The following is a 137,253-nucleotide window of genomic DNA, read 5'->3' on the forward strand; positions in this document are numbered from 1 at the left end:
TGCCCTGAGAATGGCTGACGACCAATCCGAGATGCGTGGTGGCTCTCACGCGAAATTAGCTGCGATCGACTCCAGCGCACAAACATGAACACGCCAAGCGGTCGAAAACGATTGCCGTCGGTAGTCGCTTCACAGCGTTTTCTAAAAATAAACTCTCAGTGAGGTCCTTGCGAGGTTGGAGATAAGCTTCTGCTTAAGCCCCGAGCCCACTGAGGGGCAAACAATGGCGACTGTTGGCAAAGGGACAAAACGCACATTGACATCAGAGATTGTCGGAGGGTGGTTCGGGGTCGCCGACGTTTGCGAAACGCTTGCCTAACGTCTGGCAAATGTGAGGGAAACATTGGCGACCTTTCCTGTTCGCCGCTCATTGGGGTAGGGGCTCTCAGTGGTAGAGAATGGATGGAGAGCTTTGTTTTTCAATGTATTATTCCTGTGGATTTTGCATCCCTTCACATCTCCGACCTGGGCTTGGGAAATCTCCGTTACTCCGAACAAGTTGTGACAGGCTTTGAACCCCGCCCGCCCCCCCCCCCCCTCTCATGTGGGCCTGCTGGAGCGGCACAAGATGGAGCGGGAGCCAGCTATCTCGGTGAGGACAGGACAGGGGAGCTTCATTAAGCACGCCCAGAAGTGTATCATGAACTGACCCTTTGACGGAACACGTCAGCCCCCCCGGTGAGTGAACACTCTGGAGGACGCTTCCAAAATGGAATCTCTGCTATTTGACAAGATGAGAAGGAGATACTCGGGATGTTTTGTGCATGTGTGTTTCCCCTCCTGCCGCCGCCCCCCACCATCCTATTTTCTTCTTCTTCTTCTTCCTTCTCCTTTTGGAGTGTTCCAAAGCTTTCTCTGATCTGTTCTGATGTGAAATCACAAATTGGCCCCTCGCCGATGCCCCCCCCCCCCCCGTGTACATAACAGAACTCATTAAAGATAGGAGGGTTATTAAAAAGTGATGGAGTGAAGGAGGACACTGACAAGAAAAAAACGAGTTTTGCTTCATAAAAGAGATGGAAGAAGGAGAACAAGAAGCTCTGGATCGAAAAAAAATAAAAACCTTTCCGGGGGGGGCAATCGCGGAGATGCCTCTACTATTCACTTTCATTGAAGTGTGGATTTGATTCTAAAAAGGCATTTGACATGCTTGGATGCTGTCCCAATTCCGAGTCGGGCCGAGCAGAAATGAGCCAGACTCTGTGATGCTAAGCTAGGCTACAAATAAATGATGCATGACTCCCCACTTAAGATAAAAACATTTGTTAAATGACCCCCCCCCCCATCCCCCCCACCCCATCCGCATGGAAATATAGTTCACTCGGCTGCATGCGGGGCGAGTGCACTCAAAGATCTCGACTCTTCTGCTTCGTGGATGTTCATCTATATTTTAGCTGTTGTGACTGGGAACACAAAAACAAACCCACACGAGTGGCTTCAGGAGCTCGGTGGATGGCGCGTTGTGAAAAACTTGGAGCGACAAAGCGCAGTAAGGAAAAACGGGCGGGGGGGGGGGGGGGGGGGATTTGTTCCAGCTTGTTTGCTCTCCTGAGGCTCCAATGGATCCAGATGGACCGAGCCTGGAAGGGAGCGCAACGCGCATCAATATTTACTTTGCCTTCTCTCTCTGGTCCCAACAAGACACAAGAAAAGGAAAAAAAAGCACCGCGCGGGGCACCCACATGACCGCCGAAGACTTCACATTCACTAACATCAGAGAAAGCGTCGTGAAGACGAGGCAGACGTTAATTTGCATCCCAATTTTGCTGGTTTGTTTTACACAAAGCATCCAATGTGAAAGCACAACCTTTTCTCATTGAGTGAGCATCACCTCACCCTCACTTGTTCGTCGAAAGCATTGAAAAGAAAAAAAAAAGAGCTTGTTATTTGAGTGCAAGTGTTCTGTGGCGCAGCACGGGGCCAAACGAGATTCAAAAAAGAAGGGGGGAAAAAAAATAGATGAGAAACTCCAGAGAATTTAAAACAGAATTTCTTCATTGAAAATGTTGTTTCTGGTTTTTAGTTTCAGCGCTGTAACAAATAATCATCAGTCTCAAAGTTTTCAATACCCTCCTTAGCCACTAGGGGCAGACTTTTATGCTACGCCGCACCAGCCCACTCTTTCATACGAGGCATTTACCATGCAATTATCGAATGGGATACATTTGGCTTCAACACGCCTTGAGGGCAGACGGTGTAATAAAGCCTGAGTGTCCGCGTTTGGGGATTGACTGGGCAGACGGCGACCTTGGGAGTCAATAAATATGAGCCGAGATACGCGGTTGAAAGGTTAACGACCTGTTAGGCTCATTACCTTGGAGACCTTTGGACACCGGGAAAAGCGCAGGCATATCGAATAAGATGGGTGGAGGCACCCTGCCTTAAAGACGCTTGATTAAATTGTGACATCGAGGGACGTCGATGTAAAAAAAAAAAAAAAAGCCAAGCTGGTGTTCAAGAGCTGTTGAACCGCAGCACACCCACACAAATTCCAAGAAGTGCAGCAGAGGCACTGAATAACGTTGCCAAATGTGTGACCGATCATGTAGTGGGACACGTAGCCGGCTTTCCTCAGGCTGCTATACGTGCGCATGTGGGTGTGACGGGCTTCGTCGCCCGGCGTGCCCTGCGGTTGACCGCTAGCTTGTCCGGAGGGGCGCTTGTAATCTTTGAGTCTCTTTTGAAAGCAAAAGATTCTCATCAGCCCACCGTGAGACACTTCACACTCACCATTTATCTTCTGAGTGCGATGGATTTCTCTTTGACGTTGGGGGTCAAGGTTAAGCTTTGAGCTTGACAAGAGTGGAGACGAACGGGGATAAACACGAGCGCCTTGGGTTTCATCCCTTTCTCCCGCGGGCCACGTGCGGCGGTGCCACCGTTCGCCCGCCCCAGTCCATCTTGGTCTCGTACGCACCACTTCCTCCGCCGCTTCTGACTGGTGCGCCCGCTTTGTGTGTGCGTCTTTGTGTTTTGATGTCTTTATCGCGGAGATGAAAGAAGCAGAGGGCGGAGCAATCGCAGGGGCCGCCGTGTGCACCGTGTGTGAAGCGGAATCGGGGCGGAATGGACTCACTCGTCTGGATAATGGAGAGCGGGAGCGCTGCGAGCTTCCAGGAGTCTTGATTCGGTGGCCGTGGAGCATGCATCAACAGCTGTGATTTGTCATTTTGGCCAGCGGTTCGGGGTAACTTTTAGTTTCCGGCGCCATGCTAATCTTTTCCTTCGAAGCCGGGCCAATCCAATCCCACGGTTGACATCAGCAAAACGGGCTTCACCCCTCTGACCTTTTATGCCGCGCCGGCTAATCTTTCACTAGAAGAGGGAGGGGTGATAGTGGCAGCACGTTCTACAAGCTTACCCATCCTTCATGAGTCCAGGCTCCCCAAGGACTTTTCCTCTCTCCCCCCCCCCCACCGACATCCGACAAGCATTGTCTAGTTGCTCCGTTTTTAGTCAACGCAGGGCAAGTCACAAAAGGCCTCTTAGTCACGTGACATTTAGCAAAACCTCATGTTTTCTTTTCACAGATGCTTAAAAAGGTCCAGGCTGTAGAATACAGAAGAGTGCAACTTGCAATGCCAGCCGACCTGGAATCCATCCCAGGTGGCACCGTGCATGAGGACTTTGTTTTGTTCCCCCCCCCCTCCCCCTCCCTCGCCGCCTCTCACTTATCCTCTTCAGGGTCACAGGAGAGTTGGGACTTTGACAGCCAGAAAAGAAGAGAGGAAGAAACTGCTCTTGACATTCTTGCCCAACAACAAAGATGGCGGGTTAAAACTGAGGTATTGGAGTCGGACCATCTCCTGTACTGACAGATCAGTACGAAACAGATCCGCAGAACTGTTGGGGCAACACGCTTCCTCCGAGCTGAGAGCGGCTTCGGGACGATCAAGGGAAATAACATCAGGTCTTGCCATTCCTGTCTTGTCATTAAGTGCCCTATTTCCTTGAATGCCTTGAATTTCTTTCTCTCGTCCAGATCAATGGCCAATTTGCCTCGTTCCGGTCTCTGGTGTACTCACGGTTGCTTTTCCAAAGTTGGGTACGCGATATTTAAGCTTAGCAACAGATGACAGCCATCCTCGGAAACAAAATTTCAAATCCGCGTCAAAGACTAAAGAGCAGATCAAGAGCTTATTATAGCGACGGGCAAAAGGGGAAAAAACGGGACAGAAGACGAGGCGACGCTCTGATTCCTTATCAACAACGATTCAAGCATCAATCAAGATGAGCGGAAGTCCCTCCGCTTGTTTTGCCGGCTCTCGATGTTGATTTTACCCTCTGGGCCACTGTCTCTGCTGTCCCTTGCCAGCCCGGGCCTAAAGCGGGTGTGGGTTGCATTCACAGGCGACCTCCGATCTCCCGCTATTTTCCCGACGCGGTCCCAATCAACACTTAACTGGCGCCCCGCTGGGAAGCAACCCACACTGAAGACAGACTTGGCGTGATGGGCGATGCGGGGCGCACCAAAGGGGAGAAAGGGGAGTGACACAAATAGCAGGCGGAGAAGGAAAGGAAAGAAAGCGAGGCAGCTCCTCGGTGAGAATCCTAAATTTACCCTGATGCCGAAGCTCCCCCCGCCGCGTTCGGCTCAAACTCTGTCAGAAGACGAGCCGCATCCGAGCCCTGAGAGGCATAAATATACACTCGCGCGCTCGCGTCTAGCGTTACATCTCGCCTATGACGGCGCTCATTTGAATGGAAGTGACAAATTCACAGATGTCTCCTGCTGCCTACGATATCGGCTAAAATAATACCTTGCAGAAATCAATAGCCTGTGTTAAATGACACCCCTGGGTATATTTATCTTTTTTTCCAATGACAGTTTTTGTATTTTAAAATATTCCGACATTTTGTCACGCCGCGCGCTTGCCGACCGCGCCCATCCTTCGGAAGAATACAATCGATACAAGCCGGTTGCAAAGACGGATGGTTTTTAGTCTTAAATAAAATGTGGCATCTCGTGTATAGTTGGTCTGAGGAAATGCCCAGTCGGCTTCTATATTGATCCGAGCGCTGATAAAAGTTGTAATGAATATCCACCGATTGAACAGTTGGTATAGAAGCACTCTTTCAGACAGAGAGTATGCTGTGAAAATATTGTGTTTGTCATAGTAGCTTAAAAAATATATACAGTCAAAACTCGGTTTTCGAACGTCTCCGTTTTCGACCAAAAATTTGGACTTTTTTTTTTATGCCTCGGATTACGACCGAAAATCGATTCTCAACCAAACTGAGCGCACTTGAATGCGCCACTTGACTCCTCTCGCCTTCCTTACACAAGGAAGTGACGCTTCCTCGTGTAGCGCTCCATTGTGAGCGGACGTGTTCAATAAAGATTTTTTTTTTTTTTTTTTAAAGAGCGTGGTTTTCGGTTTTCGAACAGCCTTCTCAAACAACTAACATATACAACAGTAAAGCAACAAATCGGTAACAAAGACGGTAGAAAGCACCGAACAGCAAAACCAAGAACAAATCCGAGTCATGCTGAGTCGAAAACCGAGGTATGACTGTAAATCACTTTTTTGTCATATTTGTTAAAACTATTGGTATAATCCGAACAGTGGTACATGAGTAAAATACCTCACGACAAGACCTCAGGCAGCGGAGGATTCCGAAGAATTGGCAACGTTTCTGCTTGACAGGTAAATCGGTCACCTCCTTTGGATTTTTAACTAATTGTACGATGCAGACCATTATAACCAAGTCCCGCTAACAACGTAGCGGCCGAGGCTAACGTCCGCTTGTTTACGGTGCCGATGCTGGCTGGGTATTGCTAGCGCGGTGATTTTGTTGAACAACGATGGAGCGAGGCTACATTGGAGTCTTGCTAGCGGTTTTAAAACTCCCCCATTGAATAGAGGCAACTCTAAACATTTGAGGGGCACGTGTCTTAGTTTTGTGATTCACATCGGGACAACCCCAACCACAGGTGGAGTCCGCTGTATTTGGATACAAAATAGACAGCGATGAATGCAACAGACTAGCTTGGGGAGATTTTCACAACTACGTTGTGTGTTGGATGTCGAATGAAATAACGCGAGTATTTTTGTTGTTGTTGTTGTTGCTTTGTTTGTCCTTTTCTTTTGGTCCTGTGCTCTGCTACCATGGCTGAGAGGCAATAACGAGGATTCACGGAGTGAAGCGGGATGTGCGGTACACAACATTTGGTCTTTTCACACGGCGCTGGAGCCCACCAAAGAAACAAATGTTGGTGCAATCACAGCTAATTGTCCGCTAATGTCTCCCTTTCCACTTTCCTTCTCTAATTGGCTGGAGCGCCATCTGCGCACACTCACGGATGCGTCGCGCGTGGAGGAATCCGCTCCCGTTTGCTATCCCAGACGATCCTCCATTAAGCAGACGCGGAAACTAAAAGCGTGGAGTCGCATATCGAGGCCAAACACAGGATTGAGAGACTAGCACTCGGGCAGAGAAAGGTGTTTACAGCTGCAACCAAATGTTTGCTTTTCGGTCAAAATAACGTTACTAACATTTGCTGTTACAAAACGGGGCCACTTTAGCAGGGGGGGGGGGGTTGCGCTTCACTCAAATGTGCTGACAAGCCGGTTATTGCACTTCTGATGGATCTCTGGTTATCACGTTCCCTTTTTAGGTGACCTCTCTCCTGACTGGCATGTGAATCATTCCCGGCAATGTGACTGGCCGGATGTCTGCCGCCGTCTCATAAATCACATTTCAGCCGTGCGGTTTTGTTGTTGTCACCTTGTAGCGAGTCATTTTTTTTCTTTTGTGTGTGTGTGTGCTTGTGCAAAAAGCTCACTGGCAACCAAAGGTGAGACAGAAACAGCAACAACTGTGCTTAAAGAGCAGCCGTTACCATGGAAACCTCTTTTTACCTGAGCTCACCTTAACCGATGGATTTTGTCGCACGGATGAATAATAAGCCCAGAATAAAGCGGATATAGGAAGAGCCATTCTGGACGATCAACACGGCCCCCAAAATACATTTTGGATTGGACAGGAAAGCGCTCCGTCAATATTAACGGGGGTGCGTCCAATTCAGCTGAAGATGTTTTCCTGGGGAATCCAAGTGAGCGATCACAGACACCGCCACAGTGTGGGCGGTTGTTATTAAAGAAATTCTAACACGTGTGAAAGAATCCCAGCACCATTATGCCAGACATTATTTTGTCTTTATTTTTCCTGAGGGAGCTTTTGTAGAACTAAAATGTGCCCACTTTCCATACAGGAAAGGAGGCGGCAAACATCCTCAGTGCACTGGCGAGAAGATTTTGTGGGTTTATTGCACTTGTTGTCCAGGATGCTGGGCATTAGTTTAATTTTGTGAGGAGAAAAAAAAAAAAAGATCTACCAAAAGCACGGACTGGTGATTTTTTTTTTCTGCACAAGGGAAAAAAAAAAACAAAAAAGACAAAAAAATTGCGTGACACGAGTCACAGGCGATATAACGCAAAGCCTCCACCTGAGAGTCTAAAGTAAAACGAGTCTGCTCACTTTTTTATACCACATCGGGAGCTCAAGAAGAGGTTGACATGACGTGAGTCAAACAATCAGCCCACTTACTGAAGAAATAGTACACGGTGGCGTGCTTATATCGCTTTTCTGACGCCACTCGCGCTTCAAAAGTGGTAGCGGTGCTTGGGAGAGAACCCAAGACTGCATGTGAAGTGGACGCCTCGAGTCGACGAGAACAGTCAGTCAGACGTGTCATTTGACAAAGAGGCAGCGCTCGGATTAGGATGCGAACCACACTCCGTGCCACAGACTCAGATCCAGGTTTATGCCTCCTTTAACACCGCGGAGGTGACAAATCAATTCACGCCTGTCTGCTTGGATGCTAACTTGCTGCGATGGCACTTTCTGAGGGCCGCTTGGATGCTTTTCACCACGGCACATCATGACATCAGAAATGGTCCTGAATGAGACCCCCCGCCCCCCACACACACACACACACACATTGCCGCTTTGCCTTTCCTGTTTCCAGACTGAGTTGGGACAAAGAAGGTACTACAGTATTTGGTATTGAGGAGTTTGAGACCAAAAAATAAATAAAAATACGAGCCTTGCAGTCCGGTGATGGCTTGTTTCACACAGAGACCCTGCAAAATGATCACGTAGGAGCCCTTACAGACGCTACAGCATTTTTCAGCGATCGAAAAGCCCACCCAGTGTCAGATACTTCGATGAGATCAGCCCCCGGTGTGATGTCGAAAACACTTTTAACGCAGAAGCAAGCATTAAATTTCACACCTTTCTCCCTTTTATTTACAGCTCTGATGCTCCCGGTAAAGGTTGAAAATTGCAGTGTTGACGTTGTGCCCCGATTGTGTGTTTGTGTTGTTTATATAGAAAAGCCCCACTGAGGGGAGGGGGCGGCGGGTGGAAGGAAGACAGATGTTGGCTTTTCAAGGAGTGTAAATGAGACAATAGGTGCTGCCTGAGATGGGAAATTACCAGGTTTACTTCGCACCCTAATTTGATTCTGGTGCAGTTTATTATAAAAAAAAAAAAAACAGCAACACTGAGGGGGAAAAAAGCAGACAAATGGTGTTTTTTACACACAGTGTAAACAGGACTAGAGGTGCAATTTTCGTCTCTGACACTACTTCCCAAGGAGTAAAACTGCCAGTTCAACTTTTTCTACTCATTCCCTATTGGGGCTGTTTATACCAAAAGGTAACATTTTACTTGGTACTAAGCACAAGTGAGTCCCGGTCCACAGCCGCCAAGCCACACAAATACAGTTTCAGCTTGTGTTTTATAATAACACACATCTATCGTTGTCATTTCATATGGACTTGTGGCTAGAAAGCTCAGTGTGGAGAGTCTCAGTCACCCAACTGCGCGGATGGGACAATGCCAACCAATGTCAACGGCCTCCCGAAAGAGTCACACGCTCTCTTTTGCTCTCGGCAGCACGCGTCCTCTTGGACGATCACTTCGTGTTTTTGTTGTCTAAAAACATGTGTAAATATGCAGTGCACGATATTGCATCCAAAGCCTCAAGATTTGATCCGCGGCGGCGGCAGTTTTTTTTTTGTCACTCATTTGTATTCGGCCGCGTTGCCTGCTGCGCGCCATAAGTCTCAATTATTCAATTATTTCAAGCAACGGACTCACTACCCGAGTGTCCGCTAAATTTCATGTCAAATCAAGTCCTCTCATGGTTTACCCGATGCTGGTGTATATCTCTGGCCAGATTCACTTTCGAGATTACAGGACAACATTTTCAATCTTTTAGCATCTGTCTTTACGGAGGACAACGGCCTAAAGTAAAATATGCACGTGTGTGTGTGTGTGTGTGTGTGTGTGTGTGTGTGTGTGTGTGTGTGTGTGTGTGTGTGTGCGAGTCTGCACAGTGGGTTGTAGATTACCGTGACACAGTGTTGTGCACCTCATCCCAGAGTGCGACAGGAGCAGATGTTCAAGCTCGTGTTGGCCGTGGGGCTTAAAACGCGACTCCCATCAAACGAAACCTTTCCTCCCCGTGGACAGCGGCTCTGCATGCCATTTTTGCTCTTCAGCCAGCATTCGGTCTCTTTGTTCATCAGAAATCCTATGCTGATGCAAGAAAAAAAAGAGAGAGAGAGAAAAAAAAGCAGATCAGCCTCTTAAACTGGGGCAAAAAGTTCCACTTGCCCTTGTGTGACAAAGGACTTTGACGTGGAGTTTCATGCTTTTGTTTTTGTTTTTGTGCTTGACAACATGACTTTCCGACTTTCTTAATACAAACAGACTCATCCTCCAAATTGCATTTATTTTAATGTGGCGTGCGGATGAATTGTGTCGTGAATAGCATCTTTATATATTTTTGGGGAAAGTAGATAGGCTGCCTGGGGGTGGAAAAAAAAAATCAAAAAGCTTTGTCGATCTTACATCTTATTTTACGACAAAAGATGATGTCGCTCCACATTGATGCTCTCGCTCTCAAAATAAAAACATTCCATGGCGCCTTGGGGAAGATGTGAAAGTGATTGACTGATTGGTTCATATTTCCGTCCACGCGTGAACGAGGCCTGATGCCGACGTTTGCATTTGCTCACATTTGACCATGCCGCATATTCCAACGGTGCCATTGAGGAGCGATAAATAAATAAAGAAATGAGGCCATTGTGCCACTTGAATCACCAGGCTGAAAGTAAATCCAGGCTGAAAGCTGCAGGCCTCCAGTTTGTGTCCTCCAATGTGCACTGCCTTCCGGCTGATTGAGCTGTCACAGCATTTTGGTCGCTGCCTGGATTCCTCCAGCGCGAGGCCTTGATGGGGAAATTGAGCATCAGGCCGAGTGTTGGACAAAAACTCAGGGAAGCTCACATTACACGTCTCCATTTCTTGACTCATCTGATTTGTGTTGAGCTGCTGTGACCCCCTTGCTTTGAGGGAAAACAAAGTCAAGGCTTTGAACAAGCCCCGGCCTTACAAAAGTGCTTTCCCGCCACATATTTATTTATTTTTGGGGGTGGGGGGGGGGGGTCTTAACTTTTCAGATTTCTCCTCCCCAAGCATGCAGTTCTGAGTATGAGACGACGCGATTGTAATTCTGTGTGCAAAATCGTGTCACTTTGGCAGCGCTTTCGCCGGGGTCGCATTGAGTCACAATTTCACGGGTGTGTGAAACACGGTCAAAAAGTCACGTGTGCTGATAGACCCCCGGTAGTGTCTGGAAAAATTCCTCAAGCCTCCCCACCTTGATTCATCTGGGAAATATGCTTCGGCACGGGCTGCTGTTTTGGTTAGCGCGCGTGATCAAACATTTGTGTCTGAATAATAGTGTCAAGAAATTTCCACAGAGTCCTTTCAAAAGTGGCTTAGTTATTGTTGTGATTATTTGAAAAATAACTAAGTTAGATAACAAGCTACTCTATGAGTTATCTTCAGCATCTGCAAAAGGAACACGAACCAGGACGCATCCACAATCACGCAATATGAGCCCCGCATATTGACATGAATCGCAGCACTTGCTAAGCTAACATAGCATCAACATTAGCATAGCACGCCAAGTATGAGAAATAAAGTTGCGGTCAGATTTGGTGCGCGGACAACTTCAGTGCCTCTCTCCCGCACAAACGCCGACACAGGTGTAACTTTGCACATTTCAGCCGCTGTCTAGGGAAGATCATTCTCCACCATCCCCTGCGGCGTTATGGCGATGAGGACGGTAAGGTTGGTGAGCGTGTGACAGACAGAAGGTGGGAAGAGAAGAAGTGAGAAAAAGAGAGATCGAGAGAGAGAGATACCAGGCATCTGTCAGAGTGCAGAGGTGATGTTACTAATGGCAGTCAGTCTCTTGCTGTCTTTGTGGCCCCCCCCCCTCTAAAAAACCCTCTCCTCGTTAAACACATCAGCCTGTCTGTCATCGCTGCAGCTTGCTTTCGTGCCGAGAACATTTGCAGACAAGGAAAGTGCATTACTGCTCGTCTTGGTGTGACTATTTGCAGTATCTCTGGCGCCATCGAGCTCAGTCAGTGGCAACGCCGCCTCCGCGCACGCACGCGCAAACACACACACAAGCGAGGAACATTTCTATGACGCCATATTGATCACACACGCCGATGCGTCATGACTGTAGTACTTAAGAGTCCCTGTAAAGTGAAAAATCACCAAGTGTATCAAAAAGAAGCTTCAAAAATGGTGAAAATCAAGCCCTTGTCTCCGCTCTCACGGCGGGTGTGTCCACCCAATGCGATGAGGCCGCTCCAAATGCCACATGCACAACTGGAGAAAAAGGGAGGCTCCTTTGTCCGGCATCCATCTTTCTCATGCCGACACATGCTATAAATACAACCGGCGAAATAGATCCGCTTAAAGCCTTTGGTGGCTGAAATATTTGACGGCCTCTATTTTGAGTCGGTGAGTTAGCAAATTAGTAAATGTCAAGAGTACGCGATATGACAATTTACGGTGGGGAGTTTAACATGCAACATAAAACGACTATCGTGGCGAAATGCACCAAAACGCCGAGCGCTTTGGACGACTTTTCGAAACCCTGACTAAAACTAATAGCTTGGAAAAGTTTTCCGATGGGAGTCAAGGGGGATGCGGTTAACCTGGTTTTGTGCGGAATTAAAGCTCTGCATCAAGCGCCTATAGACGACGTCGACACAAAACAAACGTTTCGGGAAAAGCGCCAGCACCGTTTCTCTTCTTCACTGCTCCCTAGCTGCGCTCCCCCACATCGCCGCTGCTCTCTCTGCAAACGCTCCCTCTTGATGGAGTGACGGTGGAAGCTTTATGGATCGAATTGTACTGCGTGTCTAGTTCGGTAGGCCAACGCGGGGGCATCGCGCGCGATCAAATGGAACCTCCAGCATAGCGCCAAAAAAGAGAGACATGTCGACATTCAAGCCTCAAGCACGCTGACAGGAAACTTGAAGGTGCCCCTTTCAAAGCTCCTGCCGCCTTGCGAGGACACATGGAGACACACACACACACACACACACGCTGACACAACAAATGTGGCCTGTCACAAGTCCAATGGCGGAGCGGTGTGTACTCGAGAAAAGCGCCGCAAAGAGATGCGGCCCGCTCGGTGTGGGAGGGAGGCGGGCGAGAGGTAAGAGGAAGGAGAGCAACCGACTACAACTGGATTGCTGCGGTCAATCCATCGCAGGGCAGATGGAGGAGACGGACAAGCGCAAAGGGAACGCAGGCTGCCTGCAAGTCAGGCAAAGTGAACCGTTATACCATCAGTGACTCAGCAAAAAAATAAATAAAATTCATCATCATATAGGCTTGCCAAGTAATAGACACCCCCCCCCCCCCGCCCCCCCCAGCAGGTCAGTTAATGCCCAGAGACTATTGCTATTCGGTGATTCGGAAGTGAATGAGTCACTTCTTCTCGGCTGAATCAGGATAGATGAGGCCTTGCTAGACAATCGGGAGAATCTCTTTCCGTTTGTTGCTTTCATGTCTGGAATAACAACACCTGGAAGAATTGAGTCATCCGTGATAAACTCCATCTGCTTTGCGCAAACCCCAAGCCGACACACTCTTGTGTTGTGCAACCCAAACAGCATCCCGCCATATTGAGCTGGATGGCCGGACCGCCCGCGGACGGCTAATTTGCTCTCGCTTGAGTGGTGACGACAATTGACAGAAAGTGCAAATGAATTGGCGGCCGCACAGATGTGGAAGGTAACGCAACGGCTTGGAATGACGCCTTGCCACCGGTCCATCCGTGCAATCCGATTGAATGATTACCAATGGCAAGAGGTTTTTTTTTTTTGTTTGTTTTTGTTTTTGTCCCCCTCATCATGCAAATGCACACATTGAAAGTGGAGAACAAGGGCCAGGCTCAACTAGTTTTCTGGGTGTTGGGGGTTCAAAAAAAAAGGGGAAAAAAGCGACTTAAGGAGAGTGTGGACTCTACAAGCTGGTTGGAGGGAAATAAGCGGTCTGTCCCGCTATAATATCCAGCATCTGGCAGGGATTAGGGCCCGACTGCAATCTCATGTGGTATTCTGTGCATTGACAGACACTCATTTAAAATGCAACACACACACACACACGCACACACGCACACACACACAAAAACTGGACCCACTGATCCAGATTTATTATGTACACAAGCAGTAGCAGGAGCATGCTAAAGGGTATGCCCGTAAAAAAAAAAAAAAGGAAATAATACTACGAATAAATGTATTCTTCCTCAGTTTATCAGCAATGACGTGGAATGTTAGGGTGACCCGGTTGTGGGTTGTGCGAGTGCCACAACAGAGGCACCCATGCGTGAGGGAATCCCGCAACGGCACGTGATGTTGAATACCTGACGTTGCCCGACCCTGGCCTGTTACGTTCGAAGCCAAATCCGACCGGGACTTCATAAACACAAACTCATTTTCTGGTTGTGGGACGCTGCGTCTTTGGGCGAAAGCGCTGCAATGTCCAGCCTCGATAGACGAAAAGGCAAAGGCAGAAATGAATGCCGTATGTTGTGTCGTGGCTCTGATGTGAACAATTTTCGGGCTTTGGAAGTGGATGGTAGACTTCAGACCGCAATGTGCAAAGCAAAACGTGGCTAACCAGCATCCCGATACTCTTGAGAACATAATCTCGTCTGATCTCGGAACAGATCGGGGGGAACGAATGGGTGGTCAGAGGGCCGGACGGAGCCCGCGTCCCACCTATTGAGTACCGCCGGTCTACGGGATAATTCCATGCACATCTGACACAAGACAATGCGGCAGTCTGGTTTACATTCCCAAAAATGCGTTCTTCCCGCAAGGCTGATCTATTGGACTCTGTACAAAGAAATGTTTCATGTTATTAAAAAAAAAAAAAAAAGGAACCTCAAAGAACAAATATGGCCCTCGGTAAGATTGTCTCCTTTGCTAAATATTGCAGGAACAGCGCAGCGGCCGTGAATCACCAGTGTTTGCTGCCCGTGGGTGGCAAGTGTAGCGCAGGCAACATTGTTTGTTATTTTCAAAAGCCCAGTGCAAAGCCCCGCATGCATTGTCCCCGAAAGCAATTATTGTGGCGGATGAGCGCCACGCCACGTGTCCTCAACCATGGGAAGCTGTCAGATCACCGCGCGGCTGCGCTGTCTGCAAGGGTGGGGGGGGGGGGGGGGAGCGGGACAGTCTGGCGTAGGCAGTGATTGAATGCATGAAAAAATCAAAAGGTATGAGGGAAAACATTGATTTGCAATCTATGTTTGTGTATTTGTGACCTAGCCAAGCATAGAAAGCACAAATGGAATGAATAATGAAGGCGCCGATGGTTTGGGTTTTGGGAGTGCACATTTCTTTGTGTGTTTTGCGAGATTATGCAAAAAAAAAACAAAAAAACTCCATTGTCGCTTGCCACCAAACTGTGTGAGGCATGACCAATTAAATTTCGTGATGCGTCAGGTTATTGCTCATCATGGCATGCGTATGTATGTGCGTGCGTATGATGGAAAAGTAGATCTTCGGTCAAAAAAGTTTGGGCACCCCTGCTCAAGGGTATACGGAGCAACGTCCAAAGTTGTTGCCAATGCAGCGACGGCTGCCGCCATTTGATCATTTGACACGCGTGTCCAGTGCGCGCGACGCTAAACGTGTTTTTCTCGAGAAAGGTCGCGACTGTAAATTTGAGGAGCAATTCAGACACGCGCGAGTGGGGTCGCACTGCATTTGGACTGTGGCTGCCGCCTACGACCAATTAGCTGCAAAACACCCACCGGGTCGGACAAAAAAAAAAAGCCATGGAGCAAAGGGCTTTCATGTAAATGCCAAGGAACAAACTATCTCGAACCTTCAGTGCTGGGTCGTGTTACCCCCGAGGTGACAACAGTTCAAATTCAGAATTCAGCTAGCGCCAAAAAAAAATTAAAAAAAAATCAATGAGCGCTTGTGCTCACGGCGCACAGATCAATCGTATTAAGAGTGATCAAACAGGGTGTCAAATCACACCCCGAGGCAGGCCGCGTCCCACCGGCTCAGCCAAAGCTCAATTTAGCGGCGATCCCGCACTCAGTTTGGAAACGCGTCCCGATGTGGCGCCGGCAGACAAATGCGCCGACAACCTCAACAGTCGCGGCGTAAAGTAAGCGGGCGGCGGGAGAGGCGGCGGTTCATTTAGGGACGAGATTAGGATTTACGAGGCAATGAAGCGCAGGGCGTGCTCCATCACGCCGCCACCAACGAGAAAATGCGCCAATGTCACTCTGAATGTTTCAACTCGGGTTTCGTGTGCGGCGCGCTTGCGACCGGGAAACTGACAATCGCTCATTCTGAGAGAGAGAGAAAAAAAAAAGTCAACTTGTTATTCAACAAGGATTTATTTCCACTTTCTGACCATTTGAGGGGTTTCGGAAATTGCTTGAAAACGAGGAAGTTTCCACGTGACGTTCCTTTCGGATGCTGAAAAGCCGTCATTAACATGCGGGGCCGTGACTGAGCCCATCGGGCGCTGATCTGCAGAAAAGTCACGCGAAGGAAAACGGAACACGAACGAACTGCGTGCGTGCGTGCGTGCGTGCGTGCGTGCGTGCGATCGTGGTTGTGCTGCGGGAGTCAAAGTGTGAAACGTTGTTTTGCTGCTTCACCGAATCGCAATTGGGATCAGAACTGCCTCGCGCGTGCGCAAAAGGGCCTCGGGAAGGTTCAAGGTGGCAGATTACCTTTTTTTTTTTTTGTGTTCATCTGCGCGCAGTTTCACGTGTCAGTTAAGCCACGATGGCTCAAGATGTACTGTACATTTTCGACAAATTTAGACTCCGATTTTCAAATGCCTGGCTCCGTTTCACTTCCACATCTTTGATTGCCGCACTGTACGTGTCCATTGTTTGTCCAGAGATGCGTGAGTCACATGACTCAGACGGGGTGGTACATATTCTGCCCCCAGTAATTGCATTGCAGTGCAGTGCCCCTAGTGATGAAAGTGTTGTGTTACAGTTCAGTACAGTGCCCCTAGTGGCGGAAGTAGTTAGAACCACCCAAAAAGTCAGTGGGGTCGCCTTTTTGATTCAGAAGAGTGTAATAGTGGAAAGGCGTGATCGCATCCACTTCCATCTCCTCCATCTGTGTAATTGGATGCGATACAAACATTTGCGTTGCGTTTCTATTTGTGTACAGTTTTACAAAAAAGACTTAAAACGTAAAAATACCAAACGGTGGACTCTCATCTTCGTGTTTTTATTGGAGGATTGTTGAGCTCGCCGTCTACGTCATGCTCTCATCTCAAACGCAAGGTTAGGGCAGAAGAGTACTCGCGATTCAGGTTAGGAGAGGCGTGTCAAGACGATAGATGGGCGAGCGAGGTGATGAACGCGGGGCGGGGGGAGCGGAAGGAGCGCGGCCGACCGGGTTGCCGAACGCTCCGCTGTGTTCACTATTACAACGATTCATCAGCTGACCGGTGACAGCAGGAAGAGTGGATCACCTCACGCCAGAGCAACAAACTGCGCCCTGCTTGTGCCATTCATAAAACACTTTCAACGCCTCCTCCGCCCCCCTCCCCCCCCAAACGTCCCCGACCGTCAGGCTGCTGTCATGAACGTTACAGTTGCAGGCCTTTCGCACCCCCTTTTTCACGACGAATCCACAAAATTAGCATTCAACTTTGATGTGGCGCTCCACCCACGTCAGATGGCATCTTCGCCCATCTGTTCTCGGCTACCCGCATCTCATCGGGGCTCATTTGGAGGAATTCCCTTGTGGGAGTATGCACAAAATGGCGGCCTCGAACCAAATTGGCCGACTTACCGTTCGGTTTTCGGGCGTGAGACTTTTGCATTGAGGACCGGCATCATTATACACGCTGTAATCTGATGCGTCGCTTCGTGTAACGAGACCTAATTACATGGCCGCGTCAAACGCCGGGCTCCTCCGAGGTCAGCTCGAGCGCCTCGATTTCACGAGCGCCCGCCGTACAAAAGGTAATTATTAGTTGGAGAGACTCTCATTAGAAATTTTGCGTATCAGAGCGGTGCGGAGAGAGCGCAACCCAAATCTAATTACCGGTACTGGCCTTTGCTCGAAGCGCCCCTCTGCGACATCAATACTCCATTATAGTGGCTCGTCTCCGGAGCGCAGGCCAGCTCGGACTCACCGAGCTGGCCTGGCGGGGTGGAGATTCACACGCGAACCGACAGCCAGGAGACACAAAGTCGTTCCGTGACGCGTTCTGTAAAAATCCAACGTGTGCAAAAATACAGGATACAATGCACCCGATTTGCTTTTTCTGGCATTGGCTTCAAAATAAAAGCTTGACGTGACAAGGTACAAAAAACACTTTTGGGAGAAGGGCTACACGTGCCAAGTAGCCAATTTGATGCAAGAATTTAACTTCTATTCAAGAAATAGCGCCAGAATCTTACAAGCAAATTTCAGACAATTGGGCGTCCAATTTAGTGCTTGTTCAGCCTCGGTGAAGGTTTCCGCTCGACTGAGTTACATACAAGAGTTTTGCAGTTGTTTCAAAAGCAAGCGAGCGAGCGAGCGATCGCTCCGAGAGGACTCTGGCTGCCAAGTGCAAAGAGAAACTTCAATCATTGCCAAGCACTTTTGTCGCCGGGATGGAGAAGTTGCAAATGAGAAGTCGAGGGCGAAGACTGTGGGAGGCATCAAGAGTTGGGCTGGCATCTCGGCTCCGCTCCCACTCATGACTCGAGTGGAGCGACGGCGGGTGGGCGTTTTCCCGGGGAGGCCGGCAGACTCGGTGAGGCACGTTAAAAAATAAAAAATAAATAAAAAAGAGCGCGAATGAGGGGAAAGGTGCGAGTTATAATTCAGCAGGGGAGACGGCAGGAGAAAGAGGGAAGGGCTCGGCGTGGGATGGATTTATTACATCCACTTCCATCGGTGTGTGTAATGATGCTGAAAGGCTGCGTCCTGCCGCTGTTGGCCGCGATGGGGGTGGGAGTTAAATTAAACAGCCCGTCAGCCATTGTTCGCCATCAATAGCCACTTTTACGCCGCCTGGGAAAGGTGGCGTTTTTTTCCGCCTTCTTTTGATGTCGCGGTTCCGAATGAAAGGCACAGAAAGGGGAGGGGCCAGGTCAACGTGGCAATGATGTGGTCTTTCTCTCATGCTAGGGAGAATGCAACAATGACCGTATTTTCCGCACTGTAAGGCGCTTCGTAGTATAAGGAGCGCCTTCAATGAATGGCCTATTTTAAAACCGTTTTCATATCTAGGGCATGCCGCATTACAAGGCGCATAGAACAGAGGCTACCATGGCGGCTGCGGTTGCGTTATGCATCCACCGGATGGGGCTACGCTAAAGGGAATACAATACAATACAGCTTTATTTTTATAGAAGCTGTAACCACCGCCGCAGCGGTAACAAAGCGCTTTGCGGAACATTTTAAATACGAGGTCCAATTCATTCGAATATTAATTCGCAAAAAGGCGCATCAGATTATAAGGCGCACTTTTGAGAAAATTGAATGTTTTTCGCTGCGCCTTATAGTGCGGAAAATACGCTACCTCTTATTGTACTTTTACAAGTCGTCGGATCTGTGGAATGTCTGCCCGCCCGTCAAGTGTTAAGTAACATCGCCAAGTGAGCATTGAGCTCGCACGGAAACAGTCGACGTGACTCTCTCGTGTTCAAGGCAATATACCGAATCCATTCTTTTCTCAAACCCAAAAGGGGAATAGATGCGGGGCTTGTTGTTGTTGTTGCAGAACTCGATTATTTACTGTTGTTTTCAGAACCTTATTCACTGATAAGACCTTAGGGCTCGCGAGAAAATGGGCCCCGTGTGAATTATGCAAGGCATACAGCGCCAGCCATTGAGATCAATGGCTGGCGCTGTAAGTCCGGCCTGCCCTACATCTTGAATCGCTTGCCCGTGTTATTGGTGCCTTAATTCTTTGGTGTTACAACAGCCATACATTAGATGTGTGCATCTTAAACACCTCTCGCTACTTCAAGCAAGTGCTTCACGCTCGGGCGAGTACACGGCAGAACAACAATCTGCTCCGCCGCGCCGTTTGGACTTGCAAGTTGTTCTCATTTTAATTTGTATTTTTTTTGCCATAGGAAATAATGTCAATTGATTTGCAGTATTTCAAGTACATTTTCAGATTCCTGACTGCCTCCCGGTTATAAAAATAAGCACCATTTTTTTTAAGTCATCAAACTAAAACAAAGTAAAACAACATATCATATGACATGAAACTCTATACTACTTGAAAATGAAACTTACCCATTGCCTCGCATTCATCTTCGCCGGTTTTGTGAACCAATCAGCTCCTTAGGTGCACCCGCTTAGCTCCTCCCTTCATCCAAAAAAAAAAGAAGAAAAAATCTATTCTTAAATATCAGTAACTATAGTGATTTCATTTAAACAATAAAAATGTTATTGTGGTGACGACACACTAATGGTAATTCCAGAACTCTTTCAAACCAAATCTGCAGCTCCCGTCAATGATTGACTGAGGAACGTTGATTACACTTTCAAACCAACGACTTTATCGGTTGTTATTTATTCATGAGCATGCCGGCGTGGGTTGGAGTCCTCCCCATTCTCGCAGCGGTGCCACCATACAAAGTCGAGTTTCTTCTATGCAACGGCATGAAAAGCACCGGAGCCTGTTATGGTTCAAACTTGGCCTCTTTTCTTTTATGGGGCCTTTTAAAATGTACTTGTGTGTGTGCGTGCTCCGCTTTTATTAGATTTCATCCGCGGCCTCGGGGCAGGTCGCCGCCGACGAGGTGGAGTGCGGTGACGCGGAAGACCTCCAAATTCGAAAGAGGATCTTTCGTCGATGAAACCAACCGGCTGCTGGTTTGCTTAAAAGCGGCCCCCCCCCCCCTCTAATGGTGCATCGCGGGACTCGTGGTGCGCACGTGCGGAGAGCGAACACGTGCCGTCGAATCTCCAGGCGGAAGAAAAAGTCAGGGATTGAAATTATACCCGGTAGAATTTTGTAATTTTGTTTGGCTCGGTCGTCTGAAAGTTCTGAGGTTGTGCTTTCGAGAACCCCGTTCCGTGAATCTGTTCATAGTGTCTTGCTACTTACTACTGGATTTGTGTACTTATGGGGGCGACTATAAACTTAAATGCAGATATGGCAACCACGCGGCCCGCGACAAAAAGGACTTTGGCATTCCTATTTTTAGCTAAATCCGTTGTTTCTTCCCTCGGCTTCCGACGTCGACGCAAGTGAGGAGGGAGCAAATTCTGCCACTGATTGCTTCTCCTTGCCACAAGCCCGCACTGTCTTGAGTGCTTTTGTTTCCTATTAGGCGCGTGCGAATCCAGGTGGGAGAGAGTAAAGGATGACGGGGAGGATGAAAATTGGAGGTGCGGGGAGCGGCCGGGGTGGGGGGGGGGGGGTTGCTATGGTTGGCGTGAGTTGTGAAGATGAGCGAGCAAACAAGAAAAGAAGGAGCTTCTTCTTTTAAACGAGAGCATAGCGGATGGCATTCTAATTTCCTTCTCTTTCCCCTCCTTGCATTTTATCCCTGCTTGTGCCGAGCGAAGGCTAACGATGTCCCCCGTGAGCAGCCGGCCGCCACTCGTGGCCGCCCGGCAGCTGGTCTCGCTTTGGCCAGCTGAGCGCGCCGTAGTCGAAGGGCACGCGCGGGGCGGATTGTGGGGAGGAAGCAGCAACAACAACAACACGCTGCCTCTTCGCCGACGGTGCGGCTTTTCAACCTTTTTACTCCAGACGGCTCCGTCTCCAGACAGGAGGCTGCTTCTTGATCTGCTCTGCCGCAGATTTGTAGGAGGAAGCATGGGTGCTTCCCGAAGGCCGCCGCGCCCCGCCGGCGTAACGCCGTAAGCCGACATCCGCGACAAAACCACGGCGAATTAGAGCTCCCGCAGATAACGGCAGCCGACAATGGAGTTACGCACAACCGCGTTCTGTTCATTTCATCTCAAAGTGTCACCGGGCTATTCGTACGCTTCAATAGTAACACGCCCGTATCGCACAAGCAGGAAAGCTGACCCGCAGGCAACCGCTGGTGAACATTTTCCTCAGACAAGGTGTCCAATTACATGTTGCGGAAGCAGCGGTTCATCGACGTGTTGGAAACCTTCGACCCGAGTTACGTGCTGCCAAGCCGCAGGCATTTTGCCAAAGTCGCCGTACCTCAGCTGTGCACGAGGAAAGATCGGAAACTGGCGACATTTAAAATTTGTGAAAGGATCATGTCGACAGACACGCTTCCAACCAAAGGCACATTTTTTTTTGCCCCCCCCCGACGGAACCATTTTCTTTTTTGTGGCACGCGCCGTTAAGTTTGATTGTAAAACGAATGAATTTATTTGACATTCTTTCCGACGAGAACTTTTTTTTTGGAATGAAAATTCAGACACTTCCTAAAATATTTCATACGAAATAGTCCTTGCGATGCAAGCCATTTATGAAACATGAAGACAAATAAAGAAGTAAATCCTGACTCATTAAATGAGGTTGATATAAATTCCCTGGGGTGGTCTAATGTATCTTAATCCTTAACGTTGTGGCAATTCCACAAATGTGAGGCCGAGAGGTTTATCTCCCATCAAGACCCTCCCCCTTTTTTTGGCAGAGATTAAAAGATCGGGGACTAATTCATCATCGGTCTTTGCCAAATCGGGTGGCTTTGCCTTCAGGGATCTGATGAACACGCTCCGTACGTTCGGAAACCGCAGTAGCGTGCCAAAGACATTGCGGAACTATTTGAATTGTTTATGCGACCATCTGAGATGCTCTTCGTGGCAACCTTTCACCGGCATTGAACTCGTTTCGTTTCGATACATCTTGCTCAGATTTGAGGTCATTTGAGCAAGAATTGACGAGAAAGGTGTGTCCGAAAAGTTCCAGGACAGGTTTCTGGCCGAATCCAAACTATATTAAGCCACAACTCTCACCTCTTCTCGCGCACTGAACAAACCTGCAAGATCTCGTTGTAAAAATATCAAATATTTGATACCGGCAATCAAAACCGAGCAATATCGCTTGTCGATCTAATTGGGTCGTGAATGTGACAAGAACCCGAAACAAATATGACATGAGTGCATCCTAATGAGTGCCGTGTGTGTGTGTGTGTGTGTGTGTATAAATAAAAAGTTCAACTCGTGTCCCAGTTACTGAGAATAACTCCAAAGCGCACAAGCGCTCTGACAGGAGCGGCGCTCTTCTAAAAATTGCCAAGTCGACAAGGTTGCGCACTCCGGAGGGTCCCGGGGTAATGTGGCGATGTGCCTTTAAATGCTAATTCGTTCATTATCGGTGCTGGCATGTAAATGACGTAGAAGGAATACTATTCGATTGTTATGTATGTGCCTATAGAGAAACATTTGTAATGATCCCATAGGATATATAATATATCATCTTTAGTTGCTTTTGTGTTCATTCCTCATTTCTGTTTTATTGTTTTGAAGCAGCATATTTAGACGGCCTAACTTCTGCTTGCACTTGTATGACAATTAGGAAAGGTCAGATGTCATTTAAGACATTACCAGCAGAGTTTAAAAAAAAAGGTTGACGATGGTGAATTTGTATTCTTGGGGGTGGGGGGGGATCAAATACTGTATGATTGACCTCAATGGGAAGTTTCCTTTTCAGTACCAAATAAATGAAAAAAACTATTTGTTCTGTTTGGCTACCACCGATTTGCCTGTGGAAATTTGTTGAAACACGCAAAAACACTACCTTGTCACAACTCTTTTTAGCTCTCATCTGGAACGAGAACAGGCCCTAGGCCACGCTGGGAAAATGGAAAAGATGCGAAGGGCAGCGTGAAACAAAGTGAAAGAGAAAAGCCAAAGGGCAGGGGGGGGGGGGGGCACCGAGTGATAAAAGGCCAAGGAGAGAAAGTGGGGGATGGGTGGCAGAATCAGCCTGGATGGTCAATCGCGCGAAAAGAGCTACGGTCTATCGTCATGTTTCCTCCGCGAGGTCCACCTCCACCTCCCGGGCTTCTGTTTAACATGAAAATGGATTTAAATGCAAGCATCCGGACTCGGGGACCGGTGCCCGCAGTCAGCCAGGAGAAGCTAATGAGAGGTGAGGGACCTGAGCGGCGCTAACAAGGGAAAATGCGAGCGCGAGACAGGAGAAGAGAAGAGCTGGAGCGAAACTGTAGAAAGTCCAAATGTTTTTCTTTCCGCGAGAAACTAAATGAGGCTCCGCGTGGGCGTCGAGCTGCAGTCTGAGAGTCTCGCGGTGGTCAGGCACACGCAAAAACAAAATCTTAGGATGCCAAATGTTTCAAAGTGAACTTTAAATCTTGACTTTAACCACTTATCAGGGAAGGAACCACTTTTCGTAACCTTGGCAATAGTTCAGAATGATGGGGGGGGGGGCAGTTTTAGGCTCTGGTAAAATTTCTCTGAAATAAAACCTCGGAATGGGCGAGTACCCAACCTTGGTATTGTATCAGGCTAATAACAGTCTTATTTTAAAGTGTCAGGTGAACGTCGTGACTGCCAATACCAGTCACCAATACTTACTGTCCTCCTCACCAGTTGTTGACACATTGGCGAATGTTCATCTGCATCAGAAAGAAAGGTTTTGTTCAAAATGCTTTGTAATTGCGTTAAATTATTATTATTATTGTTATTAATTTATCAAAAGTATTGGTGGTATAGGTACTCAGTATCAGCAAGTACTCAAAGAGTACACAAAAGCAAGTCCTATTCTATCATTTTCATTTCACCTCCTTCTTTTTCTATCTATTTCTATGCACACGTACATCTATTTTTTTCCCTGCGATTCAGGATAGGTTATTTTCACTTAAAAGAAAAATGTGGACTATTGACCAGACCAACAACCGAATCTTTCACTAGGTTTTACCTATCCAACCGAACAAGCCTGTGCGAGCTAACGTTGATGACAGACACAGTAACAATGCATATTAAACAATACAATGTATACAATTACCCATTGTGCTCGAAAAGGAAGCCCGTGCTTTTTAGTTAGCTTTTGTCGCGATTCCAATAACATTAAACAGGTGTTCAATTTGGTCATCAATGATGGGCTGCGCAGGACGGCCGCTGTGGCGCGCAGTGCATTGTGGGACTTGGAGTCAAACGCTCAGCGCTTGTGGTTCGCAGTCGTTCTTCGTTGTACAGATCATCAAATGTCATGTTAAAATCGTACATGTTTTAAGTGATCGGGATACAGCAGCAGAACCACAATTATAGTTCAAAAGCAATATATTAATCGAAGTCTGTCTGTCTGTATGAATGAATTTTGATGTAGGAAGTATAATTATGGCACGTTTTAATATATTTCAATGAATAAAAACTGGGAGACCTGTCGAAAATAATTCGATGAAAGCAACTTATGAGTGAGTATGAGACAGAAAATACCACACCTGTCGTTTTCCCAAATAACATTTATACAAACACTGAGCGAGATCCGACGTGTCGACGCCAGTGTGCTGAGCCAGCTGAAAGCTCATAAAAAATAGACCTTTCACAAATCCCGCTGATATTTAAAAGCGACGACCAACGCGCTCGTTTTTTTTCTCTCCCAATTCCTGAGCGACGAGCTGCGTTCGATGCCATCGACAAGCCTCCGTGAAGCCGAGCATTGCTTTAAAGCAGACTACACAGCGATGATGATGAAGAAGGGAAGGTTTGCTGAAAACTGCCGTCTTCGTGCTTCTTTGACTCTTCTTATTGCTGTCAAATAAAAATAAAACGATAGCTCCCTATGTTCTCAAGCCCTGCTGGCATTGCTTTTTTTTCCAACCATGGGGTAGACAGACTTCCACAACGGAAAGGTGTTAAGAGCCCAAAAATCAGTTGTGTATGTGCACGTTTTTTTTTCGTTAGAACGTAGGGATGGCCGATCCCCTGTATTTGAAAGTATTAGGTATATCTGGAGCCTGCCAATACCAGCCACCGATACTTTAAAAAAAATTACTTGGAGCAAGTCTATGACAGTCATAGTGAAAATCAGAGTGGATTGTTCAATGTCTAAATCGATGTGAGCACGTCTCCTTTGCCGAGATATAACATCGACCTCATTGAAACATCGAGACCAATTCAATACCGAGGACTTCCTATGGACACAAAAGGCCGACTTCTCACAACTATTTTTCACAAGGCTGTCTACATCCATTAGTGAGCACATCTCCTTTGCCAAAATAATCCACCCACCTCACCAAACAAAAATGAACTAAACTCAAGTATCTTAAAACTTTTTCGACCTAGTTTGCTTAAATTGAGTTCACATCACCGTCTGAATTTTGGTGCCCACTTCCCCTTGGCTGAGATATTCCACAATACTCACAATAAAATTCTGATGGATTTTTTTTTCTTTTGACGTTTTTGTGTGTGTATGTGTTCTGCATCATTTCGACACAATAATCCATTATCGTATGCGCTTACAACTGTGCAGCCGTCGCCCCGACAGTTTTCGCCTGGACGTTCACAGCCTCTCGGATCGTGGGAGGGAAGTCAGCTGGGCTCGCGTCGCCATGACAACCACCTCTCCACAGATCGCCAGCGCTGTACCAAGCGGTTGGGATGTGATGTTCCTCTGACGGTGTGAATCTGTCAGGAGCAGGAGACGCCATCCAGCTGTCCACCAGACCCGCGCCTCCACTTGCACCGCACACGCAATCGCGCATCGCAGGTCCACCTCCACGCAACCGACAAAGACGAATCGAGCTGGGCGGGCTGTCTCTTGCCTCGTTACGTCTCCTATCGCATTCGCTGCCTTGTGGGCCACCGCTATGTTGTAAGGAAGTGGACAGGCGAAAGGCGCATGTGCGCTTTTATCGATTGTTCAAAGAAGCAACATTTACTTTCTTCTCCTCCCTCGTGCCGGACACTTGATCGATTCCCAAAAGGAGACGGCTTGAATCGCTTAGCCTTCATTACATGGCTCAGTATTTCACGCAAAAGGGCCCAGACGTGGGGGGGAGATAATGTGCTGCCTGTTGACAATTCGTCTTCAAGGATGGTTTATATCCTGTGAGTCATAGTCAGTATAGCATAAGGCTCAAGAGGTCATCCAATGGGAGTTCAACCAACATGATCTTGGAAAATATCCCACCAAACGGCACTTGGCACCAGTTCACATCATTTCAGCAAGCAGCAGTTTTAAGACCACACCAGATGGGTACCAGTGTGATGATAACCATCGAACCAGGAATGAACTAAAACCAGTTGTCCAATTTAAAATGTTTGTGGTGCCATGACGCAAACGTGGGATAGCCAAAGCCGGAAATTGTTTGGTCATAAATATAGAAGCAGGAATGATCCAATGTTGTACTTTTATGATGACCAAAGAACCAGAAATTGGCCAATTTATGATTTTTTTTTTGGTAATGACAACCGCCAAAACATAGTGGATCCGGTTTTTGTATTGTGATCATCACAGAGCCATATGTGGGCCAACATAACTTTTTTCCCTGCAATTTTTTTCTTTTGGTATGAGAAACATTTGTTTCCACTCACCAGTAGAAGGATCAAATGACAATGACATCCAAAACAAATGTTTGGCTTTTTCTTCCCCTTCTGGGATTTGCTTTATTTCTGTAAACACCTTTTGAAACTTTTATTTCGGGCAAGTCCCACCAGTACTGCATCGGACACCATGTGTCGAGATATGTATCAAATTGTCTTTTATTGGATAGATGGATATTGCTCTTCACGATAAAAATCAAAGCAATCAAACCAGAAGCGACAGATAAATTGAGGCGCTTATTTATCCTCTCCTCTCACATGCATCTTTCATATCGCCGCATGAACAGACAGCCGGGAGACAAGGCAGCTCGTGGCCATTTGCTTGAGTCGCGGGTACGTGCTAAGTGAGCCGGCAATTAGCATGTGCTGTTCTCGGGGGTGGGCTGAATTTTTTTTTCTTTTTGGCAGCGCGAACACATTTTCTGGGACAGCCTGTATTAAAACGCTTGGAATTCAGAGGCGACAGACTGCGAGGCCTGACAGGAATAAAGAAAAAAAAAAAAACAATTTCACGGCTCAAGCGTGAGTGAGAACAGTGCTCATTTGACACTCAATCAAGGTGGAACAATTGCATTACACGACGGAGAGGTTCCCAATCAGCAAAAATAATGAAAGCAGCAGTTGGATACAGACTTGGAAAAAGGGGTGCTGTTCATCATTATTGGTCTCTGGTGATTCCAGGGCAAGCCCGCAGAGGTCTTTGTCCTCGTCCCAGTATGAGTCCGGAGCCTCGACCCGAGCCACGTCGTCTGGCTCCAGGGTCTCCACTTGCCATCCTGTGTCACTGCGGAGAGCAAAAGAAAGAGACGTCATGCAAACATATCAGAGCACGTCAACAGACGCGACACAAGTGCTAAAATGTGCACCGATTGTAAATCGCAAGAAATGGCGCGAGGGAAAATAATCAATTTGAAGCAACGCTTACTTTGCCCGACCAAGTGGCAGCTTTTCAACATTCGAGAGACCAATTCAGGACAAACAAATCAGTTTGCGCATCCACTCAGCTTTAAAGTCGCAGGTCGGCTTTTTCGTCCTGCATACTCCGGGCGACTACCTAAAAACGATTCAAATACTGTCTGGTGCGTTGTTTCCATCACAGGTGGTAAAAAAAACAACAGTTCCCCTGAAGGGCAAACCACCTAAATTGTGATCGAACACCAAATTAGTCAACGTGCAAGGCTTACGCAAAGATGCTGCAAAAGCGGAGCCCCACGAAGCCCCGCCGGGAAAGACGGCTCACAGCACACAGAGACACGGCAAACTACATTTGAAAAAAGAAGCCAACGGGTGCTAATTACCCAAGTCCAAATGCTTACATTGTAGACATCGGCTTGTTATTTTTGTTTAGTTTTTTTATAATGTACATTTTGGTACATAGAAAACGTGTAGCATGTAGTGCGTGTGGCAAAAGCTTGCGTTCTGCAGTTGAAGTCGATTAAAGCATGACCGAGCGGTGCTACTCTCCAAACGTTCATTTAACTTTTTCCTGTCCTGCAGGCAGAGAGTAAATTGTGAGTAATCCCTCAGACAGCGCCCTTCCTGCGCCCCCTCCCCCTGCTACTACCGTTTCCATTCCGGGAATCGCCAGAGTCCCTTTTGCTGCCGTTTCCTCTCGTAGGGGGCCGAGAGCAACGGCTGCTCATTAGTCAATTTCTCCAAGACTGCATTGACACCAGTGCGCCGCGCCCCCTCCCAAAACCCCCACGGTCGATACAGCCGTAGGCGAGAGACGCCGCACGCCAATTCGCACGCTTGTCAAGACGCGAGGAGATCATCAGAAGCCGCCCGACCGAGCTTTGAGACGTGTTGCTGCATCTACAGCACAGTTACTAGCGCAGGGAAACGTACCCGCGGATGGACATCGCCGCTCAAGGTGCTCAACGGTCACAAAGAAGTAGCGTCACAATCAATGCCATTCGAGAGTGAAATTTAAGTGGAGCATTGCTTCAAAGTAACAATACAACAGTAACTTTGGAGGACAAGAAACAACGGGTACATGAGCTAAACAAGGATGGAGCAGCGGCGGCGGGGCAAATCAGAAGCAGATGGAAGCATGAATGTAGCAGCAGCGCCCCTTCCTATTTTTGGTAAATATTGTTTGAAAATTGAGCTTCAAAACTAAAACAGGTGGGTGGGAGAGGGGTGGGGGGGCATAAAACTATCCAAGGATTAGAGGAAGATGCTGGCAATAAACACGAGTGCCGTCGCAGCATGGTCGTCGTTCTTAATGGAAATGGTGGGGTGGAGGACCAACCTGAGGATTCACATGGCCTGCCTCCAGCAGCGCGGCTCTCCCGGCACTCTGCGAGAGGCCTAGACGGGCCTGGGGAAGTAAGGAGCCCAAATCAATACCCGGTGGACAGAGCACATGGAGATACTTGTGAAATGGAGTTCATGCAACATGTCTACAAGAGAACATCTGCTCATGCAACTCAAAAGTTATTGGTAACAGTGTACAGGTGGAACATTTTTTTTAATATTACAAACACAGCTCTGGACTCAGATTTGGTTTTCATCATTTTAGCAAGAGTTGCATTACCACTAGCCTGATGGTTGGTTAGTACACAGAGCAATTATTTTAGTACATAAAATACATTGATGTTGATTTTTTTCCCTTAACCTTTTGATTCTTTTTGTCTTGGGTTACTACTTTTAAAGCAAGTTTATGTCAAAGGACCCAAAATAACCCCCCCCCCCCCAAAATATATATATACCCCAAAACCAAAAAAAAAAATCACACTACCAAATTAAACATTTAGGGTTAGGTTACCTTTACAGTAGAGTTGTCTAGGTTAAAAGCCTCCTCTCCATTGCACTGCCATTAGTGTGTCATTCATGACAACGAGGCCTAGATCCTGAATGGTGGTTTGAATTCAGTTAATTTGCAGCGGCGAATGAAAGCAATTGTCATTAGCGGTTAAAACGAGACCACAGGTAAGAGGATTGAAAAAATCTGATACATACCCAGGCAATCAATGCTTTACAACTCTATACACATTAGGAAGCTATCCGGCTTATTTTAGCGGCCTTACCTCGGGGTCCTTTTTAAAAAGTATAGAAAGAGAGAGAGAATAAGTCGTGCTCTTTTGATAATCCATCAAGACATCATTTAGGAGGATTAAAGTCTGCACACGTCAAAGCAAAAACTCCTTTAAGATTTAAAAATGCGCTTTTGAAAACATTTCAGATTGGACTAGGACAGGAAACAAATCAAAAGCAAGTTACGTTTCATAGAAAACCCACTAAGCTTTATTGACAAACTGCTGCAAAACATCTTTTGGACAGATTTAGTAACCTATTTAGGCAAGCGTACACATGTAGCATAATGCATTTTATGGAGAGGGTACAGAGTAAGTACAGTTAGGAGGTTTTAAAATATGTACAAGAGTTGGGATTGAGCTGCAGGATCCCTTCTCTATGGAGAAAGAGAGAGACGACCCATGTGGAGATTTGTGTCCCAATCCTTCGGATTCTTCTCTTGTTGGGCATGCAGTTTATGCAGAATCAGATCACAATCAGGAAGACCCGAACTGTTTGGTAGCATAACAGGAGGCCATTTTGTGCACAGAGAATATTAGAATGTCGCCGGGCTTTTTTTTTTTTGGTTTTGTTTTGTTTACATGAAAGTCAAATAGAGGATATGAGGACAGGCCATCTCAACAGTGTCTTATTAGGGCTATATTTCAAAACTCTAAAGGACAGAAACAAATATTGCAGACTAGAGTCTAAATGAATAACGTTTTAGAACTATTTACAACAAAACATCACAAGGAATGAAGAAATGCTTTCCATTACCTTTAATCTGAGACTTGGTTTTAGATTACTTTTTGTTTCTACATTACAGTCTCTTTTTAGTGAACTATATTAACAGAATTTTGAAATGTAGCCTAAACGGGAATCTGCAACTGAACCTTTGACAGATTCTGTATATAAAAAAACAAAACCACAATTAAAATGTATCATTTAAGACAGGTGGAGAATGAGCCATTAGTTCAACTGGAAGTTACCATTACAAAACATTTTTTTTGTGAAAAAGGGAAAACAAAACAATGCAAAAAAGCCAGAGGGAGAGGGAATGGTCAGAGAAATAATACAGGAAAATAACCAAAAAGGAAATAACTCTAGAAATCACTTTGGTTGCGCATGGTATGCGTATTGGGGGGATGTGGTGTGTAGCCAAATCTTAAAACAAACAAACAAACAAAAACAACCATCTGATTTTCCGTCCCCAGTATTGTAAAAAGTCCAATTGAGAGGAAAAGAAACCAAACAAAAAGGAACCAAAGCCAAAACGGACAATTACTTGTGTCGGGCTGCTTAAAGCGAGTGCTGCCGTTGTCGACAGGCGCTCGTCAGGGCAACCCTGTAAGGGGGAGGGCGGCTCCGCTTCAGTACTGTTGGTACGGGTGCTGCCTGTAGGCTGTCTTGGCACCTCCTCTGGCCGCGGACACGGCTTTGCCCGGAGCCGCTCGCTGGGTGCCGTTCCAGTCATCCTGGGCTGAGGACCACACATTCACACCGTTTAAAAAACTTGGAACCTTAGGAGAGGGAAACTAGTGCAAGAGCAAATAAATACGTGTATCTGTGTACACACTTACCAAAGTTTTCATATGACTCTGCAGACTCTCCGTGTCCGTAGTCATAATATTCTGCCTCTCTGATGTTCATAAGTGGGAAGGAAGAGGGGGAGGGGAAAAAAAACCCAAACAAAAACAGTCTCAAACCAATCTCAAGTACCAGCTGAGCGAAAAGTCTAATTTGGTTTCCACAAGCGAGATCAAAGCCCCATGCAGTGTTGCCAAACAGCCAAGTGGCATCCGGGTTGGATTGGTGTCGAATGGTTCAAAACACATCGCAACTAAAGGTGGCAGGTGAGAAAAGACAAACGTGTGATTCACTCACGCCTGCGGCTGGCTGTAATAGCCGTCATATGACTGGTAGGTGGTGTCGGGGTAGCTTTCATCGTAGGCCTGGAGAGGGAGGAGGCAAGATGGGGGTGAGACAGTCGGGAAGAGGCGTGTTATAATGCACTGTACTGAACAACAAGAATCTTGACCTCATTTAGATGAGGCTATGAAAGCACGCTGGCGACTTACATATTCCTGATAGCTCTCTGCGACTGCGGCGGGAGTGTGCTGATGGGGCAGCATTCTCTGGGGTGGTCCGGTGGCAGAGAGCCTGGCACCACGGGGCGCCGCAGCTCCCCTGGCAGCAGCTGCGGCGGCAGCGGGCCCTCCGCGGGCTGCCGGGGTGCCCCTTCCTGCTCCTCTTGCACCCCGAGCTGCGCCACGAGGGGGCATCCCCCTTCCCCTGGGACAAGAGAACGTGCCGACGAGAAAGTCCGCCAACATTGGCCCCGTGACACCTTTGCGTCTCGCCTCCGCTTCTTACCTGTGCACTCCTGGCGGCCCGCCGCGTCCCCGAATTGGCATGCCTCCTCTTCCTCTGGCCCCGAGCTCCTGGCCTCCATTGAGGTAGCCCATCTCCATGAACTGCTCTTGGCAGATATCGTCAGTCACATCCTGCATGCAGAGAGGAAAACGCACGTGACTTGACATTGAAGCGGGCACTCACTGGAATGAAATTCATCACAGAGCCAACTTGAAACCCAACTCGATAACCATCTCCTTTGATTGACTGAATCAAAACAAGCCACCAAGTCAAGAAAAGTGTTTGGCGACGTGTTCATGTGCCACATTCTTGCACAACTCAGAGTTCCTGCCTCCAAGAGTGGGCATGCTAGCCTTTGGCTTACAGGCAGGAGCCAGCACACTGAGCGCCACAGAAGAGAAGACAGTCAAACACACGCTCCTTCAGGGATGTTCGGCCTGGTTCATTCAACACACCCTTGCCATCAAGATCATCATCTATATACTTGCAAGAAAGTTTTTGCACAATCATGAAAACAAACACCAAAATACAAAGCTTCCCAGACTTTGTAAACACAACCGCACCCCTCTCGATGTTCCGTGACTGAGCCAGCTGTGACTGCATGATACTTTATTTAATTAGTGGATCAGCGTGTCCGCCTGCCCGCCACATAACCAGCCACTTTCATCTGGGGAGCAATTTGTGTGGCACTGTGACCCAATCAATGCGGACCTGCATCAGAATGGAGACGGAGCTCATAAGACAGAACATACTAGAAAATAAAAGGGCAGAACGGCAGCTTTCAATTACCGAGATAGAGGGGCTGGCTAAGAGCAGGAGCCATTGGACTCATTGCGAATGGATCTGTGATGACGTGTCGTCGCCGCCCGCAGCATCTCGCGGGCCAGCTGGGTGTCAACTCTTTAACCGCTTGAGGTGTTAGATGAGCTCAGCGAACCTCTCTATAGAAATCATCAAGCATGGGTCGCGAAAAGGACCCGCAGACATTTGACAGAGAAGGCGAGAGTCTGCCTTTTGGGGGATTTCTATTGTCCACCCACATCAGAAGCTCCGGTATGAGGACAAGTGCGGCTCATCAATCAAAGGAACAGTGCCACCACTAAAGCCAAAAGCCCACAAGTGCTACAATTTGGAACTTAACCACATGGTTCTCTGAAAACACACTTCCAAGGACCAAGCTCAACTGTAGTTTGGTCCATTTGTCCTAAAAACATGTTTGTACTTCAAAGTAGATGCCAACTATGCATAGGACGAATATGACGAACAAACATCGCTCCCACGTCAAGCGTCTGTCTTCAAAGGGGTGAGTGGCATTACTTTCAACACTGCCTGCAGGGTTCACAATTTGTCATATGGCAATGACAATTCACTGTAAAACACAACTCCATGGCCAGGAAAATACATTATCTCAATGTATTGTATGACCAGAATCCAAACGGCAGCCATAAAACCCGACCAATTGCGGACATCTGGCATCTTTTATTTTACAGATCACAGCTTGAACATCATCGCGACTGGTTTAGCTCTTTCCTCTTCAGAATGCTGCAGCCGAATCAAAAACGTAAGGCCTGCCACAAAACCCAGAGTGGAGCGTTGTTAATGAGCAAGTACGTAGCTCCAAGCAGATGGACATGCGGTTCAAGAACATCAGCGAAAAGCAAATCCAGGGAGTGTATGCACCACAGCATGGACTTAAGCCCACAGCTGTCAGGGCGCTAAAACATCTCTGGATGAGAAACAGGAATAGACAGACCTGAAGAAGAGTGTCACGGACTGTTCATGCGCTAAACAGAGCCACCATTATTCACACTGCCACCCCACTAAGAAAGAGTACCATGACTGAACGAGGGCGCTTTGTTCAACCTGCCAGAAAGATAGGAGCTTTTTCAATTAACATTTGGATAAAAAGGAGACACGGACAAGATGCATTTTAAACAAGTCCTAATACAAAGGTCCCTCACTTATCGCGGTTAATGGGGACCGGGACCACCCGCCGAAGACAACAATTCGCAAAGTAGGGTTTGCACCCTCCACCCCGGCACGTCCCCCCCTCAGGATTTTTTTTGTGAGGGTTTGTGGGTACCAGCATGTTTAAAATATTTAAACAGGATTTATACTTTACATATTTGAGACAAGGTGCACATTTTTACTTAAATCTTTAATGATAAAACTTTATACAGTAATTAACATTCATCAGCATTGCCTTTATGCAGCTCTGACAGTGTAGCCTCCAGCCAGCTGCTGGCCAGCTATCCCTCGGCACACAGTGCACAGCCGATTTGTTTCTGATGATACAATTAAGGAGGCTCAGAGACACTGCTGCTTTTTTTCTGCACAAGCCCAATCAACCCCTCTCACGTCCCCCAGCCACACACACGCACACAAAAACACTGATCTAGGCAACCAGGTGATTAGAGACCGATCAAAGAGTATAACCCACATGATAAGGAGGTTGCTGGGCGACGCTGTGAAGATGCACAGCCAATCAACATGGCTGTGCATCATGGGATAGATCCACTCGTGCTGTCATTGGTCGACGTCGCGCTGGGAACCAATCAAGCTACAGCCATGTATAAAACCGTTAGGCATTTTTTGGGGGGGAAAAAACGTGATGCGCGATCATCGAACCGCAAAATAACGAGGGATCACTGTATTGTCATCATGCCAACCATAATTCGAGCTTCTAATGCTGACAGACTAAGGCGACAATTTGGCTGCAAGTTAAAAAATAATAAAAAAAACAACTGACATCTCTCTTCGTATGAGTCACATTTTTGACAACCATTCATCCCATGAAAAGTTTATAGAGGTATGAAAGTCGACACAAAGTGAGCTTGACAAGCCAGTCCTGTAGAAACGGAAACGAATGACAGACTATGACAATGTAACTGTGTCACTCTAAAAAACATGCTGTGCACAACTCACAGGAAACAGGAACTTCTTGACTTCCTCCATGGCGTGGGCCATACGCAGGTAGGCTTCGGGCAGTGGGGCGTACACTTCGACAAACACATGCAGCTCCATGGTCAGGTGGGCATATTTTGGCTCACCGCCATTCCTCAGTTCTTCCTCCTTCAACGTGGAAAGGCGACATTCACTTTTGGGGCATTGTCTCGTAGCCTAACGGCTACCCACATTTGGCGTAGGACCAGTTTAAAAGTCTATGCTAAATGAGCTGATGCGTAGCGGAGTAAAGGCACCTTTGGGCGCTGCCATCTGGGCACAATGTCAACCCTTGAGGTTTGTACATGGCTTTGACATGTGCTGGCTCCGGGAAACCCAGTCTACCAGTGTGCCATTGCATGTGTGCATGGGTGGGAAATTATGTATGAGAATTTGGGAAATAATGAGGGTAGATTCATTGAAAGATATTAAAACGGAGGCATAAATATTTGCATATAACATTGTTTAGAAAAATAATAAAATGAAAAAGCACAATATTATTTTTTAAAAACTCTTCTTCCTTTAAAGAACAAAAACATGAGTGCCGAGTCAAGTGTTAACCCCCGCCCTCCAACTCAAAAACCCCACGGAACTCTTCATCTAGCAGATTAGTCGATGGCGTATGACTGAAGGGTGGGGAAAAGCGGACTGGGGAACATTCAAGCCCCTTCATGCTAAGCAGCATTTCTCTGACACGGTTCATCCATGAAAATAAGAAATAGGAAAAAAAATCCTTATTATCTAAGAACATTTCTCTCAACTCTACTCAAGTGTCCTACTTAGAGTCAACCTTGAGTTTTTGCGAATGCCTGCTTTATTCACTTTCAATCCCATGGAAAGTTTGCGGCAGTGTTCATACTTTAGCTTTGTCTCTCATGGAGCCCTTGCCCAACACGGAGATCTTGGCCCCGGTTTCCTCCTGCAGACGCTTGATGGTGTTGCCTTGGGGTCCCAGGATCTTGCCCACGAAATTGAACTGGAGAAGCAAAAGCAAAGAAGAGAAATTTGGACTGTTGCGGGGGGAAGAAAAAGTTTCGTTGGTCAGGATACATGTGCATTTTGAAGCCTGAAGAAGCGTATTGACTGAGGACGTAGATGTGAGCCCATGAGCGCTGTAATGCAGACAACTGTCCCATCCCTATAATGTGCTCAATGGCTCCGTGCTCCACCTGACCCGTGTGGTCTGACAGCTGGGTGTTATGACATTTGGTTTGAAAATAGAAAGACTAGACAGAGATCAGCATTAGAGGTTCCACTGTGCTTTTACAAATGACATGCAAATGAGGGATTAACTTGCACGATTCTTTTAGTGCCCACTTAACCCTCCCATCTATTTCCCTCACAGCCACATGACTTAAACCAACAAAGCCGAGAGTCTGGGTCTTGTCATGAATGACATTTATACTACGAAGACATTCGTAGACATTTAGCGAGTCCAAACCGAGCGGAGGATCCAAAACAGAATTCTGAATAGCAGAGCAGTTGTGTTCGCATTTGGATATCTTAAAGGCTATTTTATAAAACTACACTGCTGTAAACTGTAATCACGCCACTGAGTTTTAAGATCAAGATTAAGCCAAGTAATTTGGGACACCGGGTAAAACACTGTAGCTTTATGTGATTGAACCTCGACTGCGACAGGATACATTGAATCACAACGGGGAATGAAGATGAGAGGAAAACGGGATAGAAAAAGAGCTCACCTTGGGGTACTGTTTCACAGGTATGAGGACCCGCTCCTTGAGTTTGATGAACTTGTTCGTGAAAAGATCCAAGTAGGTCTCTGGCTCCTTAGCCTCACCCTTCTGGATCCTGTCAATCTCTGCAATCGGGGGAGGTATTGGTTCAGTTCATGTGATCATGCAAAGAGACAGCAGAACCAATAGACAGCCGGATGACCAAGTAAGCATGCTACTGGACACTTTAAAATGGTTCAATGATTTTCTGCACCAACTGGACAACTGTTATCGTATTTTATTCTACCACTGATCACTTTGGCTCTGCTTGATACTTTGCACATTGTCTCACAGTTGTCACTGGGTGGTACCACCACACAACGGTTCACTTACATTACGAAATGTCCTTCCATACTTATTTGTCATGTCCTTGTTTATGATGATAATAATGTTTACATCTAATGTTATACCGGAGACACATTCCTTGTGTGTTCTACAAACTTGGCCAATAAAGATGATTCTGATTCAAAGACTCAAAACTTCATGAATGAATTATACTAGGTATATATTAGTAAAGGTTTAAGCGCAGATTAAACCTTGGAATGGTCACCAGTATATCACGCAACGATTTTGAACAGGACATATGTGAAAGCTGTCGGATGAACCGTCATCTTCCTCAAATCAAAGCTTCCCATGTTTTTTAGCTGAATTGATCAAATAACATTATAAACGCAGCAGAGGGCTTCTGGTCATACTGCTACAAGTCATCGTACGACGCAGTTTTGCATCCCCACCAACCAGTAGACAGACTTCCGTCTCAAATACGCCGACAGATGATAGTTTGAACACATTTAGTGGGGCGGTCCATTCACCACCAATTTTCACAAAAATGTTTTTCAACAAATTGCTTTTCTACCACTCCGACAGTAGAAAAAATATTTTATGATATCTCACCACGTCACAATTCTGTATAATTCCCTTTCATTTGCGTGTAGCTAAAATGTCTGTGTTTTATTGCACGTGTATGATGCAAACATGATCAAATGAGAAATCCATCATCGTACACACCAACTACAAGTCTGTGAATGTGCACAGGGTGACATAAGAATTTATCACATCAAGTAACAGTTATCCAAAACCAGCCGGCTTAAGTGAAAATGTCCTTTAATTGACTACCATCACCACTGGTTGAAAGTTGGAAGCACTATCTGAATAAGCCATCAGCTGCAATTCTTTCCGTTTTTTAATAAATGTATCCACGGTCATTAAAAAGCAATTTCTCGGTCTGTTTAAAATTTTGTAATCTGTGCCTCTCCTGGTGGGTTGGGTTTGCATTCTTTGTTCATAAAACCCAGTGGTGCCCCTGGTTCAAAGGGTTTTAATCTTGCTTAATACTTATGATCTTGGGAGTATTTTCAGACAAATTTACTGCAGATTTCGTCACTGCTACGTCAGTGTATGTTACTGATAAACCACGGTACGTTAAGACGCGTGCGAATTCGTCGCCGCCGTACAAACAAAACTCCGTCGTAAATCAAGCACCCCATGTGCAGCGAACTAAATGCATTTGGAACGTGCTTTGTTGAATTTTCACACCGATTACATTGGTCAACACCAGCATGAAGCAGTCGCTCACCACCACTACAATTAGTTGTTTTAAGTCGGTGAAACAGTAGGATAAAGCTGAATACGAGCGTGCTAACTTTGCTGCGAATCGGACAAATAAAGTCAATGGCGGTTAAGCGTGCGTCTTTTCCTCGTACCACTTGAGCACCACCAGCTACTTTAACAAAAACCCAGGAATTTATAGGAACGCCCCGGCTACTGACCCACATTTAAGGGCTTTAAAAAACAAAGAAAATGGTAAACAGAAAATGCGAGTGCGGTCGACGTTTGTTTAAAGGCGAAGGAGACGACGAAAGCGGCTTTTTGACCCTCGCTCCGTGAAGAAGGGAAACGTATAAAAATATAAAGTGCCGCTTTAATGGCCACCATTCGTATCAATATCCCCGCCAGACTTACACAAACAGTAATTGTTGTCGAATTTTATCGAACTATGAAAAGCGAAGCGAACGCTTCCGCTTGGAGCCATAATGGAGTCCCGACCGTCACCACATGGCGCCCGACGGCGAAGTAGTCCGTCGCCTTCCCCCTCGACAAACTTCCAGCAAACACACAAAATGATCGGACAAAAGAAAAGCACAAAACATTCGTTTTACCCGCTTCTAAAAGTTTCATGGCGTGTGTGAAAGACGAGTCCAGACTGTCCTTCTCCGCCAGCAGCTGAGGGAGATATTTGTTGTCGCCGTTCTCCATTTTGAGTTCGAACAGAAAGAGAGAGGGAGGCTCAGTTCGGGTGGAGTTAAAAGCTTATGGCGGCCCTCCAAAAATCCAAACCAAGGAGATGAAAAAAGGTAGTCCTTTTTTTGTGACTAGGAATCGCCACGTATAGATTTCTCCTTTGAGTAAATATTTTACGCTGGTTTCGAAGTCGGACGTGTCCACTACTTTGTCGTCACGGGTGCTGGTCCTGACCGCGATCCACTCAGTGCGCTGACCGGGTTGGAATGAGAGAAGAAGAATAACAGCCGCGAAAAGGCACTGCGAAGCCGGAAGTGACTGCATTGTTACGTAATACCAAGAGCTACGCCCCTTGATGAAAGATTAACTGCTCTTTTTTGAAACGTAGTGCAGTTTAATGTACAGTACATCACTACAACAAAGAGAGGTGGCAAAAGTATTCACATTGTATGCTTGAAGTACGGATGTGTGTGTAAACGTACGGAAAAAAAGTAGACGTACCGAATGATTCAACTCGTGATCAGTTCTAAAACGAACATGTTATTTATTTGATATTTTAATTGTTATATTTTTAAGAAAAACAGGTAATGCATCATAAATTTATATTTCTTTAATCTTATCCATCAACACTACACTTTTTACATTTTGTCATTTCATATTTAGTTTGCCACAACCACTGTTTCAGATCCTCATGCACCAGAATAAAAAGCTTAAAAAATCTTTAAAACTGAAATTGAATGTTATTTAATTTTTGTACTAAAGTACTCTGATTACAGGAACGGGTTTGCAAATCAATAATGCTACTGTACAGATTTTGCTCAAGAGTACATGCAAGCTGTGTTAGCTGCTATGCTAAGTGTTACACAAGTGGTTGCACAATAAAAGTAGACAAATTGATGTCTTTTTTAAATAATAGGAGTAAATGGGTTGCATCATTTTCGGGAATACTCAAGCTATTTGTGTATGTGTGTGTGTGTGTGTGTGTGTGTGTGTGTGTGTGTGTGTGTGTGTGTGTGTGTGTGTGCGCTCGCAGCAGTTCAAAAAACAGCGTATTTTAACAAAGTAAGGAGTTGAAATTTAGCTTCAACTCTCTTTTCAAATGCAAGTAGCAAAGTTAAGAGCTTTTAAAAAAATAAATACCCCAGAAAATAAAGATGCCTGAGAAATCTGCTCAGATCCTGTTACGAAGTACGTGTACTTGATTACTTCCCACCAGTAGATAAAGACATGCTTGTCTTCTTGTCATACTGGAAACGTTCTTGAATTTGACATGCTTTGAACATGTAGCTCTTTACTGGCCCCCAGTGGCAGTGGTGAATATTGCAGAGAACGTGCCATACGAACAGCTCAAATTGGTTCCATCTGAGGAAGCCCTTTTCCTCTCCACGACTATCGATCCCAGACGCTTAGTGCAGAAGTGAAAAGAATGAGGTGGAGCGGGGGTGAAGGGAACGTCAGGGGCGGACCTTTAGGGGATTGATTCCTATGGTCTGGATGCTTGTAATGAACCTGTCATGCCATTGAGTAGTGCGCACAAGAGGGTCAGATGGTTAGACTTGACCCAATGCATACAAAACAAGTCCAGGTCAGTGCTTGTTGAGCAGTAGCAGCAGTGAACGAACCATAAAAAAAAATAAAAAAACAGCAGGCCATTTGTCAGTACTGTACGCCGCCTGAGAGAGAACCGTTACAATTAACCACAAGGTGCATCCAGCCGTGCATCTGCTCAGAACAAATGAGCTTCAAAATGGGTTTGCGGCGAGCACTTACGACAGGCTGGAGACCTGCTTGTGCTATCCATGATCTATCTATGACCATTACGCCGTTATTAGGATTGGGGCTTGCAAAGGCCGTCCTGACTCATCTTGTCATTGACCGAATGCTTCTTCGCCTGTGAGCGGAATTCCGATGGGCTCATAAAAGGAAGAGTTACTCCTCTTGGCATGTGGATGAGTTCCAATCTGTTAGCTTGTGTGCCCGTCCCTGCAAAGAAAAGCGCCACAGTTCGGGGTTAACAGGCGCAAGATGGAAGACGGTAAACAGGCAAAAGTGGCTGCTCGTCCACATCAGTGCCGGTCAAGCTCCAAAGAGCTCACAAAATGTCAGCACTATCGAATTCGCTTTGACGAGCTCAACTTGCCTTTGGAGTACAACTTCAAGTTAGTAAGTTACTCAAAATACTGTACAAAGAAAAAATGAACCAGGTGTGCATGTAGTCAACTTGACGTAGCAGTACGAGCTTGGTCCTTTATTGATATACGAGGCCCCGCAAACCATCTCCCCCCCGCCCCCGCTCTCATGAAAGCTTTCACAACTGTCACACTCACTTAGAGCTCACAAAACCGACACCCCCAGCATAAGCATCACAAGCCCTTACCCGATTTTCTTGCTCGCACAGCTCACAAACCCTGCAAAAGGCACTTTATTGCTGTCATGTCCTCCTGGGTGGACGATTTAGTTAATCATGTACCCGCAAGAATGCCTAAAATATTTCACCATGGATCATTTGGTGAGTTTGTTGTCCTGTGTGTGTGTGTGCGTGTGTGTGCAGCATCATAACATTTATGTCAAGTAAATTAGTGAGAGGCTGCACAGACTCTTCCTCCTCAAAAGATATTCACAAGTGATTTATCATTCGCAGTCACATTCATCGGGCCCGAATGAAAAGCCAATAAGGGGTTTATAGATACTTATATATTATATATCTTTTTATATCCCCACATGACACGCTGTAGCTCGTTAGCTTTTTATAGTCGTGCTCACCCCGGGGAAATAGCTCAGGAGGCAGTTTGCATTCGACCACATCAGTAAGCAAAGTTTAAAGTGGCTGGGAAGAATACACGTGCAAGGTTATGAATAGTTTTTGTTGACGTATTTTCACATTGGGGGCATAATCAGATAATTTAAAGATACCGCAAAGTCAATTCAGAGATTTGTTTCTCAATACAATTGCACATGTTGGAAGATGGCATGAGTCGCCCCTCCCCGATGGTAGAACTTGAGCGCATTTAGTTGCATGAGTGAATCGGTTATCTGGCATATTCAGTTTGACTGTTGGCATGGCTGCTTTAGAGTGCCTCATTGTTGGCCATGACGGCATGCACGCCATAGTACGAAAAGCAGAAGGGTGGCAATGGAGGAAAACATTTGTGAAAAGTCCAACTTGAGAGCCAGTGTGTAGAGCGGGGCTTCGGACTGGCACGGCCGCATTAGAGCGCCCCGCTGTCGCGGGCTGAAAAGGCCCCCTGACAACACAGTGATGAGATACATTGTTATACTTTCAGCATACTTATTTTCACAGTGAAAAGACACAACTTTGACTAATTCCAACAGGAAACACGTATCATTACCCTTCATCTTGAAACCTTTTTACTCTCATCAAATGCGCCATTTCTCACTTCTTTGCTTCAAAGCATGTGCACTGCAATCCATAATTCCATTTTCCTGTTCATTTAAGAACAATAGCTCTGACTCAGCTTTACAGCAGCGACTTAGCATCACATCGCCCTTGATTCTCAACCGTGTAATGTTCTCTTTATCTTTACGCCGCAGTGTGGCAATGATAAAGCTGTGACATTAATATGTCACACAGACACACATACACATATGCTGTGTGCTTGGAGGGTGAATTTCTTTTCTCCTATTAAGCATTGAGCATTAAAATATAACTTCATTGTAATGTGGATGTCAGCTTGCCGAATGTTCAGTGGGGGGTCATTCCAGATAGAGGGTACACTGTCAGGTACACTGGCATTTAAGAGCAGAGAAGCATCTCAAGTATCAAATAATCTGCAAACGTTGCAAAACTGGGGGGGGGGGGGGATTATTCTGAATTGCTGCATTCCGAGATTACGTTGCCACATTTTGATCGTGTTGAACAGGATGTTGGGACTTTCTAATCCGAGGCAGAAGACGTGCACCAACTCTGTCGCGACGTCGAAGGAGGCGCGCGGCTTGAGAAAATTTCTCTAATTCAAGAATCCTTGTGGTCTTCAGGGGCCGCGCGAGATCACATTTCATGGTGATCAAGAACTCCGCCTTGACATAGTCAAAGGTGTGATTTAGAACGGCTGCCGTAATTGTCAATGAGAGGAAAAAGAAGCTATCCCACGGTGGGATACATTGCGGTCACAGTACAATTGTGAATGTAACCCTCTACCTACAACGAAGGCCATCAATCAAGATCCCTGAGGAGTTGTTTTTTTATTTTGGTCTTTCCACCTATCAGGAAAGCCACTTCCTCTCCCTCGTCGCCGAGGATAATCAGACTGCTTGTCAGGTCTGTCTTCCACTCACGTCCGGGTTACAGGGTCCTTCTCCAAGTGTCGGCTCCAATTTATCTACCTTGGCCTTTGAGGCAAAGTATGCATACGTACGCGCACAAAGGACTGTGGAAACAGGCTTGGGGGGTGGGGGGGGGGGCATTCACACACATGTCATGGGCAACAACGACAAGTTGAGGACTCTTGAACGGAATAGCACATGAGTGGCTGAAGGTCTGCATTGTTAATGGAGCTTCTTTTAATACCACGGCAGGACAAGGTTGGTGAGCAACTCCAAACAGTTTTCCTCAAAGCAGTCTTCTCTTCTTCAGCCATCCGAAACTCAGCACGGTTACCTCTCAACCGTGTGCACTTTTGTCCAATTTAATTGCAATGAGCCAATTCACCACTCCGGCTCTCCCCTCGACCGCGGTTCTGATTAGGATGATGAGCAGAGGAGTTAATAAGCTTATTAATTACCTGTGTAGGAGACAAACCGGTTCCCACCGCAACACCCCCCACCCCTCATCCCACCCCCTCCTTCCCCTCCATCCTCCCTCCCTCCCCACACACTAACAACGCACTGTCATCCTTGCCCAACTGTCTTCAAGGTCGCTTTGCTTTTAACAGTGCTGGCTTTGCTAAAGGAATCTCTCAAGTCACACGGTAATGAGCTTAATTAGAATAACTCAAGGTCGGGCAGGAGGACGGCGACGTGTCGAGAGAGGAGCATAAAAAGAACCAAGACCAAAATAAAAGGAAAGCATATTCTGCTGAGAGTGGCTTTAATGAAATGATGCAGCGTGTCATGGTTGATCACTGCACATAAAGGTGAAGTCTTGTCTGAAGCTCAACACGGATCTGTCTCTCATTTTTTTAAAAAATTGTAGACACGAGTGGAATCCGAAGGAGGGTAGAATAAAGCACAGACCTCCACCAAGGCGTAACAATCTCATTTAAAGGACGCATGATGTGCATTTTTTTTCTGCCTCCAACTGCAGGCTCTGCCTTAGTGCGTTTGCCTATCCCTATGGCTGGTGTTTTTTATAAAATGATAACGAGGGCGAGTTTCCTCATCCTACCTGGAAATTATGTTGCATGATAGAACCGAGTGTGGGCCAGTTACCAGACGCAAACAATGAGAGTAAAGTTTCCCCCAAAAAAATGGCTGCAGCTCTGCTTACCTTTTGGCTTTGACACAGTATATCAGACCATGTCGTAATTTGGCCTGAAAGCGGAGCATCTCGGCCCAGCCAAGCTACCATGTCGTGGCCAGAAAAATTTGCTGTGTGGGGTGGTTATCATTTCCTGTAGATTTACCAAACTGTTATGTTACAATCCAACCAAATTCAGAACCTGATCCACTGCTCTGCTATCATGACGACTGGATGGAATGAGTGGTTTTGGGACAAGCCCCCAAAGGTGACATGCAAGAAAAACAAAACAAAACAAAAGCTTTGCTTTCCCCTCACAAAAACTCACGACAAATCTTTGTTTGTATTTCTCAATACATTTTCAAAATAATGCAAAGTAAAAGTTCAACTAGATTGAGAATACATTTAACAAATATTAAAGATACTTTTAAATGTACACATTTTCAAAATTTCAATCACTTATTTTGTCATTGCCATCATATTTCATCATTTGACAACTGACGGTTTGATATTTCAGTTCTTTCTTTTTAGTTTGCTCTGGATATTTGTGCAGATGGTGGCACACAAGGAGCAAAGAGAGAAAGTCACGAGTTCCAAATGGGGGAAAGGACAGCAGGATAATGAAAAAAAAATCCCAAAACAAAACACTTGAAGAGTATTTTTGACGAGTATTTCAAAAAAAAAAAAAAAACGAAAAGGGGGCGGGGGCAAGGGTATCTTTATTGGACTATGTGACCATGACAGATTCAGGCCAAGGTGTACTATGGCTGCACTTCCTCTACTTTTATTTGCCTTTTCAAAAAGAGACTTAGCATGAAAAGGTTATTTCTCATCACGTCTCTCTTTTTCAAGGGTAAACGGGTTGTGAGGCCGGTGCCTAAACAGGAGGGGCCTTTTTTTTTTTTTTAAACACTGCAGAAAACAGAATTTCCTTCAATTATGTTGCCAGTGTGAAGGTAACCTTAACGGTCCCTCCCACCTTTATCTCCATCGGTGTGTACCTCCTCTCTTCATTGTATCAAAAAGACACACTCACTTAAAGGGGAAATCCAATCACACAGGACAGGACAGTTCATGGATTGGTAGGAAATAAGCGAGTGAAATAAAATGGGCAAAATCAGCCCAAAATACAAATAAATAAATAAATATATATATATATAAAAGCCTCTAATCAAAACTGCTGCTGGCTGAGCAGTGGAGCAATAAGCAGTGACAAATTGAATTGCAGTCTTTTCATGCCACATGTGTCATCGGGCCTCTTAAAAGAGAGGGATGGGGGGCAGAGAGAGAGAGAGAGAGAGAGAGAGGAAAAAAAAAGGCAAGTTACTGAGCCTGTGAGATGGTGTGTGTCGTCAGCAGAAAAGGTGACAGGTCATGAATTCTGTTTTCGACTGCAAAAGGAAAAAGCACCATTCAAGAGAGGGTGAACGAAAGCGCAGCGCAGCTACCTTCGCCTAAAAGAAAGAAAGAAAGAAATAATGATGAGCTGTATATTTTATGGGATTTTTTTTTTTTCTTTTCAAAAAAGGAGAAACGCAGAGGATGGGAGCAGACCGGACATGGACGCACAGGAGCGATCCCATCAGTTATTAATGACATTGTCTCCACATAATACCAGATCATTTTTAACAAGCACAAGTAACTTGTTTACGACACAGGCAGCTGTGGCGGTTTCTGGCATGCGCAATACCTCACAGGGCGGCATAAAATGATTTTTCTATAATATATCTGTCTATTGCGTCATCAGATGATGGTACAAATATATATCATTATGGTCTTTAAGGCATTTATGTAATCAACGTTTGTGCTTTACATTCTTTTAGTACTTCTCGTAACCTACTGTTTATGAAGCACATTGAACTACCTTATGTATGAACTACGCTGTATAAATAAAGCCGCCTTGACAATTCTATTAGTGTAAAGACAAAAGTCATGTACAGTACATGATGCAAGACGTACATGCAGATGTTCTATGTCTTCTTTCTCAAACAGTGTCATTTCATGCACTTTTACGGATCTACATGTACTTCCATTGTTAACATTGTTGATCCTCCTATGTCCGTCCGTCTCTGTGACTTTTGCAAACTTTACGCGATTCTATTCTCACAATTGCAGTCGCATATGGGCTAAAATGAGCAGTACACAAAATTCACAACATGAGAAAGGTCAAGAAAGCGTTGATGCCAGTGGACTTGTGTGCACTTGTGCTTATGCATGTAATAGAAAGTAAATTTGAATAAGGCCTGGAGGGAGCGTAAATGATAATTTGTTCTCACTTGGCGTGTTGCTTTAAATCACGCCCGGGGGCTGTCGAACCGCAACCCAACCGTCTAATCGGATCGAAATGTAACTTTTTAGCGATGACACAGCGTGTTTGGGCTGGAGAACGTGTCACATGGGCAAATGAAAAACACAGTTGATGTGCTTTTGGAAACTGCTTGAGGCCGGGTGGTGGGAAACCTTCGGTGCATGGGCGAGAACCTTTGTCACAGCTATGGAAAGACTTCTGGCTCGAGCTGATCCCAGCGGACTTTAAGTGAGAGCTGGGGTACAGTGTGCCCTGGGACCAAAAAGTCAGAGAACCCCTGATTTAGAGTCTTCAATGGTGCCTGTTTTGGGATTTTGGAGTAAGCCGCAATCCTGGAAGAAAACCCACTCCACGTGATTTGAACCGCCGGTAGCTGTGAGGCAGATGAGCGAACCAATAATGCACCATCCATGCTGCCAGCTAAAAAAAAACCCCACGAAGACTCAGAATGCAACATTGGCACAAAAAAAGAAGAACCCCCCCCCCCCAAACGTTTGAATCATTATATGGTTCTTAGAAAAACAAAACTGAATTGGGCTCTTGCTGGTTTAGGTCTGGCTAATGTGCGACAGCCTCACTCAAATTTAAGGAGTGTCAGGCACAAAGAAAAGCCAACGATGATACAAAAATAAAATGAAGACTAAAATTGAAGGTGTCTGCGTTACATTCAATTTTAACCATGTTAACTGAGAGCCTGTTGTGTCTCATAAAGCTTTAAAGCGTGACCAAGAATTGCTACTGACAACCTTGGATGACTTCAAACACAAATGAGAGTGCTTAGTCTTTAAGCGTGCATGCTTGTGCATATTCATGCCTTGCGTTCATATTCAAAAGATAATTTGATGGCTAATGAAAGGATTAGAACATTTGGAGTAGATTCAGACATGAGCCCCGAGGCCAAACTTGTTTTAAATTATTGTTATTACAATGGGATCAATGTGTCTATATAGAGTAGTAAAAGTGCTGTGGCTTTCCGAAATGCCACGTTTGGCCTGATGGCACTCCGGCGCCACGGTCACTTTTCAACCGCAAATAAATTTAACGAGCAGGAAGCCATGGATTGAGGATTGTTTGATGACTTTCTGGGGATACATTTTGGAAATGGCTGTGTAGTGAATTAGGGGGGCATTAGTTAGCTTGAACAACTGACCCGCAGGCGGTGTTTGATGCCGTTAACAGTGACAGATTGGCTGAGAGCGTCAGCGTACATGGATGCTGACAAAATGCTCGAGGAAAGGAGCATAAAGGAAGTCACAAGAAATCATGAAGTCACATTTAAAACAGAATTAGAACACATCGCAGCACTCCACTGCCAAGTTACTTCAGCACTGCACTACTGCCATCTGCTGCTGAGGAAACTGTATTGTGCGAGTATCTTGGTTGATTTATAGTGACATGTTTTAAATGCAAATGAATAGAAAAACATATGACCGGATACAGTTTGCATGGGGCCCAAACGTATAACCGTACTTCAACAATAACAAATTCTAGCTGGCTGGCTATAATAAATCTAATTAGTGGGACTGCTTGCTCCGCGGCAGTCCCATAGTAATTCAATAAAAAAAAAAAGTATTATACTGTTCAATTTGTCAAATTACGCAAAATAAATGCAACGCTTTTCTTTTTGCTCCCATTTTTCATGAGCTGAACTCCAAAAGCTCGTTTCTCTCAAATGTGTGTAAGTGAGCCCTTTTTCTCTGATGACTATAAGGTTGCAAAATAGGTATTTTGTGTACATGGAAAAAGAATTTGAGCTTAATGCTCAGTTCATGAAAATGGGAGCTGTGATTACTCCGAATTAAGACTGGCCTGATGGCCACCACGGTCCGATGTTGGGCCACACCCCTACCTATTGACACTACCCTAGTTTCGAAGTCACAAAACATTTTTCAGGTGCTGAAAATGGCCCAAAAGAGCATTTTTGGTGTTAGACTGGAAGATATCGCATTCTGCTCTAAGCAGCCCCATGGGAACATGATATCCCGGGGCTGCTCTCATATGATGCATTAACCATCAAGAGACAACAAACATGACATAGCATGGCCATCGTTTACAATACTTTTTATTGTGGCTTGCTCTCAGATCAAAGCAGATAGCAAGGAGCATAATAAGTATTAGAATATTCCATTTTGGAGGTTTTCCTTTGGAGGACGGACCACCCCCCCCCCCCACCCCCACTGACAAGGAATGCTACAAGACACCGTATCGTGAACGGTCACAACAATGGCTGCCATTGGCTTGTAACGCATGGATTCCTTTGAAAGAACGTTGGCTGGTGTTGTACTCAACACCACCTGGACCAGCTTTGGCATCGCGAGCTAACGCGATTTCAGAAACATGGGCTGTAATTCCGCAAATAGTGGCTTACTCAACTGCAGATGCGGGTGAGGCCTGTAGTTGTACACATTTTTTGTAATTATACACATCGATATTTTGGTTGTATGATTATTATCAAGCCAGACAAAAAGCGGTCAAGTCCTGTAGCTTCCTGGAACATAGGGATGCGCAACGCTGTGGCGCGACCAGTTCTTTAATACTGTAAAGGGAACTTGGTCAGACGCAGAGCTACTCACGTGAGGGAGTATTTACGTGCCTGGCTTGGTGCTGTTGTTTTGGTTGGCAACAGACTTGGAATTGGCTCAGCAGTTGGCTAATGTGAACAATAGCTTCTGTGAACTGAGGTAATAACAGGTGTCTTATTTGAGAGAGGTGTTGATTTGACAATGCAACCGTGGATAGAGCACAGAAAGATGGTAACGTGTTACCAAATTTCTTTCAGCTGTCATGTTGACATGCCTTGGTAGGTGTGATCATTTTGGTTAATAACGTTGTCCAAATGTTTACCCTGGTAGATGCTGCCGTTTTGGTGAACAAAAGCGTGAACTCCTTCATGTCTGTGTACGATCTGAGGTATTTGCAGTTACGACCCGTTTTTTTTTTTCCCCTCCTGGTGGGAAAAGGCAGACATTTGTTTGTCAATTCATTTTAAAGCAGACGACGCAGATGGACGGCCACTATTTGAGGAAATACGGTAGATAATACAAGCACAAATGTCCATTTGATGAACATTTCGGGAGCGACTTCGACACAGTTGAAGTCGAGTTATGTTTCAAGTTTGACAACTCTACAGTATATTTCTGGTAATGTCGTTAGTTTGAAGAAAAACACCCACAAACATGATTCTCCTCTCTGGGTTATTATGTACACAAGCGTGATGATTACGATTAGAGTGAGATCCACTTTTGAAGTGCAGTACACGAGCAAAAGCTTTTAGCTTATTCCAATAAGGAGGGAAGAAGACGGCGTTGTGATTTTCAATCACACCGACGTTTGTTTTGGTGGAGAGAAGCTTTACAGGCTTGGAAAATGAGGTTAGATGAGGGGGGGAAAAAAAGAGCAACAAGAGCAGCATCGAGTTGAACAAAGACATGATGGATAGTCCTCGCTTTGTTCTACTAATAAAAAAAAGGTATAAATAGAACATCCTGTTTGGAGTGAGCGCGGATGTGATGCAAGAAAATCTCTTGAAGCTTAAACGCACGCGCGCACACACACACACACACACGCACGCGCACATCTGGTGCACTTCTTCACTATCTTGAGCCACCATCGTTGGATTTCCTGAGATTCCAGGTGTCCCTCAGGGCTTTGCAAATTCCAACATTGGCCGAATGATTCGATCAATCGACTCTTAGAGGTCGGACGACAGCACCAGAGAAAAGAGAGAGGAAAAAAAAAAACAAAAAAAAAAAACAGGCACATTCATATCCATGCAGACAAGATCGTTGAAAGCGTCTCTCAGACCTGACCTGCAGGCACTTCATCACCATTCAGCATTAAAATAAAAGCATGAGGCGGGAAAAAAAGTAATAATCAAAACGATTAAATGGGTGAGGTATTCTTTAGATAATTCTAAGGAATTTAGGCTTGTTAATACCACCTTGGAATGCACTACTTATTGATATAGCTTTATATATATATATATATATATATATATATATATATAGATGTATATATTTATATATGTACTGTATATTGCTGTTAACATAAGCAGAATAACTTTCGATAAATATGGCAGCCTCTTTCCTGCCAGAGGCACCTCGAGTCAACTTCAGAACCCAAATGTCTCGTCAGTCACCCCCGAGGAGGTAGACCCCCCCCCCCTTTTTTTTTGTTGAGTATTTAGATTAAAACTCAATCAACATCACCAGCTTTTTGGTCACTCTTCATCCACAGTTTCCCTTTTTGGATCCTTGTCTTTCTGTTCTGCCACTTGTATGGCAGAGCCGGGGAGGGCCTCAGGGGCGGCCTTGACGGAGGAGTCTTGTTGCTCCACCATTCTTTGGGTGGATGCCTCTTCCTGACAACGAGGAAGCGCCAACAATTGTCAAATTCAACATTTTTATATCATTTTCATATGCCTACTGCCCATTTCAGCAGTGACTTACCTGCTCTGAGAAACGTTGATTGACCTGATCGGTGAACTCTTGCATCTCCCCCTCTTCACCGTTGGAGTGGCAGCTTGGACTCGGGACCTCAATGCCGTGGCTTTCCAAAATGGCAGCTTCTACACAAACATAAAAGTAAATATAAGACGTTTCCAGCGGGTTGTTCCTCGTTCCCATATGACGTGCTCACCGATATTGGCTCGCCGCTTCATCTCCTTGCGGCGGTTAGCGAACCAGTTGTACACCTTTAATGCTGTCACACGCTCAAACTCAGACAGTTTGCAACCTGAACACAACAGAGAATAAGAAATAGTTATAAAAACGATAAGAATTGCATGTGCCCTGATAGTTCTACGTGTCTAACTGCGCTCCTACGGAGACATCTTTCACTGTATAAATATTCTCATTCACAAAAGTTCAAATCTATTTTGGCACCTGGTTTCTGGATGACCGAGTTGCAGGCGTTGGCGATCTCCTCCCGCTTTGCCTCATCTGGGTACTGGTTCTCCACAAAAAAGCTGGAGGAGCGATGGTAATGGTTAAAATCGTGCGGCTGCTCTTTCGCCGTGGTATTGAGGGGAAACATCAAGCCACACAAACACAGAACTCAAGTGTCCTCAGAGACTGAAATGTTGTCCGATTGGAACAACCCTTGGAGTTCGAGTTCCCTGGGTCATCTTGTCATGAATCTGACACACGCACGCGTGCACGCACATCCACCCTCGGATCTAAAACAGCTCAGCGGGAGAGGGCCCCGTGTGGTCTTATTACCGTGAGTGCCTCTAGTACTTACTGCACGCGTCTAATGGACAAATCAATTGGGCACTGTAGGTGGGACTGTTGGGGGTAAGGGTGGGGGTGGAGTGGCATGCTATTTTGTCAGCATCCTGCTGGCCGGCCGAGAAAGAAGACAAGTTCGTTCCAGAGAAGCAGGGGTAATAAAAACTGCTCAATAAAGTCAGCGTAATGCTCCCAAATGTGCACGGTATGCTATTTGCCGGTACGAATTTGAAAACAAGGATAGATTTGTTCTTGGGCTGTTTGTGTGCCTCTCACCTCTCCATGATGGACTGGCACTCCTTCCTCCAGGTGAAGCGGCTTCCTCGACGCAACCTCAGCGGCGCCCCAACTATCGCCGGCCTGTCGGCCATGATACCCGCCCGCCAGTCAGGTTCCTCCTTCACCATTGACCGCATCGATAAAGTTGCGCCTGTAGGAGAGAGTTTACGTAGTCGTCATTATGCAGAGCAGAGATGCTGAGGTAAATTATACAAAGCAATATTTTTGTCGAAATGAAGCTCCTCAACTCATGGCCACACAGTTCATTGGCAAATGTGAGTGGGTTTGCAGTCCTGAGTTTTCAATTGAACCACTGAAATAAACGCAACATTCAACATTCTAATTGACTGAGATGCACCTGTAAAATCACAACTCAAATTAGCTCACAAAGAGCTGAAAAAAAGGTCCAGCGGAATCAGACTGATTGATTGATTCATCAAGCATTTGATGAAGCGATGAGCCTCAAAACTATTGGCCACGTAGCCGTTCCTCAAAGAATTGCCCAACATACAGTATGTCTCATATGAGACATGAGTCTCCTTTGGTGATCCCGTCTAAGTGCAAGTCCGCGTTTGGCGACTGGAGAGGAAGGGGGAGGGTCCAGGGTTACCTGGCTGGGCTGCGGTGGCGGCGGCAGTGTACCACGGCAACAAGTGCATCAGCAGCTCTCTCTGCCTGCTCCACACGGGGTTGGAGTTTGGGTTGAGGTTGGTGTTGGGGTTGGGGAGGCAGCCACTTGCCCCCGCCGCCAGCCCGTCTCTGTCCCCTCCCCTGGCCCTGGGGCTCACGCTGTGCTGGCTTTCGTTCCACCTCAGCCCTTCAGTCAGGGTAAGATTGTAGACGTCAGTTTGGGCAAACGGATTTTGCATTGTGCCGTGTTGTGCAATCAGCCAATGAGAATTTGCTGCCGCTTTTTCATTTTGCTGTCTCAGCCGAGTGAATAGAAGCTTTAATCAGAAGCAAAGCGCTGTGGCCGCGTTGGATTGGAACCACTGCGGAGGATCAGTGTTGTTATTGTTAGTCTCGGCCCGTCTCGGAGGGAAAACCAGCACCGGAGCGGCTGCAGCATGAGAACTACAGCAAAGCTTCGAGGGTGAACCGGGTTGAGATTTGAAAGCAAAGATGACGGGAGGAAGAAGCACCGCGCGTGCCAAGTCAAGTCTATTTTGGGGCATGACCAGCCAAATCAAAGCTATGTGTGTCATCTTGCGCATGCAGGAGCAAGTAGGACTTTGGGAGCAAGCGTTCCTTTAAATCTCAGTTGGACCAGAAGCTTCCCTGTCTCTCGCGAACCCTCACCTGGGTTATTTCTCTCCAGCAGGTACCAGCGGTAAAAAGCTCTGCGTTTGGAGTCGCTCATCTCCAGGCCCTGCTGCAGCAACCACTGCGAGATGTAACTCTGACTAATACCTGAGTAAAGAAGGCACAAAACATCGCACATTCAAAAACCAACACGATTACAATGTCAAACTCTGAGCATTTTAGGGTACAAATGTTTTTAGCATTTCTTTCAGGTCATCTCAGATTCTTCTACAGTGGAAACGTCAAAGTCAAATGCATGAAATGGGAGATATTATGGAAAATTGACTGCCAAAGAAACAACACGTCAAAGCATAAAAGGTAAGAGGAACTGCATTGAATTGGCTTAAAAAAAGCAGCGGATGCCTGTTTTTTGGTGAATTGTCAAAGTAGAGGGGTGCCAATTTGATTTGGTGATGAGTCCACTGCAAATCACTGTATACTGTATCTCCTTTCACGTTAAAAAAAAAAAAACGTCTGACGATTATTCTTCCTTGGCTAGTAAAATAAAATAGTGTGCCATTTCCATTGTAGTCCTTGCTTACCTGTAACTTGTCCCACAATTGCCTGAGAGATCCGTCGGTTGTTGAGGAAGGTTTTGATCTCCTCTTTTACTAGATTGCTGTCCCTCCTGTGAAAGTTAAAAACAAATGATATGTCACTGCGCAGGAATTTTTGCACGGTGGTGGCTTGCTTAACTTATTCAGCGAAAAGTTTTTTTTTTCATTCAGCTATCCCAGTACACCTGACCTGAATTAACATGACTACACTTGTGGAGGAACAGCCTGCAGCTCTGGGGAGCTCAAGTGCCATTACCTGATGTTATAATAGTCTGTCTTTGTCTGTGCATTTATTCTCTGCTATCCATCCGCACTCTGTGCTAATTCATGCTTGACCTTCCTCACCTCATGTATTCCTCCACTTTCTCTTCCAGGTCCCACTCCTCCTCCCCGACCATGTCGTAGCTGAACGAGCGCTGCACAGCCACGCTGGTGGGGTACAGGGGAGGAGGTGAGGCCTCAAAGCTGTTGCTTGGGGACAGCGCGGCACCGTCTAGCCCCGAGGTCTGCGTGGTGGCCGAGGTGAGGGAGAGAGAGGAGGCGGACGACGAAGAGGACGGCGCCGGGGCGGAGGCAGTGGCGAGTGTATTGTTGTTGTTATTGGAAGGGGCCGGGTGGGAGTCACAGTGAGGCGGGCGCTGGTCCGGGTCGAGCCTCTCCAGAGACTCCAAGGCATGGACGATCTGGGGTTTGGTCATGCCAGAGAGGCGCAGACGCTGCAGGAGGTCGATCTGCTCGATGGTGTAGCGTGGCTCCACCCTGCAGCACTCCGTTCTGACATCTGCACAAGAGTTAAGCATACACCACAACATTAGGTACACCTGCACAGCTGTCTGAAATGCAAACTTACGCCACCCAATCACAGGGCACAAAATGACAATTCAGAGTCTTCAATGAACCTAACATACGTTTTTGGGATGTGGGCGGTGGCTGGAGTACTTGGAAAAATCTACGAAAGCATGGTGAGAACAAGAAACTCCATACAGGAAGGATGGAGCAAACCCAGAATCCTCACAACAGACATTCTAGCAACTAGTCCATTTTTATTAAGTGCTCATAGTAGAATCTATTTTTTTAATCGCTCATTGATTCAATGAGATGACCATAAAAGGTGTAACATCTCTGAGTATGATGAATTGCAGTGGTCTAAAGTTGAGACTTCCTTAACAAGTGTCAACAAAGACAAATCAGTGCACTGAATTCAGTATAATTGGACATCTATTGAGTGACAATAAGTTGCAAATTATCGATCTGACTCGTGAACTCCGGGCCCACCGCGAACTTACCTGATGGAGGGGGCGACACGGAGAGGCGCCCCGGGAGTGGCTCCGTGCTTCGGGTCGCAGCGGGGACACACCAGTGTCGCATGGCTCCGCTCGGCAAAGACTTCCGCTCTGCTTGGACCTCCTACATACAGCAGCCGTGCCGCAGTGGTTAAGCGGCTAGTAGCAGGCTGGCAGACCAACCGCTTCAAGATGACTTGCCGGAAGACAAATTCGGCTAAGCTAAAGCCGCTAACTCAGTCTGGTTCCCTAGAGCCTGCTCGGAAACAATCGGTTAAGTTACACGTTATTGTTGGAATAAACTGCGGAAGTCAAAGTAGTTTCGTCTCAAAATAAAAGCTGTTCCATGTCAAATTAAAGGGAGCGATGAAAAGTACGATTAAAAGTAAAGTATATTTTGAAAAGTACAGGAAGCAATATTGCAGCGATTGTGTGTGTTGACGTCATAGACTGTCTAGTCGCGGCTAACTTATCTAAACTTCCACAATGGATGCTGGAAATTTTATGATAATAATACATTTAATAAGTGTCGCTACATAGCACGAAAATGATGTCTAGTCAAGTTACAAGCAAGAAGAGAGGCTGTTACTGGCGTGTTCGCTGCGTAGCTAGCACAGTTAGCTCGTCGCTAACTAGCACCGGGGCGGTCCCACGGAAGACCGCGTATCGCTTACCCCTCGGCGGCGGTGGACGGACAGTTGCCGCCGGCTGGCTGGACGTTGACCACTGCGAGTGGGAAAATCTGTCGACAAAAAAAAGGCTTCTGTTCCCCCCAAATTGCCCGACCTTTTACAACCGGGTATGGCGAACCCACCGCTGGGTCATGTTGTCTTTGGGCTATGCAGCAATACTGTATGCAAATACAGTAAAGGAGTCTCGATTTATGACCCCCCTTCACCCGACACCACCGCCGTCAAGTACGTCTGGTTTATTATGACTTCCGGTTGAGCTGTAAACACAGCACTGTGGACCCACTTAGCTTCCATGCTAAAATACCACAAAGAAACACACTTTTAGGGCAAAAAAAAAAATCGAAAAACAGAGCAAGTTTACACTCTGAGGACACTTCCTTACATTCACATGTACCCAAAGCAGGTCCATTGGGAACCTGTTTAATGTGACAAAAATGAGAATTTTGAGAACATAGTAATGGACATAGTTGTACTATATGTCTAGCAGACCGTCATAAATCACACTGGACATTGGTCGTGAGATGTTTATAATTATAAATTGTCTAGTTTGTAATACCTAAGTTTCACAACGTGGTGGCGCTAAAGGCGAAGTTTTGTAAGCTTCCTTACGATATACAAAGCCTCAACAAAATATGAACATGAAAAGAATATATCTTTTAATTTGTAATATTAGTGACAAGAGTATCCATTTTTTTCAAACATGTTAATTTCAAATATTGTCCCACCCGGTGTCGTTGAAGCACAGCTTTGTGAGGTGCCTTGTTATATTGTATATACCGTATATATTTTTCTTATCTTATACATTTTTATGTTTAAAGGCATATTAGGCATCATTATTTCTTCAAAAGTTATAAAAAACAAAATTGAGAATGAATCATCTTTACATTTTAATGAACAAACAATATGGTTGAAATAAAGTATTTTGTATTAATTAATTTTGTGTTAATTGTAACGTTAAAAAATATATTTCAAGTAATACAAATAGACCGTGCCAAATTCCAATCAAGTTCTCTATTTCATTCATTAAATCCTGTCATCCGAAAGTAAGTTTTAGCAGTTTGCTGTTTTTTTTTTTTTTTTAGTGTACAGCAAGCTCTTTTTGAAACCACTTTCATAGGCGTGGCGTCAACAAGCACACCTGTGCTCAGCTGTGACTTAATTAAACAGACAATGACGAATTACCATCGTAGCTTCCAGAATAAAATTACGGACTTTACATAGAATCAATAAACCACTTTAAAAGTGTTTGTTAGTCCACTCCCAAACTATGTCTAAAATTTAAACTGTAAACAAGCATGCCAGGACCTTCAGAAAACTCAGTACATTTATGAACACATTTTCCAGAAAAATAGAATATTTTATTTTGAAGATTACCTCAGTCAACATGCTTGGGTTGCCTGACTGGCATGTAGGACTTGTTCAGTTGGAAGTGTGGAGACGACATGCGGTCCTTCTTTTAACGCTTAAACCTGTAAGTCAACGTAAACGAATGGTGACCTGATCGAGATGGCCAGAACAGGTAACTGACCTCACCTGGTTTTGATCCGTTTTACTGTTTATCAATATTTTAAGTCAATATCAAATTTTGTGACAGGGTGTGAACGTGGTGTGGCTAAAGGGAATGAAGTGTGTGGGAACAACTACACTTTTTAAGTAATGCCGTTCAGTACTTATAAGGAAAATGTCAAAATATAGATGTACTTCAAGAATCGCCTTAATTATTGTATTGCTTTCATTAGGTTTTATGTACATGTAAGTGGCATAATAGATTGAAGTATCAAAAAGCCCATTGCCACGAATGAGCATGTTCTGCTTGATGATCAATAACATGGCTTCCAAAATGTTATTGGCAACCCCCCAAAATAACTGACCTACAACCCATGTTGGGCACTCTCGAACCCATCTGGTCCAGCTGGTGATTATAATCTTTCTGCTCGATTTTTCTTTTCAGGGACATTTTGTCAGTCCAAGCCGACATTGTGATCATCAATGATTAATGCGAGCGACATTTCTATGTGTGTTTGACCTGGCTCGCATGTCTCCGATCGATACAAGAGCGGGACGTTGAACCGTGGATGCCGCCCCCGACGCGCCCAATGTAACCAGATCCAAACACGGTTTTCTCCGCAGGGGTGTGTTGCGCCAGCCTGGAGGAGTCCGCGGCCCTGATGAAGATGGGCCTCAGCATGGTGCTAGTGGGCCACGTCAACTTCCTGTTGGGAGCGCTGGTGCACGGCGTGGTGCTCCGGCACATCAACCTCCACAAGCAGGCTCGTGCCATGGAGTACGCCATCTCCAATGTGGTGGCACTTGCATCTGGACTGATGGTGAGTGTTTTCTGTAGTGCTGTAATACACAATGGGAACACCAAAACTATGACGGGAACAGGGACTCATTATACCCCCTAAAAAGTTTGTAATTGCCTTACAGTAGAAACTGTACCGAGATCACAAACTATGATCGCGTAACATCTTTCAAGCTCATTTTACATCATTACCTTTTGATTATTTGATTCAGGAAAATGCAGCATTTCATGACATTTTCACCCAATTTCGATGCCATTTTTAGTTGCAGATGAAAGTTTCTCAAGCTTCGAACTTCTCAAATGTTTCATCATGTGGTAAATGGATTATTGCCACAGTTTCATTCCTCTTTGTAGCTTTGCTCTCCGTCATGTTAATAAAACATACTGTGGTGAGATCTGAACTTTATTATTTTTTTGTTACTGCAGGGGATTGTCATTGGCATTCTGGCTATTGTCTTGTCTAAAAACAAGAAAAGCCGAGGCCTGGTGAGTACTATCGCTCTCTATTTTTTGAGTCCCGAAAGGGAAAATATGTAGACGGGAAGTATGTTTCTTGTGTTTTGACATGTTACGCTGTTGTGATTTCCAGGTAGTCTGTTTTGTCTAACGACATCAGAGTTTTCTTGACACGTCAAGTACAAATGTTGTTTTTCAGAACTGTGAAATGTACTGACTGGAAAATTGTCCGCTTGTGGTTTTCAAAAACCCAGCAGCTAAATAGCTTCTGTGTCTTGGGAGTGATAAAAGCCGCAGAACGTTTAACCCACGAATGTTCCTCAGAAAATTACATCATTTTTCAGTCTTTTTATTTTTTTAATTAAACTAATTCTGTGATTCATAATAGGAGAAACTTTCCCCGCCTCAGATGTAGACGCCTGATACATGTTCAAACCCTGTCGTCTCATAACAGCTCACTTTCCTACTCCCTGTTGTCGGCCCGCTCAGGCGAGACTGGCAAGGTTGCAGATACCAATGAATGAAACTCACTTTGCTAAGCCACTCCCTGTTTGCCTTTTGTTAGTCTGCACCAGAGTCAGCTGGGCCTCGAAGCGCCATCAGCTGCTTACCATCTCTTTTGTTAATCATGCGGCCAGCATGACGCACTGCTGATTGGCTCCCATTGGAGTTGGGCAGGCTAAGTAAACAGCGGTGAGGAGAGGAGCAGTGAAAATGGAGGAGCATGTAAGAGTTCTCGGCACAATGAATGGAAAATGTACTTTTCAAAAACGCCCTGACTGCACTATTGATAAAAGTAGAGTGTTGTGCCTAATTTGTAAGAAGGAGTTTGCTGACCACCGAAGCGGCTCAAGTTTAGCCTCCCACATTAATGCAAAGCATCCACAGCTAACGTTAGCACCGAAAGCATGAGCAATACAGTATGGCGAGCTAAAGCAAAGCTCTTCGCCAAACTAAACTCAAGGAGAACACCCCGCGTACGAGGCATGAAGTCAGCATAGTTGCTGTGTCCCCAGTAGCCTACCAGAAGTGGTTGATGTTTATTTCAGCACTTTATTTTGAAATGATGAACAGTGTTATTTCTGAAGTCCTAAGTTACAGCACTGTGATTTAAGGGTCTCTTATTCATTTTTTTATTATCCGAAGCAAGTTCAGTGTTGAGTGCTTGTATTGCTCAGAGAAATGTTCTTTCTGTTTTTGGACCTGATGTTCTACTTTCATTTTTATTATGTAATTATTAGGAGATTTACAAAAACAAACAAAACGGCGATATTCACCCTGGTGGTCGAAACTAAAGGTTGCAGGTAGAAACTCATTATGTAAGCCATGTGTTTATTTTTGCACTTTACATTTCAAAGAATTGTCAAAGGGCCAAAATGTTTTTGGTGCGTGTGTGTTTGTCCAAATCCCAGACATGGTCCCTCTTCAGCGTCAGCCTTGTGTCGTCGCTAATGGCGTCGGCGTCCGCCATCGGCCTCCTGGTGTCCGTGGTGCGGGCCATCGTCCACGGCGGGCGGAGCCTGCTGACACACTGCCGCTTCCCTGATGCCATCGTCTACTCCAGCATCACCAACGAGTGTCCTTTTGACCCCACGCGCATCTATGTGAGTGAGTTGGCACACACTGACTAAAATCAGGATTGCTAAGTAAAAGTAGCAAAAAGTTATTCGCCTGGCCAAACTAACTACTTTGCTAGCTGATTAAGATATCTCGCTAATCCTATTAAAGGGGAAGTCAATAATTTTCTTTACAATAAGTTCTCTTTGCCCCCGTTAGGTTGAACGCGCCATTCAGATTAATACTGTGTTTGTGAAATATGCTTCAAGCAGAAAAATTCATCTCAGGTGGTGGCCATTCTGTTACTTGCTGTCAACTGAAAATGACATCGCAGTTCATGTTCAATAAACAACAACAACAGTGTATAAGTGCTCAGGTAACACCTGTCATAGCTTACTTGTTTTCTGGATTTGGTCATGTGACGATCGTAAGCTGAGCCTTAAAGCATTGCGATGTCAATTTTACTCAACAGCAGGGAACAAAATGGGCCCCACCCCGAAATGGATAGAAACGGGTGGAGTTTTTCCACAAACGCAATATTAATTGGAATACGGTTTTTAGACGAGTGAGATTGCATAGAACGTACTGTAAACAAAATGTTTGACTTGACTTCACCTTAAACTAACTAAAATAGTGAGTTAGTCGTATGCAACGAGCATGCAAAGTACAGTAGCTTTAAAGGAGTTCTTATAACATGACTTATCTACATTTCAGACGTGTTCAGCTCTCGATCTTTTATTCATAAACGTCTTAAATAGAATCGCAGACTAGGTGTGTAGGCTGTGCATCACATCAACAACCTCACTTAAGTGGATGCGCTCAAGCCTCGGATTGAACCTCACACGGCGCAGCTGCTAACAGTCGGATGCTCCCACCCCATTAGAGTACCACTCTGATCCTTTGGGTGCCTCTCATCGTGACTTGTGTGATCCAGCTGATCTTTTCCGCCCGCTGCCTTTCCGTGTGCGTCTCCTTCCTGGGTTTGCCCTGCTGGCCGCACAGGAAGCGGCCCCGAGCGGTCATCAAAGCGATGAGGCCTCTGGAGGAACCGGTTGAATCTCGTGTCAGCAAAGCGAAACAGCAGAAAGAAACTCCCCCTCCACTTCCTCCCAAGCGCTACACCGAAGCTCCGAGGAGCTACAGTGAACCCAGAAGACCGGTGTCACAAACGGTCAGGCAGCAACGCCGGCAGCCTCCCCCGCCGTACTACAGGAGCCTCCCCCCTGCGGAGAGGCGGCCTGTTTCTGTTCGCCAGCAGCCTCGCTGGGAAAGGTCACGGAGCCCTGATGCTGCGCAAGGGAGCCGGCAGCCAATGCTGGAACAGCGTCACCTATTGGAGAGAGGCGCTCTGGAACGATCCAGTTTCTGGATTTAGTCAAAATGATACCGACCGCTTTTTATTTCACAGTGGACCTAAACTTCAGCCATGCACATACTGGCCACTTCTTGAGGTATACTTGTCCCATCTGTCGCGACCCAATACAAACAACCCCCTCCCCCTTTCACCCCATCAAAACTGAACTTTTCTTTTGACATTTCTCATACGCTTCTCATTAGATGGTGCAGTTGTCCCTAACGCTGTGGTCTGTAAGAGTGTCAGTATTAGGGATGGGTGATTTAAGGGATCACGAAGCATTGATTGGATTGTTTGGAATTGTTGGACTAATCACGTCTTCAAGGAAATGAATCAACTGGCCCGTAACAAAGCAAAGGTGCTGTTGATTTATTCAAGTAATTTGCTGTTGACTAGTACAACATGGAAGTATGGGAAGCGAAGCTATATCACAAATGGTCAACATTTAGCAATATGCACCAGTATATAATTTATAACTAATTATGTAACATGTATTTTTTTTATTTCCGCTATTTTAAAATGTTAAAGGAAGGTTTAAACTGTGGTTGGAGCTCAAAGAAGCTTTCCAGTCTTTGCGCTTGACAAAAAAAAAAAAAAGTACCTCGTGAGGGTGTGTCTTCACCACCATTATGCACGTTTGTGTGTCTAGTTACTATTTTATTTTTGCCCTTTTCAAAATAAAAATTGAGACATAGGCTGCTGTGTTTACTTTTCGTAGAAAGTGTTCATTGTAATGGTACACGCGTGGTAATATTTGCTTGACAGTGACCTGACAGGAAGGACTGGTTACACACGCACACACATACACGCCCATCCACACTTGTTTCTGGAACTATTTGCAAACATTTTCTCCCCCTCAAGGTGGCATGTATTTGTCATTGTATGTGTTTTCTCAAAATGTTTTGATACTTTTGGAATCTCTTCCTGGCAAAAAGGTGTAATTTGATGAAGATTCCAATTATATACTTCTTCTGCAATCAAGCAGGTCTAAAACTGACAGTGTCATTAAAAATGGTAATTAAAAAACTGGTCCTAAATGAGTGATACTGAAGTTCATTTATGTGTGATCCTGTCAATTTTGCCACATTGTCAAAGGGCCTGAAGTTGAATTCAACCTTTTTTGTTTTGTTTAATAACTTGTTTGGAAAAAAAAAACAAAGCACGAGGTCATCGTTTATATCCTAATTTTATTTAGAACCATAAATGACAGAAGAGTCCACGCGTGCAGTTTTGAAACAAGTATATCGATATTGGTAATTCAGGTCCAATAGAACAAATCCGCACGATTGTTTTTTCCCCGCATGCAACAGTGAAGTTAGGGTGCGCTTGCAGTGCAACGGTTCAATCGGAAGGAAGGAGGAATTCATCCAACACAAGTTAGCAAGTTCATGTGAGGCAGTGGCCATCGAATACATTGTTGTTCCTTATCCTACCAGCAAGAGGCAGTGATGCTACATGGTCGCCCAAAAGCAAACCACCCCCCCCCCCCCAAAACCCTCCTGCCCCCCCCCCCCCCCCAGCTGAATAGAAAACAAACGCAATTTTGACCTCACTTGCCACTGCTTGGCCATGCCACAAATTCTGGTGCAACCAGTTAAAGAGTTTGACTTGGCACGACCAAAAAAATCATAATAATAAATCACAATATGCAGATATGTGAAATGCTTAATATGCTTAAACCATCACGAATTAAATGTGTTGCTTTGGTGGGCTTTCATGCTTGCAAATTGTAAAATGAGTCAACACTCGGGTGAAGAACCACAAATATTTTCGGAACAGTTTTGATTGCATTCGCTCTCCTGCAATCAAATAAAACAAAGGGAGAAAACGGTAATGTGCAATTAGACTGAAGTATTAGGGCAACACTGAGAAAAAGTCCAACTACAAGGTTGATGTTTTAATGTGAGAAGAATTCATAAAAGAAAGATGCTACGTTATATGAACATCGTTTTGATATTACCCCCCCCCCAAAAAAACAAAACAAAAAAAACCCAGTATATTAAATCGACCAAAGTCATTTTCAGATTTAGTTGCATGAATGAAAGCATGTTAAAAAGAAAAAAAAGCATGACAGGAATAACGTAATGTGACAAAAATCATATTGTTACAACAATATCGTCCAAGTTATGATCTTCGAAAAGACATTCGTCATATTACATAAAAAATATGCTACGTGAATGTAATGAAACAAACTTAGGAGTTTTATTTTCAGTGGTGAGTTGAGAAGTTCCAAGATTGTCAAGTTTTGAAAATATAAAGATGGAATATGATGAGAAAAAAGTCAGTTGTAGGAATGCATTCCGAATATTTTTTGATATTACATGCTACAATGGAATAGACGTAATTTTCTGAGACGTAAATTTACATTAAAAAAAAAGTTGCAATCTTGAATGGAAATTAACAGCAAAGATTCAGACATAAATCCAATTTCTTTTGTCGAATTGACTGATTAGTTCTCAACTTATTTTCATTGAGGTTTGTCCTTATTAAATCGCGACTTCCTTCTTGTAATCCTGTGAGACACATTTTTTTTTTCCAGTGTGGCTTTATAATACTACTTCAAAGAATCATGGTCTTTCCTAGACCTCAATTTAGCAATTTGCTGAATTTGCAGTGCCGAGTACCTGTATGTTCACGAGCACTTAAGATTTTAGGACTTGTAACACACACATCAACAATTGAAAATCCAACGGCTCCAATTGTACCACTCGGAGCAAGAAATGTCTGAAGATGCTGCATGTAAACGCAGCCGCTACTTTGGAATTCGCAATAAAATACTGGACTAATCTTGTAAAACGTATCCCTTCATCTAACTGCCCGCTAAGCAGGCTAATCCAGGAGGTGGTTAAAGCGTTCCGAGTGATGAACGAGCCCTTAGTGAGTGATCTGTGAGTCAAAACGAGACAAGTATTTATTTATTTTTTTCTCCTGCGTGGTTACAGTGCCCAGTTGCAAAAGGATACCGCCGTGCATAAAATCCATTTTTTTAGGGTTATGCAGTGCTGATGGGTTACAACTGTCTTCTTATAATATGAATAATACTGTTAAAATTAACATCAAGCATTCCATACTTAGCAACATGCGTACACACAATCAAACTTGATACTTTGCAAACATAAAAAGTGTGCTACTGTGCGTTTTGTTGTTCATATCAAATGCATGATGGGTATTTCACTTCAACCAGCCTTCTTAACGTTGCGCTTTGTCATTTTCTCTCCATCACTATAAACAACAATAAAGTTATGCACAAATAAAATGACATGAAAGCATTATGTACAAAAAATATGGACAAACGATGACAGCAACAGCCATGTTGGTTCTTCGCTCCTCAAAGTGATCATATCCGCATAATAGCATCCCAAATGGACTTCAAATTAATTAAATGCAAATAAACTTCAAAGCAACATACAAGTTACTCCTCGAGTTTACGTTACATAATACTGTACTGCCTTTGCAAATGAGCTTCAGTTTATGATACACATTTGACATTATATATACTGTATATATATATATATATATATATATATATATACTGTATATATATGGATACATGATATACAGGTGTGTGCTGGACAAAACACTGCTCAAGTTCGAGAGCAAGAAAGCCATTTAGGAACATGAGCCGCTCCCATTGATGCCTATGTGTGTGTCCTTTGATATTAGCCGACATATACAAAAATAAACAGGAAGATGACAGTGATACGTTCCTTCTCCCCCCCCCCCCCTTTGAATACACGAACATAAAAAAAAAAATACATTAGGGAGAACCATCATGCATTTATCCCCAGTGACTGTTGTTATAGCAACAGAGAGGGAAAAAGAAGGGGAGGGGGCCGCCAAGCAGGCTTCCTGTATGGGGGGTGGGGATTGGGGGTACAATGGGGTGGGGGGGTGGGGGGGTTGTTCAGAACTGGGAGGCTGAGCTGGGGTCACACTGGAGTAGCCGGACGATGGAGGGGTCGCTTTTGGCTCCTTTGATGAACTCCTCCAGTGACAACTTGCCTGCAGGGATGCATGGACAGTTACTATGGGCCAGTTACGATAGTGCTCCACGAACTCTGCCTGGCAACAAGTTGGATTTGTCTCCGTATGGACAAAATACTACTTCATAAAATAGTTTTTAATTTAAACCATCCGATCCATTTTTGTCCATATCTCAAAAACATCCCTTGGAACATGCGGAAACTTTAGCTCGAGCGGGTCACATATACGATATGTTAAATACCTCACCGTCATTATTGAGGTCCATCTGTCTGAAGATCTTATCTGTCCTCTTCTCGGGCGTGGACTCGTCCTCGGGCATCTTCATTACAGTGGACACCATCTTGTAAATTGCCTGAGGGGGGCACACAGTCGAGGGAGGGATAGAAAAAGATGAATAGCAGTCCATGTGCAAGACACTGATCACGGGTGTTGTCGGGGTGTAGGTTATTGATCTGATGCATCTTTGGGTCTACTCATATGACCGCTGCGCTCCCTCCTGTGGCATTAAATTAACCTCAGCGAGGTAGCCCGCGGCACACGTCTACAATTAGCTTACAGAGCCATTAAGATGGCTCCTGGGGGAGTGCAGAGCGTAAAAAAGACAGTAGATCAGTGGGACACCTCAAGAGGGGAAGGACGTTGGTGTAAATTAGACCCTAGAAGTGTCTCGGCTCCAAAAGCAGGCCAGACAACATTGGATTACTTGGGTCATTTGTGCCTCTTAAAAAGACCATAATTCATAGTCGTCTACATCTTACTGAATGCTCTTTTTTGCTCTTTGCTTGTTGTTAGAAGGACCTGGTCCTGGCTCATGCAGTCATGGAGGATGAGGTAACATATTGAGCCATTTTGGATACTGTAGTGGGAGGAGATGGTTCTATGACTTTTAAAACAGCGCTACAACGTATTGCTGGCTGTTAGCCGCTTACTTCCTGGTGCATGGAGACTTTAAGAAGAGGCAATCAGGATTCCTCGATTGTGGTCGAGGGAAAGGTTACTTAGTTTCTTTCATAAGTTGGTCAAATGTTAAATATAATGAGCATTTTTCTGCATTGGAAACTGGCCGAGCCCATAAAAAGAATACAAAGTGTAATGTGTAGAGTCTATTAGTCCAAGTGTGTCACCTGTACAATCTCCAGCATCTCCTCGCGACTGATGTAACCGTTGCCGTCCAGGTCGTACATGCTGAAGGCCCATTTGAGCTTCTGCTCCAGCTTGCCCCTCGATGTCACGCTCAGGGCAATGATGAACTCCCGGAAGTCTATTGTGCCGTCGCCGTTGGTGTCGAACGTTCTGAAGACGTGCTCGGCGAACTTGGACGCGTCGCCGTACGGGAAGAAGTTGGCGTAGATCTTCTTGAACTCCTCCACATTCAAAGTTCCGCTGGGACAGTCCTTCAGGAAACCCTTTGGGGGTGGAAAGCCGACACAGCATCAACATGAAGGAGCTCCAATCTGTCGACATCAGATTGTCAGCTACTTCACAACGTATGATTGCAAAATCAAAACTGGAATCGTTGACTAACTCTCATGTTGACTGGAGGAAATGTAGCTTCATCAAAAGCAATTCCAACTCATTTTCCTTGAGTCGCATTTGATGTAGAAGCATTGTACTTGCACAGAGAAGGAAGTAGCGGTCAGTTCGCGCAACTGAATAGACTTATGTTTCCGCAAATAGTGAACCGGCGCAGTCTGTTTTGACACCACGACATTTATTCATCTTTATTCAACTGTCTTCATTTCTGAGGACAGCAATGTTTTTAACATGGATTTTGAAGCAGTTACATTTCAAGTCTGTTGACTACTTACTCCATTTGTGCGCAGCGTAACAGATAAATGCCTCTTCACCATATTTGCTTTGAAACCTGGGCTCCACGAATTGACACGAGGCTCCAGACCTCATAGCTCGACCCGATTGATTACTTGATTGAGTCATTAATCAATCGAGAGGTGTCCCCTCATACTCACGAGACCGTAGAGTGCAGTTCTAGTCTATCTAAGGCCGTTCGTTACTCATGGGCGAGCATCATCTGCGCAAGGTGACCTGATGTCAGCTGAGCTGAGGTCAAAGGCAAGCGAGGTGGCGGCTTTATCAGCGTCAGCTGTTCCTCGCCCAGCTGTGAGCACGTTCTCGAATGTATGCAGGTCTAATCCACGCAGAAGGCATATATGAAAACCATCACATATGCACGAAGGAGTCATGCGGTCAGGTCAGCGTGCCGTCACTTTTTAATCCAGTCTGGCCAGTGGATTAACACGGTGGGAGGGGATAGGGCTCGGCCCGCTGTCAGGTCACTTACTATCTCCCCCAAGGACTTTCAGATTCAGAAGTTTTGAAAGCAGCGCATTGTTAGGATTAGACAAAAAAATACCAAAAAACCCCAGGAAAGCTGATTTTCTTTGCACCTATTTAGATGGTTGCCACTGACGACAAAGTCAACGTGTGTACACTATCCTAATATGTGTGTGGAGCAGCCCGGCTCTATTAATATCTCAGAAGGTGGAAAATTACCGGGTCAACTACATCCCCCCTCCCCCCATTCCAAGTCTTTATACACAACAACCACCTGGGGGGGGTAAACGGCGCCAAATGTGACTTTCCCACTTCAGTATGAAAATCTCTTTTGAACAAAATGTCTAATACTGTTCTAATTAGTCCTTTGGTACATTTATGCAAAAATCTTCCACATTAGACATCGGCGGGTTAATATATTTCATAAACCACAGGAAAAATAATGAACATACAGTAAAAATAGTTTCACTTTTAAACTTTTTGGTCAAAGATTAGAAGAATGCTACATTAATGTTTGTGCTTTTACAGTCCATTTGCATTGGGGCCAAGAGATGAAGATGATGGTGCGCCACCTACAGGTCTGGAATGGTACACGATGACTTCAAAGCAGCCATTCCAATTTGGCGAGGATGCGGAATTTTTCATTGAATAATGAAGTTACTGACAAAATTTAAGTACCGGTAGTTGGGTTTGCTAATTCAAAGATTGTTCGGTGTTGCACTCGACTGATTTTCCACTTGAGAGATATTCTGCATTTATTTCCCTGCATGGATTTAACCAAATGGGGCTCATCCTATTATGTAACCGGCATCATTTATTAATTTTTTACGATCCAAGCTGTGTGTGAGGAGTTACCTTGTACCACTCCTGCAGCTCGTGGTCAGAGAACTCCGTGTTCTCCCTCAGGTCCTGCAGCATCTCTGGCCGCAGCTTGCTGTTTTGTTTGCCCATGGCGGCGGCTCGGGTTAGGAGGTGCAGGGCCTTTTTTTCTTTCCTTTTGTTTTTTTTTTTTTTTACTTGATGACAGTCACTACAGCACTGCTCGGGTCGCTGTTCACACCTGTCAATCACACAGAGGAACGCACAGCGGGTCAGCAACAGTTCAGCTTCTGAGTTATGAGCTATTAATTAGTTAGCACTTTGGCAAGACTTTATAAACTGCTTCAAGTTTTTTTCAAAATAAAGACAAAAGACGGGAGTTAATGTCATCCAATTAATGTCAGTAGTTCGCTGCCTATTCAAGGGGCTACGTTGAAGTTAGGGGAGGAGCTTCTCGCATGAGACCAATCAAAGCCCTGTTACATAAAGAAAGTGCTCTGGCACCACTTTTTGGAATCTATAGTTATTTTTCAAATCTTTTTAGGCGATGTCAATGACTTGTGGGGGAATTTCTACATTCGCCCTTACATAATAAATCGTCAGAGGTGCAGAAATTCCAACGTGACTTTGGCCGACTTCTTTTGCGGTAAAACCAGATTCCACGCGGTCACCTAACTAAACCTAATCCGCTCATCACACAATGTTATAAAACGCAGTCAACGGCAGCGTCACGTTTGCAAAACATTAAATAAATAATCCCGTGGCTTGTTGACGTCACACGCGCACATGCAAACTACTGATCACATCGACGGTGGCCAGCTGTGTTTGTGTGTCAAGTCAGCTGCGTGCTGTGATGTGCCTGCGTTCCTAATCTTCCTGACCCACAAAGCACACATTTCCACGGATGTAACAAAACTACACTCGTAAAAACCAACCCCCGGACCCCTTAAAAAAATCCACTCATACGGCTGTTAATATTACACATCATCAGATGATTGTCACTCATTCAGAGTCGTGTCTCAAGTGCCGACTTTCCTCGAATAGCTGCTATCCCTCGAATTAATGTGTGCCCCAATTATTTTCTGTCGCGCTTGTCCTAATAAGTGTCGCAGGTGAGCTGGAGCATATCCCAGCTGACTTTCAGGAGAGAGGCGGTGTACTCGTCGCCAGCCAATCACAGAGCACAAGCATTCATACTCAGACCTCTGGACAATTTACTCGTCAATATGCACCTTTTTGGAAAGTGAACCATGCTTCTAACCAGAACAGCAGCACTCAGATTGAACTATAAAGGCTCTCGAGATCCACAGTATCAATAATTTTTTTTCCAAAAAATAAACTACGACAGACATTTTCACGCATGCATACACAACCGCTGCACTTCCAAGTATGCGTAATGAGTGTCACTTAAGCGTATTAAGCGTGTCGGTCGGTGCGGGCCTTAACCCACACACCTTGAACGCCTCTTCAGCTGGCTAATAAAATGATGGAGTGTGCATATTAAGTCACTCAGCGAGTGAAGCGTTGGCGTCGAGACTTGACATTGATGCTTGTAGGCATTTATCAAAGCACCTCGGGGAGTGCACCAGGCATCGCTTATGATTTATTGGCCCCTTGCCCCCCCCCCCCCCCTTCGAACCCCTGAGCTTAACTGCGCCTATACACTGTATGATTTAGCGGTCTTAAAAGGGACTATCTTTGAACCCTGAACCAATCTCGTGGTTTTTCTAAGGAACATTTATACAGCGCACCATGCAGTCAAAAGGCATCGGGTGAGCACCAGACATCTCTTTGCCTTTGCTGTAACAACAAAGACTTCCTGTATCCTCATGAAAAGTTTCCATTTACAGCACGAAACAATCAAAGCTAACGTTCGACTTAATTGCCTTGCGTCAAAAGTAAAGAGCAATCAGCGCTACTTCATCATGCGCAGCCTCAGCATGAATGATGAACGTAAGAAGCAGTTCAAGTGGACAGACAACAGGAAGCACTCCGCATGATAAATGTTGTTGCGGCTGCAACAATACATGGTTCGATACCAGGCCTTTCGTTGTTGCACGACATGAACGTGGAATGCGGCTGCTTCGTTGTGATCCTCTCTCGCTTTTGTTGCTGATTGTTTGGCTCTCCATATTGCTTGATTGACATGCGGGATTTTTTTTCACAGTCTCACTTGGGAAAAGTGAGACTTAAACAGAAATCAGAAGTCACGGCGCTTCCATAAACAAGAACAAAAGAACGCTAGATATATTTTGTGAGCTTTTAAAAATCTGCATGTATGTGGATATAAAACTTGCTTTGTGTCATCCCCATTAAAAAATAAATAAATAAAATACAAGAAAGAAAACATTTTTGACATCTTTTGGTACTGCAAGCAGTCGCACAGTTTCGCAGCTTGGCCCTTCGGACTCCCGCATGGTGGCTGAAGGAAGTGTTTGACTGTGACAAAAAAAAAAAAAGCCTTCAAGTGCTAAATCACACAAAAAGCGACACAGCGTGACAGACGGCCCTCGGCCACGATTGTCCCCTAAATACACCCGCTGACGTCTACGCACCACTCGGTTTTTGTACTTTTTAAAGATTTTTCTTTTGACTGAGGAAAAGCTCGCCGCATGCTGTCGCTGCCGCTCTCCCGTCGCGTTTCTTTCCTCGCCATCCTCGGTCATGCTAATCCCAGAGCCAACGTCCAATCCTCCATACTGCCTCTTAATCGTTCATCTCTCCATCCTGAGTCGCAAAGCTCTAATCTGAGTCTCTGGTACAAGCGCTTGCTTACTTGTCGGTAGTTGTTGGCTCGTCACAAATTGACACATGCAGACACTCGCATGCAAAGACTTGAACATCTGATCCGAAGCGTTCTAAGCGGGTCACCGACGTTCGCACGTGTGACTTGATTTTTGCTGCGCAGTGGAGAACGGAAGAAAACGTACAGGGTAATAATGTCATTTTATATATAATATAATATATTATATATAATATAATATAATATAATATAATAATATATATATATATATATATAATATAATATAATATATATAATATATAATATATAATATATATATAATAATATAATATATATAATATATAATATAATATATATATATATTATAATAATGTCATTGGACATGCCTGTCCTTGCATACTGTTCATTTACCATGCGCACATACTGTAGCATGTACCGGCTTAATTTTGATACGGCTCCCTGGTATCAAGCATAAAACAATTCAGCTTCCACTATGTTTGATTTCAGCAATAAAAGTCCAACTGAAAGAACACGAGCACACGCTTAAAGTCATTCAAAGATGACGATATTACTTATTTACTCCCCCGAATGGGAGAACTCGAAGCAAGTTGAGTCGTGTCCTCTCGCATGAAGTCGAAATGATTTCTGTGGGCAGCGGAGAGAAATAGCAGATATTAAAGCATATCGACTGGAGGTGGGAGTTTTATTATGCCGCGCGGTGTGCGATGGCCCGGGCGTCGGCTCCGATAGACCGAGTTGTGGCAGCGGTGAGCAATTTGAGATGGAGAGTGGAGGAAAGGAGATGAGTGTGAACTTGATAAAGAAAAGCCCAAAAGATAAGCATAATCTGAAGCAGAGATGTGCCCATAAATGGAGAAAATATTGCTTTAGGAATAAGGATTAAAAGCGCCATCGCAAAGCAGACTGAGCCGCTGGTGCAACACGAAAAGCAACACCGACAGGCACCATTGATCCCGCGCTTTCTCGACCAGGGCCACCTGAGACGACAACACCTTTCATCCATATTTTTTTTCCTCCTCCTCCTCCTCCCCACTTGCAATTTCACATCATTTGTCCGGCAGTATTTTTCATCTTCCTGTCGCGCCGCCTGCGTCACGGCGGAAGAGAAGCGATAGCCCGGCATTGTCTGTCTGCTGATGACTGTAATTATACGCGCCGCACAGCCACTTTGGGCCGCATTGTGCCGTGTAATGGCGGCCATCTGAGAAGTGAGGTCAATACTTCGGCCTTTACTGCAACGAACCTCAAAATCGACTGCAACCTCCCTTCACTATAAGCCAATTCATAGTCCCGGTTTCCCTCGGCGAATGACTTACAAATCATACTTGGGTCCAAAAGAACCCAATGATATACACTTTCAAGACAACAATTGTCAGCTGGAGAAATTATATTACTTCAGCAAACAATTATATCCAAACATTACGAATAGTGGGGCCGCTACTGCTATTATGTATGAAACAACGTGAAAGCATTTTATGAGTGCAGTTCCGTATGCTTCCAGCCCTCAATTCTCCATTGCGGTTGCGATAATGTTGCCGAAAGGCCTTAATGTTCGTCATTCATGTCCACTGTGACCAAAAGAGGTGGCGGGATGAGATCAGAACACGCGGTTAGCGTTATTGAAGGAGAAAAAAAAAAAGGACGTTAATGGAGTGGTTAAAAATAAGAATGAGGACTGGCCCTAAGCGTGGAGCGCTCTCATCTCTCCTTCCGCATCCTGATAATAACTCCATCAAAGAGGGAGGGCTTAATTGCTCGCGTACCCACACACCTTATGCCACTGAAAAGGTCTCAGCTCTCGGTTGCTTTCTTTATATTTGAGGGTGAGAGCAGAGAAGAAGGTGGATGTAATGGCGCCCCATTGAAGTGCTGAAGGAAAATGATTAGAAGGCTTCAGAAGTTGGCAGGAAGCGGATTAGTCAAGGAAATGTGTTGAATATGACTCACTCTGGCAAAAGGAATGAGGTGGATATCATATATAGAGAACCCCCATTGATCACAGGGATATATTACAGCCCCCCCCCCCACACACACCCACACACATATATAAACCATACCTTTTTGAAAACACTTTTTGAACATATTCTAACCCACTCGAAAGATTGCAAGCAGATATGTATCTTTTAGAGGCGGGGTCTGTCTGGGCTTGAGCCGCGGCCATCAGCGGCTGATGGATGCGGGCTCGTTGTGTTTGGTGTTTGACTTTTCTCCCAGCATGAAATACACGGACGGCCACTGCGGCTCTCCTTTCCCACATGAGCATGTGACAGAAAATGCAGTATTGTTAAAAACCACTCATCCATCCGCCATTAAAAAAAAAAAAAAGGTTGGGAAAAATACACCATAGACTTCAAAACCAGGACACAAGCGGATCACTCTCTTTGTGAACTCAGACCTCCATCTGAGAGAAGGTTGACCTCGTTTCCAACGCTCCGTCTACAAGTACCAAAGTCTAATACCCGCCTGGAGCGTCATCGAGCGGCAGCATGTGGTTACACACAACAAACGCGACTCTCGGAAACATTTCTCTAGCAACTTGACTGCTGTGACGATAGCTCTCCTGAATGCACTCATTTCAGTCGGTGTACCTTCATTGCTCTTCTGAAAGATGGGAAGCCACTGAATCACCGCAGCACATTGCCTCCTTAGAGAAAGCGAGAGATGTGAATAGCTTCGCACCCATCTACCATCTGGGTGGGACCCAGACGGTAGATGGACACGGGGAAGGAAGGATCGATAGAAAGAAAGAAAGAGGAAAAGACAGATTGTGGGATGACTGTAGATGGACGGACGGCGAGATGCATTGACAGATAATAGAGGAAGGGAGGGACTGAGAGACGGAGAGAAAGACAGATGGTAGATTGATTAATGGATAAGTGGGTGGATGGACATTGGAGACGGGGACAAATGGATGGATGGATGCATGGATGGATGAAGAGGGTTGGACAGAATGAAAGGAAGATCGAGAGAGGTCGAGGATTGATATCAGGATGATAGATTGATTAATATAAGGGCGGGGTGAACAGAGCGATACTGTCGATACAGTGACGGTTCACTTAAAATCTACACCAACGTTCTCAAAACTGAACAACTACACGGAGGACCTTGTCACGTAATCCCATGGATGCGTTGCGGATTATGGAGGGATTATTATAACAGCTCTCGGCAACCATGAGCATGCACAGACCCGAGTTACCTGCGACATAAAGTAACGCATGGTTAACTGTAATTATGTTTGCTGACACTAATTAGAGATAACGGCTCAGTCCATTTGAACTCAGTTGCTCACGAATACCGCAACACTTACCAACACACACATACAGACACTGGGATGAATTAAAGTGCAGCGTCTTAGTCCTTCTCAAGAATAGGGACTCATATAATATTACTTTCAGGAAACATTTTAAAAAACAGCCTGTTCAACAGCATGCAACGGTAACTACACTCCACTTTTGACCAGCTTCTAGTTCAACGAACATGTAGCGGCAACACATGCAAACAGAGCGTCCAACCATACTCACGGTGTATATCCTCTCTGCTCTTTGGGAACCACCACTATTCGTAGTTCAGCCGGAACCTTCAAATTGTGAAGCACGTGCGCTAACGACTCGGCTACCGAATACCGTGCGCATGTAACGGTGACCTCTCGTCCAATATGGCCCCCGCACAGCCTCCTCCTACTGCTGCAGAGGCGACAGAGAATGGAGATTTATTTCCATCCTTCGCTGCAATCGATGCACCGACACGCAACACCTCAACATCTTCCCTTTTTCCTCCCGTTTAGCGTCCCTCTCCTCCCCACTCCATCCATCTTGCATCCCCCCGGAAACCTTCTTAAATGTCACGGTCGTCTTTTTTTTCTGTCGCGGCGCTTGATCTCCGCTAAATGCTATCGGGCCCCCGCTCGGCGCCGCGTCGCGATCATCCCCCCTGGCAGCGCTGTTCTAGATCTTTCTGCCAGCACGCACTGGAAGCAGCCAGCGACACGGAGCTCGGCCCACTGGCCTTTGTCCCGGTTACTAAACAACCACGGGAGGCAGGATGCCAACCTGGCTGTGGACACTGGAGAAGGCAATCAATCTCTCACCCCCGTGCCGCTGACAAATTAGCGAGCAGGTTTAATGAGATCGACTGGCCCGCGGCATGCATGCCCACTCACCGCACTGTCTAACAAACACAGTAGGTCTTAAACCTAAGGCCCCGGGGGCCTTATCTTACCTGAAACTGGTGGGGCGCCTCCCTTTCTGCCCTGAGGCGAAAAGGAAATTGCACTTGTTTATCAAAGTAAAAGCGGTCTTTGCAAATGTATGATTTTCATTCGCCTCAAAGTGAAGGGCCACAGAAACCGGAGAATAACGGCTGTTGAGAGAGTGAAATTTTTGAAAGAAGAGCCCTGGTGACTGGTGGCTTTCGAGGCTTTGCAACAAATGTTTTTATACGCAATCCCAGGCTGCAGCAAGCCAAAAAAAAGGCACACATTATTGGACCGTGTGCTGCAATCGAATGTGGTGGACACACACACACACACACACACACACACACACACACACACACACACACACACACACACACACACACTCCCAGATGGAGATGGTAATTATTATCGCAGCAGCCTTTTGGAGCTGGAGGCAATCACTCCCATATTCAGCACAAGGATGACTGCGATGCATCATGAAGTTTTGGAAGTACGAAGTTTGGGATGTTCGGCTATCGGCTGAAATGTGATCTTGAACCAAAAAAGTACAATAAGTTTTCCAGATGAACTTGACCTCTAAAGTTTTCAATGCACATGTCCAATTATTCAGTGTTTCAATACTTTTTGCACTTGGTGTTCTCAAACAAGGAGCTGAATGACAAAATTCACAACAGGTCCTTGAATTGACCAATACATGTCCAGTTTCTGAAGGTTCTATCAGTAGTTGTTAGTTATGGCAAAAATGGCATCACCTCTGTTTTTGGGAAACAAAAATAAGCTAATATATGTTAAAAATAAAAAGTTTACTTTTATTTTGAAATGCCTTTTGTGTGACACTCAAACTTTACTTCCTATGTTGTCGTTAGCGCCACACCTGTGGCGGCTTGTCAGTCATGAGCTCTGAACCACTGTGTGCAACTGTTTCAATGCTAATTCGTTGTTGTGATTAAGACTTTAAAATGTTTATTTTATTTTATTTTGTTTCATGACTTAATGCCAGGTTGCCACTTTGTTTGGATTATCCCACATTTATGCCGCTGCTTTGGGACATAAATGAAGTAAGCAGTTAAAGTTTATATGTGTCTAATGCCCCTATCCCACTTGAGTTGCAAACAATTGCGAATGCTTTTCAAGGTCGGCAGCTGAAGTGGTTTTGAGGCTTAACAAAACCACCACATATCAAATATCAAAATAGCCAGAGAATATTGTATTTCATTAAATGCGTTGCGTCGAAATTGAGAACTGTAAAATATTGAGAAGAATTTTTTTAAACCAAGGCAGCTTTCTTGTGGCGCTAGTGTTTACGTAATCCCACGGACTCCTTAGATAATACTTCATTTAAATATTAATGCATTTAGTCACTTTTTTTGTCTTCTGGTGACGTGAGATGAATATTTCATAACCCGAAGACTCAAAAGAAAAAGGAATTTTGTTTTTTTTTATTGGCTTGGCAACAGTCACATTTTCAGGCCCTGGAGAGCATCATTACCGAGTGCGGTCTGTGAGAATTGAAAGAGATCGGGGGGGCTGCAAAACAAGCAGAGAGAATGGAAATGGTATTTAATGGGGAGAAAATCACAAGGGCTTGAGGTTGGGAGGTTCTGCATTTTAATCTCGGCTCTGCGTGCTCAATCGATGAGGAAAAGAAAAAAAAACAATTCTATTTATACGTAGATAACATTTCGACATAATAGTATGACAGTTAAGAAATGTTACTCGAAACATTGCCTGTACAGTTAATACGCGATTTACGACGTCCACATTTATTTATTTATTTTTTTGAGTCTAGAATGCAGAAATGCACCATTAATTCTTAATTTCCTTTGGGAATGTTTATTAGAACAACTCGGAAGCCAACCAGCCTCACGGAACAGATTGCGAGTGGCTTCTAGTGTGCCGCTTCTGGAAGGCAGCAGCAGGCAGTCGGGGGGGAAAAAGATACACCCTTCACGGGAGATTATGTGGGAAGCTGAAGAGGCCCGCCGCGGTGCATTGTGGGAGATTCTTGCTCGCGTTTGAGACGGCGGCAGAGAAAGATCAGAAGAACTCCTCGCCTCGCTCGCACTTGCTCAGATGTTGCGCCGGCTTGCTCGCTCACGCTGCCTCCTTTAGCACCTGAAGGCTCGCCTTGTGAAGTTCGAGTGTCATGTCTTGGCTGCTTAGCAACTTTTTTCTTCTTCTTCTCCTCACCGTGATGCTGCTGAAAGTGAATTGAAACGCTCGCCGTCCACAACATTAGGGATACACCGACGAGATAGATGCCTGTTTTTTTTTCCCTAAAATAATGGTTAGACTCCAAGTTAGGCGTGACCAGATATGAATAATTTGAACCCCTTCTCTAATCTACAAACATTTCCACTCCCGCCCATCTCTGTCTCTCGCAGCAGGGACCCTCCTCGCTTCCCGCCGTGCCACCTCTTCGCCTTCTCCATGCGCAAGCGACAATGCGGAGACACCTCGGGAAGGAACGGCTTGCGGCCCTCCGATCACTCACATCCCGGTTAGCGGCGCCCACGCGCGTATACGCTCTCGTGTTTACAAGCGACAGCCAGACTCCTGATGCCAGAGTGTGACAATTACGGTGCGAAAAAACAGCATGGCATGTTTGTTTTTGTTTTTCTCTTGATAATGAGGGAGCCCACACGATGAGGAAAATGCTACTTGTGTTACTACTTATCGCACGCGGTATACACATGACCAATATCCACCTTGGTCGACAATGGCAAGTCTACTTTGCTATGGTAAATATGAAGAAAGTTTAATATCTCCAAAATCACGACCATTGGCTGATTGCAGATTACTTAGAGAAAGAAAAACACTCTGAAGACACCCCACACCACGGGATAATCACTCGGGATAATCCATCAGAGACATCGCACAGTCCTGCCTATGTGGACTTTGATCATAAGAGAGGAAGAAAAAAACAAATTCCCCTGTCGTGCAGCTCCATGAGCACAATCTAATGAGATCCAACTCGAGAGCTCTATCCAAAATTACAGAAGAGTAGCTCATTTATCACCCGGGCCTCGACCAAAGAATGCCTCTCGCTCACAGACCCATCGAGAGAAGAAAAACTTGCAGTACGATTGCGCCATCACCAGCATAAATGAGTCTGCAGTCATTACACAAGATTGTAAATGCGTCCAAGCCGGCTGACACCACATCCATTTGATTGTTTTTTTTTTTTTTTATTATTAATATTATTATTTTTTTTTTTTATTGTAGCTCCAGCTCTGTACTCACTTGAACCACCGTCACTGATCTATATTCCACAGCACCAGACGCTTGAAAGCGCTCAAGGACATCTGCATAATTGCACACTTGTTGTACTACAAATACTGCTACTGGTCACTTTAAAATGGTTCAATGATTTTCTGCACCAACTGGACAACTGTTATCGTATTTTATTCTACCACTGATCACTTCAGCTCTGCTTGATACTTTGCACATTGTGCACAATGGTTCGCTTACATTACAATTCCTTGTGTGTTCTACATACTTGGCCAATAAAGAGAGATGGATAGATATAGACAGTTCGACTATTATGTTCATATTAAGCTTTTCTTCTAATTATTTTTCCTTGAAATGCAAGTCATACAATCTTTTAAATATGAATGCACTTTACTATTTTTCTTGTTTCACTTGAACATTTTTTAAAACACCCGTATCAGGTAAAAGTCCCCCTTTCAGTGTATTCTTCCTCCTCCTTGATCCTGTTACCCGGCGACATGCAAGTCCTGAAACGCAACTCGGATCCCCATTGCAAGTCCATTTGCGTTGCACTTTAAAGCAGCTGACGTTCTAAATAAGAATCATTTGAATACGCATGTTTAACGTAGAGCCACAGCACGGACTGCGTATTCTTATCTTCCCTTCTGGAAAGAGCCTTAACTGATTGGAACAACAACAATCTTCTCGAAATGGCTTAACTCTTGGCGTAAAGGGATGATGTTCAACTACTATTTTATTGATGCCGGGAGCCTTTTCAAATGGAGAGGACTAAAAAGGACATGGGCGAAGATGAAAGGCAAAGTGAAGAGAGCAGGAGCTGTGTGACTTCTGCAGAGGAGGAGAGGAAACGAATCCCCTCCCCCTTGTGGGCCACGCGATGGATCGATGGACCAAGAGGAATAGTTGGACATGTCGTGGAAAAGGGGAAGGAGGCCACTTGGACATCGGATCGAAATGGAAGAGAGTGCGCTGTTTGAGTTGAGTCCGCCCTTTTAGGCCAAGGAAGGTGCGCGCGCACGCGCCTTTTCTTTCTGTCCCTTCACGAGCGGCAGCGCCTGTCGATCTTTTGGCAGTAAATGGCTGCCCTTTCAGTCCCTAATGGCCGCAGGAACGGAGCGTCCAAATGACTGTTGGTTCTTTTCAAATCACTTTCGTATCTGTTGTTCTCGCGGATGCTCTCGGCATGGCGGGTACTCGCAAGCGCTCGTGCTGTTACCGTCCAGCTTCTTGTTCTTGATTTGGTATTGGAGAGAGGCCACATCAAGGATTTCGCCTCCTAATCCGGGCCGGCATCTTTTTGATTGGATTGCCTCAAATTTCAGTGGCTTGAAGTTTTATCTTTGTAATCAAAGAGTCAGGCCTGATACGGTTAGAATAGAAAGCAGGCCTGCGCGTGACTTACAATTCTGATCCAAATGCAGACCCAACTGTGTTTTATGACACTCACACAAATGTATTTCAGGCAAATGGGGGGGTTTTTTTGTGCGTAATTGGATTCTATTTCATAGACGTTCAACAGCGTTGTAATCAACGCTGTTGGTAATCAACGCTGTTGATTGTCGAATGCCCCAAATGAAATTTCAGTTATTTATCTAGAACAGGGGTGTCAAACCCACTTTGGCCCGCCACATCATTTAAAGTGATCCTCTCAAGCAAATAAAGTGTGTCAACGACTTTGCTAAGTGGTTTCTTGGGAAATGGATTTGTTCTTTTCATTTTGGACCTGCCATACAATAAAATTCCATTTGTACAAGTATAATGCGTGTGCTTCTGCAATACTACAATAGAAATGTATCTGTGTTATTGTTAATGTTACATGTTTAATGTTTCACCTTAGACAGCTGGCCAAAATAAAACCTCTCCTCTCACATGAACACTTTGAGATGGTAATTCATGCCTTTGTCACATCCCGGCTCGATTACTGCAATGCCCTTTACTTTGGAGTCAGCCAGTCCTCCATTAAGCGCCTTCAGCTGGTCCAGAATGCCGCCGCTCGCCTCTTGACTGGTACTCGTAAGAGGGAGCACATAACTCCTACTCTGGCATCCCTTCACTGGCTCCCCATTCATTTTAGAGTTATTTTCAAGATCCTCTTATTTGTTTTCAAATCTCTGAATAATCTCGCGCCACCTTACCTCTCTGAGCTCATCCGCCCCTACACACCTGCCCGGCGCCTCAGGTCTGTGGACCAGACTTTATTAGAAGTACCAAGAACTAAACTGAGGCTCAGAGGGGATCGAGCCTTTTCTGTTGCTGGTCCCTCTCTCTGGAATGACCTCCCACTAAACATTCGGCAAGCCTCCTCGCTGCCCATCTTCAAAACCCTCCTCAAAACTCACTTGTATTCTTTGGCATTCGACTCAGCATGACTTAGATTTGTTCTTGGTTTTACTGTTTGGTGCTTTCTACCGCCTTTATTACCGATTTGTCTTACTGTTTATTGTGCATGTTAAATTGCTCCATGTACAGCACTTTGTATGCAGCGATGGCTGTTTGAAAGTGCTCTATAAATACTGTTGACTTGACTTGACTTGACTTGACATACTAAATATTGCTGGCGTCGGGAGAATGCTTGCATCTCCAAAATCATCACTGTACGGGAAACCCTGCCAAAACTTTGTTGACCCTTTAACATTGCGTGGACGGAGATGAAGCCATTTTCAGCACACGATCCACATCACCCCTTTTTGTGTGCTCTAGGTCCTGTCATGATTCGGTTTGGGACCAACAGGTGGCACTGTAGGGCTCCGCCTGCAGCTGCTCACCTGTTGGTCATTAGGTAATGTTTGTTCCTGTCAGGTTTGTTTTGGTCATGTTTCTGTTATTGCGGTTTTAGCTTCTGCCATGGTTTTGTTTGTTACTGTGGATTCGTTTTGGATTTAGTTTTCTGTTTTAATACAATTCATCAAGTACAACCTGCTCCTCCCTCCTGCCCGCTCTTTGGGGTCCGCCACCACCTTGCAAACGTGACAGGTCCAGCCACTGCCGGATCCAACTGCAGCCTATGACTGTCTGTCGAGCGAAGCGTGTGGACTAAATTTGCTAACTGGGATATAATAACAGCACACCCATACAAAGTCTTCAGTTTAGCCTCGTACTTCCAGCAGAGCATTTGCTTCCTCAGCCTGATCGCAGACTTTATCGAGACATCCTGGCCCCTCCCCAAAGTCGGATCAGAAGAGATTATGAAGCCGAAAGCATACATGGGGGCAACACGCAGACCCCGGCTTCAACGCATACTGACACCCCCCCCCCCCCTTTCTCTCTACAGATGAAAACAGTCACATGGGGGAGGAATTACTCTTTTAAATCCTCTCTGGTTCTCACTAGTTTCATGATGAAACGTTCTAGCTTGTGACAAAACTCCCCTGGGCCAATTGCTTTATTTGTTTGTTTGTTTTTCCTGCCCCCAACATTGCCTCCTCAGCGTGTAGAATTGTGGGTAATAGTAGCTCCGTGTACTGATGACGCTGCGGTGACGTCACCAGCTTTGTGGCTTGCTCACCTCACGTCAACATACTACTTTGATGACCGTTGCTGTACTTCTTTCCCATTCCGACAGTGCTTTGGCAGCATCTCGTAGCAAAAAAGACAAATGGGTGTTTCTTTTTAACAGCCCTCTGTCGGGTGGTACGATACCTAATGGGTGGCGATACACGCACTGACCATCGATTATCCGACTGGAACAACAAAAACACAAACCTTCATTTCAAAGTGACTTTCTCAGTCGTGTGTTTTCTGCAGACTTGCTGACATGGGGTTGGGGGGTCTGGAGGGGAGCGCTGGTGCTGCTGGGAGTTCCCAGCAGCATCAAGGTCAACATGAGTAACATGTTGTGGGTTCAGGTGAAAAAAAAGCCATGAAAGAAAATTCCAAGTCTCTTGCCTGTCGAGCCGGACTTCAATTCACCTTGGCTGCAGGGTTTAACCTGAAACCATGCCAATCATATACAAAAACGCGGAAGGATGCGCAGTGATAGTTTTTGTGTGTGTTTGTGTGTGTGTGTGTGACTGATGGAGAAGCGCCCCGGCACACACTTACTGTCTTATGTAACAACTAGATTAGCACATGCAAGCTAAACGCCGCCTCGGCGCCAAACCATATCCGCAGCATAATTCAGACTGTGCCACTTTCCAAGTACACTGCCGAGCACATGTTCTTGGCACACGAGTCCCACTTCGGCGCATGTTAACCATATAAACCACTTTATGGCTGAATTATTACGTGTCCGAGTGTATCTTGGGAGGGGAAGCCTTGCGACTTTGCGATTGATTTTTACAGTCGTGGGGCAAAACATAATAATCATCGTTTTTGCTTGGCCACCTAGCAGGCATCTCTGTTGGAGACAACCACTAACCAGAGGTTCCGATCCAGTCCCAGCCAGACTGAAATGGCTGTGGCAATCCCATAAGTGTCACTCAAATGCAAAATGCTGCCGTCTTTTTCAGTCTCGACCGATTCAACTTATCAAAGCTGTCCGCCAACCACCTCGTGACTCTAATTGATAAGATATCCTTTATTAGTCCCACACTGGGGAAATTTACAGTGTGATGACTTGTGATGAATTGATGACTTTTGGACAAAACGAGAATGTAGCTGAACAACCAATGAGAATCTGAAACACCACATTTGTAACGCGTCTCCATTGGCTGCCTGACCACATTATACCACACCTTCCACACTTATTTTTAGCTTTTTTTACAACAGAGAGCCTGCAAATTTGCTATCACAAAAACTGTGATTTGTGCAGTCTTGACAAACAACCAAGAATACAAACAGTTATTTTGTTTGGTTTTGTTTCATATGTCAATCATTGAATCGGTCCCGTGTTCCTCCTTCAGAGTCTGCTTTGGTGCCACCACAAAAAAACTGCAGTGGACAGTTAGGATTGCTGGAAATAATCATCGTTACCGTATTACCCACTCTTGAGGACTTGCATGCTGCAAGAACCAAGAGAAGAGCAGGCAAAATTCTCTCGGACCCTCAACATCCTGGTCACCACCTCTTCGGCTCCTTCCCTCAGGTAGGCACTATTGAATGATGCACACCAAAACCTAAAACTAAAACCTCTTCCCATCGATTCCCTTAAGGGTTGACTTAAAATTATATTGTTAACCTTGAACAGTTTTCTATTACTTTATTCTAAAAAAAACAATTTGTGACCAAAAAAAAGAAAGGTGGGAAATGCAGGTAATGTAAAAGGGGAATTGGTTTTGAAGACGATCAAACACTCTGTTAAGACAAGAAGAGTCTGTTTTCACAAACACACTGACAACAATCTTGAATAATTAACATCATGTTTTAACAAATTAATGAGAGTAAAGGTGAATTTTCTGTGAACACAATCTGCATGGAGATCAATATCCAGTGGCTATCTGATTAAAAGTTTGGAATATATTTTAAAGAAAACCTCAGAGGACAGTTGTCTCCTCTCAGTTTTCCCCTCGTGTTAGCTCATCCTTGTTATCCCGGGTCGAGCTGGTATCGAGAGCGTCTAAGTGACAGGTGATAATTAGCATCCTGACTCTGACGGTCCCGCGGCCTCTGTTGACTTAATTCATGGATGTGGTTGCCAGCTCTGCCAATCGGCAAGCGGGAGGCGAGAGAACGAGAGACAGAAGGAGAGCTTGGCGGATGCTCTAATAAAACGGACTTTTAGCGTGTGACCTAACTCCAGCGGAACCCAAAGTGACATCATGAAATCACTCCAACAAGGAAAGAATGTAAAAAAAAAAATAAAAAAAAAAAGTACGAATAAATAAATAATCATAATGACAATAATATTACAGTAATACTGGTATGATATGCACTTGGCTAGACTGCTGCATTTCAAAAGTCACAAATAATACATGGTATGAAAGTGATGCTCTTTGTGATGGCCATGTGCATTCAGCTTTAAGATCATTCATAAAAAAAATCAAGACCACGCTTCCCGAAACCATCAAAAGGGTTCTTTTGAAGAACCCTTTTAAAAAAGAACCCTTTTAATGTCCTATACATGCATGCGTGCGTGCGAATGTTTCAGCTCCAATTGGCCGCAGAAACAAGTCACGGTGGACATTTCCAAGCCTCCTCCCGAGAAAATCTGAAGGCATGCATAGTACTCTCTTACCCGATAGAAGGCGCTTTACGGAACGAAGGACGTCCTCGCCGCTCCGATTAGCCTTGCCGGAACGCAAGGACAGCCCGGGAGAGATGCAAGGATGCTGGGCGCCTTCCTCGCGGTGCTCCGGGGAGTAAAAAGCGCGCGGATGCTGGCTCCTTCGCGACCCGCTTTCAGACGCGACTTCTGCAGCTGTTCACCGTGCACATCCGCGGTCGCCCGGAGTGTCTCGATGCCTAGGATTGATAGATGGATGAAAGGATGCCCCCACTGAACCTTGACGGTTTTACACGAGCCGAGCCCCGCAGAGCATGGTTAGCGTGATCTCTCCTCCAGAGGAGTCTGCATGTGGAAGAAAGACGGCGTGTTTTTCGGTGTGCGCGGAAGAAGAGGATTTAAAGTGTGTGCGTGTGTGTGTGTGTGGGGGGGGCGGGGGGGGTTACTTGGCAGGGCTTTAATTAGGTAGCCCTGGGCCGATTGGCACAGACGTGGCGCACAGCCCCTCCCATTTTCTCTCTCTTGCTATCTCTCGCTCTCGGTTTAAAAAAAAAAAAAAAAAACGTCACCATAAAGGAACAAGGCACACACTGTCGTGTTTTTCTCTATGCACAGCTAAAGAATCACAGGCGTGAGAGAGATGGATACAGTATATATTTTTTGACCACAACATAGATATAAGGTGTGCACAAAATGTTAATGTGGTCAGGAAATACTCATTTGTGGCTTCAAAATAGCAGTTTTATTGTCAGAAATCATCAAACTATCTAAAATCATGGGCTTGGTCTTTTTTTCTCCTCTTACCTTGCTGACATTGTAGCCTCTTTCAAAAAAGAAAACCTAAATCCACCTGAATCCATCTTTCCTAATTGAAATCTTAGTACAGGCACATGATCAAGTTCGCCATCCAAGCCAGACATCGCTGTACTTTGTCACACCTCGGAGCACTCAAGGGACTCTTGTGTGTTGATTTTTTTTTTCATTCAATCAAAGGTTGGCGATGCGATGACTCATAGCCCTTGGTCTCTTCGGACAAGAGTCTCGCTGTAGAGACGACGGGGCACCATCAGGAAAATTATAGACAAGCAACCGTGGGATGGATTTTTAAATGGGGGGTCTGCCTCAGAGATGGCCTACGTTTATATGTTTGCCCTTTGAGTGTGATCATCATGTTATGAGCTCTCAGCCACCCGGGCAGCACATATTTGGTTGACTTGGCCCATGTGACCTGAGCGCATGTACTATATTATGTACACGGTATGTACAATTGAAGATGTGAATTTATAATATCGGCTTTGCTTACGCGAGATATTTTGACAAAAGGTAATTTTGCACCAATGTAAACAGAGAAGCGTGCGATGATAATCATGCTTCCTCTCCGTTACCTGGTTGTCAGGCACCTTCAAAGCCTCATTATTATGCCCCGACTTGCATATTTGTTAGTTATGGAAGTTGAATTGTTTCTTAAAACATTCCCTACACCGTTAGCAACGGTTTGGTGGAGGCCACAATTGGAACCTGGAATTTTCCCATGGGGACAATTTGAAAGAATTTGAAAGCCAACCAATGCTACATAATGGATTGTGTTTCAATTTGGAGGTTTTGTTGTATTTCATCACAGTAACCATCACAGTCAATTTATTTGACTTTTTTTTTATAGCCTCATCACAAAATGTTTTAATCCTGAGCAAATCAGTTCACTTAATTTTATTTCCCATGTGGAAAATTTGTGTGTTTCAATTTGAAGGCGCCGCTTTATAGCGCCACGCCACCCATCGCGGTAAAGTTATTAGGGAGCAAACAGATGGCAAAAGGCGAAAGCCTGCCGTGAATGCAAAGTCGGGAATTATGCTGGGATCAAATGGACTGATTTATTGGCAGCTGTTATTGACGAGGCATTTTGATGGAGACAGGGGAAGCTATCACAGCACAGCGGTGGAAGGTGGAAATCAAATGCAGAGGCGAAACGCAGCAGCGGAATGGCAATTTTCATGCGCTGCATGAAGAGGAAAGGGGGGAGCTGTCATCTGTTAATGGTGATAAACTATCTCACAACAGAATCCGTTACACTGCTGGGAAAAGTGGATGAAAGCCCGGTGGAATTCAATTATCTTCCATTCTTCCAACTACATTATAACGACAAAACTATCAGGAGTAAAATGGAAGAACCCCCCCCCCCCCCCCCCCCCCAGTGGTACCCAGTGGAAACTGCTGTCACGCCTTCTCTGAAAGAAGGGTCGTCACGGTCAGAGTAGAAGTGAAACCAATTAAAGGAGTCCGAGTGCTGTAGTGTAATGTCGTGTCCATTGCTTTACCAAAATATGTTCAAATAGCCCTCGAAAGTCAAACAGATGTCACAAGATTTCTGCCGAGCCCGACTCCACATGAATTTGAACTCCGACGTTTTGCTTTTTCTTCAGCACCGCGTGATACCAACCGGGGCGAGTGAGTGATTCATGTTTTTGATCAGTTTTGTGAAATTTGTCAGAACCATTTTGTGTGTGTGTGTGTGTGTGTGTGTGTATGTGACTTCCATAGTTTTACCTCCGCCGACGTGCCCAGCTTCTACGAACAACACGTAGATGTTACTGCATGCCATCTGCGTAGCCTTGTTTGTCTCTATATGCCCTGTGACTGGTCTGTTGACCAATTCAGATTATTGAGGTTTTTCTGGGACCACCCTGACGCCTCTCCTTGCCTCACCTCTGCGTTGTCCCTCGGAGAGCGAGACCAGGACAAATTTCCAACTCAGCGTTTACTTATTTCATTAGTTGCTTATGCCTCTCTGTCCTGTGAATGAGGACACTGATGTGATTGAATTACCCTTCCATCCCACATCCCCACTGACTCTCTCTCTCTCTCTCTCCCTGTCTTTCTCGTTCTCTTCCTCCTCTTTTTCCACAATGGCTCAGACGACCCAAGTGCCAAACTTGACTCCCGTCGGTGGAGCATCACGAGACCTGTTAGGAAAGGTGTAAAGAGCCCCATAATCCTGTTAGCTTGTGAGCTAGCACGAACGCTAGCTCCTGAGCATCATCAATCACTTCACAGAATTGTCCAATAAATTACCCTCTCATCATATCGCAAAGAGGAGCAGGATACGTAAACAGTGACGACGTTGGTAACGTTCGGTAATTTGCAATCTTCTCGCAACAAAAGAAAACTGCCCGGTCGACACGGTGGAGGCGAAAAAGCAACAACAAGAGCAGGTAAACAATAATGGAGCACAAAGCGGCCCCGTTGTTGCGCCCGAGTGAGTGCTTGCCAACACAATAGTAATAATTACGAGGTGCGTGTTGCTCACAGCGCCGGTTCGAGAGCCAGAGGCCCGCCAGTAGTGTTAAATTGTACTTTCTCTATCCTCCTCCTTCACTTTCCTCTCTTTTCCCCCCTCAGTCAACTTTTATTCCCGATGCACGGCCGACTCCCCACTGAGCCGGAGCCACGTTCAAATGCCATTCAAAACGCATCCACAAAATAGGCATTTCGAACCGTGTTGCTAGGGAACAGCTTGGATTCCTCTGAGTAATTGAGATTGAAAAACACAGGAAATGGAAGCGGATCATTTCATTCCGCTTACGGAATTACGATCCATTCGGCAACATGATGTGACACTAACTGTTCTCCCTTGACAGGTGAAATAATTTGAGTATTCTGCCCTCTTCTAGTTTTGGATCCAAGCTCTCCGATGTGGAGACGCCACGAATAGAGCCGGGCATGTAATTGGATCGTTGTCTCTTTAAACAAAATACAAAAGGCATCACGCTGGATGGCAGCTACCGCAGCTGATTGTGTTTTGCCAAAGTGCATCACCAGACGAGACATGTTGCTGTGTCTGTTTTAAAGGTCAAAGTCAGCTGGGAACAAATGGGGAAAAACAAAAATCAGATTACTGTAGTTCAAAACGATTTATTCCACAAGTCACACACAAGGCGGCAAAGTTCAAATCGCTTCTAGTCGGAAGTGCATCAGTAGTAATTAAAGACTGAATGAGGTGCGACCTCCAGATACCATTTCAACGCATTCTTTGACACAGCTCGTAATAGAGCGATAACAAAATTAAACTTGGCCACCGGGGTGGGGAGAAGGGGGGGGGGGGGGGGGGCGGGGATATATAATAGAGTCATGCTGAAGAGTTTCACAACTACTGTAGTTTGCGTTTAAAATATGCTTTGCGTAAAGCGCTGCCCCTGAAATACTACATTCTGCATTATCTGTTAGCATTACGTTACATGGCGCAGCTCGTGCGCGTTTGTTTTAAACAAACCACTGGTCATAATCTTTTATGTTTAGTTTGACCGTAAACTTCAACTTGGTGTGGCTTCAAATGGCTTGAAACCTCTTTTTTCGAGGAATCTTTGACCGTCTGCCAAAGTGCTGCTTGTTGTGAAGTGAGCCCCGTTGAGTTCACTCCCACCGTACCGTGTCGCTGAATAGATTGTGCTCCACTCGCCATACGCGTTTCCCCGCAGCTCCTGCTCGCTTTAAGTGCTCAGGACTCTCCCACTCTTGGCCAGGCAGGCTTGAGGTTGCTTTTAAATTACCAGCGAATGCTCACTAGCGCGTCTGACTGCAGATTTTAATCTGCTTTGGCTGCGGGGAGAGGATGTCCTCACCTGTAAGATCAGCGGGGGGGCTTAATAAAAGGCACCGATGGATGACGACGGGCATAATGATGGATGAGTGCACCCAACGAGTTCCTCTACTACATGGATCTTGGACCCTTGACTAGGATTTATCGGCACCGTGTTCTTCTTTGATAGATGAAAAAACATATGGCTGACATGCCAACCGGAGCAACAATGGCTCTGTGTTCATGAAATTCAAGGCCTGGGAGCCCGCGACGAAGAGCTTCTGGCTTTCTGCAAACGGAGAGTAGAAATATCTTTGTTGCAGACTCGGAGTGCGTCCTCTTTCATATTAATGCCTCTGGAGAAAGCCGCAAAGACGACGGGCGGAGTGAGTGTGTCGTGATGAAAGTCCGGACTTCTGACAAGGCTTCTTCCCTGCCGTCAACGCACTCTGCTCACCCTGCCGGTGACGACGCTCGTCTCTTTTCTTTCTTTTTAAACTTCCCTTTTTTTTTTTTTTTCCAAAATTGGGGCTAAAAATGAACTGTGTAACGGTTCTGTTTTCACAATGAAAGACGATAGTCTCTCCACAAATACGGCCAGAGGGCTTTTATTTACAGATGAAAGGAGGCCTTATTTTTGGAAGGGTAAACGATGATTGTGTTACAATGCATCAATATCGACTGGCAATGTACAAAAATCAGGAAAAACTGCGCATTCATCAAACCGGAGCATTATCTTTATAATGGATTATTTTGTTTTTTTCTGTTCAATTAGATGGTGTAGCTGTTCGCTAAGACCCAGGTAATGGCCAGCGGGTGTGTATTCACAGCAAATGCCAGGGAGCACAGCGGAATAATGAATAGGTTAAACCCTTGCCTTATCCTCCGATCCCCTCTGCATTTGCATCACATCTTGCGGCAAACGGCACCAGTTGAAGAGCCGAAATAAACAAACACCCATTAAAACCGGGGGATGCCTGTTGCCATTTTTAGATCGTCTCGACATCATTCTGCCCTCTTCAAGCCCTCGACTTGCATTTCACCTGCGTCGGATGCGTCGACGAAAGAGCAGGACTGTCGCTGCGATGGCGGACGCGCAACCGTTGCCCACGATAGTCGCCGGTTCGAACGGTCCCTACGATGGCATGAGAAGATTACACTTGGCTATCTGCCGCCGGCTAGTTAATGGCATCAGGCCGAGACAACGTCAAGGCTCGGCCTTCTTGCGTAACAGCGGCACATGCACGCTTATTGCTGAAAGATCACACACACACACACACACGCGCGCACACAAAAGCACCGCAGCTCATCTGAAGCCTTTTCGTCTCTTACTTAGATGGTTAAAGCACTCACATTCTGTACTTAATTGTCAGTACGTGCTTCTACCACGCCATGGATGAGGACTATTTGCTTCTTTTGAATCTGGTCTGTGTCCTGTAGGGAGTGAAAGAAATGAAAATGTCGGAAAAATAAATCCTGATGAAAAGTACAGATAAGTGAAAAATCGACACTTTCAACCACTGGTCTCTTAACGATACGCCTTGTAAAACAATGCTGACCTCGGGCCAATGAAGCGAACCGGAACGAATGATTTACGTCCAATATCGGCGTTACTATGACGTCGGGCCGCCACTGACCTTTGCTGTAGTTTCCACGGTACAGCTCTTGTAATGCTACTTAATGGAACACAAGAGTCTCCTGCTTCGAAGGTTCCATTTTGAACGCGCAGAAATATCTCAACCTAAGTTCACGGCGGCGCTTTCCGCCGCACGTCCGTGTTTGATCTGTGAATTATATCAAAGGGTCGACGCTTTCGATTCGAGCCACCTTCCGAATTCGAGGTGAGGCGGGAGCAGAAAACAAAACAAAACAAAAAAAAAAGTTAAATTAATAATGCGGCTGCAAAGAGGAGCCGAGCCTGTGTAATATTGATGAGCTGTGCGCAGCGAGAATGACTCATCTGGAGCTGCAGATTCGCACAACAAGTTGTGCTTTCATTTCTTTTTTCCATAATCACCACTCCTAACACAAGACTTTTTCTAATTTGTGAAATCCCTGTACAGCCTAAGCATAAATACATAAATAAATCAAATGAATGAAAATGGCCTCAATGCATCATCATCAACAGCTACAACAGCTTGGAGACATTCAGTGGCCCGGGACACCTTTTGTGTTTCAGTTTTCAATGTCAAATAGCAACACGGTTCCACCATACTTCCTTGGCCCAGAATAGTTTGCGGCCAGTGTCTAAGAAGCCACCATGGGGCGAAAGTCGTGAACCTGTTGTTATATGGTTTTATTTTGAAGGCCGGACAGGATGCTACAATTTTGCCCCCAGATTTTCCCAAGTGTTACCAAGTCGACCGGGAGCCTCATGCTCCAGTGACTTTTTCTTTCATGCAGTACTGTACATTTGTTTACTAGCGTTCAGTTGTATTTAACTTTGACATACATTTGCTTGGAATGTTTTAGCACAGTTTTCAACAGTTTATTTGAGTTTTTATTCAATTTTTCTGGAATGCATTTGAAGAAAAAATCTATCTCTCTGTAGCCAATTCCAAACTTAATAAAAAAATAATAATTGTGTACTCAGATGCAGGAAGTGCAATGAAGCAGCTTTCTAAAACCAGATTGATATTTTTTCTAGGTTTTGTATCCCTACATTCACAGAGAAACGCGCATTGGTCGGACTTCATTAAAAAAAACAAAAACACAAAAAAAAACCACTCCACGTACTGACGATGTTTTGCAGGCTTTTAAACTTTTGTTTGTACGCCATGTCAATTTCATCATAGTGGCCTGGTTTTATTTGGAATGCTCGCAATCAAGCATGACAGCGGGCCGATTGCTCTCCCGCCTCATTAGGCTCATCTGGAGTGCACGACGACACGCCGGAACATTGGAAGTGAGCGCAAACAATAGTGGAGATATGGTGATGTAATCATGCCATAAATTTGCCTTTCAAACGGTTTGAGTTTGATATGAGACGCTACACTTTTTTCTCGTCCTATTCCGAATGGACTTTTTCTTTTCTACGGATAACCCATATTGGCTACATATAAGCCACTGAGAACAAAAGTGGGTGAACTTTATTTTCGTTCTTTTTGAATGAAGTGCATGAAGGCCTAACTTTCAGCTGAATACTGGTTTAGATCAAGGCTGAGTTCCATTCTTACTGCACGCAGCCCTTTTCCTGATTCATCAGTGCAATGCCACGGGGCCAACTCCCTTCCCCAGAATTGCCGCTCTCAGGAAACCTGGCTTCACTTCTCACAAAAAAGATCGCGGAAAGTGAGCTTCGGAGATTGATTGAAAATTCAACGAGCAAGCAGTGATTAAGTTTATTTGTCATCTTTCATGAATTTGATTTTGGTAAAAACGAGGACCCAGAAGAAGTCGCCATTGCCATATAAATCACCCAAGATTGGAGTTAGCCCACCTGAGTTCCCAGTTGCTCATATATGTCACATCATGCCCCAAAACACTGCAAATCATTCGCAGGGTTTTTGTGATCATGTGATCGTGGGCCTTCAGTGACTGTCTGTCTGTAATCTCACCAAATTGCTTCGACGCTATTGCGCCCGAGACCTTTTGAGTTTGGTGACGTCCTCGTGGGATGCATACAAACGCACACATCATTAAATCCAGGGTCATCATCATTCTTCATCTTCTAATTCTCACAATAGGCAGCGCAATGGCCCACACGTTTTAAATTCATATCTGCCCATTCCAGCCTGCACTCAACCAACCCTAAGGCTGTAATGACACACTATTTCCCAGTTACTGTCACCCCCCCCCCCACCCCCAACATCACCGGATATGCTTAATTCTTCGCATCCACCGGCTCAATAATACAATGTTCTCATTGGCGGTGAGTGTGTTGTGCCCTTTTGCTCGGCGGAAACGCGATGGTGGAACCGGGGCGTGATAGAAGTCAGCAAAAAAAAAAAAAAAAAAAGAAGCATTTACATTTTAGCCCAGATGGATGCTTCTCAGAATTGTTACCGCTCATGTTTGATGCCCCCCACCATCATTTGCATAATGCATCAGTAACTGTCGAGTGGGGTTTGTAGTCGCAACCCTGCAACGGCTCGCAAGAGTTTTTCATTTGCCTTACTGTTGTGTTGCCTTACTGATGATGTTGCAGTTGTGTCTACTGTGCGCGAGTGAGACAAGTGTGCCCCCTTTAATGAGTTTTACTCATTTTCGGGAGTGCACGTGCGTTTGGGCCGGTTGTCTGTTGTCATGGCGATGCATAGTCTCACCCACTATCTCCAAAGCGAAAGAGTCAGACGGCTTGAGCTCATACATTGTGGGAATTCTGCTTTGATTGGATTCATCTGATTCCCATCAGGTACTTTCCATTGTCCAGCAGCGGTTCCCAAACTGGGGTCCGCGGAGCATCGCTTGAGGGCCCGCAAAATCATTTTTAACAAGTTACTCGACTGTACTTAAAGGCACATGTCAACACATAATGTCCTTTCGCTGGGGAATATCAGTTTGATTTGAATTGTATTGTTGGTTCTTAGTGCCGTGAAGGAAAGCTATACATGTGCGATTTCATGTCATTGTGGGGTCGGCGCGGATATCGATTTACAGTTTCGGCCTCTGCTCGGTGAACGTGACGCATCAATTATACAAGCAAAGTAATGCACACTGAAGTGCACGGCCGAGCGGCAGCCGCAAAGAAGAAAACACTCACTGAAAGATGTTCTCTTAATTACCACAATGTTACTTTCAACTGCGGGTTCCTCACCCAATACAAAAATGGCAACATTTGTTTTTGTAATTAGGCAATTAGGACTTTAAGGCACGTATTTTACCGGGGGAAAATCATTACCACACACCAAACTCTTGATTGCCAAATTTACATGCTTTAAACATCAGTATTCTTCAGTTCCTGAAGAAGCGCAGCGTGCTTGCTTGAAGCTGTTTACTCATTACTCGCACTACTTTATCATTACTCTGTATGTCACGGCACATCACCGGCATAGAAAGATGTCGAAAAGATACATGAACTGAGTAAATAACTTTTCGACCAATTAAGTGGCATCGTTTACAGCACACCCAAAGATCTCAACAACGACAACCATGGTGGTTGGGAATCACTGGCTTAGAAGAAATGAGAACGCAGTTTTTTTTTTTTTTGTAAGCTCCCACATCTCTAGATATTACTGTACTGGAGAATACCGGCTGTCTTTTTCTCCCAGGATTCCGCCAGGGCACCTGCTATTCCACACGTGAGGCCTACATTCCAATTGAATAGCAGCAACGGGGAATATTTTAATGAATTCATATGCATTGTCCCAATTAGCCTCTGCCTTTGAGTAATTAGCAGCGCCGTAAACGTTATGCGCCGAAACTGGGAGCTGCCCGTCGCAACCCAAAGGATTGTGGGAGTTATTTTTAAGCCGGTGGAGGTCAAATGTCCCCCCCCTGCCCACCCCACCCTTCCTCCACCCCCACTCAATCCCTCTGCACACGTTAATTAGCTTGAATTCATTTGTGTGGAAAACGCGCTGCGGCAGATGAGCGGTCGGGTATCTTAATTCCTTCGATCTCGTCTCGGGGATGCGGGTTGGCGCGAGGGGCGAGGAGGCGTCCGCGTTGTTGGAAAGCAGAACGCGGTTTGTCTCGGATGCATGATTGCTGTAATCTTCTTATGCTGTCACTGTTAACCGCGGTTCATGATTCGGCCTCGTATAGGACCATATTCAGAAGTGGTGTAAACAGTGGTTGCTGAATCACTAAAACTCTCAATCATGACTTGGCTGAACGGACTCATTTTAAACCACAAATATTTATTTTTAATGGTGGGGCGGGTATCGATCATACCGGGGCCTACCGCAACTGAGTTTGGTCAAGAGGTGAGGCAAATGATGAACGGAGACATAACAGGGCTTGAGTGAATAGGCTAACCTGTTCAGGTTTTAAGGAAAAATAACGTTGGTTGTGGGGGGGCTGTTGACAGAGAGGTAAGCAATGGGGTGCAGAGGGTCCCAGGAAGGATGCTGACTTGGCGATGGAGTGCTGGTGGGGAGCGGGAACGTCTGGATGAGTCAAAGCAAACATGACAGAAGAGAGTCAGGGTGGGAACATTGGGAATGGCTGACTGGCCTTTGGCATCTTGCACGCTTTAATTAAACGAGACTGGCTGAAGCAGCGGGGAGGAGGGGAAAGGGGAAGAGGCTGTTGCTATGGCGACCAAGTTTGGGAAGATGATAAGCGCTGATCATGTTAAGCAGCAGTATCGTAGTATTTTTACACATTGTATAATTTGATAATTGGGGGGGGGGGGGGGTCACTGCCCCGAGTGCTCCGATCACCACGCACACTACTGTCACCTTTACGTTCCAGGCTCTCTCCAGCTCCACTCTGAGCCCTTGGTATTTTTCTAGTTTCTCATGTTCCTTCTTTCTGATGTTTCCACCACTTGGGACCGCTACATCCACTACAACGGCTTTCCCCTGCCCTTTATCTATGATCACGATATTCGGTTGGTTCGCCATATACCATCTTGTCAGTCTGTATCTGGAAGTCCCACAGGATCTTCGCTCGCTCTCTCTCTCTCTTTATATATACTGTATATATTTATATATATATCTATATATATTTGTTGCTTTGGCTTAACAAAAAATACATTCAAAACCACTGTCCCACTGTCATTAAAGGTATGTGATGTGCTGCGGTTATTGACATAAGGGAGTGTGTTTCTTTCACTGTGTGTTACACTGACTCCCCCCTCACTCATCAGTAACTTGGCTGGTGGCGAGCAGCAGCTCATCACTCACACAGGATGGGGGTGATTACTTGGCTACGTATTGTGACTCCAATATCTAAATATAGCGGTGGCTGTTGGAGAGAGAGGGGGCGGGGGGGGGGGGCATGACAAAGTCGAGCGGTCTTCATTGATTCTGCAGCAAGGGTGAGACGACTGATATTAACATTTATGCTTTGGACACACGACTTGTGGACAAGCCAGCATGCAAATGGCTGCAAATATTAATTCAGTGGAGATGATTGGTGAAGCAAAAAAATAAATCAATAAAATCCCAGCAGCTGAGCTAAAATGCTAACGGCGAAAGGGCCTGATTTGTATGTTTATCTTCGTGTAGTACGAATGGTGCTTTGTTTATTTTCAGTCCAGGTACAAAATTGCCCTCGTGTCATTCAGGCATGTGTTGTTTTCATTCAGCTGAAGAAAAAAAAACACACACATTGTAGCAGTCTCATCGCCCAAAAGTCAGTTTTCAAAGGCATCGGGAATGAGAAACTGACTTTTTCGTCAATGCGGCATTGCCTTGACACTTTTGCCAAAGGGCCAATCAGATTGCTCCGATGTCATTGATTCTGCTCACAGCCTACCAGAGGCCTTGTTGGATAGATTTTGGGTGATTGCTAAAATTGACTGTAATCTTGATTTCCATCCGATGATGAACGAGTTCATTTTTTTAACCCAAGCACAGTGGCATCGTGTCCGAAAATCAATATCAGTAATTGATGATGTCAAGGAAGTACTTGTATTGTTGAAGTGATGCGTCTTGACTGACGGTCGAAGATCTTTGTCATTTAGCCTGGGAAGAGGAAGTTACAAGAGAGTCTTCAACACGTATGCAAGGACAAGTGCACTTGCACCAGTTGAAGATTTGGGAATCTGTTCAAATCGGCTAGGGAAACCTCACTTGTATCACACTGATAGGACATCGTTATTTTGTCATCCCCGGAAGAGTTAAAAATGCAAACACTGCCGCTGCTCGATGGCCGCTAATGATGCATTGTCCTGAGCTTCTGGCATTGTTGAGAATGCCACTTCGCTCCGTTGGAGAGGCTATTAAGAGCACCGAGAGAGTGTCTACGTATGGCTTATATGCCAAGTTGAAGAAACGCAAAGGCACTCGGATGTTTTTTTTTTTTAAGAGGGGCCTTGAGAAAAGAGGTGAAGGCTAGTTGCTCACATGCGTTAATTGGATATGGATGGGTACCATTGTGTGGGGAAGGAGAACTCTTTGCATCTGGTGAAGTCATCTGGGAGGATGTGTCAGAGGATGACTTAAAAAAAAAAAAAAAAAAGCAGATTTAACACTGAAGTGGAAAATCAACAAAACCTCTGCCCGGGCTGAACGATCCCAAATGTGTCTCACGGGACAGGCGGAGCAATTCCGTTGCTCTGTAGTGCACCGGGTGGCAGTCAATGTGAAAAGCACCGAGATGAACACAGTCCAAGCATTCTTCGAGCGCGGCGCCACTTCATGGATTTGGTGAATGCCCCACTTGGCCTCCAATGCAAGCAGACTGTAACTCACAACAGTTTGTTGAGCAGTGTGGTGTGGGGGGGGGTTTTCCATTTCTTATCTTTAAAGCCTATTCCTTTGTCCATTATTTTAAACACACACGCAAAAAAAAAAAAAAAACAGTTTTGCTGTGGGTTTTTTCGGATGTGTATTTTTAATATTCTTTCACACTTTTTAAAAAAAATTAAATTAGTTTTCCAGCTTTTATGGTCACTATGACATCTTTGATACACTCATTCTTAAAATTGACACTTGCACTTTCTATTTACTTTTTTGGGGTGGGGGAATAAAATGTAAAAACATTTTCATTTTTTTCCATCCACTTGCTGATTATCTCTAGTATTGCGCACAGCTTTTCATCTCTTCTTGCCCCCTTTTTGCCTTGCATCCGTCTTTCCTTTCCATAGGGGCTCCCGATTTGGCCACACCTTCTCCATGTGGCACATCTGTCGTGACCTGCTTTGTGTGTGGAAATTGCCTGACAGGCTCTCGTGAACATCACAAATGCTTCTGTAAATACTGCGCCCTTGCTCTTGCTGTCCTTCCCGCTTCCCTTGTTGCCACCTCAGATGGTATCTCGTCGCTCTCATGACACTTTCACCGTGCACTACATTACCGGCACCTTTTTCTCCGACCTGGATCGAGTATCCATGGAAACGCAGTTCTTAGCTGTTGCTGGTGAAACGGATTTTCTATTGGTCAGTCCTGCAATTATCTGTCACCTGAATTGGGAGTTTTTGGTGCTCTATCTTCTGATGCAGCGACCCATTCGAAAAGGGCTTGCGTTCTTTGTCAGCATGAATGCCAAACCTCTTCCATCCGACTAAAAGGTTCAATCCAGGCGCCATCAGTGTCCTGAATAAAAGGACAAGCGCACTCTGCAATATTTTTCTTTTGTAATCATCCTCCTCTTGAGCGTTTACACCGTGAAATCCGTCTACAACCTGCAATGCATGAATGCCTGCATCTTTGCATATTTGATCTTTTTTTTTCCATTCCCCTAACGAGACCTTTACTACTGAAGGACTCGTACACTGTCCTTTTTGTTTACCTACCCCCTGTCAGCTTCAGTATTCGTCTTTCCTGATTTTAATGGGTTTTTTTTTTGTTATTTTATATTCTTTCTATATGTGTAAGAGAGTAAGAACTTCATTGCTCAGTGCTACCGCTGCGTTTTTACTGTGCATGCGACAAATCCATTGAGCTTGAATGAAGCTACGTGGATGCTGATAAGTCAAGTCAAGTATCAAGTACAACTTTGTCAAATGTGCTGTACATACAGCACAGATGAAATTTCCTCCCTCTTAAACAGACAACAAGAGGCAAGGCAAAGCTATGCGGTTGTTTTCAGTGTGTAACGCTCATTGTTTTAGGTTTAGTTTGACATTCAGCTGGACTCAAAGAAGTATGAAACGGCTCCTATCTTGAAGAACAAGTCCTGGAAATAATATGCTTATGAATTGCATCTTGATGGGCTCATTTCTGCTTTGCTCGCCATCTGTCTGTCTTTTCCTCTGACTTGAGCCCTACGTTGTGCTGTTTCCTGGAGCTATCAAAGGATGCCTATACATTCCTCCATCCATAGTAAGCATAGGTCACATCTGACAGCTCATCGGGAATGACCACGCGGCTATGTCATCCGCATACGTTTTTCTTGCGTTTGTGCTCACGCCACTCAAGTGGCTGGCGGTCACAGTCCATTTGATTCACATTGCCCGTTGTATCTGCTGGTTTCTCATCGTTGAGGCATGCCACGATACCTCCTCCGGGCACCTTTTTGGGTTTCACGAAGCACAAAACGGCCGTCCCGGGCTTCGTGGTCCCTTTGAGCTGATGGATGCTGTGTGTTGATGCGTACACTTGGCAAGGCATGCGTGTCATTAGAGAAGCTCTCTTTTGCAACGATGGCCAGTCGGCCCTACGTCGCCGCGTCACGTTTATCTTTTCGTTTGCATGCCGGACTCTAAATGAATGCCTCACACGGGTCCCGCCGGTGCGTTTTAGCACCAAGGCACAAGGTGAACGACCGCCGGGAGCTTTCTGGCTTTTATCGCCTGAATTCTGCTGGAGGATCAGTTACAGCCGGGACGATTATGAACACATATATCACAGATGGAGCTAACTGGAGAAGTGGGCCGTGTGTCTGTTGTGAAAAGATAAGGGGAACACAATGAGAAAGACTAAAGAGTCAACCCGCTTTCATCCTAAATAATGAATCAAGTCTGGGATGGAGGCCACCGTTCTGCAGAACATTTATTTGCATTGCGGTGCTGCCACCTTATGGTAGATGGTGACAGTGATGACGCGCTCGTGCCTTTTATTCAGTTGTTAAAATCAACCGAAGGCCGCAATGCACAAAACCCTCAAAGGCACGGCGGGGGAGAACGTGCAAATTCCACACTGGAAGGCCGGAGCTGCAATTGAACCCGCGCACTGTGAGGCCCACATGCTAACCAGCGGCGTGCTTACGACTCAAAGGCAAAACTGTATTTGGTTCGGGCTCTGCAATCATACCGTGAAATACGTCCGGCGTGTAAAGCGGAAGTCATATGCAACCGTCGTCGTACAATTTTAAGGTCATACAAAATTTTCGGGAAAAAAAATAGGCCTTAAAATTCAAACAAAACCCACGAAGCACCTAAATTGCTATTTTGGGGAGTGTTATCAGTCGTGTGCTCGTAGCAAGCGGATGCTAAGGTAAATACGCTCACTACATGACATAGCGTTTTGTAAATGACCTGTGATACTTTTCTGTTCCCTCTCTCTTACTGTCTGTCGGCGCCTTAAGTCGCTTCAACGTATCTCCTTGGCGCCAAAATTCCACCACATGGACTCAAAGCAATACTGGTAATGCAATGACGATTGAGAGAGCAAATGGATGGAAGGTTGCAACTATGTGAGTTTTTCATCAGATAGCAGGCGATGGGATCTTCAAATACCGAACAGCTTCTCTCTGTACTTGTGTGACAATTAAACCGTGTTAAAAGGTTAACTTAACCACGCCCGTTGACTTTGGGGGTTCCGCTGATTGCATTGCACATATTGTGACCTTTTCATCAGTCCAGATTGTACCGCCGGCTTAATTTATTCACCGCGTCCATCGCATCTCCAAGCATTCCCTGATGCTCAGTTTTTCACCTTCTGTTGTGGCCGTGGCTTGAAAGCAGCAAAAAAAAAAAAAAATAACATGAGGAAAAAAAACGTTTTATAACCCGCAAAAGGATCGGGCGAGACTTTTCGATCGAAAAGTTCATATCCGCCTCTCCTCTCATCTACTTCCCCGCTTGGCCGGCGTTGTGCTTCTGCGCAATGCCGTAAGGCACGTGGGCCGCAACGGTGCCCATCTCGGCCGCGCCCTCCACGTGAAACATCTGGTCGTCAAAGTAAATGTGAGGTCTGATCTTCTCCAGCATGGGGCCCTTGGGCGCCCCTGCCAGGAACAAGGCCTCGTCGATCTCCAGCCCCCAGGCCCTGAGGGTCTTCAGGGCTCGGATGCCCGAGCTGGCTGCGCTTCGCGCCGTCACTAAGTAGGTCCGGATGGGGCAGTCCAGGCGCTGGCCTTTAGCGTAAAACTTCTTCTGGAGCTTCCCGAGGGCCTCCAGGAAACCTTTCAGTGGACCCTTTTGGGGAGGAAGCGAGTAGATTGTGATTCATGATGTCGATTTGCCAGTCACGCAATTGGTTCTATGCGCTCTACGGTTAAAAAGCACGTCACATGATCCAGCAGAGTGTCCTCGTTTTCGCGCTCGTGTTCGAAGAACCTGTCGAGTCCGTGGGCCTTGAAGATGCGCTCGGATTCGTCGGAGAAGAGAACGGCGTCGCCGTCGAACGCCACCCTCAGCTGGGACGCCGACACCTCCGTCTGCTTCTCTGACATGAACATGGTTGCCGCCGCGATACCTGGTAATCAATTGGGACTGTCAAAATGATTCAATTGTCGCCAGCGGATTGTTGCAAGAGGCGTCGGTTGATTCGGAACTTCTCTAACGTGAGCTAATAAGGCTTCGGCGTTCACGCAATAATGAAACGGTGCGCTGCGCGATATCCTCCGCGTGCAGGAAGTGCGAGCAGATGGCCTCACAGCTAATTAAGACCTTTCGAATAAAACGTCACGGGCGCCTTCTTTGCCTGACGTCGGCGTATGCGCGTCGCGTACACGCGGCCGGTCGAGTCACTTTGAGAGCTATGCGGTCCTGCACTTAATCCTCCTTTGAGGGTCTAAACATGGCAAACGTCAATATGTTGTCTCAATTTGATTTTTAGGTTCTCAAGGATGCTTGGGATTCACAGTAATCGATGTTAATTGCTGCTAATGTCGCAACGCGTTTCGAGTAAATCGTAAATAGGATTCTTTTTCATTGCGATGTTTTGCCACAAAGAAAGATTCTCAAGACACATCAGGAAAAGAGAAACAGATTTATCATTGTTAGTCATCCGCCTTGTAGTTGTTGACCGAAATGGGCGCTCACCTTCAGCCAGCGCCTCCCTGACCTTTTCTGCGTCGGCCGACAGGTAGAGGTTGGTGTGCCAGGCCTTGAGGTAGCCGATTGGACTGCTTCCGCCGGTCATGCAAAAGCGCTCAATGAAGAGATCTGAGAACAACAACATTTAAAAGCCTTCCATCCAGGGAAAACATCCTGCAGTCTTTTGTACTCTTTCTTCATATTTGTACTCATCGTCAGTCCGAACATCTCGGTGCGATTTGGTTTTCTCAATCGTGACATCTGAAACGCAGTGACTAAAAAATAAAAATAAAAAAAAAGTGTCGCCGCTGGTTTGTTTCATTTTTTTTATTCCGCCTTTGTAAGGCAGAGTGGACCTTCTGGGGAAAAAAAGAAATAAAGGTTCCCTTTGTATATGCCGAGCAATTCTGTCAACAGGCAAGAAAAGAATTGCCCCAGTAGGAAAACGTGAGATTAATATCCAAACGTTAGCCCGAGGTGTCAAAATTTTCACCTCGGTGAAGACCGCTATGCAGAAAGCTGCGTAGCTTAATTGTTTTTTTTTAATGACCGCGGCACCCCGGGTGGCTCGTCACTGACCTCCTCTGTGAGAGGTTTGTTGGATATCAACATGTTTCCCCTCACATCGCAGGGGATTTGTTTGTCTTTGCTTTTTGTCGGGAAGCTCAGAGGTCTGGAACCGTTCGGGTGCTCACGCAGAGAGCCACCGGCGAGATCTAACGCCGTCTCCGCTCCGATGTGTTTTTGTTTTTGAGGGCCCGCGGATTAACCTTGGCTCCCGCGGGACGCGGTTTTCAACCCGACCCGGCGTGAGGCCGGGAGGATCTGATATCGTTTGATTCGGCAAACAGGAAGTGGTTTGAGTTGACAGAGAGGACGTTGGCGTGGGAATGACCCTTGAAAAGTCAGCTGTTGATCCACGTTGCAGAAATTGGCTCGTCCCGAACTAGAAAGTCTTGATGAGAAGAAAAATTTTTGAAAAAAAATGCCATGGTTGCATCGGCGCCAAATTGACATTTTGATCGATATGCTCCTTTGCGCGCTATACGCCCGCCCCTCGGCTCAAGTCAACTGCATTGCACCGTCAACGGATGCCCGTCGTCACAATCTTTCGATCGGTGCTTCAGAAAACGGGTGCATGGGCGGACATGTCGCACTCATGTCGGCGCACCCGCATTGCGCGACTTACTGTGATGGTTGATGGTGTTGATGAGGCGGATGCCGACGTGAGCGTGGTTGTACGTCACCAGCACGATGTCAAACAGCTCTTCGCTTTGCGGATACAACTCGCGCAGACGGCTGTTTACCGCTTCCAGAGCCTGTTGGCGACACGATGACCAGACAAATGATGATTCGCTATTGCAAATATCCAACAAGTTTAACAGTCACAGTTATCGGCCTGACCATTTCCCAAGCAGATCACAGGGGGGGGGGGGGAAATGAAAAAATCACTTTTGAAAACACCCCACACGACCGATGTTAGGATCGTCTTTTGGCGACATCTGAAAACGGAGAATTATCCGCTCGGAAGAGAAGCAAAATGCTCAATTTCGGAGCCAATTGTCAGTATGTTTGTCCGTATGTGTCTTTTCGCAGCCGGTAAGTGTAGACGTCCGTTCGCAAAGGATTCCACTTTTCAACCTTGACAAATGGGAAAGCGGGTCCCGGGGCGAAGGGTTCGTTCTCGTGTTCGATTTGGTATCTCAGGTATTCCTCCACGCCGTGCCGCTCGTAGACTTTCTGCTCCCGCTCCGTTCGGAACAGGACCCGCGTGGACACGGCGATCGTCACCGCGTTCTCAGGCTTAGGCTGCGGCCGCAACATGAAAAACAAGAGCAGGGAGAGTGTCGCTCACGGTTAATGGAAGGGATTTCAAGTCGGGGATTAAACGGGATCTGCTCATGCACTTTATTTGCGGAAGTGTGAGCATCAACTTGAACTCTGGTGCACGGCGAGCAAGAAATATCGAGCGAGTGATGGCCTCGATTCGGCGCAGTCCGGTTCAAGTGAGAATGGTGCACAGAGCAAGGCAGGGGCCAGGGTTCAAACTGTAAAGATCCTCTTTCTTTGTCTGTTTTTTTTTTTTCTTCCCTTGGCCGCCTTTGGTCCAACAACGAAAACGGCACGTGTCGGACTTATAAGGCGCGAAGGGCCCACGGCGGTACGTCGTGGGGAAGCCAAGGAGCAACCGGTCTGGAGCCGCAAATAAAATAACACGGCTCCGTGTTGCCGACACGTCACCTGATGTGTCCGGCGGCGTTTGCGTGTTAAAACTCCAGCGCCGGTATTGGAAGGTGATGGGCTGCATTCCAAGCGGGGGCAAAGTGTGGCATCGGTGACTGTCGTGCGGTGATTCCCAAGCACCATGCCAGTGTGTGATATTATCGGATTGAATTGATTTACTACATATAATGGACCGTATATTTGCTCGTCAATATATTATAGCGACGTAGTGACGAGCAGAGCGATTCGGTACTTTTTCACTAGTAAACGGGCCCGTATTTCACACTTGCTGCGGTCGACTGGTGACCCGTCTTCAATTTCATCTATTCGGTAGGGGTGGGAGAAAATATTGACGGATCGTTGTCAAAAATATCAATATTATGGCTGACTGAGTCTCGGTATTCTTCTTCATGTCCTGCCAACTCTGCGTGTCAGAATGGCGATAAAACGGCTCGTATTTATCATGGGCTGCGTAATCCGCTTCTAAAATATTACCCAAACACGAATGACTGTCGGGGGCTGCGGGTGTGTGTGTGTGGGGGGTATTTTTGACACCTTTTACTGCTGCTGTCACACCTGAAATATTGTTAGTGTCGTATCAGACAGTTTGCATGCTTGATGTACAAATTTTACCTTCCGGAATCGCACAATCTCTCTCGAAATCAACAAATGATGACTTGCATTCCAAAACAACGATTTGAACACGGCAACAAGCGGTTCGCTTTGTTGCGACTCGTGCGACTGGTTAGTTGAGGCGGCAGGGGCGTGCGGTCGTGCGGCCGTCGCAGAGGAGCTCAAGTTGAACAGAAGCGCTCGGTCGTCCGTGTGTGGTACTCACAAAGAACACGCCTCCTTCCACCTTGCGGGCCCGTCTGCCTGTCACCTTCAGCACAATGACATTTTGCAGGTTTAAATTCAGCACGTACAAATGGTGTTCGCTCAGAGGAAAGTTGCGATGGTGAACCAACGGAACGGGAAATTGGAACGCCGGACATGGGGAAAAGGCACAATTCATGAGCTCGCGATGACAAATTGAATTACATTGACCAAGCAGATGCGGCAAAAAAAAACCGCGAGACCGATAAAACACCTCTGGCGTAGCTTTACGATGTCGCCGTAATTTTACAGACGACATCGGGGCCAGTTCACTCACGATAGAAGATTGGCGCAGGCCCACGCCCCCCCCCCCCCCCCCCCCCCAACTTTGAATCTCACATTTAGCTTTGCTCTTCCTGATGTTTGCGACATTGTGGAGTCGCTTTACGCTATGAATAACGTGTCATGCAGTTGGCGGCGGGCTGAGGGAATGGCAAGGGGAGGCTCGCCGGGGGTGTCTTTTGGTCTTTGCTTGCGATCCGATACCGTCGGCGTTAACGGCCTGCCCTCTGCCAGCCGGAGCGCGGGGCATGCCTCGATCACATGACTCCCCCCGCCGTCATCATCAGCACCTATGCTGCGGAGTGATAACCCCCGAAAACCCTGACTCATATATTTGCACACATGGGGAAGCTGCTTCAGTTGTTCCATAGAAACAAGGGAGGAAGTTGGAAGGAATTTATTTCCAAGTAACGTCTCACCGGATGCAAAGAGTTCGCAGCAGGAGTTAAAAAAAAAAAAAAAAAGGGGGGGTGAGCACAAAGTGAGGCGCTTGAGGGGGATATTTATAGGTGAGTTAAAGGCCACCGATGATGTGACGTGTTGCAGCAGATATGCCAGCAAGGGGAGTGCGAGTGCACTGAATTTGACTTGTAGCTCTGCCACGACAATCAAGGAAGAAGAAATTCTGCAGCCGCACAAACGATGCGCATTTAGCCACATGTGAACTTGCAGCAAGGCATTTGCTCCTCTTTAGTGCAATTACTGAGGGGCGCTAGTTCCACGACTGTGTCTTTTGGGCTTATGTTTTGCTGCCCCTCGTTCCACTCTTGGTTTACGAATGCCCAATTGAACCTGACTAATTAACTGCAATGCTGCACAAGTAGCGCAGATCGTTCCAGGAGGAACTTGGAGCCTCACGCACCCTACGAGCACTGAAATGCCCACGAGTAGTTGAGCTTTGCTCATGACATATTGTCCTTTTAATATGCCGAAATTGATCTACTGGTGGAAAGTAATGGAACACAGTCACGGGGGGAAAAAAAAACCATGACTAGTTGTTCTCCTAATGTGCTGAATTGTCTTACTAGTGATGACAAAGAGTGCTCCTAGTACAGGGACCTTCAATTTGAATATCAAGTACGTTGAATAAATCCTAGTTTCCATCGTGCCAATGAGATTGTTTTCCCAAATTTGCTTGTATTTTCAACCATTTACGGTATCATCTAAAATAGGCTCGGTTGTCACCTTCCGAGTTTGTCAACGAAATGCTTCCTTTGCTGCTGTTTGCAGTAATATAGTGGCCAATAGTTTAACTTTAGAGAGTACCAGGAGTTGAATCGAGATATGGTATTAAAGGGGGGGGGGGGGGGGGGGGCGGGGGACGTAAACAGCCGGATGCAAAAGTTGCTTGGACGAACCTGTTTTGGCGCAGTGATGATTCCCAGGCGGTCTTGTTGGAGCTCGTCTGTCTCCTCCCACGAGTCTCCCTTCTCTCCGTTGGAAGAGGCGCAAATTTGGAGCTCCTTCACCTTCACGGGGTCCACACTCATCTTCACCATAGAGAATGTGAATACCCCTCAGGTGGCCTTAGTAAGTGGGAAATGTCGCCAGTGGAAGGCAACGTCCTGCGGCTGTACCAAACATTTAGTTGGGACGCTCCTCTACGGTGGCGAGTGGCTGCGCTTTGCTGAGCAGAGATCGTGAGGAAATCAAGAATGCGGTTCGTGTGTGGAAAAGTTGATCTGTCGGGAGGCGCGGTCCATCTGCCGCTATCTCCCGTCCCCACTGCACACTCGCGAGCGACATCGGCCTCCCTCACTCGCCCCCCGCCCCCTCCCTTTTTTGTCCTGCGACGGGCTGATTGCGTCACGGCCATTCCCACGCCGCGGACCAATCGCGGGCGTGCTTCTGCGTTCAGTTAAGCGCTTCCCGTTTGCCGCCTGCTGTTGACGCGCTGAAATGCGCGTGGGGTGCCAAGAAAAATGATTTGAACTAGTGGGACGGACGGCGTGAAGAAGTATCTGAAACAAAACGGGCAGCGCGGTGCTCTCGCGGTGAGCACGTCTGCCTCATACCTCGGAGGTTTGCCGTTCCGATCGGTGCGCGGGTTCTTCTCATGCTCGCGTGGGTTTTCTCCGGGTAGATTCAAAGGATTTTTTTGGCCCTGAGGTGGAAGGTGAATGCGACTGGTTGTCTATATGCGCCCTCTGTTTGGCTGGCGACCAGTCTAAGGTGTGGCTCCTGTCACAGCCTTTGAACCGGAATAGGCTGCAGTGGAGCGCCAACAACACTCGTGGAGTTGACATGTACTTTTCTGCTCTCTGTGCATCTGTGTGATCATGCGTGTGGACTGTCATCGTCCTATTCTTACGCACAACACTTAACTCCCCTTTTATTGTGTCTGAGCGGGTCTAGCGAGTGGGTGAGTGAGTGAGACCGACTGAGTGAGCGCACATGTGAGTGAATGACCGAACGTGAGTGAGTGAGTGAACATGTGAGCGAGTGTGTCTGCGTTTGCGCACGTGTTAAATGACCCTGGCCTAAACGGTATCCGCTAATGGATACCTTCCGCTGGCCTAACTGCAAGGCCATTAGTGTGCATGCTGATTGTCCCAGGGTGTCGGAGGGCAGAATGGATCAGCGCATCTAAAGGCATCTGTGGCTCGTCGACGCACAGATCCTTTTACCCCGACCCTCGCCAAAGTCAAACCGGGTCGTGCTTTAGAAAATGTGCGCACGGGTAGTTGGCATGGAGTTGACAGTCTTTTTACCAATTGGAATTGGTCTCAAAATACTCGACTCTGTCTCAACGCCCTCGTGTGGCGCGCCTCGGAACACGGTTGTTCTGTGCCATGACCTCTGCTATATCCAGACTGTCCTCTCTCTCTCGCTCCCTCACTCCCGCTCTCTCTTGCCGTTTTTTTCCATCCGCAGCTCGGCCCCACTGCACAAATGTGAGTTTTTATCCCGAAGCTGAAACGTGATCCAGTGAGGCCCATGATAGATTCGTATTGATCCATGGAGAGTGGCCGAACAGGCTGAAAAAAAAAAAATCCAGTCCAAATAGTGTCACAAAGGGTGGGCTTGAACCAGAAAGACCACTTCATCCACATACTGGATTTTCTTTTTTTTTTTTAATGAAAGTCAAAATATAATATGGGCTTACCACCAAAGTCAGACACAATTTGGCCCGTCATGCCGGTTGACTTCCAAGTTGTTATGCTGTCAGCTACATGCTATATTTATATTCGCATTCATTTGGTAAAATACATTTGTGGAAGTAATTCGTATTTCATGAATCGCATGATCCTCTCCAACGCGGTCGCAGCCAGTTCTATTGAGCTGGTTATGATCACACATTTCCTCTCATTCTAACTACTGTTTTATGGCTGCATCACACACACAAATGAAAACATTTTATATGTGTGTGTATGTGTGTGTGTGTGTGTGTGTGTGTGGCTGGTTGGCCTCAGCATGGTTGCCGAGGAAACAGTGGGGGTGATGTCATTGCAGTAAAGTGACATCATCGCGAGATGGTGACTCATTACACTTTGCGGGTCTACACTTGTGCTATAACAGAACACGCGGAGGCGAAACACCTGTTTGACATCCACGTGTTTTAATCCATGTAACAAAAAGAAGTACTACCCTTTTTACTTCTCGGGAAAGCATCTGACAAGACAAATAGACATGTACAAATGATTCAAAAGTAAATACCAAACGTATTTCCTTTGTATTTCTGGTGATGTGAGTGGTGCATCCCGTCATTTTCACCGCCAAGAAAAACAAGACCATCTTTGGCACGTAATCATTGGATTTTGAACTCAAGGCTCTACGCGGATTATAAAAATATTCCATGTTGCTTTTGGATGTTGAATGTTTTTCTCTTGGGTCCAAAGTGGTCCTGATAACGACTGCGGTCCTTGTATACATAAGGACGGTTGAAGGGGCCATTTTGTGGGATTACCTAACCAATAAGTGGAACTAAAAAAAGGCAACAACAAAAAATACAGATGAGTGCGCTTCATCTCTATGCAATAGTGCACCGACTAGCAGAATAGTTACTCTTTTGCTTTACTGCGCACAAAATCATTACTTTCTCTCGTGAATTTAAATGACTGAAAAATGCATGACGGTTCGTTTAGAACATCTGGTACAGCTAAAATTAAGGGACATGATTTCATCGTTTGGCCTGACATACTGCTTCCATCCACTAGGCGGCACTATGACACACAACACACACATCTCCATCTCCTTGACTGGCTTGTCCGCAATGTCCTATGTCGAGACAAACATTTCTCTCTGAGTATTTCTAGTGTGTGTTCCACAGTGAATAAAACCACACACACAGACCCACGGATGCTTGCGCGCACACAGAAACGCACGCCAAGTACCAGCAGAGCACAAAAGCGGGGACAATACTCGCTGTGTTCGCACACATGTACAATACACGTACGTTGGTAAAACTAGACCGAGATGTCTTTTTATCACACAAATTATGCAAATACAAACCCGTGTGTGAACACCTGCAAAAGTCCGTCAAACACGCACGCGCGCGCGCACGCGCGCACACGAACTGTAGCTGTGTCATCTTTATGAAAGTAGTTCTAAGCTACAAGTACATTTACATATTACATTGGTTCATAATCATAAATAGCGTTGTAGTATAATGTACATATACATTTGATCATAATTACAGTATCGAACACAGGAGGCCTTGCTATGTCACTTTGAGAAGATGGAGGGGGAGGAGCAGCAATCTATCCCCAGCACATGCAAGGGATATTTAGAAAGTCGGGCATTTGGAATGCCCGCCTTTGTTTATCGTCTGTATTCAATGCTAACACGGTGCTAAAAGTTGGACGCTGTCAGATCATAATTCTTGATGACGACACGTTTGATAGTAATTGGCGAGCAAAGCTCATAAAGAGCTCGTGTCCGTTATCTTTGCATGGGAGCCACGACGCACCAAATTCAAATGAGCACATCAAAATCTCTCATCATTCTAGCAAAGGTGGTACATCTTGTTTGTTGACACGAAAGGTGTCTTTTAGCTCAGCTACTTTATTGTGATTTTTAACGTGCCTATGTATGCGCCTGCATAACTATACTTCATCAACATAATAAAGCGAATGTATACACAAAATTCAAGTCATTTCAAGTGTGTTTAGCTCTCTCCTTTGCGGTTCCAGTTTGTGCTTTCACGTTGACTAACAGGTGCGCCCACATCACAGGGCTCCCGTTTCAACCTTTTGCTATCCCCCCCGCCCCCCCCCCCCACATTGATTTTTTTTTTTTTCCTTTCGAGATCAGAGCGGAGTTCAACAGAGTTCCTCTACCTGCGCCACAAATCAAAGCGCTTCCCCTTTGACATTTCGGGGGAAGAAAGACGGAGACAAAATGAGCAAGAACAGGACGGCGGAGGGAGGAGAGGCGAACGAGACGCTGGCTCCACATTGAATTCGAGAGGACCATTTGGCCTTTACAGGTAATAGTCACTGTCTTTAGTCATGCAATTATCGCCACTTCCTGCGTATCTTAAACGTAAACGTCATGCGTTTAACATGAGTCCGTAATTTGCGATCGTGATGGGAACACGGTAAGAAGTTCACATTTGACTTTGTAATTGCTTGTACAGAAACAATCCTTTATCGGAGACTCTTATTTTTTGTAATCTTCCTTGATACCGTTTATAATCATGTCATGAATGTAATGAACTTTTAATGAAGTTTGCTTTAAGACCAGATGTCACGCTGTACAGTAATCCATTTAAAAATGTTCTTCCAAGTGGGAGGGGATTTGACTGATGCCACCCAAACACGGCAGTGACGCGTTAATGTGGACACGCGTGCACTCGTCACTATCCTGGCAAATTTTAAATCCTCTTCCTATCAGTGTGGTCATTCCATATTGGAATCTCTCTTTTTTTGGGATCGTTTTCTAAATATCCCTTGATTCATAGTGATGAAACGAATAAAACCGCCGCAATTTCTCTAAACACTGGGGGGGTTGGGGGGGGGGGTCTCCTGGCAATTTCCTCCCTCCATCTCCTCCTCCACTTTCCTCTCTTGACCTCCCCCTACTCCACAAAGTCGGCGTCTACTTCTGCATGTCGCACTGCAGCAGTAAGACGATGGAGGGGTCCGACTTGGCCGCCTCCTTGAACTCCTCCAGGGAGATCTCGTCGTTGTGGTCCTTGTCCATCTTAGAGAAGATCTTGTCGACACGCTGCTGCGGGGTCAGGCCGTCTTCGTTCATGCGCATCATAATCACCGTGCCCACCATCTTGTAAATGGCCTACAGAAAGAAAGAAAAAATGTATATTTCATGCCCCCCCACCCAAAAGTGAGGTCTTGGAAAGGCGAAGTCGATAATTTTTCAAATAAATAAGATAAGATAAGATAAGAAAACCTTTATTAGTCTCGCAATGGAGAAATTCCCAATTCACAGCAGCAAGGTTATGAAAGGAAGAAGTAGAACAGCAAAATAGGAGTCTCGATTCCTGATTGACGAATCCAAATTGCGCGTTCACGCCAACGGATTGCACGTGCCGTTTGTGGGCATGTTGCGTGTGATCTACGAAGATTGCCTCTAAGATTGTCAACTCTCATCTGTTTTCAAAAACCTATACGTTCATTTTGTCCACGCCGACCTCGATCAAGATGCGAGTCGACAGTACAACATAACCTCGTTGATCCGAATAGTCGAATGATAACATCCCGTGGTAGACGATACCGTGGATGTCCTCCCCATTGACCCACCTCGATGATCTCCAACATCTCCACGCGGGTGATCTTGCCATCGCCGTCCAGGTCGTACATGTTGAAGGCCCAGTTGAGCTTCTGCTCAAAACTGCCCCTGGAAGTGATGGACAGGGCGCAGATGAACTCCCTGAAGTCGATGGTCCCGTCGCCGTTCTTGTCGAAGGTCCGGAATGCGTGCTGGGCGAACTTGGAGGCGTCGCCGTATGGAAAAAACTGGAAGGGAAACGTTTTGTCTCTGTATCGTGGCGTGAAGCGCAAAACGGCAAGGGGGCGCTTGTTCTAAACAGGTCACAGTACCCGAACAAGCTAATCGTGTTCCAGCTGAGTCCTTCACGTTTAGGGAAACAAAGTACAATGTCACCTTCCGGCAAGGCGTTGCTAATAAGCATTTGAACTCTCCGTAACCTCCTTCACCACATTCCAACTTGTCGGCCATGCTGACCTTCACATAGAGCTGTTGAAACTCCTCCAGGTTGAGGATGCCGGAAGGGCAGTCCTTGAGGAAGCCCTTGTACCACTGCTTCAGCTCGACCTCGTTGAATTCCGTGTTCTTGGTCAGGTCGTCCAGGACCTCTGGGGCCAGCTTGCTGTTGTGTTTCCCCATGATGCCTCACCTCTCTAGTGAACAAAATAGGGTCAACGCAGCCGACAGGGTTCGAACACAAACAGGAGCAGTAACGGGCTTGTATGATGTATGTCGTTGGATCTAAAAAGTCGATACACACCTGTTCAAATGAAAAAATGAGACCCCGATCAATCATTTGCAAACTTTTTTCCACCATGAATGGGACCTGAAACCTGTACAACCCATACGAGTGGAAGTCAAAGTAAAACCACTGAAATAATGTGGTTGCACAAGTGTACACACCCCAACCGGGGTGCGACTGCGCTAAAAGAACCAGTCGCATCGGCAGATTGAATGTGATTGGTTCATTTTGAACATAGCAACATTCCACCTATAACATCCCCCCCCCCCCACCCCATTTGTGTTGTGCAGGTTGCAGGCAAAATTTATGGCGGAAAACATCTCATTGTAAATGCATACAGTATATATATCCATTGCCTGTACAGGATGACAATCCAATTGAAGCGCACTCTCATCATTGTTGTTATGTCACGTAATGCCGTAAAAGAACCAATCGCAGCTCATCGCACCACATCATGTTGTCACCACCTGGGTGTAAAAAAATAGAATAGATGGACTCGATTGAACGGTATAGTTTTATCGATGCCATTACACCAACAAGACACTCTTAAGAAAATGACCTCTCATCCCCACGCCTGATAATTCTTATGGACATAAAATGGCCCGTTAACCCCCCCCACCCCCCGCCGCGGACCACCGCAGTCCCTTCATGACGCCATCCAATGAGTCATAGCCCGCGTCTGACAACTTTTTCACACTTCCACACCGAGACACAGCGAGTGGCCGCAAATCCTTCCCCTCTAAAACTGCTCATCCAGGAGCTTTGCGGCGAAAATATGACCAATGAGTCATGCGGCGAGAGCGAGGGGCAGCCAATCTTCTCCGCAAACCGCAGCAGGATTTAAAATTTTTTTTTTTTTTTACAGCAGGAGAGCGACGAGGGTTGCAAGGAGAGGAACGGAGGACATTGCGCTCGGCCTTTGACTTTGCTTCGAAAATGTCAGCGCGGTTCTTGTCAAGCTGAGACATGAAAAGAAGAAACACGAGCCAACAAATAAGGTTCACGGCGGCGTGTTTGTTCATAGAATCCTGATGCTTCAAGGCCACCAACTGAGACAGATGAGATTCTTCCCTCGGTTAGGGAGCAAACGCGGCTCATAATAGAGTTTCCTCGGCATGACGTCGAGACGCTCCATCAACCCCGGCGAGGCCAAAGCCGTCAACAAGCAATCCCGTTTGAGGGAATCAAAATAAACACCGCTTATGACGGCACGGCGGGCGGAACCGGCGAGTTCATGCAAATTATTCCCTGAAGGCTCCGCGTCCTTGCCGGAATCTTAAAGAGCTCGAAATGGTTTGCGTTTGGCCATTGGCTTGGACAATTCAGCGCACTAGCGGGATACCGAAAAAAAATGCCAAGACACTCTAATATATACTGTCGTGTTTTTTTTTTTTAAACAACGAACGCAAACTAACGATAATTATAATTATAATGAAATGTCCTTTAGTGTTTGTCTTTGACAATCAGTCACACTTTCCAGCCAGTCGTTCGTTTGCCCGTTGACTTCTTCATGAGTAGCCGTGGCGCTCCCGAGAAACAACTCATGTAATGCGCTCTGACGCGTGGGTCGTTCAATTCCAAAATATGAAGAGCCAAAGACGCACGGCTCCGGTTGCCAACTTGCCGGCATGCCATCAAAGGGGGGGCTGAGTTGATGTGGCAACGAGCTGCCGCGGTGCGCGTTTGACGTCTTTGGCGAGGCTCGAAACACGTCAGAAACACGCCGGCGCATCTCGGTGTTTCTCTCGTTTGGAGCAGTCAAAACGTCACCACGATGGAGGACAGTCGGAGAGAGACACACACACACACACACACACACACACACACACACACACTTCATCTAGGCACAACCAGGACTTCCTTCATTTGAGAGGTGGAAGTTGTCCCCCCCCCCCAAAAAAGTGATGTCATTTTAAGGTCCTATCTGCCAGCCCTTACATTGATCAGAATGACGCAGGAATAAGAGACCCTTGCACGGAGATGACTCAATGTGGATCCCCACTTGCGAGGAAGCCGACCATTGCGGGGGAGAGACAGCTTGTGAACAGATGACAAAGATTGATGGCGGCCCGAGCAGGCAGAAGGGGGGGGGGGGGGCATCCGGCGGTAATTTATAGCAGCGGGCCTTAGATAAGACAGATGTGCGTCTTTTTGGGTAACTAAGGGGCGTCCGCTGTCTCATTGCGGCTGTCAGACTGATAGTAAACACAAATCAGAGCTGCAGACGTGCGGGACGCCCGCCGTGTGCTTTCTCACGCTAGAGTGAACTTCTGATGAGCGTCAGGTCAAACTCTTGCTGGAGTGATGGAGGCGATTGGCGCATCGCTGATTATTCATTGAAATTGTTCACGACGCCATTAATTCCGACAGGCTTGATCTTTAATGTGTGATCACTTTGTGCAGAGTTCGAGCCTAAGGCCCACCGCACGCCGGGCAGCCCAGCAGAAGCTGCATCGGGTGCGAAAAGCTTGGCCGCTGCAACTTCCCGAAGCCGATGCTCTGTTGGACTTCTTTGGACATCGGACGAATTGATTAGCAGAACCTTTGTTGGTCGTCTCTGACTTTTATTCCTCCGTTCAAGACGCAGTGAAGCAACGATCACTTCCCGACAATTGACATGCGTGTTACGCCCGTCCCTCGTCTTAAACGTCTGGTATTGTGGTCGATTTCCAAATCGTATGACCGTGGCGGAGTCGCACGCACGTGGAACCAGAAGCGACATATCACTCTTGCGAGGATTTGTTGTCCATGCGAGAAGAAGCAAATGAGGTCAGAAGGCAGTGTGCCTACGCTCTCATTATTAGGACAATCAGGCTCAAAGCGGAAAGCTGAAAGCCGAGAGCGGGTAGACAAAATTCTTCTTTTTGCTGTGACTGAAAATGAGCTGGGAGAACCTGTCAGTGAGTGTGTGTGCATGTGTGTGTGTGTGTGTGGGGTGTGTGTGTGTATATATATATATATATATATATATATATAGTATTTCTATTTTTAAATGATTTTATATACTGTGTGTGAGTGCGAGTGCGTTGACAATAACCTTTGTACAAGTGGAAAAAGTACAATGGACTGAGAGAGGAACAATCAATGGGATACCAGTCAAATACCAGATCTAGCCCCGATCAGCTACAATCGTGTATGTACGTGTGTGTGTGTGTGTGTGTGTGTGTGTGTGTGTGTGTGTGTGTGTGTGTGTGTGTGCGTGTGCGTGCACGTGTGTGTTTGCGCGTGTGATAAAGTCCTCTCTAACTGAATTGATGGTCTTGGGGAAGCTCAGCCGCCCAAAAGCAATAGAACAAAAAAAATGACAGATTAGCCAATCGAGACAGGCCCCTTCCCAACTGGACCTGCGCCAATTGACTTCCCGTCTGGCTAGCTTCTATATATATCTATAGATCTATATAGATATATCTATATCATCAAAGGTTGCAATCACCAACACTTCATCCCACACATAATGACTCGGTTTGATAGCTATTTGAAAACCAATTGCAGACCTCCTGCAATTGTTTGTCCGCTTTTTCTCATCAAATCTGCACATTCGAGTGGAATGAAATGAACACAGTGGCACATCCACTGCAGCGGTGCGTTTTGCTTCTGCACTGATTAGCGCCGTGTTTATTGATGTAACCCAATCATCACAGTGGCTCGGATCACGCTGGTGTCACTGCGCGCCTCAACAACGCGCCTCAACGCTACGGTTAAAAAAAAACACACACACACACACACACACACAAAAGCAAATCAATAAAGCTGCCTGAAGCCCACCAGTCGGATTCTCCCATGCATACGCACAAACGTCGCAATCTGTGCTAGCGTGCGAAATATTCTCACTCGTTTCAGACCTGTGTTGCTTTCCCGCATTGACGTGGCAAACGGGTATCCTTGTTTTGTATCGGGAGCATGACGGACACACCGTCATCTGTGGCCGCGTGTTCTGATCAATGCGGAGGGAGAGCCGGTGCGCATCGTAGCCACGATGGCACCCCGGTACCCCGTATTGCATGAATCTTGCAGCCCAGAGTGTCCTTGAGCTATCACCCGCTTCCATCTGTGCAGTGTCGTGAGCTTTATTGTGAATTCTTTTGTCGTGCTGGAAGTGTGGAACCACCTAGCAGAGAGCGCAAAGGGATCACTTCACCCAGAGAGCATCACCTTGAATCACATACAAAACGGCATCCATTTACTTGAACCCCCACTTCTTCTTTGTAGTAGTACAGATTAGTAGCCAATCAAAATGTCATCTACTCACCTGCTAATGATTTTGGGGAGGGAAAAAAAATATATATGCTCCTTGTGCGTGGGACAGAAGCTTGTTCCCCTGTTCTCCGGGTAGCCTTTGGGTCCCAAACACTCCCTCCCCGGTGTAAAAGTGAGATTTGGCTGACGAACTCACCTTCCGAGGGAGAAGATGATGAATGAACCGCTGCCGTCTCCTTTGCCAACGCGGGCGCATCAAGGGCCCCCCCCCCCTCCCTCTCTCGCGCGGCCATTGGCTGGAGCGTTTCAGGGAGGCGGTCCTCTTTTGCCCGGATGGCTGCAGCTGCCTGTCAATCAAAGCGCAAATCCAGAGGGGAGACTGGGAGGAGGGTTGGGTCGGCTTAAAAGATTGATTTCTCCTGTGTTTACACATTGAAAAAGGGGGCCTGTAAATCAGGACCATTAGTGAATACACAACTACATGGAAATTACGTTTTAATGAGAAACATGATCATTAGATTCCCTTCGAAGCGTTCTAATTAAATTGCCTTCACAATATATGATGTCGCTCTCTTGCTTTGGACCTTTTTTTCTTCTTTTTTTTTAATACAAACCGTAATTCCAATTTTCATGTTTTTAATGCTCCCACATTTTTTAGGACTTTTGTCCTCATCATTAACCTAATCATCATAATCATCATTATCCTTGACGATAATAAAACAATCATGTCTCAATTGCATCTTAATACAACTTCAAAATCAAAATATTGAATATGAATCATATAACATATTTTAAAAATCTATTTAAATACAAATGTGAACAAATAATTATAATCATTACATATTAAGTGTACAATACATCAAATATAAATATGAAAAATGTTAACTCGAAAAAATGTGAAATGAGAATTTTTTTTAAGTATACATACATAGATAGATAGATATATAGATACACACACATACATACATACTGTGCAACCAAAAATGAAGAAATTAGCTGACCTCATAGGGTTCAATCGATCCCTCAAGGTCAGCTGAGGCGTATGCACCAGTGACGGCATCCATCACCTTTTGAAGGACCACTGCGGCCCACACAGAGCGTAATCTTTGCTTTTTGTCCTTCGCTCCAAGGTGAGCATTACTCACTTTGACTGAGGTGAAGATCATCAGATAAAATCACCAGCGTGACACTCGCGCTTGACTACTTCGGCTTCAGTTTGCACTCACAATGGCGCTGTGGTGCAGTGGTATGCATATATATATATACGTGTGTGTGTGTGTGTGTGTGTGTGTGTGTGTGTGTGTGTGTGTGTGTGTGTGTGTGAGGAAAAAGAAAATTATTGGATAGGAAACATAAATGTCACAATGTAACATCGTATTGCTATAAATCTCTGCACGTGTTTCCATTTTCAGATGATCACTTCTGCCGGATTGTCCCATCACAATCCATCATTGAGTTGAGCGTCCAGTCTTGAGTTCTAATTGAAATATGGATAATTGAAACACCATCACGGAACTGTTCCCGTCTCATTGAAGCCACGCTTAATCTGAAAATGGCATGAATAGAGCATGAATCTCTCCTGCCTGTGTTTTTTTTTCCCCTTATGAATATTCATGAGTGAATGTACGCGCCTGTGCCCGTGTGTGTACGCGTGTGTTTGTGTATCCATCAGCAACACTGGGTTGCCACGGGAGACGGGCCATCCAGTCCGCCATTATGCACTCACCCTTCTCGCTCATCATGCCCTCACTCGCAATCATCCCATTGGCGTGTGCTCTACTTTTACGTTTATTTTTTTCCTAACTTTTACTCGAAGAAAGCCGAGTACACACACAGACACACTGGGGGGGGGGGGCAATTTTGTGCATTTTCCCTCCCCGTACTCAGCGGAGACCCCCTTTACAAAAACCTACTTTTTTTCCCCCACATAACGTGTTTTGTTTTATTTCAGATACCTGCAGAACGCGCAACGTTTCGGACACCACTGTGACGACAACAGCAGGTCAGACGTACGATATCGATATTGCGTGGCCCGATAATGAAATTCAAACCACTGTTCATGTCTTGATGCCGCACTCACAGGTAAGGTTGCTTTCTTCACGAAGACCGACAACGAGAATGTTCATTTCTAAATCCGCACATCAAAGCCCAAAAAAGTCCGAGCGGGCTTTCTTTATTACGAGCTAAAAAACTCTGAGCTTAGTTGGCAGATGTTAATGAGCCTGTCTGTAAGCAGAGCAATGGATGAAGCACCTTGGGCAATGAGCCACTTAATCATGATGGGGGAGGGAGAGGCGGGGGGGGGGGCGGCGGTTAGGCAACCATGACGATCACCTCCAATCAGACAATGATTCCGCTCCTGTGACTCCATATTGAAAAAAAAAAAAAAACGAAAGGGAGGAGGGAAAGCAGCCTGACAGCTCCTTAATAAGACACATTAATGAGGAAGAAGAAGATGGCATGAGGGTGGAGAAGAAACAAAAAAGATCCTCCACACCTGGAGTAACTCACCGGCAGAGAATCTTGGATTATTGAGCTAATTCTGTTTCGGTTCCAATATTTTAAATCATGGCCAGAGGAGGTTTTATTTTTGTCCACTTGGGGTCACCAAGGTCACGTTTCACATTGTAATATTTGTGACTTTGAATGCGTGTGGCTGCCCTGGTGAGTGACGTGGGAGACGGCGAATGAGAGTGTGAAGTTACTTTTTCTAATCGGATTATTCAAATTACTTTCGGCCGTAAATCACGACTGTTAACTCCACATTTGGTTGCAACTTGATGACACAATCCCAGTAGTAGTCCTATTTGTTGGGAGTATGTATGTTTGGGGAGATCTCACTCTTATGATGTGATCTGAAAAGTTTAATGATGCCATTATTTTTCAATTGACAAAAGTAATGACACTCGAAGAGCATTTTTTTTTTCGGTTAAAGTCCACACCCAGTATTCTTCATCTCAATGCCTGTTAAGTCCTGAAATAGCCTGCGTGCCAGCAGAAAGTTTCGATTCCCTTCAAAGAAATATATGAGAGGCGACAGAAGGTGATGTATGCTATCACGGCCCTGAAATAACTGGGAGGCTAAATTTAGACGCAGGTTGCTGGCGGCACAATGGAATAAAATAGAATGTATGAATGACAGTCTGGCGTTTCTGGGCGAATTTACGCTGACAGTGATAACAGATGGCCGGTCGGGTGGGCGTGCGTGACTGTATGCGCGCGTGTGTGTGTGTATGTGTATGTGTGTGAGAGAGAGAGAGAGAGAGAATGAAAGGTATCAGGGATTTACACTTCAAAGTGGGAAGCACCACAGCAGATTAAAGCACACCAGGTATCAAACAGCCTCAGGTGGTCAGGAGCACTCAGGACCCCCCCTCCCCCAACCGATATGTATGCAAGGGTGCGTGTGTGTGGTGGGGTGGGGGGAATACTCAACGATACTTGATAGATAGATTTAAAAAACCATTAACACTGCGTTTCACAAAGTATTTCTTGGGGTGGACTTTTATTTGTACATATTAACTAAGCACAGCGACGGATACACTATACAGACAATGCAAGGGTCCGTATCTGCTTGGAATGAGAACAGAAAGGAAGACACTTGAAACAATTAGCATTTATAGAGTACTTCACCAGCTAAGTGAAGAGGAGCTTTGCTGAGAGTGAATGAGGCCAACACGCGTAATTGCACAAACACATGAATTTACCCTCTGAAGTGCTCCCCCCAATCCGGAGTGAAGAGTGACCCGTCCATCCCAGTGGAGGGCATCCGGCAAAGGCCACCGGGTTGAAACTCTCAGCCTCCCCCTCCGCACGCGCCCACTCGCCACTCCGCAGCGTTGTGTAGCGCTGTCGTCGTCTTATAATGACGCGAGTGTTTCTTATGCGCGCAATCCCATAATGGTAGGAATACAAACGCAAAAAAGAAACCCTACAGAGACGAGTCCACAGTCGTGGTTGCCATAGCAACAGAGCCAGCCAGCAGCATCCCGGCAGCTGTGATAATGGGGGTTTTAGTTGAGTGTCTGAAGGACACACAAACGTCCGCTTTTGATAAATACTGACATCTGCAGCTCAGATGCTGAAACTGCACCTATCATAAAAATAAAAAATAAATCAGCACCATGGACAGAGACAAGCAAATTGACCTGCAATAAGCTAGCTGCACCACTAGCGGGTACCAATGCACCGGTTCTGACAAATAAACCATACGACACCCAGTATTTAAATGCAAATTTATTTGAACATCTTGGCAGTTTGGTAAAACGTCATTAAAGGATGTCATTTTCCCCCCAAAAAAATAAATTAAAATATATATCTATATTTAACTTGCATAGACTTATTTTGTCATTTACTATTTCTTCATCTCTGGCGATGAAGAGTTTTTCTTCTTTTACCGTTTCATTCTCGATATAGAATCGAGCTGGATCTTTGGTCTCAATGAATTAGAGGATGGTAGACTTTATGTCAGTAGCCCCATTCAAAAGATGAAACTCATTCAAATTCGTGACACACATTGGAAAATAGAGGGCCTATTACTGCCCAATTTGTTTTGTAAGAATCATTTTGATTGTGTTTTATTCAAATTGTGTGAGGTAGCTCAAATATAACTAAAAATGATACAGACTTTTTTTTAAAGATTGTGTCATGAATACAACTATAAGTTTAACTTTTTGAGGTGAAATACGACTTGTGACAGTGTGGTTGTTGCTCACTGTTCACAGAACAATATAAAGGTATTTTTTCAAATGTCAAAGGTAGCAGTTTCAACATCCTACCAAATAACAATAACACTGGGTTCAACTTGTACAAAAAATATGTCGATTTTAAGTACTTCATAGAGGTAGTGAAGATGTGCATTATTGCTTAGCATGTAATACTTATTTGGCTGCATCCATAGTTTTGATCTCTGTGATGTTGAATCTATTGGGGAAGAACGTCAGCCACTTCGGAAATGGGTTGCTCATCCATGTCGGCTTGTGTCATGAGCTCTGTCACGTTCTCCTCCAGAAAGCTGATTCGTGTTCCCATCTCAGCTAGTGCCACGGTCAAGAAATCAAAGCTTTTCCATTTCCTCAAACGCCACTAATGTGATGCTTCAATCTAAGCGTCATTAGCCCCACCTTGTGGGCATACGGTGTATGTGTATATGGGGGGAGGGGGGGGGGTCCAACAGTTTACAATAATGGTTCTGACATACAATTTTACGGATAGTCTAAACTGCTTTGGCCCGAGCTCAAAATACAGCGAATAGGTGACTTTCTCTGCAAATGACATTAGTTTCCCTGCACTAATCAACCGAACGGCAACATCGGGAACCGTTTAGAGTCTGGGGGTCTACTGTAGAACAAAATCGCAAACGGAGTTTGGAATGCACTGAGAATGTGTACATTTTGGAACGTGGAAAAACAGATCTGCATGTCTTGAATATTCTGAAGTTGTTTATCAATAAAAACGTATTGTATTGTAATTACTTGTTCACAATGCGCCACAAAAACGTTTGGGAAGTAAAAAGAAAAACAATATTTTCGACATTACGAACGTCACGCGATGAACTATTACAGCGGCGTTTAGACTTGCAATTTAGGATATTTTGTTCTTCCAAATGTTCAGTAATGGCCTGGAATCTTCCTCGTAGCCGCTGCATTGTTTCGTCCATCTGTAGGAAACAATGAACATTACACTTGTGGCCAACCACAAAAACGATGCATTACAACATACCGCCTTGGTCAACTCTTTGGCTGCTTTGCACTCAGTTTTTGACATCCTTTACCAGGCGTTTCGCGCACCACTTTGCGTGTCGTATACTTTCATCGGACGACCTTTTGATGTCATCTAAATAGAGAAGGATGACCATACTTCACTAGCTTTAGCTGCGAGCGCTCGGCAACTTTAATTCAACTTTGGCTAGCGTCCTTCAAGTAGCGTTATTTCCGCCTCTTAAAATCACCATTTCAAAATAAAATGTAATAATGAAGCATTGCATGGTGAAACCGTTATTTTTGCATTAGTGTTCCCTATTCACCGTTCAGATGTGAACTTTATCTAATAAATAAGCCTGTATTGATGTCGGAATAAATCCCACATGTACCTCAAACTTGTTTGTTTTTGCGGTGATATGTCTTTTATCCTGAAGGTATGTGTAAAGTATTTTTGGTAAGATCTAACTTTACCTTTTGTACACTTGCCAGTCATGAGTCATTGTTCCATTCATATTTGCACTAGGGAGCGACTTTTTAACTCTTCATCAACTTGCATATCCCCGTATACATATTTCGCCACCACAATCAGGTTTTTAGGTTTTTATTTTGTTGCATAACTGATTACATGTGTGTCAGTGACATAATGCTGTTACACAACTAGAAATCCATCTTGAGCAGTGAGGTTTTTAATCTGGAGACTGAACATATCTATTCTTAGAATCGTTGCACATTTTAGGAGCATACAGCACTTGAATGCTCAACGGCTTCGGGTTGCGTTCAAGGTTCGATATTAACAAATTCTAACTAAAATCAAGTAACCTGTTTAGTAATAATACCAAATTGATCACAACTAACGTGTCACTTAGAGTATGTAGTTTAGCTTTGTTTATTTAGAAACACGTAGTTTCTATTTTTTGTTTTTGTTTGTTTGTTTTGCTTACGACGAAGAGTAGGGGACTATTTTGAAAGAGTCAAACATTTGGTCGGGAAAACGACGTCCACCGTGGCGACAATACTGAATCGCAAAAGCATTTTCCAATACATAATAAATAAAGCATCACTATTTCTGGGCAAATCCCAAATCAAGTAAAAAAAACATTGAAATTTGCTCATGAGTAAACACAAAATAATTTTGACCCCTGGTAGCGTGAGTAGGTTTTCTACATTTTGAAAGCGTAGTTTATCTTCAATTAAGCATAGGAGTGAACCATCCCGAATGGATCAAACATCTTTGGTTTTTAACGTGACGTGTGACGTTTACAGGAAGTGGCGGTCAATCTCGCCAAAATCCAAACGATTCTCGGTTGTCGGTAGGCTTGTCAAACTTTTTCTCGACGAATTTGCCGTTTCCATTAAACCTACTTTCCATTCAAAGGGCACGTAAACGTGACTTTGGGACGTTTTGACATGTTAGTCAAGTGCAACCTTTGTGAAAACTACTCACCAGTGAAACAGTGTGTCTCCTGCTAGATTTTAGCTTCAGTCCCTTCGTCCGCTGTAAATAGGAGTGACAACATTGAAACTACTCTACCCATTTTCTTTTATTTTTATTTGTAACAAGTGATCTCTGTTGTCAAATGCGTGGCATTACGAATTAGCGACGGTTGTTTCTGCATTGCCCCGATATCCAGCATCAAGCTAGTGGCAAATTTAATTCCAGCTCATTATGCAAGACGACGCGTTTGAGCAGATAGTGAGCATGTTCAACTGGCTGGTATCGTGGGTGGCAGCCGGTACAATGATGTTCGGCGGGGTGGTTCCCTACATCCCCCAGTACTGGGACATCCGGCGCACGCAGAACGCGGAGGGGTTCTCCACCTATGTGTGCTTGGTCCTGCTGGTGGCCAACATCCTGCGAATCCTCTTCAGGTACAAAACTAATGCCGGTGAGCCACATGATAAGCGTACTTTGGGGAAAACACCCGATTTAAGAATCAGAAGAATGTATCCACTAGACACACGCAAAAAATAATAATAAGTGTCAGGGCACCACATCACCAAACTCCATTTGTGAAACTGCTGATTCAAGAAACTTGCAAACCACAATACCAAAAAAATCATCCCACAAATCTTCAGCGACACGACTATTTTTGTTGCACAATCTCATCAAACTCTCATCTTTAGATCTTCTTGATGCTATCTGGTATGCGTTGCTCCACGTTTAAGGCTATTTGTGCATTGTTCCTGTTTCTCCAATCAGATTCGGACACTACTTTGAGACACTGCTTCTGTGGCAGAGCATCATCATGATCGCCACCATGCTGGCCATGCTCAACCTATGCACCAACGTCCGTGTGAGCGCTGAACTCAACACCAAGCGGCGCTCCTTCCTAGGTCAGAAACCTCTCTCGGGCAGGGTTGCAGTTTTGAATTTAGCCCCTCATGGTGGACCAGATCAAATGCCATCGCGGGTCATATATTGTCCCAAGGGCCGTCGGTTCCTCACTCCTGCAGCGTGCCAGAATCTACATTTACACACCTCAAACAAAAGGCCAAGCAAAAAATGTGCTCAGAGCTAAACCATGGTACTATTTGCTTTGGAGGCTTCTGTTTACTTAAGTGGTTGAGTCGTCAGGGGTTTAATGCATCATGTGAGTGAAGTCACATGGTTTGTGTTTGCTGCAGTGTCCCAGTCAAGGCATTTAATCCTGCTTCCGGATCTGATGTACTCAAGATAAAATGGAGGGGCTCTACTAGCAAACTAAATGGAAGCTAAGATGCAAAGTATTGAACACTGCCTGCTTCACAATTCACAAATTAGGTGATTTGTTGCCTTTTTTTTTTATTATTAACTATTTCCGTTATGTGCTGGAAAAAATAACCTATTCGCTTTCGTTGTGCTTTGGCCAGATTCCTGTCTCATAAAACTGGTGCTTTGCTGCCATCTTGTGGCATCCAAAGGCAATCATAAATCTTTGCGGGAGTGTCAATGACTTTTTTTCGTATTCATGGCCGGGGCTCAGAGGAACACTACTGTGGAGTTGGTCGCCTCCTTTTTCGGAAGCTTGAAACCAAGCTTCTCTTCTTCTTCTTTTCTTCACTTGTGCATTTATTTCCCGTCTGTAGCCTCAGACATTAAGGACGAGGAGGTCCGAATCCCTAAGAGGCTTTTTCTGGGTAGGTACTCTGCTTAAATGTGCCCGCCATACGTCATCAGCTTCTCCGGCGCCCTTCCCTCACCCTCGCCATCAGACCTGACCGACATTAACTGATGACTAACAGCATTGGCAGCACCCCACTCGCTCACGTGTCCTCCGTATCCGTGACTCTCCTGCATGGCACACTGCATGCTACTCAACATCAAATCATCACATGCTTGTAGCAGCTCTCAATTTCCTGTATAATTCACGCATTGTTTTTTTTTGGGTTTTTTTTTAATGGCTGGCGTAGACTTGATGGCCTTCAGAGCTGTGCATGTTGAGGTGTAATCTGTTTTTTCTTCCTGTCTCAAATGCTGCTCTGTGTGCATTGATTGAACGCGAACGGCCTTTTGGATCGTTTGAACACATCTCTTTGACCCTTTTCTTGCCCAATCAATGGTTTTAAATGAGACACCCGTGCCACATTGCAAAGCAAAGCATACTTGCATACAAGTTTATTGTCAAAGGTGACAGCACAGATGACATTTCTTCCCTCTCAAGACAACATAAACGGCACCTGAGACGCTTAGCTGTCATTTCTAACGTTGTGGGCACGCCTGTTCGCTAACTCTGTGATTTCTACTAACCTCTGAAGATCTTAATAAACGCTCATCGGAAGCTTCGCTAGGGAGTGCAGTACAATAATTGTACCGTCGAATTCCTTGTACAAAAAAATGGAGTAATTGTGAAAATACAATTTAAAACTTCCTATCATTCAGAAAAAAAATATATACATAATTTTGTTAAATCCCCGAGTTAAATTCCCGCAAACAAACACATTGGTATTGTTGAATAAAACCCTAGTTTGAGGTCCCTGCCATTCACATGCCAAAATAACTGCTCCTCAAATGAAGTCACTGATTCACAAAACTGCTCCACAAATAGAAAAAAAAATATTTAGAGTCTTGTTAAAGTCATAACTCTTTGCTCTCATAAAATTTAGGGGGTTTTTTTTGTTGTTGTTTTTTTTAAACGAAGAGGAAGCTTCACTTTTACTTGGTCCGATTTTGATTGGTCTCTTTTAGTTCTGCTCAATTTTTTCTTCGTGTATTTTTGAAAATATTTTAAAATCAAGTTGACTTGGATGAGCGGCTCTCTGTAATTTTCTAACCTTAAATGTGATGTCATCCGCCTGTGACAGGGTCCTTCATATTGCGGCTTGCGCCGTGTACGTATCAGGCGCAGACTGAACTGCACTTCCCTGTATGGGCATGAGATGGCACTCCGAGACTATTTGCTCATCGGGCCTTAGAGGACTGAACCCAGTTTGCCTCATCCATATTTGTCACTTAATATTAGAATCATTCCGGGTTATTTTGACGAAGGAGCAGATGTATAGGTCCCCCGAACATGCCGGCCATGTTTCTCAGCCCCCCTCGAAGAGAGTCGCGCACCGCAGATGGGACTCGAACCGTGCAATTTAGGAGGCCGCTGCCTTCAGGCAACCGCGGCGTACCGGATGACCCCGGTCAGCATGTCCGCCCATGCGTCATTATTAGAATTGATCCCATGCCACAACTTGATTGACCTCCCCATGGAAACGCAGAGCAAATAAGTGCATTGTACAAAACCTGATGGCTGACAGTAAGGCGAAAAGTTCAAGCTGCGAATGGCGTCAATCATACCCCCCCCCCCCCCCCCGTCTTGGGCGGCCTCCGCCCACGCGGCTCTCCTGATTGCACACCTTTTTTCCCCGTTGCGTAAGCCCTAATCATAGCACGTGACACTGTAATTGTTCTCGCCGCGGCGGCAGCTGCTGCACAGTGCCATTAGGACACCGGGCTCTTCTATCCAAACAGCTTGACATTTGCAAGCAAACAACCAGGCAGGCTTTTAATCACATGACTTTCTCGCACGGCCAAATAAGGATGCGCCATATTCTACTATCCTTGTCTTGTTTCGTTCCAAACGGATTATTTGTTTCGGGTGAACTGTAGACTCGGGCAACGTGGCTTTGAAATAAAACCGAGAACATTAAACCAAAAAAAAAAAATCTGATTTCTGGGTGGTGCGATCGCCGAGCGGTTGAGCACATCCACTTCACGTCGGCATTATGGAGGGAGGCCATTCGTTAAGGAAAGCGTTTGGAAGGTTGATTTCATCAGATATGAATCATTGCAAAGACCGAATAGGCTTATACCGATGATGCAAGAAGTTTCAACCCTCTGATCAACGCTCCTTCTAAGTTGTGGGCCAGTGACAGACGGTGGACAAAAGAATTCATTAATGTACTAGTAGTTTTGTTCCTTGCATTTTTCGTGCTCTGGGGTCACTTCAGCTGGTTTTCACATCATGTAGCGCATTGGGCTCACTGTCGTGCCAATTGGCTCATTGCGCAGTTGCCAGCTTCTGCGTCGGAACGTCGCTCCACCGCCCGTTAGCCGCCCGCTCATTCGTGTTTTTATCAGCTCGGCGCGGCCGGCGCCACTTGGCCCGCGCTCACACGTCTCCTCCGATGCCAGCCACAGCCACAGCTAAACAAACACGAGCGGCGTTCCAAGGCAAAGTGCGTCGCAAACAAACCTGTACACCTTTTGTTTGCCTCTCTAGCGAGTTTGGCAACGGCTAAGCAATGGACCATTGGCTTCGTCATCCGGCAAGAATGATCATATTTGCCTGACACCGGGAAGGCCCGCTTACCTCGTCCGCCAAGCGTATTCATTCAGAAATGCCATGTGAATGTCACAAGCGCTCTGCCTTAATTCTCGAATGAAAGCATTTTTCATTGAACGCTAAGCGCAAAATGTCGTCTAAGCGGGTGGCTTCCCACTTGTGATTTGGGCTGATTAAGACGTTAAGTCAGCGCAAGGACAACTTTGCTGTTTTCTGTGCTGTGTGGATCTGCAGGCGTGTCCACTGTAGCTTATTGCAGTTTACCGAGTCGCTCGCTCGCTCGCGAAGCCCCTCGTGTGTCCCTATTATACTGCCCTCTTGTGGCCAAGAGGATTGTAAAAACAAAAACCAAAATCCCATTTTCAAAACACGGCAGATATGAGTTTCCTGATTCATCTGTTCAATCGCCTCCGCTGCTCCAACATTAAAATCTGTTGAAGCAAATACGGTTAAGACATCCCCGGGGTGCCTGCGGGGCATCTGCTGTCATCGTCGCCGTCTCACGTGGCCTTAATATGACTCCGCCATGACTGTTTGGCCCTGTTGATCATTACGAGAAGCAAACGGTGTGCTCGGAATCTCCATCCCATCATTTGTTCTGAGCACGAGCGCTCTCGAGTGGCGGGCGCCTTTTAAATCCTTCATTAGTGTCCACGTTCTCACCCCCGCTATTACAAGCCGTGCCGACTGCAGAGCACCTTCCGTCGTGATCATCATCCCCCCTCGGGGGGCCTCCTCATCGTCTTCATCCCTCCTCACAAAGAAGCACAGTGGGAGCAGCCTCGTATACTGTCGTTCTATTTAAAAAAAAATAAGTGTTCATAAGATTCACGTCTCCAGTGTGAAGCCTTTTTTTCATCAGTGTGTTAATTTGTTTGACTATAAATAGGAGCTCGTTTTCTCACTTTTCCTCATTTGTAAAGGTGCAAAAAAAATCAGGCTCTTTTTATATAGGTAGCTTAACCTGGAATATTCTGAGATGCATTATCTGAAATTTTGCCCTTCAAGTGAATCTTATTCGATTGTGCAGGTGTATTGCCCATGACCGTATTCAGCCTTTGCAATGATTCACTGTATTGCCCATGACCGTATTGACAACTGTATTGCCCATGACGTTTAGACTTTGACTGGAAGTACTTCTGGTCATGGAGCCGCTTCCTGGACTACGTTCAGTGCGTGGTGGCCTTCACGCTGACGGCGGCCTACGTCACCTACGTGCTTCTGGACTCGGCCGTGTTCGTGGAGACGCTGGGCTTCTTGGCGGTCTTCAGCGAGGCCATGCTGGGAACGCCGCAGCTCTACTGCAACTACCAGAACAAGTCCACCGAAGGCATGAGGTGAGCGCTCCGAAAACGGTTTTGTTGAAACTGCTTTGCATATGCCCCACCGTCTTCCTTCCATTTTCTGTGTACGGGCCTCAGTCGAAAAAGTTTGCCTGCATCAGAACTACCGCGGGAAATTCTGAACTCGCCGCACAATATTTTTGTTTATTATCCACAGCCGCAGGGTAACCAAACGCTCGCGGTATTTCATTATGGATTCCGTTTGATGCGTTAATGGAGGCAATAATCTAGAGATTGATAAAAATGCTCATCACCTTGGGTATTATTGTTCCTCTCCACTGAACATTTCAACCTTTCCGAGCCATAAAACACGTCACCAAGTCGAACGCCGCGCTCTGCGTTGTGATGATGGATGGATACCGGAGTGGGAAAGTAGAGATGATGGAGAGCGGCATTTAAGGCGGAGGGGGAACGCAACACAAGATAAGTCGCCGTGGGACGTCGACAAGGCTGATAAAAAGCTTTCTCGCAGCGTGTGTGTTTGTGTGCAAGTGCATCATGAGCGTGTGCGTGTCCCCTCGTCTACTGCCGGGCTCGCTGCAGTAGTCAGATAAGAGCGCCCCAGCAGGGCTGCCCGGCCACCAAACTCGCCATGACGGCTCCCACGCTGGGCTCCTCCATACTCGCGCTGGTGCCCTCTCTGATCCGCTCTTTCGTTTTATTTTGTCTTACACAAACTTCTTGCCCGCTCCACCCTGTCCTTGGTCAGCCAAGGCAGAAAGAACCACTCAGATCTCCCCTTATACCTCAAAAGTGAACTTTCGAACATTCGCCGCCGTGACCCGCAAGGAGCAGAAAGCCATCGTGGACAAACGGCATGTCGCAATACTCGCGGTCGTATATCCTCTTCCGCCGCTAAGTAGGGCACCTCGCCGCTCGCTCTTCATATTATGAATCGTCTGCATCCAGTCGACTTCATCGCTGCAAAGCATCTTTTTGGCACAAGGTGCTACAAAACCAAAGATGTTTGTGTAAATGTAAATTATAGCTCGGCAGCGTGCAAAAAAAAAAAAAAAAAAGAAAAAATCCTCTCAAGGTGTCATTTCTTTTCCCCTCCTGCATCCATTGTAAACATCATCCATTGTCTGGTTGCTTCCTTCTGTCCCGCGGGCACAACCTGCTGAGAGTTGACAGCTGTTGCTAGGCTACTTTACCTCGACTCCTTCACAGGCCGCGCGGCGCTCATCTGTATCTATTCGGAGCACCATATAAGGTCCGGAACATATGTTGAGACGGCGGGAACGTTTGACAGTGAATAAGCGCGTTGTATATGCCAATGAGTAAGCAGAGAGCCAGTGCGGCGTAAACCATCGTGCCCTTTCTCCAAAGAACTTCGGTCCATGCCGGAAAGCGCCTGGCCAATTGCGAACTGGCTCGTTTTTCAAACGTTTCAGACCTGCCCCGCAGCAGACGCAACAACCCAGAGTGGAAGTTGGACAGAATCCTCATCGCGACTCTCTCGGCCAACACAATCTGCGCTGCGAGACATCCAAGTGAAAGCCCCGCCCCCTTTTTTAACAATACAACGTGGCAGAGCGCACCGATAAGGCGTCTGTCCCGTGAGGACATCCTTGTGTTTGTCTGTCGCTAAATACAGTCGGTCTGCGTGCAGGTTCGTTTCACTGCTCCCCCCGCTTCAAGTTTGAATCGCTCCACCTGATGGCTTGTATAATTACGCTGCGCTTGTGTGGGCAGCTTTCGTTTTTTTTTTTTTTCACTGAATTCAAGCGCTATGTTGCAGTGAGCAGGCTGTCGAAAGCCTATCGAATAATTTGAGGCCTCTTGCTATTCTTATGCGGCTCGCGAAAGGCAGAGCTGCATACTGACGTCGAGCGACCTGCCATAAAACAACTGCGAGACGAACACTCATCAAGGAGACGGGGGGGGGGGGGGGGGGGGGGGGGGGGCGTCCAGATATCCAAAATAGCGCCTTATAAGGCTTGTGTCCTAGCCGTGTCCTACGATGGCAGATAGCAGCCCCGGAGCTTCATTTAGCCAGCGCGCGCACATACGTGAAGATGAGCCATTGATTGAGTCCCCCCGTGCACGTCTATCCTATCAATAATCGGTTTGGATGTTTGTATTTTTTTTTTTTTTTGGTCGTACGTTTGAATGAAACTATTCATAAAATGGCTTGGGAATGGACTGAAATACAAAATAGAATGTCTATGTGTAGTATTCATATACTGTACGGTTTGCTCACTTTGTTGCGTGCGGGTCACGGCGTGCTTTATTTGCGTTCGCTTCAGATCCAACTTGTCCGCTTGAACAAAATCCACTCATTGCCAGTTCAGTTTTGTTGAAGTGGGAGTCATCGCGGCCGCTTTACTGCAACGCATGTCTCGGAAATATTTCCTGTCATTGGTCTCAAGTGTGACTTTTTGACCTTTTCAAACCACCGTTGCAACGCTTTCTCCTCCCAACCAATCACCGATGCACCTCGCGAGCCTCTGCGCCGAGCGCCCCTCCAAACAAGTTGCCGGACGATGTTCCCGTGGCACCCCGGACGCCCTCTGTATTGGAGGGGGCGGGGGAGGATTCGATCAAACACGACTCCCGCCTCTCTCACGGCTACCCGCAGGAAGTCTCGCGCTCATAACCGAGACGACAGTCGGCAAGGAGGGAGGAGGAGGTTGACAAAGAACGTAGGTAACAAGCTCCTCGCTGCGAGCGGGAGGTTGCCGTGCGGCAGGGAGGCGAAGCAGGTACAGAGACGCCGGAAAGGAGCCGCATTGAAGACAAATGGGCTTTGAGGAAGAGAGACGCTTCCCAGTCAAGAGTAGGTGAAAACGGCAGTACGTAGGCAGCCTGAGGTAAACGGCAAGGCTCGTCCACAAACGGCTCCTCCAAATGAAAAGGGGCTAAGGTGAAACTGGAGATATGAATCATGCGAAAAGCTTTTCCCCAACAAGGCGGACGCACACCAGATGAGACGTCTTTCATTCTTTAAAGGAGGCCGATGGGGATATGGGAAGGCGGGCCGGGCCGTGTGCAGGAGTCAATTCCAATCACACGATCCATCGTTGTCATTTTTGGCGGGTGCGTTCTCAAGTCCCGCTTAACTCTTTAACTCCACAAGACGTACATGTACGTCTTTTGAAATTAGGCCCCGCCTACCAAAGACGTACTTGTGCGTCCAAGTCTTTTTTTGTGTCATAGAGAGGAGGAGGGGATGATGCAATCTGTGAATGAGAATTAGCCGTTTGCATTGCAAATCATGTAAAAAAAAGCGACCAGTAGGTGGCAGTGGTGACTCAGAGAGCCAGGTTGATAAGGTTGATTGCTTTTGAATGAACGAGATGCAAGGGCATCGGATTGAGTCGTTTTTATGATTTTTCAAAAACGATGACTCACCGCATCCCCTCTCAACTTCTTCCTCGCAGCGTCAAGATGGTGCTGATGTGGACGAGTGGCGACACCTTCAAAACGGGCTACTTCCTGCTCACCCAAGCGCCCGTGCAGTTCTGGACTTGCGGCATGCTGCAGGTCCTGGTGGACTTTGCCATCCTATTCCAGGTTTACTACTATAGCTTCTACCCCAAGAAGCCGGCGCCGCACACCGCCTCCCACAACACCAGCGCCAAAGCCCTCTGAGATCCGAGCACCGCGGCTCAGGAAAACGGGAAGAACTCAAGATGACTCGGTGTCCGCGCCAAAGCCTTGCGCAACTTGTTACACGTCAACCCATCGTGGTTTTGAATATTCCTGATCGTATATTCTCCCAATGTAACCGCACAGTCTGGAAAAAGTGGCGACTTTAGGAAGTGAAGGTATGGAGTTGCTTCAACTCCAATGTGAAGTCTTTAATCAAAGCATCTTCTGAGAAGTCGTGTTGCAAAAGAACATTTTGTCAAGGTCACTCACGTTGGATGACAGTGCCTGGATGTCCTGCTCTCCTTCTCGGTTTTAGCTCCGGTCTCTAAATTTCTCACAGTTGAGCCGTGACAGGAGACCTGGCATTTATTATTATTTGTTTCTGTTACAATGCTGATACCACACCAGAAGGCGGATGATTCCCGGATGGATACAAAGAGGCAACATGGAAAAACGGCACGGGCCTCCCTGAGGATCTTTTCCAAATTGTTCCCGCGACAGTGGACTCGTGCACCACGTCTGAAGGAATGGCAAGATGAGAAATGTCAATTGAGGGCAACCCTGAAGCACGGCCCCGTACCCCATCGCTAACGTAGCCCGCAGTCAAAACCCTGACCTAAGCCACCCTGACACAAGCCTTGGTCCCCTAACCCCAAACTGGGACTAATCCATATTGCGTATACAGTATCTGTGAAAGCTGCGCATGTGGGGAATCTTTGCACTGTTTACCGAACCGAAGCAGCTTTTAAGGTCCAGACATGCGGAATTGACTGTTGCATGCCCCTCCCTCTGCCTTAATACACACCCCCAGAGACGACTCGCTGCTCACTCAATTCAATCTGTATGCATTGCTGAATGTATACAAGGCATTTGCTGTTTGTTTGTCCCCCCCACCCTCCTCTGCTATTGTTGCCGACATGCACAGTGAGAAAATGCGGCTCACTTTTCCACCTTTAGTTGGCCTCGCGGCCCCCATGTGCCCTCTCAGAGCAGTTCGAGGAGCCGAGTGTATTGAACAAGAGCCAGTCAAATAGAAATCTTACCCCGGGGCGCTTTCTTCCATGAGGAGCGATCCTCAGCTCAAGCCCGCTATGGACTTTTGCCCAAAAGGACCTCTTTGAAGTATTTCCGCAAAGAGCGATGACCAAAGGTGTCTATGAAGACCCAAGAACTCACAAAGTGAACGGACTGTTGAATTAGGCTCCCGAGGCGGATCTCTCGGTCATTGGCCTCGTCATGCCACCCGACCATTTGATTGATCTTTTGTTCCCCATTTATATAGTTGCCCTTCCTTGACAGTGTCCGAATCATTTCGCGGGGTTTGTGTTCCATCTCCATTTTCTTCCATGAAATTTCATTTCCTGCTCTGTGGACGAGTGCGCGATCTGCCCACATGACTGTTTCCCCTTTTATCTTTCTTTCCTAATCATCCGGACAGGACATGACAGTGCTATTCATCTTCTACCCCCCCCCCCCCCCCCCCGCTGTTAATGTTAACTATTCACCAGGTTGGCTCCTCTCCGACATGTCCCCCCCCCCCCCCCCCCACTCGCGCATCCTCAACAGCAACCGTATTTGTTTGGAGAAACGTTAGCGTAGGATTGTGGGTTACTCGGACAACAGACAGGAAACAGGTTCTCCATTTGATGGTCTTTCTTGTCGTTCCTTTAGCCATATGTTTCACCACAGGCAGAGCCTTGTAAAACACGGCTTCTTGAACTCGGTGCCAAAACTGTGCTTTAATTTTTTATATACAGTATATATATATATACAGTATATATATAATGTGCTTTTTGTGTTACATGTTTCAATTAAAGCATATCTTGTCTACCTCTTCGTTATCTACCAACAATGGAGCGGGGAAAAAAATGGATGAGATAAAGAGGACAGGTAGAGGCTCAGCCGGTGTATTTTGTTTGTTTTGCATAACAGTTACTATATATAAATATATATATTGCTTGCATTGTACAAGTATGTCTTAGACTTCATGATATTATGAAGGTGTACCTTGTGTCCAATGAACAGCCCTAATCCATCAATTCTGGCTTTCCACCTGTCCAGTGATGATTGCTTCCATGGTGTGATGAACAACTCCTTTTGAAAAATGAGCTTCCCGTCCCCGCCGCTTTCATTTTCCTTCTTATCTTTCGACTCGTTTCTCCTTTTTGTCGCTGTGTGCGGCCGCCGCTATGTTGTTTTGAAGGGCGCTCACCGGTGTGAGGAAGGAGCGTGTCCGTGAGGTGAATTTCTTGTGCGTATCTTTTTCTGCAGCCTGAGAAACCTTCACCTCACAGGAGGCGCTGTCACTGTTTTATCAAAGTCGCAGCGCATTGAGCCAACGTCGCCGGTGGAAACGCTGCCTTTTTCCGGAACAGCCAATGCGGACAAAACAATTCAGAACGTTTTAAGCACAGTAGAAGTCCGGGCACAGCACGCACGCCTGCAAATTTTCCGTCCATCCTTCGTGTGATGGATTGCTCACCAATCATTTCCTGCTCAGGAATTAATTACAATCTTTCGTTGTATTGATGATTTAGTTTTTATTTTATTTTTCGCCAAGAGAGGCTCTTTCGAAACCACAATACATTCCAAGTCGTTTCTTTCCAACCATTCATTAAAAAAAGACATTTACAATAACACACACACAATAATAATAATAATAAAAATGTGTTTGTGTGCAATAGTTGCATGCGTTGATCCATCCTAAACATGCCTGTGTGGGATTTTAAAAGAGCACAGCTTCATTCTATTTACAGTTCAACACTCCCCTTTTTTTTTTGGTAATCTATTTTATTTTTCTACTGACAAGGCACTCCAGTCACACACAGTCACAGACTGCACTCGTCGTTTGAAGAAATCCATTAATTCAACGCTTGGCTCGGCTGAAAGCGCGTCAGCTGTTTTGTTTCTGCTGCTCGGGGGGGTTGCAAATGTATCAAAAGGCTCTTGCACTTTTTGTTTTAGCCTTTGCACCCCAGCCAAGCTCGAAATACGACTAAAGGGTTGTCAGCGACTGATACGCACAACACGGTTAACATCGATGACGGAGCAGTAATACAAAATTCAAACTCAACATTTTATTCTGGAATTCCCTGAAATGTTCCATAACGCTTGCTGTTGCGGTCCATTTATTTTTATTGATTGATTGATTGATTTATATATACACGGCCAAAAAATTGCTCCATGATTTTAAAAAAAATTGCAGCATTCACCAATTTATCTTCAGAACACTTCATGGCATACTAAAAATGACGGCTCGCACATTTTCAACT

At 45.7% G+C, this 137,253-nt stretch overlaps 8 protein-coding genes across 18 annotated transcripts; 2 read left to right on the plus strand and 6 right to left on the minus strand.

The window, feature by feature from the left end:
• Nucleotides 1-26,871: 26,871 nt before the first annotated feature.
• On the minus strand, nucleotides 26,872-39,428 carry khdrbs1b (KH domain containing, RNA binding, signal transduction associated 1b). 3 transcript variants are annotated; one of them, XR_015103730.1, is made up of 12 exons: nucleotides 39,070-39,428; nucleotides 36,878-36,996; nucleotides 36,034-36,150; nucleotides 35,157-35,303; nucleotides 32,232-32,362; nucleotides 31,937-32,150; nucleotides 31,743-31,810; nucleotides 31,439-31,497; nucleotides 31,144-31,338; nucleotides 29,611-29,695; nucleotides 29,095-29,163; nucleotides 26,872-27,624 (listed from the first exon to the last, which is right to left on the minus strand). XR_015103730.1 is itself a non-coding variant. In XM_086136775.1 (9 exons), exons 1-9 carry the CDS (start codon nucleotides 39,164-39,166, stop codon nucleotides 31,229-31,231), a joined length of 1,062 nt encoding a protein of 353 aa, XP_085992901.1. In that variant the 5' UTR covers nucleotides 39,167-39,428; the 3' UTR covers nucleotides 30,062-31,228. The 3 variants fall into 3 exon arrangements, 1 of the variants encoding a protein (XP_085992901.1); XR_015103731.1 differs by lacking the exons at nucleotides 26,872-27,624; nucleotides 29,611-29,695; XM_086136775.1 differs by lacking the exons at nucleotides 26,872-27,624; nucleotides 29,095-29,163; nucleotides 29,611-29,695 and having other exon boundaries at nucleotides 30,062-31,338.
• Nucleotides 39,429-48,919: 9,491 nt separating this feature from the next.
• LOC147190518 (homeobox-containing protein 1) lies at nucleotides 48,920-56,315 on the minus strand. 4 transcript variants are annotated; one of them, XM_086136454.1, is made up of 11 exons: nucleotides 56,199-56,315; nucleotides 55,528-55,648; nucleotides 54,587-55,022; nucleotides 54,227-54,312; nucleotides 53,682-53,792; nucleotides 52,993-53,199; nucleotides 52,380-52,533; nucleotides 51,759-51,841; nucleotides 51,514-51,609; nucleotides 51,324-51,442; nucleotides 48,920-51,235 (listed from the first exon to the last, which is right to left on the minus strand). In XM_086136454.1, the coding sequence occupies exons 2-11, from the start codon at nucleotides 55,607-55,609 to the stop codon at nucleotides 51,095-51,097; spliced, it is 1,515 nt and encodes a 504-aa protein (XP_085992580.1). In that variant the 5' UTR covers nucleotides 55,610-55,648; nucleotides 56,199-56,315; the 3' UTR covers nucleotides 48,920-51,094. The 4 variants fall into 4 exon arrangements, with proteins under 4 accessions (XP_085992580.1, XP_085992581.1, XP_085992584.1 ...); XM_086136455.1 differs by lacking the exon at nucleotides 56,199-56,315 and having other exon boundaries at nucleotides 51,324-51,439; nucleotides 55,528-55,983; XM_086136458.1 differs by lacking the exons at nucleotides 52,993-53,199; nucleotides 56,199-56,315 and having other exon boundaries at nucleotides 51,324-51,439; nucleotides 55,528-55,983.
• Nucleotides 56,072-62,583, plus strand: tmem54b (transmembrane protein 54b). 2 transcript variants are annotated; one of them, XM_086136460.1, is made up of 5 exons: nucleotides 56,072-56,441; nucleotides 58,347-58,543; nucleotides 58,948-59,007; nucleotides 60,390-60,581; nucleotides 61,418-62,583. In XM_086136460.1, the coding sequence occupies exons 1-5, from the start codon at nucleotides 56,072-56,074 to the stop codon at nucleotides 61,907-61,909; spliced, it is 1,311 nt and encodes a 436-aa protein (XP_085992586.1). In that variant the 3' UTR covers nucleotides 61,910-62,583. The 2 variants fall into 2 exon arrangements, with proteins under 2 accessions (XP_085992586.1, XP_085992585.1); XM_086136459.1 differs by lacking the exon at nucleotides 56,072-56,441 and adding an exon at nucleotides 56,462-57,735.
• A 2,198-nt stretch (nucleotides 62,584-64,781) lies between these two features.
• On the minus strand, nucleotides 64,782-85,689 carry LOC147190520 (hippocalcin-like protein 1). Of its 2 annotated transcripts, none has more exons than XM_086136816.1 (5): nucleotides 85,286-85,689; nucleotides 69,020-69,224; nucleotides 66,997-67,278; nucleotides 66,119-66,224; nucleotides 64,782-65,890 (listed from the first exon to the last, which is right to left on the minus strand). In XM_086136816.1, exons 2-5 carry the CDS (start codon nucleotides 69,113-69,115, stop codon nucleotides 65,793-65,795), a joined length of 582 nt encoding a protein of 193 aa, XP_085992942.1. In that variant the 5' UTR covers nucleotides 69,116-69,224; nucleotides 85,286-85,689; the 3' UTR covers nucleotides 64,782-65,792. The 2 variants fall into 2 exon arrangements, with proteins under 2 accessions (XP_085992942.1, XP_085992945.1); XM_086136819.1 differs by lacking the exon at nucleotides 85,286-85,689 and adding an exon at nucleotides 75,269-75,669.
• Nucleotides 85,690-100,365: 14,676 nt separating this feature from the next.
• On the minus strand, nucleotides 100,366-107,694 carry nt5c1aa (5'-nucleotidase, cytosolic IAa). 2 transcript variants are annotated; one of them, XM_086137572.1, is made up of 7 exons: nucleotides 107,340-107,694; nucleotides 105,662-105,706; nucleotides 104,242-104,409; nucleotides 103,790-103,919; nucleotides 102,607-102,729; nucleotides 101,853-102,037; nucleotides 100,366-101,757 (listed from the first exon to the last, which is right to left on the minus strand). In XM_086137572.1, exons 1-7 carry the CDS (start codon nucleotides 107,478-107,480, stop codon nucleotides 101,410-101,412), a joined length of 1,140 nt encoding a protein of 379 aa, XP_085993698.1. In that variant the 5' UTR covers nucleotides 107,481-107,694; the 3' UTR covers nucleotides 100,366-101,409. The 2 variants fall into 2 exon arrangements, with proteins under 2 accessions (XP_085993698.1, XP_085993699.1); XM_086137573.1 differs by lacking the exon at nucleotides 105,662-105,706.
• A 1,823-nt stretch (nucleotides 107,695-109,517) lies between these two features.
• Nucleotides 109,518-117,880, minus strand: LOC147190522 (hippocalcin-like protein 4). Of its 2 annotated transcripts, none has more exons than XM_086136118.1 (4): nucleotides 117,786-117,880; nucleotides 113,128-113,303; nucleotides 112,683-112,898; nucleotides 109,518-112,218 (listed from the first exon to the last, which is right to left on the minus strand). In XM_086136118.1, exons 2-4 carry the CDS (start codon nucleotides 113,287-113,289, stop codon nucleotides 112,021-112,023), a joined length of 576 nt encoding a protein of 191 aa, XP_085992244.1. In that variant the 5' UTR covers nucleotides 113,290-113,303; nucleotides 117,786-117,880; the 3' UTR covers nucleotides 109,518-112,020. The 2 variants fall into 2 exon arrangements, with proteins under 2 accessions (XP_085992244.1, XP_085992243.1); XM_086136117.1 differs by having other exon boundaries at nucleotides 117,642-117,814.
• Nucleotides 117,881-121,810: 3,930 nt separating this feature from the next.
• On the minus strand, nucleotides 121,811-123,485 carry hsbp1l1 (heat shock factor binding protein 1 like 1). Its single transcript, XM_086136866.1, has 3 exons — nucleotides 123,311-123,485; nucleotides 123,182-123,248; nucleotides 121,811-122,628 (listed from the first exon to the last, which is right to left on the minus strand). Exons 1-3 carry the CDS (start codon nucleotides 123,353-123,355, stop codon nucleotides 122,513-122,515), a joined length of 228 nt encoding a protein of 75 aa, XP_085992992.1. The 5' UTR covers nucleotides 123,356-123,485; the 3' UTR covers nucleotides 121,811-122,512.
• Nucleotides 123,486-124,519: 1,034 nt separating this feature from the next.
• slc66a2 (solute carrier family 66 member 2) lies at nucleotides 124,520-135,811 on the plus strand. 2 transcript variants are annotated; one of them, XM_086136114.1, is made up of 5 exons: nucleotides 124,520-125,160; nucleotides 125,492-125,625; nucleotides 126,358-126,408; nucleotides 130,165-130,381; nucleotides 133,771-135,811. In XM_086136114.1, exons 1-5 carry the CDS (start codon nucleotides 124,958-124,960, stop codon nucleotides 133,979-133,981), a joined length of 816 nt encoding a protein of 271 aa, XP_085992240.1. In that variant the 5' UTR covers nucleotides 124,520-124,957; the 3' UTR covers nucleotides 133,982-135,811. The 2 variants fall into 2 exon arrangements, with proteins under 2 accessions (XP_085992240.1, XP_085992241.1); XM_086136115.1 differs by lacking the exon at nucleotides 126,358-126,408 and having other exon boundaries at nucleotides 124,522-125,160.
• The last annotated feature ends 1,442 nt before the right edge of the window (nucleotides 135,812-137,253 follow it).

The sequence above is a fragment of the Hippocampus guttulatus genome, chromosome 18, assembly GCF_054856545.1.
Source record: "Hippocampus guttulatus isolate MCC_2025c chromosome 18, RoL_Hgut_1.0, whole genome shotgun sequence".
Lineage (NCBI taxonomy): Eukaryota > Metazoa > Chordata > Actinopteri > Syngnathiformes > Syngnathidae > Hippocampus > Hippocampus guttulatus.

Coding starts and splice junctions, on each gene's coding strand:
- LOC147190522 (XM_086136118.1), bottom strand. CDS start 113,289: ATGGGGAAACACAACAGCAAGCTGGCCCCAGAGGTCCTGGACGACCTG. Junction 112,899..113,127: donor TTCAACAGCTCTATGTGAAG/GTCAGCATGGCC, acceptor TTTCCCTTCCAG/TTTTTTCCATACGGCGACGC. Junction 112,219..112,682: donor AGATGTTGGAGATCATCGAG/GTGGGTCAATGG, acceptor TTCTTTCTGTAG/GCCATTTACAAGATGGTGGG.
- LOC147190520 (XM_086136816.1), bottom strand. CDS start 69,115: ATGGGCAAACAAAACAGCAAGCTGCGGCCAGAGATGCTGCAGGACCTG. Junction 66,225..66,996: donor AGATGCTGGAGATTGTACAG/GTGACACACTTG, acceptor TGCCCCCCTCAG/GCAATTTACAAGATGGTGTC. Junction 65,891..66,118: donor GATGGACCTCAATAATGACG/GTGAGGTATTTA, acceptor GCATCCCTGCAG/GCAAGTTGTCACTGGAGGAG.
- tmem54b (XM_086136460.1), top strand. CDS start 56,072: ATGATGTCTAGTCAAGTTACAAGCAAGAAGAGAGGCTGTTACTGGCGT. Junction 56,442..58,346: donor CCCGACACCACCGCCGTCAA/GTACGTCTGGTT, acceptor TTTTCTCCGCAG/GGGTGTGTTGCGCCAGCCTG. Junction 60,582..61,417: donor TTGACCCCACGCGCATCTAT/GTGAGTGAGTTG, acceptor CCACCCCATTAG/AGTACCACTCTGATCCTTTG.
- nt5c1aa (XM_086137572.1), bottom strand. CDS start 107,480: ATGGTGAAGATGAGTGTGGACCCCGTGAAGGTGAAGGAGCTCCAAATT. Junction 103,920..104,241: donor CCGCTTTCCCATTTGTCAAG/GTTGAAAAGTGG, acceptor TGTCGCCAACAG/GCTCTGGAAGCGGTAAACAG. Junction 101,758..101,852: donor AGGACACTCTGCTGGATCAT/GTGACGTGCTTT, acceptor CCTCCCCAAAAG/GGTCCACTGAAAGGTTTCCT.
- LOC147190518 (XM_086136454.1), bottom strand. CDS start 55,609: ATGCGACACTGGTGTGTCCCCGCTGCGACCCGAAGCACGGAGCCACTC. Junction 52,534..52,992: donor CGCCACCGCAGCCCAGCCAG/GTAACCCTGGAC, acceptor TCTCTCCTACAG/GCGCAACTTTATCGATGCGG. Junction 51,236..51,323: donor ATCAACGTTTCTCAGAGCAG/GTAAGTCACTGC, acceptor CCTCGTTGTCAG/GAAGAGGCATCCACCCAAAG.
- hsbp1l1 (XM_086136866.1), bottom strand. CDS start 123,355: ATGTCAAAAACTGAGTGCAAAGCAGCCAAAGAGTTGACCAAGGCG. Junction 123,249..123,310: donor CCAAAGAGTTGACCAAGGCG/GTATGTTGTAAT, acceptor TGTTTCCTACAG/ATGGACGAAACAATGCAGCG. Junction 122,629..123,181: donor TGAACATTTGGAAGAACAAA/ATATCCTAAATT, acceptor TGACCGTGGCAC/TAGCTGAGATGGGAACACGA.
- slc66a2 (XM_086136114.1), top strand. CDS start 124,958: ATGCAAGACGACGCGTTTGAGCAGATAGTGAGCATGTTCAACTGGCTG. Junction 125,626..126,357: donor CAAGCGGCGCTCCTTCCTAG/GTCAGAAACCTC, acceptor TCCCGTCTGTAG/CCTCAGACATTAAGGACGAG. Junction 126,409..130,164: donor CCCTAAGAGGCTTTTTCTGG/GTAGGTACTCTG, acceptor CATGACGTTTAG/ACTTTGACTGGAAGTACTTC.
- khdrbs1b (XM_086136775.1), bottom strand. CDS start 39,166: ATGGAGAACGGCGACAACAAATATCTCCCTCAGCTGCTGGCGGAGAAG. Junction 32,363..35,156: donor TCAAGAAGTTCCTGTTTCCT/GTGAGTTGTGCA, acceptor CTCTGCATGCAG/GATGTGACTGACGATATCTG. Junction 32,151..32,231: donor GGGCCGCCAGGAGTGCACAG/GTAAGAAGCGGA, acceptor CTCTTGTCCCAG/GGGAAGGGGGATGCCCCCTC.